General features: G+C 40.0%; 1 protein-coding gene across 5 annotated transcripts; it reads right to left on the bottom strand.

Annotated features, from left to right (window-relative positions):
- Positions 1-54,280: 54,280 nt before the first annotated feature.
- On the bottom strand, positions 54,281-142,131 carry kat7b (K(lysine) acetyltransferase 7b). 5 transcript variants are annotated; one of them, XM_072249572.1, is made up of 16 exons: positions 142,037-142,126; positions 127,092-127,155; positions 112,554-112,701; positions 105,478-105,654; positions 93,727-93,966; positions 89,175-89,257; positions 87,417-87,506; positions 86,025-86,123; positions 76,021-76,131; positions 74,695-74,886; positions 70,153-70,242; positions 68,789-68,929; positions 62,373-62,466; positions 61,377-61,523; positions 60,277-60,383; positions 54,281-55,879 (listed from the first exon to the last, which is right to left on the bottom strand). In XM_072249572.1, the coding sequence occupies exons 2-16, from the start codon at positions 127,113-127,115 to the stop codon at positions 55,778-55,780; spliced, it is 1,845 nt and encodes a 614-aa protein (XP_072105673.1). In that variant the 5' UTR covers positions 127,116-127,155; positions 142,037-142,126; the 3' UTR covers positions 54,281-55,777. The 5 variants fall into 5 exon arrangements, with proteins under 5 accessions (XP_072105673.1, XP_072105674.1, XP_072105675.1 ...); XM_072249573.1 differs by lacking the exon at positions 142,037-142,126 and adding an exon at positions 141,451-141,569; XM_072249574.1 differs by lacking the exon at positions 142,037-142,126 and adding an exon at positions 139,955-139,974.
- Positions 142,132-144,179: the final 2,048 nt, after the last annotated feature.

Here is a 144,179-nt window from a genome sequence, read left to right as displayed (position 1 = left end):
TGTAAGAAAGATTGAAAGAGTACAGAGAAAATTTACAAGGATGTTGCCAGATCTGGAGGACTTGAGTTATAAGGAAAGATTGAATAGGTTAGGATTTTATTCCTTAGAATGTAGAAGATGGAGGGGAGATTTGATAGAGGTATACAAAATTATGAGGGGTATAGATAGGGTAAATGCAAGCAGGCTTTTTCCACTGAGGTTGGGTGGTACTAGAACCAGAGGTCATGGGTTAATGGTGAAAGGTGAAAAGTTTACAAGGAACATGTGGGGAAACTTCTTCGCTCAGAGGATATTGAGAGTGTAGAATAAGCTAATTAATTTTGCAATGAACCTTCTGGTCCAGTACAGACCCTTTAAAGTGTTGAAGCCAAATCTGGTGTAAAATGCTAATCCTCCTTTTCTAATGAAGTCAAAAGAAGGAAGGATTTGAACCACTTTATGACATGGTTTGCTATTTACACTGTCCTGTGCCAGAACAGGAATGGCAAATAAATAATTTCCAGTATAAAATCAATATATTAATAAATATTATATATATATATATTATTCAGTCAAACCATAACCTACTTCCTCCATGCAGATAATGTTTTCTCTTTTTCTCTCCTCACCACAAACTACTGGCCAACATTTCCTCTTCCTCCTATTGTCTACCAGAAGGAAAGTACTTTTAATGAACATGTTTTAAGCAGGGTGCTAAGAGGATATATGTATTAAAAGTACAACTATTTTGTATTTTCCAAGTATAGGATAACTTCTACAATATTGAATGAACAATACCTGAAATCATTAAATTTAAAGGTGCATTGCTCAAAATATTAACATTGTATTGATAAACATATCCTTTACAAGAAATAATGGATTTTGATGCAGGAATGTGTGAGAAAGAAGGAGAAAAAAGGGATGGAGAGAGGAGACAAAAGATATGGGAAAGAGAAAACAATAGGTGAAATAAATATAAAAATAAAATTGTCTTTCTTAGCATGAGGCACCAATGAATTGCTTTAAAAATGCATTGAGCATTGCAGATAATTTGGCCTCAGCAATTTCACATACACAACTTCACAATGACCAAACCCATTTATTTATGAAGATTGACAGAAAAATACTGTGCAAAAATGTATGAAGAACATACCTGGGATTTTTCATATCCCCCTAAGCCTAGGTAGAAGGGCAAGACCTCAGTTTAAAGGCTCATCTGAATAGCAGTAGCCCCAAAAGTCCAGCAAAGCCTTGATATTACAATTCATTGTCAGCCTGGCTTGTATTCAAGGCACTGAAATGGATTTGATGTGAGCACAAAAGCTACAAAATCAACTATGATATAGTATCATTAATCTCATTTCTCTGAGCAACAACTTAACATTCAAAGAGCACCACTAAATTGAGCTGTCTGTTCTAATCTAACTAGCTATTGCCATTTTTGACATTTTCTTCTCAATGCTTGTCAAAGTTAAAAGAATCAGATCAAATCAGGCATTAGGCTAGTTATTTCCTCATAAATTATTGTAAAGCATAAGCCATTTTTGTTAATCAAGCACTGACCTTTAATACTTCAACTTTAATTATTTTTGTTTTCAATTTCTGGAACTTTCATAAGAATATGTAAAGTAAGGTAATTTTTCAAATTTTAAAAAATGTTAAAACATGCATATACAGACTGTGTAGTCTGTGTTCATTGACCATCATTTAAAAATCCAATTAAACATAAATACAGGTGTACAATTGCTGTTCCTTCAGCACAGCAGTGCTTTCATCCTATTATCAGTTAATAGATCATATATATCTAAAATTCAACTTCCATTATCTACCTTCTATTACATTTTATTGCAGGACAAAAATAAGCACAAGGTGCTATGTTATTCACCTACCTGCCTCAGTCACACCACCTAATATTAATCAATTTATTTTTGTAGATACCTCACAGTTGGCTTCATTGTGCATGTCTTTATTGATGAGGCTAGCCTATTACATTATCTCATGTCAAAGACGAGAGACTGACCATTCTTCACAATGAATCAGTTTCACCTAATCAGCAGGTAGGTGAGGATATTATAGAGCCTTGCAACATGGACAACTGCCATTCATGCCATGGTGTACAGACTAGCTATTGGAAAAGACCAATTCCATTCATCCCACTGATCTGTCATTTCCCCAGAGTCCTGCAAATGTTTTTGTTTTCACAGAAATATTCAATTATTTGAAAGTTACCACTGAATCTAATTCCATCACTTGGTCTGGCGGTGCATTTCAACAGCTTACAAAACGAAATTGCATCTGTGTTGCTCTGATGGCAATTATCTTAAACCTTCTACTGCCATCAAAAACCATTTCTCATTACCTACTCAAGAAAGGTCATTCATTATTTTGAACATTCTTCTCGCTTCTCCCCCCACCTCCCCCTCCAGTCTTCTCTGTTCTGGGAATAACAGCCCTTTCTTCTCCTCTCTTTCCAGTTAATCCTCTTCCTGTTACCCTTCTGTTCTACACACTCTCCTCAGTCACAAGGGATAAGGAAGATTGAACTAGGAATTATTTCACAGAGAAGTTTTCACCTCAGGCAATCAGTCCAAAAATCACTGTAAATTATCTCCATAGGTACATCACTCTCACAAATCTGCTCTGCGGACAGATTTGCACCTGTTGAGTCCAAGAATACAGGCTCAGTCTGACACTCAACAAATTGTCAATTCAATCATTCTTTTTTAAGCTGTAAAATGTGGCACATCATTTGCATGACTTCCTTCATAAAGCAACAAACTATACCCTCACTGCTTAAACACAAGTTCAGAAAACCCTCCCCCTCCCTGACAATCAACACAGGCACACCATATGGATGCATGCTTAGCCCACTGCTTTACTCTCTCTACACTTAGGACTGTGCAAGTAAACACAGCTCAAACACGATCCGTAAATTTGTTGATGGCATCACTATTGTTGGCAGAATCTTAGATAGTGACAGAGGTGTACAGGAGTGAGATTGATCAGCTGGTTGAGTGGTCTTGCAACAACAACTTCACACTCAGTGCCAGCAAGAACAAGGAATTGATTCTGGACCTCAGGAAGGGGAAGTGATGAAAACGTACACCAGTCTGCATTGAGGGGTCAGTGGCGGAAAGGCTGAGCAACGTCACATCTGAGAGGATCAATCCTGGGCCCAACAAATTGATGCAGTCACAAAGAGGTTACACCAGCAGCTCTACTTCATTTGGAGTTTGAGAGGACTTGGTATATTACCAAATCTACAGGTGTACTGTGGAGACTATTCTGACTGGTTGCATCACAGCCTGGTATGGAAGCTCCAACGCACGGGATCGCATGAGGCTGCAGAAGGTTGTAGACTCAACCAGATCCATCACAGGCACAAGCCTCCCACCATCCAGGACATCTTCAAAGGGTGGTGCCTCAAGAAGGAGACACTCATCACTAAAGGTCCTTAGCACCCAGGACATGCCCTTTTCTCATTACTACCATTGGAATGAGGTAAATGAGCCTGAAGACACACATTCAATGATTCAGGAAAAGCTTCTTCCGCTCTGCCATCAGATTCTTGGATGATCCATGAATCTATGAACACTACTTATTTATTCCTTTCTTTGCACTTTATATTTATATTGTAATTTATAGTAAATTTACAATATGTTTTTGCACTGTAGTGCTGCTACAAAACAACAAATTTCATATCATCTAAGTCAGTGATAATAAGTCTGATTCTAATTCTGGATGATTTAACAAACCTGCATGTTGAAATAGGAGCAAACCATATGATGCTTAAAGTGTTTTTTAAAATATTGATAGGGGCATGGTTGTGATTGTATCCGTTTGAGAAAAAAGGGCTGTGCAATGGAGAAAGCAAAAGTTTAGGCTGACCAGTTCTAAGAACCTCATTACCAAAAATTCCTCTTTTAGATGCAGCATTAAAATGTGGCTTTTTTTTTACATTCTTGGGAGGATTTGTTTTTAAATCTGACAGCAAGAAAATCTACTCTTACCTTATTTGTTCTTTAAGGAAATTATTATGTTGTTTAGGGGGAATAAGATACTACAGATGTAGGATTCTGGAGCAAACAAAACGATCTGTTGGAGGAACTCAGCAGGTCGAGCAGCACCTGTGGAGACAGGATAGTCATTGCATCAGTCCCTCAGCAGTTTTTTTTGTTGTTTTTTGGAGCTGTTTGTGCATAAATTAGTTACTGTGCTATGAAAGTGGCTACAATTCAGAAGAACTTCATCAACTAATAATCATCTTGAAATCACAAAAGACACGCTGAAAATTTAACACTTTCTTTCTTGATTTCAATCACAAACATATCTCAGCAGTAAAATCCAGAAGGATCCATATTCCTGACCTGACAAGTAACTAACCTCAACAAAGTTTGCAACAGGACTGTCACTATATACTACACTGATATTCATCACCTTGCAGGTACTCACAGTGAATATAAAGAAACACAATAGAATCAATGAAAAACTACACACAAAGCTGCACAAACAACCAATGTGCAAAAGACAACAAAAGTGCAAATACAAAAAAAGGAAAAAGAACAATAATAATAATAATGAATAAATAAGTAATAAATATCAAAAACACATGTTGTAGGGTCCTTGAAAGTGAGTCCAGAGGTTGTGGAATCAGTTCAGTTTTGGGGTGTGTGATGTTATCCACTCTGGTTCAAGAGCCTGATGCTTGCGGGGTAATAACTGTCCCTGAACCTGGTGGTGTGGGACCTGAGGTTCTTGGGCCTCCTCCCTGATGGCAGCAGCAAGAAGAGAGCACGGCCCTGATGATGGATGCTGCATTCCTGCAACAGCGCTCTTTGTAAATGTGCTCAATGGTGGGGAGGGCTTTACCCGTGATGGATTGGGTTCTATCCATTGCTTTTTGTAGGCTTTTCCGTTCAAGGGCATTTGTGATTCCATACCAGGCTGTGACGCAATCTCTCCACCGTGCACCTATAGAAGTTTGTCAAAGTTTTAGATGACATGCCGAATCTTTGCAAACTTCCAAGAAAGTAGATGTGCTGCTGTGCTTTCTTTGTAATGGCACTTACTGCTGGACCCAGGACAGCTTCTCTGAAATGATAACACCAAGGAATTTGTTATTGTGGCAGCAATCAGCCGAATTTTCAATCTCACTCCTATGTGCTGATTCGTCACCGCCTTTGCTTGATAGCTGCAAAACTTTTCCTCGATACACTTTTACAATGAGGAAAGAATAGAGAGGACTCCGTACAGGATTCAAGAAATACAACCCTTGCTTTCTTTTCACTCAGGCTAAAAGAAGAATAGGGATTTGGAATGCATGAATACATTTTATTGAAAGCTAGTGCACAACCATAAAAGGTTACCTAAATAGTTAATAGAAAACTGACCTTTATCTCAACAAAAAAAAAAAATCTGAGGACGAGGTAGCTCAGTTGTTCGGAATTTTGATCAGCTTTCAGCTAACATACTCTATCAATTTTTGGGCATCACACAACAGAAAATAAGTATTTATCTTGGAACAAAGATTCAAGAGAATACCAGAGATAATGAAGTTGAATTATCACTGGAATTGCTTCTCCCAGAGAAGAATAGGGGTGTTGGTGGGGTAGGTGAGGTGGGGCATGGATTCTAATTGCGGTATCTAACATTTTATGAAATAAGGAAACCTGAAGCAGCTTTAACCTTCAGAAGGATACAACAAGCATTATTATTTGGAAACACCAAGTTCTTGCATTTGCTCTGAACAACTTATTTTAATCCTCAAAGATCTGGAGGCCATTTGCTCCTGAAACCTAAATTCCATTTGAAAATTGATCCATATGTCAAACCAGCCACTTCCTGTGTTGTGCCTTCTACAAACCTTTCAAAACATCCAAAACTGGTTTACTTTTGAAGTAAAGTCATAGTTGTAATGAACTTCTGCAGTAAATAGGAAATGTGCCAGCTAATTAATGCATAAATAAACTTCCACAAATAGCAGTGTGACAATTTCTTGATAATTTAGAGCTGTTAATTGAAATGATAGCCATTAGCCAACACATGAAGAATTAACTCCTCTGCTCTTTGAAGTAGTGCAATGGGTATCCTTAGCTTCCAGTTGAGATGGCTAGGGCTTAAGTTGAACATCTCATATGAAAACACATATATGCGTACAGCATTTCTTCAATACCTCACTATATTGTCACCCTAAACTGTTGTGTTCAAGCCTTTGGGATTGGATTTGAATCTGCCATATTCTGACTCAAAGCAAAGCAAGAACACTGACAAATAAGCTAAAAGTTACTGCCTGATGGCTCAATTTGATAATTAATGTGTCTGAGTGATAGTTTGTGAGTTTAATGACGTATAATGGTCCATGTGGACAGTTTTGGAGAAATCAAATTTCCATCCCGCAGTACAATTCTAGATTTAATTTATGATGCCTTCCTAAGAGAATATTTTTGACCAGATACATTAGCCAGGCTATGCACAACAATAGAAATAACCAGCTTATCAGTGAATTTGAGCAGGACTCAAACACTAGGAGAAATTAGTTCGAGGACTGCTAATATGTAACAATTTGATATATTTATAATTTTTTTCAGTATTCATTAACAAATGGACTGTTTCATAAAGTTTTAGTGTGTGTAGGACTCATAGCACGAATGTTGTCCGAGGGACAACATTGCTTAGTAATTCCCTTATCAAAGTATGTATGAAGCCAAATAATCTATAATCTAGATTAAGTACTGTTGAAGGATCCCAACCCAAAATTTCAGCTGTTTATTTCCATCCACAGTTGCTGCCTGACCTGCTGAGATCCCCCAGAATTTTGTGTGTGTGTTACTCAAGATTTCCAGCATCTGTATAATCTCTGTGTGTCATCTATAGTTCCATGGCATTACTGGATAACTTCCCACAATGATTAATTCAAAAGCACACAGTAAGAAAGCAAGTCACATTACAAATATATTTGATGGCAAAACTAGACTTTTAAAGTTACTTCTCTAAACCTTATAAAAGCCCTGTTTCCCAATTCATTGAATGTAATTTTATCCCTTTTCTTTGTCCATCTTCCTAATACTTGGTTCTGATTTAAAATAAACTAGGCTACATTTACAAGTCCAATTTTGCAAATCATATTAAGTGACCCCTTTCATCGGTAATACTACCAGACTCAGGCCCTTGATAGAAGTTGTGGTTGGAAATCATTCAATAGCTGACCAGCAAAAGGATTTTAGGTTGGAGCCAGTAACCAAAATATCCCGATATGGCTTAATTGTTACCTCATTGTTTTATAAAAAGAGAATCATCAGCTGAATAATTGCATTGATTAATATTGATTCAATCACAACAAAGAATGAGAAAGTTCTTCTATTTGAAACATGTCACATGAATACTATACAATATTGCTGAAAAAATACATTCCACTGGATAAAATTACATTCTGTCATAATGGTCAACATTCCTTGTTCTTATACACAATAGATTATTAAACATTAAATTTTGCTTTTTTTTGCTAACATTATTTCCAGGTTATTATTTAAGGAAATTCATTTTTGGATATTAATTGTTAGCATAATTAATACACTATAATTTTATGTTTTAAAACTGAGGTTGAATCTATGCAGCATACATTTTTTTCTGTTTTCTGCAAAAGTCCTACTGGAAATAAGTCTGAATAGATTTATACATTGGACAAGAATGATGAATCATTATTATATAGTATACATTGATACAGAAATGCTCACCAAACTTAAACAGGTCGTTGGGAGATCAATATGCAATTAAGTTTACATTGGTCTGCCAGGGCAGATTCTCTAATAGTGAGGTGAAGGCATATGGATGGACAAGCATCTCAATTTTACTGAGTGAAAAAGATTGCAAACAATGAATAACATCATAGAATAGTGTGCTGCTGTTGAATGTAAAGTGCCCTCTATTGAACTGGCAGATGAATAATATTGGATCATACAATTCAAAGTAGTTTTAAACCTCACTTACACTACTCTTTGTCTGACGTCTTTCATCATCCACAGCCCTGCTAATTCTTGACAATATTCAGACCACTTAAGGTTAATTTAGATAGTATCAGAAAATTAGAACTTTATACTGCACCACAACATTAGCTTCAGTACATTTTTAGGTAATATTTTTATGCAGACCCCTGTTGTTTACTGCTGTTTCCTCTTTCTTGATTCTCAACATCCGTTAATATAGCAGCTTTCCTTGTGACATTTGTTAAGTACTCACTAGATTTGGGTTTCTGCGCAGGTTGCCACAACTTCTATCCAGTTTTGTTAGAGAAAAGCATTAATGAAACATTCCATAGGAGTCTGAAAGCAGACTTACTGTAATTTTATCTTTACAATGATGGCATGTGATAGAGGTGATAATCATTCATTGACATGTGCTAGATTAGGGTTTCCTGGTGCTATTTTTTAGACCATAAGACATAGGAGCAGAACTAGGCCACTTGGCCCATCGAGTCTGCTCCATCATTCAATCATGGCTGATCCTTTTTTCACCTCCTCAGCCCCACTCCCTGGCCTTCTCCCCATTACCTTTGATTTTGTGTCCAATCAAGAACCTATCAAGCTCTGCCTTAAATACACCCAATGACCTGGCCTCCACAGCAGTCTGTGATAATAAATTCCACCAATTTACCACCTTCTGGCTAAAGAAATTTCCCTGCGTCTCTGTTTTAAATGGACACCCCTCCATCCTGAGCTTGTGTCCTCTTGTCCTAGACTCCCCCACCATGGGAAACACCCTTTCTACATCTACCCTGTCTAGGCATTTCAATGTTCAAAAATTTTTATCCCACATTTGACACCAGGTGCTCATATGATAAGCAGAAGTGCCTCAGCAATGCACAGTGCCAGAGAGATGCATCCATTAGAGAAAAGGAATATTCTTTCCTCAGAGATTACAAATGCAATCACAGCTGGAGCTTTCATGAATGGAAGGTAGAGCTGTGGATGTTGCCTACATGGATTTTAGTCATTGGGAGCTCATCCAGAAGATTAAGGTGCATGGGATCCATTATGAATCTGCTATTTGGATAAAGAATTGTATGTTAATGACAAGACCCTTAATAATGTTGAAGAGAAGAAGGATCTTGGGCTCCAAGTCCATAGCTCCCTGAAAGCATCTACATAGGGTGGTTTAAATGGTATATGCCTTTATTAGTTGAGGAATTGAGTTCAACAGTCTAGATAGAGTGTTAAAACACTACTCAGACCTCATTTCAATTATTGCATTTGGTTCCGATTGCCCTGTTATAGGAAGGATATTGAGGTTCTGGACGGGGTGCAGAAGAGATGTACCAGGATGTTGCCTGGATTGTGCTATAAGGAGAAGTTGAACAAACTTGGCTAGTATTCTCTGGAGTGGAAGAGACTGAGGGGAGATCTGCTAGAGATTTGTAAGATTATGAGAGGCATAGACAGAGTAGACAGTCAGCACCTTTATCCCAGGTTTGAAATATCTAGTACCAGAGAGTGCACATTTAAAGTGAGTGGGGGTAAGTTCAAAAGAGACATGCAGGGCAAGTTTTTACACAAAGAATGATGAGTGCCTGGAACGTGCTGCTGGGGTGGTGCTGGAAAAGAAATGACAGAGACATTCAAGTGCATCTTAGAAAGGCACATGAATGTGCAGGAAATGGAAGGATATGGACATTGTGTGGGCAGAAGGGATTAGTTTAGTTGGGCATTTGATTTTCAATTTATTTAGTGTGGCACAACATTGTAGGCCTATGAAGCTGTTCCTGTGCTGTACTGTTCTATGTTCTATGAAACAGACATATTTCTGTTACATACAGTATGTCTTTCAAAGATTATGAAGCTCCAACAGTTACGTATATCACGTAAACACGAGGAAATCTGCAGATGCTGGAAATTCAAGCAACACACACAAAATGCTGTTGGAACGCAGCAGGCCAGACAGCATCTATAGGAAGGAGCACTCTTGACGTTTCGGGCCCAGACCCTTCGTCAGGCTGCATTCCACCAGCATTTTTGTGTGTATTGCAACAGTTATTTCAAGCTGGGGTGCCCATCATCAATGATCCAACTGAATGGTGAAGCAGGGATAAGGGGTTGGAGTAACTACTTTTGTTCCAACGTATGAGAACATAACATGGATTTGTCTATACCGACACTGATTCACCAATAAAGAGTGTTAGTGATTTCAATGTGTGTAGGTTACTGAAAGGTAACATCACCTAATGTAACAAGTGATCTAGAGCTAGCACAAAATGAAACGGTTAAATCCCATATTAATCAGTATACTCTGCTGAAACTTTGTGTTGTTGCCCCAACACCAGCTCCAAGCTGATGTCAACGCTAGAGCTGATTTGGCTTCATTTTCAATGAATGGAGCTGAAGAGGAATTAGTGTACATGCTTATTTCATGATACAGAGTAGCAAGTACTGTAAACAATTGTTAAAACACTAGAAAATAGAACTTGGGGATTTACTTACGAAGGGCAGTTTCCAGTGCAATCAAGGAAACAGACATTGGGCACAGCCTCTGGGCTCTGCACAAATCACAAGTTGCAGCATTTGACTTTATAAGACAGAGAAAAAAACAGAGGGGAAGTCATTTTATAGAGGAATGCATTTGTCAATGAAGTAATAATACAGAAGTTGGAAAACAGATGAAGATGATCAGTGAATTACACTGATGTGTAAGAATTATAATAACAATTCACTTTTGCATCACCTACACAAATAATAAATGGAGAAGTAAGAAAGTGATTTAAGGAAGGAAAGATTCAGACTGAATGAGCCAACTGCGACAACCAATCACTTAATTTACATCTTTCTTTCATAAATAGACTTCTAGTGTATCTCAATGATTAAAACTTCCAAAGTGGAGTTATAATACTGGGCAAATAGTTAAAATTTTTAAAGAAAATTTCCCTATCAAAATAGATAGGGCACTTGAAATAACTGATATTATCTGCTGTTGTTCGTGAGAGTTTCCTGAAATACATATAAGTAATGTATCTGTTTGCAACTATATTCTTCTGTTCTATGTTACAAGTCACAGTAACAAGAATAGAGAACGGGGACAGTCAGCAAGCATCTTTGTGTCTGGAACATTTAAGAACATTTCACCAAGAGGCTTTTTGTCTTCATTCACCTTCAGTATCCAGACTATTTTACTCTATAGTTATACAATCAACACATATGAAAAAGGAGAAGCCTGAGTCTCAGCCTTCAGGAAGTTTATTTTCTTTAAATCTGCTAATAGCACACACCTGCAGAAACAGCCTTTCCAGAGATCGACCAAAATGGCATTTATTAAAGATCAAAACATTTACACAGTAGGCCCTCATATGACTCCTGCTGGCTTGGAGGACAGCAACTATCAACTATCAATATTTAGTTTGATGTATATTACAGATTGAATACCCGTTATCCAACATGCTTTGTGCCAGAAGTGTTTCTGATTTTGGATTTTGAAATATATATTGAGATAGCTTGGCATCGCCGTTATTTCTGACTCTGAATTTGTCTGCTACTGGTAAGCAGTCTTGTTCATCACACATATGCAGTTAATAGTAAAAATTATTACAAACCATCAAAAAAATGAAAATATAATGTGTGCAGGGTAACAAAAGCAGCACAGCATCGGAAGCATACCTGAATCAGCTGTTGAACAACAACAAACAACAGGCTTTCAGTCTCCATCTACAATACCACATTTTGATTAATAGGTTACAGAACATTGTATTTGTATTTTACTTGTTTTTAGATTTTATGTAAGGTATAAAAACAATCAGCATTGTTGTCTTGTTCTGGTGTTAGATTTTCATCAGCGACGATCTCATCAAACTCAATGAATTTCTCTGCTACTTTATGATAAGCAGATGCTTTACTATCTTAATGCCACACTCTTTTCTTAAATTTCTGCAACAAGCCTGCTTAATATTCACAATAACTTCAATTTTCAGTTTGTAGTGATGGACCTTTGATTATTCATACCGTTAAGCAGCATATGTCCACTCCAATGTTGACGAATCCTCTCTTTCAATACATATTCCAGATATTCATTTTTCACTTTATGCAGTGTTTGTCTATTTTTCATTAACTTCTGTCCATTACATATGTGAGGCCACTTCTCAGAACTGTCTGTAGTACATCGAGACCTGCATATCATCTGGGACCCTTCCCAGTGCCTTGTGGAATTTTCCATTTGTGACATCATGTCAGCGCTCAAAAAAACATTTGGATTTTGGAATTTTGGATAAGGAGTACTCAACCTCTTCCCTGCACACCAAGTTAATTCAAAATTGCTTAACAAAATCTTTCTGGAGACCATTTTTCTAGAAAAGTCTGACCTCCAACCAATACATGATCTTTTGCTGTTCACATCTGACAAAGTCTTCACAGGCGATTCTTTACCAGCACTTGGTCCTGGATTCCTTCAGCATTTGTCTCTAGCACCAGAAGTTGATAGAGAGCATGTCCATTTCTATGATGTTTCCTGGCTTTGAAAACAAAGGATGTTCATACATTCTCCAGGTCAAATCACAGCTTCAACTCATGGGGAAACCATTTGAAGCACTGTCTTTATTTCACGAACAAGGATATCGGAGGTTTGTAATTCACATAAATGGTGAAGTGACGTCCATATATATCCTTATGAAACTACTCCACTCCAAACAAGATGGGTAAGCCTTCATTGTCTGCTGGATATAAACTCTACCAGCTTTCCAGAACTATTTTCCATCCAATATAGCACCAACATTGTATGGGCTGCATCACTATACTCTCTGCCTACTGAACAAAACTGGCACATCAAAGAACTGCAACACACACAAAATGCTGGTGAACACAGCAGGCCAGGCAGCATCTATAGGAAGAGGTACAGTTGATGTTTCGGGCTGAGACCCTTCGTCCCACTTTCAAATCTCTTACTATCTCTTCTTTCAGTTAGTCCTGATGAAGGGATTCGGCCCGAATCATCGACTGTACTTCTTCCTGTAGATGCTGCCTGGCCTGCTGCGTTCACCAGCATTTTGTGTGTGTTGCTTGAATTTCCAGCATCTGCAGATTTTCTCGTGTTTGCGACATCAAAGAACTGTACAAGTTACTTGAAGTGCATAAAAGTCTTACCTTAAGCTTCAATTCACAACCACTTCATATTGTTTTTCAGCATTAATGCAATGAAGTTAAGTGCATTGCTAGAATTTGGAAATAACTTATTACAATAATTCAACAACCATAGAAATGTCTTAATCTTAGTTCCATTTTCTGTGGCAGCAGCTGTGATAATATCTTTTACCTTCTCTTAATCTGCGTTTAGTCTTTAGCATCCATGTAACATCTTAAATATTGTACTTTATTCACCAAGAAAGTACGCCTTTTAGACGTAGTCCTGCCTTTTCTGTGTTCCACTCACCACTTCTTCCTGATGCCACAAGTATTCTCCTCTCAAGGCTGCTGTAAACATCCAAGTGAACATTGACCATGGAAATATCCTTCCATAGACCTTTGAAAGAAAGAATAACACAGACAAAACTCTGAGGGGTTAGTTGTCCTTGTGAGTATTCACAGACCACTTATATTGATCTGCTAATATTATCTACTGGTGTGCAAGGCAACTGACACATAATGTTAGTTGATAAATCTAAGAAGTCTGTTGGAAAACTGCTGCCTTCCAGAAAACACTGCTAGTAAGTCCACTGCAGGAATAAGATACTGCTCCAGGGACAAGACGCAATTAATACTCAGTTTATTTCATATTTCATATTTTATCTTTCTTTACAAAATAGAAAGTCATTTCAGTTCATCATGTCAATGTCAGTTCTCAGTGCAATCACATTCCCACCCAATTTTCCATATAACCTCTTCTCCCTATATCCTTTACAATTCTTCCCAGATTCTACCACTCATTTATATACTAGGAACAAGTTATAATGGAATTAACCTGACAATTTTGTATTGTTAGGGATGTGACAGGAAACCAGAACTTAAGTTCAGGTATAATGCTGTCTGACCACTCAGCTGCATATTCACACTGGCTCATCACTGTACACTGAAAATCCAACATTTCTGCCATTCACTTTCATGACAGTAATCATTGGTTCTACTTTTGATAAGTTTGTCCCTTTTTCATGTCAACCTTGTGAATGCTTTCTCTGTATAACAGTTTTCCTTTATTTTCTTTATATGGTGAGAATGATGGAAACTTCTAAAATTTGAGTGTTTACATTCTTAATTTGAATTACTTACTCTCTCATTTGTTTGCTTAAAATTACTTACAACTAATTCCATGCACCATCAATCTCCAGGCCAGGCCACTCAGGGACTTGTGTTAATATTATTTTGTGACTGTATAATGCTTTATTATATCTCTATGTGACTGCATGTATTGTGTTTTGCACCTTGGCCGCAGAGGAATGATGGTTTGTTTACCTGTGTATGGCCAAATGACCATTTGTGACATTTACCACAAGAGTTGCAGGCGAGGGGCACGAGGATCCGTTCCACCCATCTCACAATCACATTGACCAACTACCATCAGGAAGGAGGTACAGGAGCATCAGGACAAGGACTGCCAGACTGGGTAACAGCTTCTTCACTCAGGCTGTGAGACTAATGAACACCCTGTCACCACTGAGATCTCATCACAGGGACAGTGAGCTGTTTACTGTTAACTGTTTACCTGTGCTGTGCACTACATACATTTTGAATTATAGTTTATTAATTTATTTATGGTAATATTTTGGTTTATGTGCTGTATGTGATGTATGTTTTATGGGTGCACTATGGTCTGGAGGAACATTATTTCATTTGGTGTATATACAAGGGGTGATTGATAAGTTCTTGGCCTAAGGTAGAAGGAGATGAGTTATACAGCTCTCATTACATGCACGTGCAGTACAACTCTGAGTGAAAATGCAGAAAGTTTGAAGTTAATAACTCATCTCCTTCTACCTTAGGCCACAAACATATCAATCACCCCGATGAGTTATTAACTGATGAGTTATTAACTTCAAACTTTCTGCATAATCACTGAAAGAGTTAAACTGTACGTGCATGTAACAAGAGCTGTATAACTCATTTCCTTCTACCTTAGGTCACGAACTTATCAATCACCCCTGCTGTGGACACTTTTTGGAGGTCCAAGATCCATATGCTCCACGACCGCTGGACTAAGTGTACGCATGTAGGAGGAGACTATGTTGAAAAATAAATGTGCTAGGTTTTCTAAAATTGACTCCTTCTACCTTAGGCCACAAACTTATCAATCACCCCTCATATGTACAGTCAGATGACAATAAACTTGAACTGAGGCAATGCAGCTTTTTAAACCACAATGTCACATATTTCTTGCCTAACCCAGAATTCAGACAGCATATATTTCCCTCCAGCGTGGTAATAGAAATTTAAAGTAATGTTTGGCTTCAGAATAGTGACCATCACTTGCACACATATTTCATATGTAACAACAGCCCGTTTCACTTCCAAGTTTTGCATATTTTACTGTTTGTGTTCTCAAAGATCAGAATCACTTCTGATAATGATCACTCCTGAATCCAGTTGTCATTGATTCCATGCGCTGACCTGCCCATTAACATTTGCCATAATTACAGTAACTTCCACACTTCAGCAAAATCTAAGTCACAGTTTCAATAGGTTTTCTTAACTGTGAATCAAACTTGAACCTTTGCATAGTATTCCACTTAAAGCAATTCTTCAACAAATCCATTATTTTTATTATCTGTTTTTTTCCAGGATCTCCTTGCATTATTTTTTTAAAAAGAATTTCTCTTTTTTACACCTGAGTTTGGCAATAATTTTCCTCATCATCAAGACCTTTGTGAGTGTTCACACCACCCTAATTAGGATGAGCCTCTGTTCATTTCTATTGGTGTCATTTGCAGTTAATAAATATAACAACATTCTGTAATAATTCACCACTGATTGACACTAATATGATGCAACAAACCTATCCTGGCAGTCATTTCCCTTTCCTTTCATTTAAAAAGCAGCCAATTATTAGGCTTTCCTTATCTTCCCAAGATTTTTTTTGTAACAAAGTACTCCTCTTTGTCTCTAGCTGAGTTTGGGAACAATTCTGATCACCAGTAGTTTACAACCTGATGCGCAAAATAAAAAGGGAAGACTGAGGTTCATCTGTTAGGAAGCTGATTTATAATTTCCAAGTCTGGTAGGTGTACACATCTGCAAATTTGAATCCTACAGAGATCTAGCAAAATGGTGTCTGTCAATTATTGAAACAATGATATAAGCTCCCAAAAGCACCTTGACCCCAGCTGTCTTGGAAAAGAACAACTATAAGCATATACTTTCAGTTATAAATGTATTCCTGCAAAAGTTAAAAAATACATAAAAAGTAAAACAGGAACTCTGAGTCAGGCAGCATCTGTGGAGGCAAAAGGATAGTCGATATTTCCGTTGAGACCCTGCATCAGGAGAAGCTGGTTTCATGCTTCTAGGCCTTCCTTCAGTGCTCACCATTCTCCAGAAAAATATTCCCTCCTTTAAACATTACAGGTGTCAAAGTTCCAAGTTGTTTGACTTGAGATAAGAGTTCCGAACTGAGTCCATAAGAACATAAGAACATAAGAAATAGGAGCAGGAGTCGGCCATCTGGCCCATCGAGCCTAATCCACCGTTCAATAAGATCATGGCTGATCTGGCCATGGACTCATCTCCACCTACCTGCCTTTTCCCCATAGCTCTTAATTCCCCTACTATGCAAAAATCTATCCAACCTTGTCTTAAATATACTTACTGAGGTAGTGCCCACTGCTTCATTGGGAAGAGAATTCCACTGATTCACCACTCTTTGGAAAAAGCAGTTCTTCCTCATCTCCATCCTAAATTTACTCCCCTGAATCTTGAGGCTATGTCTTCTGGTTCTAGTCTCACCTACTAGTGGAAACAACTTTCCTGCCTCTATCTTATCTATCCCTTTCATAACTTAATATGTTTCTATAAGATCTCCTCTCATCCTTCTGAATTCCAGTGGGTATAGTCCCAGGTAACTCAATCTCTCCTCATAGTCTAACCCCCTCATCTCTGGAATAAACCTGGTGAACCTCGTCTGCCCCACCACCAAAGCCAGTATATCCTTCCTGAAGTAAGGAGACCAGAACTGCATGCAGTCTCCCGGTGCGGCCTCACCAGTACCTTATACAGTTGCAGCATAACCCAAAGGAACAGCTCCCTCCTTCCCCAATACTGTGCCAGTTTCCCATAAATTCAAAACCACTTCCCCCACACCAATCCTTGAAACATGGATTTAATTCTCTAGTCACCATATAAGACACATCCGCAGCAGAATGTGACCTCCATGGACCTCTACAAACTGGAAAAATTCCACTTGATCAATTAACTCACCCCTGTATCCAAAATTACTGGACCCAATAATATCAGCTTCACTGATTCATACTAATCAATATTACCAGCCCTGCCACTTTACCCTGAAATCCATTTTAATATCTTCATCATTTCTCCCCAACTCCAAAGCAGGATTACTAGTTCCACAAACTTACCCTGCAGTCCATATTTACAGCTCCGTCAATTTACCCTGTGTCCAACACTACTTTTTCTGTCAGCCTCACTGATCCAAACCAACATTCCCAGCTCATTTGCTCAGTCCCACATCCAAAATCCAAACACTGCTGGAGATCTGAAGTTAAACAGAATTACTGGATATACTTAACAGGTTATTCTGTATCTGGGGAGAGACAAGCAGAGCGCACAAGTTGACTACCTACGTTTAGATCAAGTTAATCAGATCCAGCTCATATCCCCACACCAGTGAATCACTTTCCCTCTACGTAATCTTACTCTGTAATTTCGATGTTCAATTCTTTCTCAGGTGAAAAGAAACGTAGTGAGTATGATGAAAACGTCTGAAAATTTAAATGTGCTCTTTTATTTTGCGATTAAAGGCGCACTCTCCCAAAACAAAGCGAATACTCGCTCAATTATTCCATCGGATTTTCTGATCTGGAATAGTCATCAGAAGTGTTGGCCATACAACTTTGCGCATTCCATACTTGACATGTAGTTTTACACACACTCGCCTATAGACATTTAAAATTGTAAGGGAATTAGAATAGCATGAATTAAAAGTTCAGTTAGTTTCGTCGCTTAGATGTTGGGTCTCTATCATTAAACTGATCCCTAGTGACATAGTTACAAAAACCCGAGGTGTTTTTCTCTGAGTGTGTAGCAAAGAGTCGGGGTGAAAGTGAGATCCCGCGAGGGCGAGAGGATAAGACTTTGTTGCAAACAGCTCTCATTTTTCTAACCTATTCCTTATTCACTAATCATTACCAATTTCATTTGACGACCTGCCTCCATCAGTACTGATACTCTCATGGGACAAGTACTGATTATCAGGACAGCTACTTCTCCCCTCCTCCCTGATAAATCTGATAGTGAAACGACAGGTTGGTGATTCATTCGCTTTCGATAACGGAAAGGAGGGTCTTAGATCTACAGATCACGTTGAGATTTCCTATAAATGAGTCTTGGGCGCACCGAAGCATCAGCAAGAAGCTAAAGAGGCTGGTGAAACTGCTCAGAGGTTGGAAAACTTCACTTTTAGTTCTGTCTGATAAAAGAGCTCTCTCTCTCTTCCCCCCCCCGTCTCTCTGTCTGTCTGTCTGTCTGTCTGTCTGTCTCTCTCTCTCTCTCTCTCTCTCTCTCTCTCTCTCTCTCAGCATATTTCCTTCATTTAAAAGTAAATTGATACCATAGGTTGAGTCACGTTGTTTCCCTCCCCTACAAGTAGGCACTCGGATCTCAAGACTTGTCAGTTCACCCTAGAGAATGGAAATCGTAAAAGCCATCCTTGTGTTGATCGTGGTGTTTGCACATGCTTACTGCGATGAAGAGCCGTCGCCGACCGACGACAGGGACTCGTGGAACATCGACACCGAGAACTGGCAGGTAACCTGTGCACGTTAACTTCCTACAATACTTTCTGGTCCGTTCGATACAGTTAGCCTAAACTGGAACTTCCTAACCCCATCGGCGACTCATCTTGAGAAGGGAGGATTGGGGTTGGAGAGAGGGGTGGAAACTGGAAGAGCGCAGGGCAGAGTCGGGCTATTGGAAATAAGGTGAGCCAAGGGCAGAGCAGGTGATGGATTGGGACAAGCAGGGGCTAGGAACAGGTTTGTTGGGGCTTGATGAACAATGTGAAGAGCAAGTCGTGTTCAGTGTGAATTGAGCGAATTGATATAAACTTCACTCGATAAAGATATTTTGTTCCCCAGAGATCTGACATTGGGGTGAACTCCTCGAGTTTTCTCGATCAGTGTCCTCCATAAAGAGAAACACCAGGGATATATTCCCCGTTGCTTATTTCGTACACATTGCGTCCAAGCTACACAGCCCATTGTGACAGCTCTGAAGACTAGGGAGCTGACCCATGCTAAATGGTTCTTTCCGGACATTTCTCCAACTCATCCCATCTCCACCGCGCTTTTTCTCCTCGTTTTCTATTTGTACCAGTGTTTATCATTTGGGATCGGCAGCGAGCCGCTACGTCGCCTGTTGGCGCCAGATTTCTTCTTCACTTCCCAGTAACGCAGTCGTGTCCTGAGACCCCAGCGTTTCCCGGTTTATAAGGCCAAGCACCGATTGATGCCCAGTCCCTGCAAGAGTAATTTCAATCCGCGCGATCATCATTGCAGAAGAATGGAGAAGTAACTTAATCTCTCATCTTGATAGAAGTTGTCACAGAGAGTACAGGGGGTCGCCTCCAACAGCTCGTTGCCGTGGTTTTACCGCCGGGTCTGAGCTTAGGTTCGTCTGTCCACCCTCTCTCCTGATCGGCTATGTCAGAATTCCATGAATTTTCCAGTTATAATAATCAGGTTCATTCTTATCAAATTAGGAATACATAACCATCAATTCAATATACATATAGGTAAACTACATATGTTTATTCAACTAAATTAGACTTAATTCCACAATTCCCCCATTAACTTACTAAGACAAGGAAACTATTTTATTACGCGCATTAAGGACATGCCCTTTTCTCACTGTTACCATCAGGTCGGAGGTACAGGAGCCTGAAGGCACACACTCAGTGATTCAGGAACAGCTTCTTCCCCTCTGCCATCTGATTCCTAAATGGACATTGAACCCATAAACACTACCTCACTTTTTATTTTTATTTTTGCACTACTTTTTTAACCTAACTATTTACTATACATATAATACTTACTGTAATTCAGTTTTTCTTCTATATTTCTCATGTATTGCATTGAACTGCTGCCGCAAAGTTAACAAATTTCACGACACATGCCGATGACATTAAGCCTGATTCTGATTCTGATTATAAAGTAATTCACATATCACGTCCGCATTGGCAGCTAATCTCCCGGTCTTAAAATTGTCAACTTATCATATCGTCATGTTTGGTCTCATGCTACCTTTCAAATCATTTGCTTCTCCGCTGTGCTCAAATGCTGTATATAGCGATAATGTGCGTGATTTAAAACATTGCTGAAAGAAGTAACATTTACGCTTTTGTTCTATCTGCAGGATAATTTACCAGAAGACAACAACCTTATCCAGCAGTTTGCGCGCCTGGTAAAAAGAGCAAAATTTGATAAATTCTATGGCTTAATGGGGAAGCGTTCTTCTGGTAAGAGATTCCATCTGTCCTGATTTATGGTTCCGTCTTTTGGTAGAGAGCTTCTTCTCTGGTAGAGGGTCGAGATCATTGGATAATTGAGTACATTTGCTGTTGTGAATGTCCCCAAATGTCGGTTCAGGGACTAAATCCGTCATTGATAATGAGTGCTCCAGTGATTTCATAAATGATTGTATTTGCCATCCTGCTAGTAGCTATTCTTCTGTAAGCTGGTTTATCTGCCATATTCTGTGTCTGCAGCCTAAGTTGTATGAGGTCTGAGAAGATGTGTTTAACCTGTCTCATGGTTTGTCTCCGTCCTAGTGTCAGAAATTGTATCTCTGATGGTTGCTTCCCAGTGAGAGACTACAAATATTTTTCAAAACGGTTGGAATCTTTGTAACGCCTTGTTAAAATTTTCCATCTTTTTGAATATAAAATTGTGAAGAGTTCAGTCCTAGGCATAAATTAGTCATAAATTTCTAAAGTTTCAATACTAAATTAACAATACTATCTTACTCTTGCTACACAATTGAGTGTTCCTTTATTCCTTTTAGTTCAACTTTTTGATCAATTATTGCAAAATATGATTTATCAAGACAACATTAAAACAATCATAATACTAACTTAATCGATGCTGAAATTTGTTTAATATTTTACAGAGCTTTGGCATTTATTTTATGAAAACTACAACTATATAGCTGACACCTTTCGACTCTGCCATTATAATCAATGATAGTAACATATTTTATGTGCTTCAAACTTTCTGATTAGCACAGTAATATTTTATTTTGTATACTATTAGATGTAAATAATTTTGAAGCCAAACTTCCAAGACTGAGATTAATCTTTCCAATCCTACACAGTTTAAATAACAGCAATTAATTTCCTTTTCTTCTTGAGTGGCTGCTAATAGCATTTAATGGAGATTTAGTCTCTCATAAAAGTATTCACTTTCTTTTCCTTTCCACTATATCAGTAGGGATGCTTTTGATTTATTTTACTCCCTTGTTTTATTACTCCTATGCCACACAAAGTACAGAAAAATTCTGTTAATAGAAGTTGCTGTTTCAGGTTATCAGGGTGTTTCTGACAACCAAAAGAAATGATGGCAATTATTCATCATATCGTGTAGGATCTAACACATTAACCTACACACACACACACACACAGTAGACTCAACTTAAAAAAAGCAGAAGCTGATTTAACATAATTTGAAATATATTAGTTCTAAGCTGCTTTGAACAGCTTCTATTGTTGTTATAATATTTTTTCAGATCAATCTGTGCAATCCTTTTAAGAAACTAAAAAAAGAATATGCTGAAAGATCTCAGCCAGCCAGATGCATCGCTGGTGAAAAAAAAGAGCTGGTTATTTTTTTTTTCCCCCAGATTGATGACTTTTGGATCAAACTGTTCTGATGAGAGGTTGTCAACTTGAAACATTAATTCTCATTCAGGTCTATTGATGGTTGATTCTCTGATGTTAAAACAAAATTAATAACTAAATTGGGGAAATTATTTTTGCATAATAAACAAAGTAAATATTTTTGTGTATATTGCACTCAAAAAGATAGCACTTTTGAGTTAAAATGTGCATTTATTCTTATTTGCAATGCCTACAAGATTAATAGGAGAAATAATGGATAAAATTAGGTAAAATTCCACAAACTTTTGAATCCACCATCAGGTTTGCTAGAAGTTGCATTTAACCCAGGATTGCCTCAGGTGTAACTTCCTTCCCTGTTTTTCTGAAGTGTTTTCAGATCTCACAGTAAAATGCACCTGTGAGTGACTGACTTAAGTATGATTATGATTTCCTCCACTGTTGAATATCATACTGGCACTTCCTGTTCTTTCTCATGCCTGAAACCACAGATGAGTTACCAAAATGCTACTGATACCTTTGAAACCATGTTAATGTGTTGCTATCTTTAACAGAGGAGGGAAATGAAGTAATAAGATAGTTTACCAACGATTATTGTAAGACTAATGTTCACTCTGATTTTTTGTATGTAACACACTGTTCTTTCTACAGGCCCAACACAAGCTGGCATCGTTGGCCGTAAAAGTAAGTGCATTGTTGAGGTATATGTTCTTTCTTCAAACATGGTCATGAATATTAGTTAATTAATTAGTTCATTAGCCAAGGACTGCATTTAAGTAAGAAAGACAAAGGAACACAGGGATGATCCTTGGAGGTATCCAGAGTGAATGGAATGGAAAAGGGCAGCCATTGATCAAAGTGCCCTGGTGTGATCAAGTGTGGAACTAAGCAAGCACAGAGAAGGGTAATAGGTGAAAAGTGTTAAAGGTCACAGGTGGATTCAGGAATAAAGATGGAATTATGTACCACAGTCACATCTACTAAGAGCAATGCCTATAGCACTGATTGGTCTATTTCAGTTCTCTGGGGAGACATAAGCAGAGCTTTTGAAAAAAGTCTGGAATTTGGGAAGGTAACAAAATGGCCAAGAAGTTTCAAGGAGAAAGAGAGGCTGAAGCAATGTGCTTTTTGGTTCAGAATGGTATCAGTAACAATAATGATGAATGGACAATAGACTGTAATTGGGGAGAGGGAGCCATTCATAATTTCAACACGCTACCCAATATGTAAAAAAGCTTACATAATATAATTGTTTGATTTTATGATGTATAACAATATTACCATTTCAAATTTAAATCTTCTGATTTTGAAACAACATTACTATCAGTACATATTCCTGGTAAAATAAATACTAGTGCTATTTCTACTCAATTCAAATTAGGCCCAACCATATATATGTAACTAATATACAGATAAACAAAAATACTTACATTTTTACATAACATTTGGGATGTTTGTTAAGAAAACACTTCCACAATTAGGACATGTGAATATAAATTCTGAGCAATATTCTTACATTATATAATTGTTGCTAACTCATACAGAAAATTTATTTTATTATCAGGACAGCCTGCAGTTGTCTCAACTTCAGATTCAGCTTATGTATTTTCCACTTTCTAACTGCTGCCTAAAGCTGTTTAGCTAAGGATTTCAATAGAGCATTAGTGCCAACAGATCTCAAAAATCATCACAGACATCCAGTGTGGTCACACCAGGATAATCTTGATAGTCCACTTCAGAAGACCCATAAAATAAATGCCTAAATTGCCTGGATATGAGAAAAGAAAGCAAGCAGATTGCATCCCAATTAGAGATAATTAAGCATGTAGTGTCAACTGAGGGTCAATATGACCAAGTGTTCAAGATGTGAGGACATGCCTTTTGGAGAGTGGTTTATACCACTACAAATTGAAATTATGATGTTCACAGGAATATCAAGGCATGGCTCCACATCTGTGGCTCTGTTTGGTGAGTTTCGAGTTTCAAAGAAGGAACATCAGTGCTCCTAGTGTGGTCTCAAATAATTTAGCACCTGAATATGAAACAACATTGGGAGAAATACACTGCTATTCTATGTTTGCATCTGTGAAACCAAATCAGGTTCTCACATTGAATCATAAGGACAGTAATTCATTGGTATTAGCTTCATTGGTACAAGATACAGTTTGCATGCCATCCAGATAGATCATGCCATACAATTAAGAATGCAGATTGTAATGTAGAAGCTGCAGAGAAAGTGCAGATAATCAAATAAAGTGCAAGGTAGATTGCGAGATCAAAAACTGAAATATAATCTACCAGGGTTTTTTTGCATTTTTTTCATATCTAACGCATATCATACATAATGATCCATAGTTTGGCATTAATTGGTGATAACATTCAGAAAAGTTGTGGGAATTGCAAATGGATATCAAGGTGCATAGTGGAACGCAGCAGGCCAGGCAGCATCTATAGCAAGAAGTACAGTCGATGTTTCGGGCCGAGACCCTTCGTCAGGATGAACTGAAAAAAGAGCTAGTAAGAGATTTGTAAGTGGGAGGGGTAGGAGGAGATCCAAAATGATAGGAGAAGACAGGAGGGCGAGGGATGGAGCCAAGAGCTGGAAAGTTGATAGGCAAAAGGGATACAAGGCTGGAGAAGGGAGAGGATCATGGGACGGGAGGCCTTGGGAGAAAGAAAGGAGGGGGGAGCCTAGAGGAAGGTGGAGAGCAGGCAAGGAGTTATTGTGAGAGGGCCAGAGAGAGAAAAAAGGAAATAGATAGATAGGTAGATAAATAAATAAATAAATAAATAGATAGATAAATAAATAAGGGCTGGAGTAAGAATGGGAGGAGGGGCACAAACAGAAGTTAGAGAAGTCACTGTTCATGCCATCAGGTTGGAGGCTACCCAGACGGAATATAAGGTGTTGTTCCTCCAACCTGAGTGTGGCTTCATCTTGACAGCAGAGGAGGCTGTGGATAGACATATCAGAAAGGGAATGGGATGTGGAATTAAAATGTGTGGCCACTGGGAGATCCTGCTTTCTCTGGCAGACAGAGCGTAGGTGTTCAGTGAAACAGTCTCCCAGTCTGCGTCAGGTCTCGCCAATACATAGAAGGCCACATCGGGAGCACCAGACGCAGTATATCACCCCAGCCGACTCACCGGTGAAGTGTCGCCTCACCTGGAAGGATTGTCTGGGGCCCTGAATGGTGGTAAGGGAGGAAGTGTAAGGGCATGTGTAGCACTTGTTCCGCTTACAAGGATAAGTGCTGGGAGGGAGATCGGTGGGAAGGGATGGGGGGGACGAATGGACAAGGGAGTCACGTAGGGAGCGATCCCTGCGGAAAGCAGAAAGGTGGGGGGAGGGAAAGATGTGCTTAGTGGTGGGATCCCGTTGGAGGTGGCAGAAGTTACGGAGAATTATATGTTGGACCCGGAGGCTGGTGGGGTGGTAGGTAAGGACAAGGGGAACCCTATTCCTAGTGGGGTGGCGGGAGGATGGAGTGAGAGCACATGTGCCTGAAATGGGAGAGATGCGTTTGAGAGCAGAGTTGATGGTGGAGGAAGGGAAGCCTCTTTCTTTAAAAAAGACATCTCCTTCATCCCTCCCCCTCCTGTCTTCTCAGATCTCCCCCTTCCCCCTCCCACTTTCAAATCTCTTACTATCTCTTCTTTCAGTTAGTCCTGACGAAGGGTCTCGGCCCAAAACGTTGATTTGTACTTCTGCCTATAGATGTTGCCTGGCCTGCTGCGTTCACCAGCATTTTGTGTGTGTTGTTTGAATTTCCAGCATCTGCAGATGTCCTCGTGTTTGCGTATCAAGGTGGATACTCAGGTTTGGATGGAGTATTGTGAAAGAGCATCGCAAACTGCATTTTACATCTACATATGCTTCATAATGTGAACACTCGGTGCTTGAAATGGGAGTGTGACAGTGAAAAATACAAAAGAAACCCATAAGCTTCTCAATCTGCCATTGACTGATGCTATTGGCAATTCACTTCAAGTTCAAGTTCATTGTCATTCAATGTACAAAATAACCAATGTTCCTCTGGGACCCAGGTGCAAGACACAGTCCAAATCTCACATGCATCACATAAAATAATATTAACACAATGATATTAACAGATAAAGAAGGTATTCTGTAGATGTACAAGTTGTGCTTGCATCTGGAAGTTACTGCAGTAAAAAAATCTGGAGTAATATTTTACAAATGATATAAAGTTATAACACTGTACATAGTAATTAAGTAATTTTTACGATTTACTAAAGCATTCATTTAAATTACCCTGTTTCAATTTCCAGCTGAAATTGAAAAGAAGATATTATATATATTTTGAAATGTGAGGTCTTGAGTTACAAATGTAGAGGACTAACCAGAATATATCTAAAATATAACAATCTGCCAAGACTAAGCAAGTGTCAACTTCCTTCATGGTGAACCTCTCTTACAGTTTAACACATGCCTGTGTTTTCAGTACTGTTATCAAGTGCATGGCACATCGCAGCCTCTCTGATGCATTTTTGGCATCTGGAAATCATTGCAACACCAGTGTGTATTGTCCTTCCATGATTAACGTAGAACAGAGGAGGTAGTTCAGAAGTTAACAAATTGGTGGACAGAGAGGGAGAAATAGCACATTTTCATCCCTGAATGATGTTAGTGAAACAGATGGATATTTTATGTGACTCCTGCAATTTCGGTTTACGGTTAATTTGTTCAATTATTGATTTTTGTTAATTAGTTAATGGGATTTAAATCCCCCTCCCTACCTTGAAAGTTTTTAACCTTTTATCTATGGATCAGTGGTCCTGCCTAAAGAGTTGTTTTAATTTTTCATTATGGAGGTAGCATTCTCAAGGTAGCAATTTAAATCCTGTTTCTCATGTCAGTAACTAATGCCATTTCCTTACATATTTGTTTCTCAGGCATCAGCAAAGAATCCAAGTTTGAAAATAGAATTGTCTTCCCATTGCTACAAATGCTGTGGAATTTCTCCCTTGTACAGTTGCATCTGGAGGCAATCCCTAACAAATCATCTACCTGAAGCAGTCCAGCACATGAAATCACCTTTAATTGCCTTCCCTTTTTAATATTAGTTCAGAGAGAATTTATGATGAAAGCATAGGGGTTTTATTGCATCCAAGCAATCATAGTATAATTACATTTCAGCCAAACCTTTAGTATTCTGAAAGTAAGTAGCTATCAATCTTACATTGCTAATACATGACATACATCATTTGATTGCTAATTTGTTCACTCCCCCACCCCCAAGGCCAACTTGCACATTGAAATATTTATTAGCTCTGTTTTTTGTGATCACAATGCAGTAAACAACAAAGACACATTCATTGTAAATAAATCTCCTCAATGATACATGACTGTAAATTATGTATTTTACATTGTAAATCAGGCTTTACAGCAATGTCATGGCTATTTGGGAGAATAAATTCCATCATGGGCATCAGAACACATCTTTCAAGAGGTTTGCAGAAGTTTATAATCAAGCATGAGTGAGATTGTTGTTCCCTAGTGGAATGAACGCTGTGACCCAGATGTATTAGACAGAATTGAAGGTTATCACTGGAAATGAGTGGGTCCGAAACTCCAGCAGAATTGCAGTTGGGGCTACTCCTCTGAAAATAGGTAAAGAAGCATTGATAAGTGAAAGCACTCCTCAGCATTAGCAATCCTAACACCAATGACTGAAGAAGAAAGTGAAATGTAATGGTGGATTCTTTCACAATGTACACTATGCTAATTAAAGGGCAATGAGGAAATGCAGAAGTGTCTTTAATTCCTATCTTTGATCATTTCCCCCATTTTTCAATGTAGGGCAAAAGGGAGAGATGTTTGTTGGACTTATGGGACGTCGGTCTTCAAGTGCTGGTATGTCATCCACTTTCTGAACTATTGTGCTCCTTCTACCTCCTCTCCCTTGGGTTGGGTACACAGTAAATTATGATCACTCATATCCACTTGAACCTAACTCCTTCAGTCAAATGTAATTGTTGCAAAGGTAATTCAACAAATTACTATACGTGTTTTTTCATGTACTTGAATCACAGCATTTTAATGAGAACTTTGGCTCATTTTTGTGTTCTTTTAAAAGAACAGTGCATAGGAAGCACTTTTTAAACATTGACCTAGTAGCAAATTCGCCGTGCAAAGAACAGTCCTGTTGGACAGTGTTGTCTCTACAGTATGGTACCACTATATGCCTGAACTTAATAACAACAATTCCAACTCACTACTCCTGATAATCACTTGTCTTAATGCATTTCCTTATCTTTCCGTCCCTTCGAGTAAGTTTGACAATGGTAGCTTAATGTTACCTTAATTTTTCGTTGCTGATAGCACTGACTAAATTTAGACTATCTATAAGAACATATGATATAGAAGCAGAATAAGGGTATTTGGCACATCGTGTCTGCTTCATCATTCAATTGTGGCTGAACTTTTTTTCTCTTTTCCCTACCCAATTCTCCTACCTGCTCCCCATAACCCTTAATAATCTTTCCTATCAAGAATCTATCAATCACTGCCTTAAATACATCCAGTGACAAGGCCTTCACAGCCCTTGTGGCAATGTATTCCACAGATTCACCACCTTTTAGCTAAAAAACATCCTCCTCAACTCAGTTCTAAAGGGATGTCCCTTTATTTTGAGGCTGATCCTAGACTCTCCTACTAATATAAATATCCTTTCTATGCCCACTCTAGCTAGGTCAAGCAGGATCTCCCAGTGGCCACATATTTTAATTCCACATCCCATTCCCATTCTGATATGTCTATCCATGGCCTCCTGTACTGTAAAGATGAAGCCACACTCAGGTTGGAGGAACAACACCTTATATTCCGTCTGGGTAGCCTCCAACCTGATGGCATGAACATTGACTTCTCTAACTTCCGCTAATGCTCCACCTCCCCCTCGTACCCCATCCGTTATTTATTTATATACACACATTCTTTCTCTCTCTCCTTTTTCTCCCTCTGACTATACCCTTTGCCCATCCTCTGGGTTTCTCCCCCACCCCCCCGCCTTTTCTTTCTCCCCGGACCTCCTGTCCCATGATCCTCTCATATCCCTTTTGCCAATCACCTGTCCAGCTCTTGGCTCCATCCCTCCCCCTCCTGTCTTCTCCTACCATTTTGGATCTCCCCCTCCCCCTCCCACTTTCAAATCTCTTACTCACTCTTCCTTCAGTTAGTCCTGACGAAAGGTCTCGGCCTGAAACGTCGACTGCACCTCTTCCTAGAGATGCTGCCTGGCCTGCTGCGTTCACCAGCAACTTTGATGTGTGTTGCTTTCTTTCAGTTTTCAGTAGGTTTCAATGAGAATCCCCCAATATCATGGTGAACTCCAATAAATACAGATCCAGAGCCATCAAACACTTATTTAATCTAAACAACAATTCTTATAACTGACGAAATAGGAAAATTAACTGCTTGCTTTTGTTCTAGTTCATTGTGATTCATAGATTCATGGGAAAACACTAAGTTGAGATACAAACACTTATGAAAAGAGCTCATTACAAAGGAAGAGAAAGCAAACAGTAGGATGGAGCACCTGATACCCTGACATAGTCTTTGAGGAGCTTTCTACATTGTGCCAGTGATGTGCATCTGCATTTATCACAGTAAATACTCCTAAGCCCCTCCAAGAGGTACTCCTACTCATTGCCACTTAGGCTAATGCCATCTCGGAATCAGGTTCTCCAAATCCGTCTCAGAAAATGGATATTACTACTCCATCCATATCTTTAGGGTTTGATGCCCTTGAGGTGAAAGACCAGCATGTAAGTCATGGCATTAGGATTTGCCAGCTTGTAGAGAAGAGCAATGTGGATTCCATCTAGTTTAATAGCCAATTCAATGCTAGCTAACATATGTAAGTAAGATTAACTTAGATTTGCTGCAAATGTCCATGACATGCCCTACCAGTAAGAGGATATGGAACAGCTGTTGTCAAAACATTAGGGTAGAAGAGATGCTGAGAAATAAAGCAAATTCTGAAAATTAAAGTAGTATTTTATTTCTGAGAGAGCCTTACAATTAAAGGATATGACTGAAGGTAATACACTGGCAAATCTGGTGATAAACTGTTAATGCAAGGAATGTTTTTGTTGTTTTTCAGAGTCACCTTCTGAGTGGGAAAAAATTCAGTACTTTGGAAGAAGGCGCAAATAATATAGTGTAAATGCAAAACTCCAGGAACGCCCTCTACTCCATACCACCAGGAAGGGCATTTTTTCCCCTTTTGGCTAAATAGCCATTATCTCAAAATTTGTGCTTAAGTTCCTCGGAATTTACCAACCATCAAGGCTGATGCAAAACCTCCACGTAAACAAATGTCCTTGTGTAATTTGTCAGAGTCGTTAGGTATTTTAATCTCTTTATGTCAATCTTTTCAGTTAAAGTTCACAAAGACACAGGAATCCAAATCAAACCATGATTATGACTGTCAGTAATATATAATGCATCAGACGTTGCACAGGGTCTGTGTCCGATAGAATTGGACAATGAATGTTCATACTAATGTATTTTTGAAACTTGCATTCATAAAGATTTGAAGTCATAACTGTGTGTGCTAGAAATGAATCTGAGCTCTGTGGTATAAATGCACTATTAATTTCATGGCTTTAATTCAACTAGATTTAAATTTTTAAAAATATTAATGTTATGGACTCTTATTTAAAAGTCATTTATTTAAAACAGAGCTTTGACAGTTCCACATTTCTCAATAGCCAGCTGTAGTAGGAAAGAATGAAAGTTCAAGTAACATTAATGTAAAATAGTTTTTTAACAATCACTTTTGAAACCCCCTAGACCAAATAGGTGCATATTGTGTACTTATCACAATTCAGACATGCAAGCTTTGGTATTCATTCAATCGGCTATTAATTAAACAGCATACAAAAGAATGCATTGAGTCAACAGTTTTATGATCTGTGACGTACCAACATTTTTAATCGTAGGAACCATCGACAGCAGTCCACATTACAAACAAAAACATTTATTTTCTGTGTCTGATTTAAATTGATGATTCATTATGTGTCTGTTCTATTGGATCAATAAAATATGCATCTTGTAAAGTGTAAAACTGGCTTATTCTAATCTCTTCCCAACATAACAGCATCAAACAGGCAACACGATTGTGAGTGTGAGACTGAGAATCAATGGCACTGTTTAGAAGCATATTGACCTATACCCAGGGTTATCCTCCCAAAGATGTTGCTGTGACCACACTTTTCTAATAGCCCAGTAAATAAATATGATCAGTGGCTGAGGTGAACAGAACAAGACATTGATTCAGTGGACTTCAGCTGAAATTACCTTTGGAATCACCGGATAAGGGACGAAGGAGCAGAGTCGATAGCTGTTCATGAGTGTCCGGGGGGTGTTCAATGGCTTGGTGGGTTCAAATATTCTGCTGAGAATTACCAACAAGGCGAACAAATGAGTAACTGTAGCAATCACTGATAAACACCCAATGACCACAAGGCCAGGGATCAATTACTTCAGAATGGGACAGGGAAGATGTTCAAAAAGATACAGGACACAGGAGAGCCAAAAACTGTCACATTGATCACCAGCTTCTTAATAAATGCTTACTTTTAATAGAAACAAAGTACAGAACCCAAGAAATGGAACATATTTTAGGAATAATATTGTGATCTGCTCCATTTATTGGGAGCTTTATTTGCTACCAAACCTAACTTGCACCTAACTATACAAATCTTTATAAATATGGGGAGGGTGTCTAGTACACAAATTGGAAAGGAAATCAGGGGCACGGAGAATCATTCACTCAACATTACTTGCAAATAGCAAAGCCAATCATAGGGTCATAGAGCTATACACCATGGAAGAAGGCCTTTTGGCCCATGTCATCCATGCCAACCAAGATCCTATCTGAACAAGTAGAGAAGACGTCAAAGTGAACTCAAAGTTCAAAGTAAATTCATTATCAAAGTATGCTTATGTCACCATAGAAGTACCTTGAAATTTATTTCCCTGCAGGCATTTACCAGAAAATAGAAGCACAATAGAATTTATGAAAAACTATATATAAACAAAGATTGATGAACAATCAATGTGCAAAAGAAGAAAAATCACACCAATAATTAAAAACTGTAAATAAATAATATTTATAACATGAATTGTAAAGTGAGTCTATAGTTTGTGGAGTCAGTTCAGCTTTGAGGTGAGTGAAGTTGTTCACTCATTCAGAAGCCTTATGGTTATAGGGTACTAATTGTTCCTGAACCTAGCGGTGTGGAACCTAAGGGTCCTGCACCTTCTACCCAAAGATAGTAAGCAGAAGAGACCATGGCCTGGATGATAGGGTCCTTGATAATGGAAGCAACACACACAAAATGCTGGAGCAACTCAGCAGGCCAGGTAGTATCTGTGGAAAAGAGTACAGTCAACGTTTCAGGCTGAGACCCTTCAGCAGGACAGGATGTTGCTTTCTTGTGACAGCAGTCCTTGTAAACATGCCCAGTGATGGAGAGGGGTTTGCCTGTGATGGATCAGGCTATGTCCACCACTTTGTGTAGACTTTTCCATTCCAGGGCATTGATGCTTCCATGGCAGACGGTGATGCAGCTGATAAGATAATTCTGCATGCCTTAAGTTAAGTGTGCTGCGCCAGCAGATCTAGTTTTAGTAGTTCGGTAAGTTGACTTGATATTCAGGTATGAGCATGAAATTCATGTGCAAATACCAGAAATGGGGTAATTAATCAAATGAAGGAGAATTAGGCAATTTATATGAGACACATCATATGGCAGTCCTTTAACAACAGTCTCTAGTTCATTATTACATGGTCATAAGTGAGGCTTGACCAAGATCCCTACCAACCAGATGGAATTACTAAGGATGCAGCTATACAGTAAAATTCTAATACAACTTATTACAGCAAGTCTCATTGAATTAAAATTAACATCTATCATTCGGTAATCAAAATATTACAAAAAAGCATCATGCAGAATATGTGACTGACCCTGGTAAAATATGGAAGACATATTAGCGGACCCTTTAAGTGAAAATACAAAGCGCAGACAGACACAAAATTAATGTGTATTTTTCCAACTAGTTAGATTTTGTAATTATGCATTCGTGCCTCTGAATTTAATCATATAGTTAATCGCTCAAGACATCAGCTTGACTATCTTAATAAGGAGTTCTTAGCGGAATTTGTGTTTTAAGTGGTAATGATCAGTTTTTGAAACTAGAACAGTTAATGCACCTCTCCAAGTTCACAGCTTTAGATTTTTTCTACTGTTGTACATCTTAAGTTGGAAAATGCTCAAAACACTCACACAGAGGTTACAAGAACTATTCTGGTGTGACTGGGTCCAAACCCAGAATATAATATAATGGGCGGTTGATAAGTTAGTCGTAGAAGTATATGAAGTGTAAAATGTTGGCTGATGCTGTTGACAAATGTTGGCAAAGGAATAACAAAAAAAATCACAAGGTAGTGAATTTAGCCCAAATAATCCAATGAACAATGTTCCAGTTTTGACCCTTTCTTCATTGAGATTATTGAGATAGCCAGGATATGGGGTTTGGTGAGTGAATTGTGTATGTGTGCGTGGCTGGGGGGTGGGGTGTGAATCGCACTGAGCATTGGATGGTGGTACTGAGAGTTGGGTAGCGGGCGTGAATCACTACTTCTGACCATTATTGAAGGAGCTCTCCTGGCAAAACTGATCATCAGAGGGGAACAAGGCTTGCTGTATTCGAGGAACACTGGGGCGGGGGAGAGTGGTGTTGGGAGGGGGGGAGAGAGGGAGAGAGAAAAAAAGAAACTTGCAGTATTCAGGGAAAGTTGGGATGGGGGTGAGTTAGGAACTGGGCTGGTGAAAGAGCTCCAGTAGGAGCAAGTCTTCAGCCAAGTAACCTCCACCTATGATTCTATGACTGAAAGAGCTTGGCGAACAGTTTCAACTGGCTTGATTTCACCTTAAGCAATAATTGCAATTCAGAGATATGGGTAATAAGCAGCTGACTCTTTCACTCAGTTCAATTTGATTCAGCATTTAGAAGCAGGGCAGAGAGTAAGTTTTTCACTCCAAATGTCTACCCCAGTGGATGCTCAGTTTGATACAGAGATGATTGTGATTGATTTGCTTTGCCCAAAGGCTATCAAAGAATGAGGGACTGTTCGGGAAATAAAGTTGAGGACAAGGGGTTGCCACTTTCTGCGGAAAGCAAGCTTCAGATGCTCAATGGCTACTCGCTGCCCTTAGGGTTGTCTGCTCTCATGTCTACACAGGTCAGACTTATACAACTGATGGTTTTAAAATGAGAGTCAGGTTTATTATCACAGATGTATGCCGTGAAATTTGTTGTTTTGTGGCAGAAGCACAGTGCAATACATTAAAAATCACTATAGGTTACAATAATAAAGAGTGCACAAAGTGAGCAAAAGAGTGAAGATTCATGGATGGTGGAGGGGAAGAAGCTGTTACTAAAGTGTAGGGTACTTAATGATGGATGCTGTGCTTGAGACACTGCCTTTTGAAGGTATCCTCAATGGTGAGGAGGCTAGTCACAGTTTTATTACTTCAGTTTCCTTTACACTTTTCCAGTCCCCTAGAATATGTCAGATTTTAATGCATTGGACAGCGGTATCATGTGGTATGAAAAAGCTGTAGATGCTAGAAATCTGAAATAAAACAGACATTGCTTCAAGTCAGCCGCATTTGTGGGGTGGGGGAGGGGACACTTAATATTTCAGGCATTGACATTCAATAGAAATGGAAAATGAGAAAACAAGTGAATTATAAAGTTGAAGAGGGGGAAATTGATGGAGAGAACAGAAAGAAGCACAATGCTTGAGGTGCTATCAAAATGAAGAGATGAATAAGTGAAATTAGAGAGGAAAAAGCAAAAGAATGTTCAGAATCTGAGAGATACAGGTGCAGAGCACAGCAGCTGTTAAAAGCAGAAAGAAAAACTCTGCAGATCAGGTAGCATCTGTGAAGAGAGAAACAAAGTTATTGTAACAAAAGATATTGAGGCCCTGGTTAAGAGAAAAAAAAAGGTGTATGTAGGAACAAGTAAGGTGCTTATGGAATACAAAAAATGCAAGAGAACACTTAAGAAAGAAATCAGGAAGGTTAAAAGAAGGCATGAAGTTGTTCTAGCAGACAAGGTGAAGGAGAATCCTAAGGGATTCTACAGATATTTTAGGAGCAAAAGGATTACAAGGGACAAAATTAGTCCTCTGGAAGACCAGAATGGTAATCCATGTGTGGAGCCAAAATAGATGGGGGAGATCTAAAATGAATTCTTTGCATCTGTATTTACTCAGGAGACTGATACAGAGTCTATAGAAGTGAGGAAAAGTGGCATCAATTTCATGGACCCTGTATGATTACAGAGGAGGAGGTGTTTGCTCCCCTGAGGCAAATCAGGGAGGATAAATCCCCAAAGCCTGACAAGGTGTTTCCTTGGGCCCTACAGGAGGCAAGTGCGGAAACTGCCAGGGCCCCAGCAGAGATATTTAAATCTTCCTCACTGACCAGGTACCAGAGGACTGGAGGATAGCTAATGTTGTTCCGCTTTTTAAAAAAGACTAAACAGAAACCAGGGAATTAAAGGCTGGTGAGTCTGACATCGGTTGTGAAAAAGTTATTGGAATGCATTTTAAGGGACCGGACATTTAAGTATTTGGATAGACACGGACTGATTAAGGATAGCCAGCATGGCTTTGTGCGTGGAAGATCACATCTAACCAATCTTATACAGTTTTTCAAGAAGGTACCAGGACAGTGGATGAAGGCAATGCAGTGGATGTTGTCTACATGGACTTTAGCAAGGCCTTTAACAAGGTCCCGCATAGGAGGTTAGTCAAGAAGATTCAGTCACTTGCATTCAAGATAAGGTAGCAAATTGGTTTAGACATTGGCTTTGTGGGAGAAGCTAGGGAGTGGTAGTAGGTGGTTACCTCTCTGAGTGGAGACCCATGTCTAATGGTGTGCTACAGGGATCGATGCTGGGTCCTTTGTCGCTTGTCATCTATAATCAATGATCTGGATGATAATGTGGTTAACTGGATCAGCAAATTTGCAGATGACACCGAGATTGGGGTGTAGTGAACAGCAAGGAAGGCCATCATGGCTTGCAGAGGGATCTGCATCAGCTGTAAAAATGGGCTGAAAAATGGCTGATGGAATTTAATGCAGACAAGTGCGAGGTTTTCCACTTTGGTAGGACCAACCAGGGAGGGTCTTACACAGTGAGCGGTAGGGCACCGAGGGTGTGGTAGGACAAAGGGATCTGGGGATACCGGTCCATAATTCGTTGAAGGTGGTATCACAAGTCAATAGGGTCATAGAGAAAGCATCTGGCACATTGGTCTTCATAAATCAATGTACTGAGTATGGGAGATGGGACGTTATGTTGAAGTTGTACAAGAAGTTAGTGAAGCCTAATTTGAAGTATCTTGTGCATTTTTCTTCGGCAGTTTGAACGGGGCACAACTGCGCAAGCATGTGAAAGTCGGCCCGTGAGACAGCGGGGGAGTTTAAAAAGCAAACAGATTAACGGAGCGGGCAATGGAGTAGTGGGAGACTGAGTAGGAAGGCTTTGGCTCGAGAGGTTTCGGCGAGCCAAATCAATAATAAGTATACCGTTTTGGATACTGTTGGTGGGGACGACCTACCAGGGACAAGTTGCAATGGTTTCGTCTCTGGCACCGAGACTGGACCCTCAGCTCAGAAAGGAAGGAGGGAAAAGAGGAGGGCAGTAGTGATAGGGGATTTGATAGTTAGGGGGACAGATAAGAGGTTCTGTGGGAGAGATCGAGAATCCTGGATGGTCTGTTGCCTCCCTGGTGCCAGGGTCCGTGATATCTCGGATCAAGTTCTCAGTATTCTCAAGAGGGAGGGTGAGCAGCCAGATATCGTGGTCCATGTAGGGACCAATGACATGGATAGGAAGAAGGAGGAGGTCCTGCAAAGAGAATTTAGGGAGTTAGTCATAGTCATACTTTATTGATCTCGAGGGAAGTTGGTTAGGGGCAAATTTGAAGGACAGGATCTCCAAGGTTGCAATCTCAGGATTGCTACCCGTGCCACATGCTAGTGAGGCTAGAAATGGGAAGATAATACAGCTAAATATGTGGCTAAGGAGTTGGTGCAGGAGGGAGGGCTTCATGTTTCTGGACAATTGGGCCTTGTTCCAGGGAAGGTGGGACCTGTTCCAATGGGAGGGGTTACACCTGAATTGGAGAGGGACTAATATCCTTGCAGGAAAGTTTACTAGCGCTGCTCTGGGGGGTTTAAATTAGATTTGCAGGGGGAGGGGAACCAGAGTGTTAGAGCAGATAATGAGGTGGAGGAGGATAAAGGTCATGCAAGAACTGCAAGTACAGTGCATGGAGTAAAGCCAGAGCTAACATATAGAGGCTTTGAGGAAAGAGAAACAGAATAAAGGGTGTAAAGGTAGTAAGGCAGAAGGGCTAAAGTGTGTGTACTTCAATGCAAGAAGCATCAGGAATCAAGATGATGAACTGAGAGCTTGGATACATACATGGAATTATGATGATTGTGGCCATTACAGAGACTTGGCTGGCACCAGGGCGGGAATGGATTCACAATATTCCTGGATTTCTGTGCTTTAAAAAGGATGGGGGGTTGCAGGGGAAGGAAAGGAGGGGTGGCATTACTGGTCAGGGATACTATTACAGCTACAGAAAGGGGGGGTAATGTAGCAGGATCCTCTTTTGAGTCAGTATGGATGGAAGTCAGGAACAGGAAGGGAGCAGTTACCCTATTGGGGGTATTCTATAGGCCCCCTGGTAGCAGCAGAGATACAGAGGAGCAGATTGGGAGGCAGATTTTGGAAAGGTGCAAAAATAACAGGGTTGTTATCATGGGTGATTTTAACTTTCCTAATATTGATTGGCACCTGATTAGTTCCAATGGTTTAGACGGGGCAGAGTTTGTTAAGTGTGCCCAGGACGGATTCCTGTCACAGTATGTGGACAGGCTGACTGGGGGAATGCCATACCAGATCTAGTATTAGGTAACGAACCAAGTCAGGTCACGGATCTCTCAGTGGGTGAGCATCTGGGGGACAGTGACCACCGGTCCCTGGCCTTTAGCATTATCATGGAAAAGGATAGAATCAGAGAGGACAGGAAAACTTTTAATTGGGGAAGGGCAAATTATGAGGCTACAAGGCTAGAAATTGCAGGTGTGAATTGGGATGATGTTTTTGCAGGGAAATGTACTATGGACATGTGGTCGATGTTTAGAGATCTCTTGCAGGATGTTAGGGATAAATGTGTCCCGGTGAGGAAGATAAAGAATGGTAAGGTGAAGGAACCATGGGTGACAAGTGAGGTGGAAAATCTAGTCAGGTGGAAGAAGACAGCATACATGAGGTTTAGGAAGCAAGGCTCAGATGGGTCTATTGAGGAATATAGGGAAGCAAGAAAGGAGCATAAGAAGGGGCTGAGGAGAGCAAGAAGGGGGCATGAGAAGGCCTTGGCAAGTAAAGGAAAACCCCAAGGCATTCTTCAATCATGTGAAGAACAAAAGGAAGACAGGTGTGAAGATAGGACTGATTAGAGATAAAGTTAGGCCACACTTAGGCCCCCTCTAGTTTGCTTACCAGCCCCGACTAGGAGTTGAGGATGCCATCGTCTACCTGCTGAACCGTGTCTACGCCCACCTGGACAAGCCAGCGAGCACTGTGAGGGTCATGTTTTTTGACTTCTCCAGTGCATTCAACACCACCCGCCCTGCTCTGCTGGGGCAGAAGCTGACAGCGATGCAGGTGGATGCTTTCCTGGTGTCATGGATTATTGATTACCTGACTGGCAGACCACAGTACATGTGCTTGCAACACTGTGTGTCCGACAGACACCTCGGAGTTCAACTACTGCACGGAGTCTTGTCATCTTCAGAAGTTGTGACTCTGCCATAGCTGGATGCATCAGCAGGGGAGATGAGGCTGAGTACAGGGCTACGGTGGGAAACTTTGTCACATGGTGTGAGCAGAATTATCTGCAGCTTAATGTGAAAAAGACTAAGGAGCTGGTGGTAGACCTGAGGAGAGCTAAGGTACCGGTGACCCCTGTTTCCATCCAGGGAGTCAGTGTGGACATGGTGGAGGATTACAAATACCTGGGGATACGAATTGACAAAAAACTGGACTGGTCATAGAACACTGAGGCTGTCTACAAGAAGGGTCAGAGCCGTCTCTAGTTCCTGAGGAGAATGAGGTCCTTTAACATCTGTCAGACGATGCTGAGGATGTTCTACGAGTCTGTGGTGGCCAGTGCTATCATGTTTGCTGTTGTGTGCTGGGGCAGCAGGCTGAGGGTAGCAGACACCAACAGAATCAACAAACTCATTCATAAGGCCAATGATGTTGTGGGGATGGAACTGGACTCTCTGACGGTGGTGTCTGAAAAGAGGATGCTGTCCAAGTTGCATGCCATCTTGGACAATGTCTCCCATCCACTACATAATGTACTGGTTGGGCACAGTACATTCAGCCAGAGACTCATTCCACCGAGATGCAACACTGAGCGTCATAGGAAGTCACTCCTGCCTGTGGCCATCACACTTTACAACTCCTCCCTTGGAGGGTCAGACACCCTGAGCCAGTAGGCTGGTCCTGGACTTATTTCCGTCAGGGATAATTTACATTTTATTATTTATGGTTTATATTGCTATATTTATACTCTATTCTTGGTTGGTGCAACTGTAACGAAACCCCAATTTCCCTCGGGATCAATAAAGTATGCCTATCGATCTAAAGGTGGGAAGATGTGTCTGGAGGCTGTGGAAGTGAGCGAGGTCCTCAATGAATACTTCTCTTCAGTATTCACCAATGAGAGGGAACTTGATGAAGGTGAGGACAATATGAGTGAGGTTGATGTTCTGGAGCATGTTGATATTAAGGGAGAAGAGGTGTTGAAGTTGTTAAAATACATTAGGATGGATAAGTCCCCGGGTCCTGATGGAATATTCCCCAGGTTGCTCCACGAGGAGAGGGAAAAGATTGCTGAGCCTCTGGCTAGGATCTTTATGTCCTCGTTGTCCACGGGAATGGTACCGGAGGATTGGATGGAGGCAAATGTTGTCCCCTTGTTCAAAAAAGGTAGTAGAGATAGTCCGGGTAATTAGGATCTATGGGCATTTAGAGAATCATGGTCTGATCAGGGGCAGTCAGCATGGCTTTGTGAAGGGCAGATTGTGTCTAACAAGCCTGATAGAGTTCTTTGAGGAGGTGACCAAGCATATAGATGAGGGTAGTGCAGTGGATGTGATCTACATGGATATTAGTAAGGCATTCGACAAGGTTCCACACTGTAGGCTTATTCAGAAAGACAGAAGACATGGGATCCAGGGATGTTTGGCCAGGTGGATTCAGAATTGGCTTGCCTGCAGGAAGCAGAGGGTCGCGGTGGAGGGAGTACATTCGGATTGGAGGGTTGTGATTCGTGGTGTCCCACAAGGATCGGTTCTGGGACCTCTACTTTTCATGATTTTTATTAACGACCTGGATGTGGGGTAGAAGGGTGAATTGGCAAGTTTGCAGATGACACAAAGGTTGGTGGTGTTGTGGATAGTGTAGAGGATTGTCGAAGATTGCAGAGAGACATTGATAGGATGCAGAAGTGGGCTGAGAAGTGGCAGATGGAGTTCAACCCGGAGAAGTGTGAGGTGGTACGCTTCAGAAGGACAAACTCCAAGGCAGAGTACAAAGTAAATGGCAGGATACTTGGAAGTGTGGAGGAGCAGAGGGATCTGGGGGTAAATGTCCACAGATCCCTGAAAGTTGCCTCACAGGTAGATAGGGTAGTTAAGAAAGCTTATAGAGTGTTAGCTTTCATAAGTCGAGGGATAGAGTTTAAGAGTCGCAGGGTAATGATGAAGCTCTGTAAAACTCTGGTTAGGCCACACTCGGAGTACTGTGTCCAGTTATGGTCACCTCACTATAGGAAGGATGTGGAAGCATTGGAAAGGGTACAGAGGAGATTTACCAGAATGCTGCCTGGTTTAGAGAGTATGGATTATGATCAGAGATTAAGGGAGCTAGGGCTTTATTCTTTGGAGAGAAGGAGGATGAGAGGAGACATGATAGAGATATACAAGATAATAAGAGGAATAGATAGAGTGGATAGCCAGTGCCTCTTCCCCAGGGCATCACTGCTCAATACAAGAGGACATGGCTTTAAGGTAAGGGGTGGGAAGTTCAAGGGGGATATTAGAGGAAGGTTTTTTTTACTCAGGTTGGTGCATGGTATGCACTGCTTGAGTCAGTGGTGGAGGTAGATACACTAGTGAAATTTAAGAGACTACGAGACAGGTATATGGATGAACTTAAGGTGGGTGGTTGCATGGGAAGTAGGGTTTAAGGGTTGGCACATTGAGGGTCGAAGGGCCTGTACTGTGCTGCACTGTTCTATGTTCTAACTTTGGTCACCTACCTACAGGAAAGATGTAAACAAGCTTAAAAGAGTGCAGAGAAAATTTACAAGGATGTTGCCGGGTCTGGAGGACCTGAGTTATAAGGAAAGATTGAATAGGTTAGGATTGTATTCTTTAGAACATAGAAGTTTGAGAGGAGATTTGATAGAGGTATACAAAATTATGACGGGTGTAGTTAGGATAAATGCAAGCAGACTTTTTCCACTGAAGTTGGGTAGGACTACAACCAAAGGTTGAAGGTTAAGGGTGAAAGATGAGCAGCCTAAAGGGAACATGAGGGGAAAAGTTATCATTCAGAGAGTCATGAGACTGTGGAATGATCTGCCAGCACAATTGCATGTGAGCTTGTTTTCAATGTTTAAGAGAAGTTTGGATTGGTACGTGGATCAGTTTTTGTCCACTGTCAACGTCGATGAGGACCTCGGCACCATTATGGTGTCGAGACTAGCACTTGATTTGGATTTAAGTGAGGGAGAGTTGTGCAGCGTCAGCCTCACTCTCTCTTTCAATTCCCATCTGGATCCAGTAGCAAGGTAAGAGTCGAGATGGCTGGAGATGGGACTAGGCGCAGTGGATGACCAGGAAGTCTTCTGTGTCTTGTTCTGCTCTACATGTTCCACAACGCATGCAGAGACCACCTTCTTGACTGTTGGACCTTCCATTGGTCTCGTCCGCTCAATCCGCCAGAGTCTGTCTTCACATGCTGGGATAGACAACTCCCTATCTCACCAAGGGTTTAAGACGTCGGCAACCTTCACCTGGTTTAGCCGGCTTGTCGAAGCCATTGCCCGGGGTGTGGCCGCTGTCGCATGCAAACAGCTACGGGGAGCCACAGGTGAGAGCTGAGTGCCAGGTGGGGACCAAAGCTGGACTAACCGCCTTGAAAAGGAAGCGACATGTTCCCCCACCAGAGGTGCTACCCCTCCCTGACACCCCATACATCCTGGTACATGGATAGTAAGGATTTGAAGGGCTATGATCCCAGTTCAGGTCAATGGGAGTAGGCAGTTTAAATTGTTTCAACATGAACTAGATGGGTCAAAGGGCTTGTACTTCTCTATGACTCCGTGCGTATGACCTTACATCAGGATTGGACAAGTCCGAAACAAACCAAAAAGGCAACATTTCTGCTGAAATTGTCAAATTCAATACTGGGTCATAAGAGTTGCAACATGCCCAGATGGATAATGAGCTGCTGTTCCACACGTTCACACCATCTCATGTGGTGCATCTACTTTACAGAAATATGATAATGTCACAGTTAATCTGGTATATTCAGCCTGTCAGCTTAGTACCGCAACAAAGATTGTTAAGTATGTTGCATAAGATCTCTAAGATTCTAAGGTACTTCACGATCTGTTGAAACATAACAATTACATTAGTTACTGACATTGTCTTGAAGGCAAATAAAAATGTCAGATTCTAAACTTCCTTTAGTAATGCAAGGAAAAATATTTGTAAATAATTTCTCAATCAACAACTAGATATCTGAAAGGATTTGAATGTTGTTTGCTAACATTAAAATAGCAATTTGTACAAAAGCTTTTCAATCTGATGGAATGTAAACTTATTCAGTCATCATTGACTCCAGGTTAGTGTTATAGATGTTGTTCCAGCTGTTGTTTCAATCATGTTATGGAAAATTTCTTTTATTGCATTCATGATAAAGAATTTTAATGATTATATTTTTGAGATTTGGTGATAGCTACAACTACAGTATCTATCACTCCAAATATCAATCTTTGTGAAATTCAGTGTAATCACTGTAATCATCTTAACCTCACCCACCCAATGCTCTTTCAAGTTAGTAATCAAGTTTTATTTCTGCTCATCTCCAGACCTTTCTTTTAATAACAAATCTGTGATTTTTTTGTTACTCTGCATCCAAGTATATAGATCCAAATTAATCCATGCCATTGACAAGCCTTCTAGGCAATATTGGCCATCTCCTGAAACAAATTGGTTCTGTTTTTAAGAGATGTTCATTAGTTGATTTTGTTCAGATTGGAAAATACACAATAAATCATGCAATATGGTGACCATACCTCTAATATTGTAGTCAATGACAAGAAAAGCACTCAGGATGATGTGGGAGAAGGGGAGAAGAGAAGGGAGAAGATCTTTTTGATGAAGCGTCTTCAGCTTGAAATATTAATGCTTATTCTTATTTTCAGATGCTAGAGATGTTCTCCTTCAGCTGTATAATGCGCTTGTGAGGCCTTATCTTGAGTACTGTGTTCAATTTTGATCTCCATGTTTTATGAGGTTGTGAAGGCACTGGAGAGAGCTCAGAGAAGGGCGATGAGATTCATTCCTGGTCTGCAGGGTATGAGCCATGAGGAAAGATTGAAATAATTATTTTTTTTTAGCCCAGGTAGATGTAGAATGGGAGGAGTCATAATAGGAGTGTTCAAAAATCATTAAGGGCTTAAGTAAGGTGGATGCCAGCTGCTGCTTCAAAATTATTCCATCGTCAAGGATAAGGGGCCATAGGTGGAGACTGGTTAAAGGGAGATTTCAGACTAACATCAGGAAGTATTTCTTTATACAGCAAGTTGTGGACATATGGAACAAACTACCTAGTTGTGTAGTTCAGAGTAGTAACTTAGAGACGTTCAAATCTAAACTCAATCATTATTTCAACACACAATGTGAATAGGAATTTGGCAAGCTTTGTTGGGCTGAATGGTCTGCCCTTGTCAAAAAACTTTCTAATGTTCTATTAGTTATTGGATATTCTCGGCTTTTCCAACAAATATAAAGATAAAAATGGCATTTAATAGGCACATTTATTGAACTTTTTTTTACATGATAACATGCCAATGTACCTCACAGGAAAACAAGACAAATTTAATGTTTTTTTTAAATATAGTTGTCTATTATTCTGATCACTCAAGAACTCCAATTATTTTAAGTTTTGCATTTAAATTTATGCAGACCTGCTTAAAAAATGTGGAAATTTGGGATTCCAATTCTTCTTTTCAATTACTCTAAGATTGTAAAACACTGGCATTGTGGTCATTAGAAAATTGAAGGAGTGGACTCTTATTGGAAAGACAGCAATTTGGCACTCACAACTTCAATGCAAAAATCAACTGCAGGTTTAATTTTGTCTACAAAAAAAGCCTTTACTGCTCCATTTTTTGTCATTCCCTATCTCCATCAGGCCACATCCTGCCCAATTCATTAAACCTTTCCAGTATCCAAAAGCATACTTAGAGACAGACCTTGAATTTAAAGCAGGGTTTCCCAACCTTTTTGATGCCATGGACTCCTACCATTAACCGAGGGGTCTGTGGACCTCAGGTTGAGAACCCCCGACTTAAAGCATTTTTGATGCTTGATATTGAGCTTAAGACCTGATCTAACTCAAAGACTTTTCCATTCAGAAGTAGCTTAATCATGACCAGCAACTCACAGCTTGTTTCTCAACTTGGCTTTTATAATTTAAAATAAAATCAGCATGCAATTCATGCTTTCTTTGTTTAATGACACCATGTTATTTCCTGGTAAATTCTCCAAAAGCTTTGAAGACCAGGCAACAGCTCAGTTAGATTAAATGCAGCAAAATGAACAAAGTAACCATGACAAAACTTCGAGCATTGTTCTTTCTGCGCAAGGAAATGTGCTGCATTAGTGAGAATACCTCTGGAAAGGAAAAGTATGGATGAATTAGATACACACAATTCATCCTGCATCAACTGCATCTTCAGAGAAGTGTTAAATGTGCTACTTCTACTTTCTGCACACTTATCTTGTACTCTACGCAAACACGAGGAAATCTGCAGATGCTAGAATTTCAAGCAACACACATAAAAATTGCTGGTGAATGAGGAAAGCCAGGCAGCATCTATAGAAAGAGGTACAGTCAATGTTTCGGGCTGAGACCCTTCGTCAGGACTAACTGAAAGAAGAGATGGTAAGAGATTTGAAAGTGGGAGGGGGAGATCCGAAATGATAGAAGACAGGAGGGGGAGGGATGGAGCTAAGAGCTGGAAAGTTGATTGGCAAGAGGGATATGAGAGGATCATGGGACAGGAGGCCTAGGGAGAAAGAAAGGGGGAGGGGGGAAGCCCAGAGGATGGGCAAGGGGTATAGTCAGAGGGACAGAGGGAGAAAAAGGAGAGAGAAAAAATTAATAATAAATAACGGATGGGGTACAAGGGGGAGGTGGGGCATTAACGAACGTTAGAGAAGTCAATGTTCATGCTAACAGGTTGGAGGCTACCAAGGCTGAATATAAGGTATTGTTCCTCCAACCTGAGTGTGGCTTCATCTTGACGGTCTCGCCCCAGACATTCCTGAAACTAGAAATTAATGAAACCTTCAAAAGTTTCTACTCTGAATTATATCAATCGGAATCACAAAATGATGTTAATGAGATAGAAAGATTTTTATCACAAATAACTCTTCCAAAATTGAATTCGTAAGAACAGAAGGGATTCGATGTGCCTTTTACATTAAAAGAGGTTGAAGAAGCTTTAGGATCACTTCAAAGTAATAAATCTCCAGGAGAGGATGGTTTTCTGCCTGAATTTTATAAAAAGTTTAAAGATTTATTAATTTCTCCTTTTATGGAGTTAATACGTCAAGCGGAAAAATCACAAACTTCTAGAATCTTTCTCAACAGCGATTGTAATAGTATTGCCAAAAAAAGATAGAGGTCCTTTAAAACCAGCATCATAAAGGCCTATTTTTTTCTTTGTTGAACATGGATTATAAAATAACAGCAAAAATTTTATCTAGTAGATTATCTAAATATTTACCAAAATTAATACATATGGATCAAACAGGATTTAGTAAAAATAGACAATTGGCAGATAATGTAACTCGGCTACTTAGTATAATTCATTTGGCACAAAAAAAGGGAGGAAATGAGTATGGTAGTAGCCTTGGATGCAGAAAAAGCATTTGATAGATTGGAATGGGATTTTTTATTTAAAGTATTAGAAAAGTATGGGTTAGGAGTACCTTTTATAAACGGGATTAAAACCTTAAACATTAATTCTAATGCTAAAGTAGTGACAAATATTTTGATATATTCTGATCAACTGAAAAGAAAAATGGCCTAACATTTACATAGTGTGGCACAGTAGCATTGTGGTTAGCATAACAGCACCAGTGACCTGGGTTCAATTCCCACTGTCATCTGTGAGAAGTTTGTACATTCTCCTCTTGACCACACGGGTTTCCTCCAGATGTTCCAGTTCTTTCTCCCCCCACACCCCCCCCCCCACATTGCAAAGACGTACGGGCTAGTGGGTTAATTGGTCACATGGGTGTAATTGGGCAGGGCAGGCTCATTGAACTGAAAGGGCCTGTTACCATGCTGTATCTCTAAATGAAACAAAATAAAATGTCATTGCAATTTACAAACTATGGTGAACTACATCATTGAAAGGACAAGATAATGATTTAGCATTATTTAGCATTTTGAATGGCATATTATTTAATACAGCAGGGGTTCATCTCTAACCTCTTATTCTGTATCTTAAAGGATCTGAAACCTTTTATGTACCAGATTGATGGGTAGACTACAGCTTTTGGGGCAACTCCTGCAGCCAAAGGTCTCAGGTCACCTTAGCTAATGGAAAAATTACATGATAATCACAGTTGAGAAAGGTTATTTGGCAAATCCGTTTAGAATGACAGTATACATAATTCTCTATTAAAACATCATCTTGCTCTTCAATGATTCCATTGCTTGCATTTTTACCAAATCCAAGAATTCATTTCATCTGCTATTGACCTTTGCAAATTTATTTTTAATTAGTTTGAACATATCTGCCATGTTCCACCATCAATTTAATTTTGAGTTTATTTTTCCACTCCATTTGCAATATTGTACGTGCCTTTAAATTTATTTTTGAGAAGACTATTCAAGATTAGAATCAGAATTTCTCCAGTTCTTCCTCAGAACTCAAAACTCAAAGCTATGAATCAGTTTTTGATTCACTTTTCAATGAGCTACTGCAACATCATTGAAATTAATCTCCATGTATCCTTCCTCAGTACCTGACAGCCTTCTAACTCCACTCCCACACGTCTCCTACCTAGTACTATTGGCCTGTCATCTTTCATCCCTCCACAGTACACCTTGAAATCCTTCCTTGCCACTCCCCTTATCTTCTCTTTGCTGATGACATCACTCTCTCAGCCCAAACGCAAGGTTTCAAGCCAAAACACCAGCTTCCTTCTTTGGTGGGAGCATCAAGTCCCACAACACCAGGTTCAGGAACAGTTACTACCCCTCAACCAACAAGCTCTTGAACCAGAGGAGATAACCTCACTCATCCCAACACTGAACTGATTCCACAACCTATAGATTCACTTTTAAGGCCTCTTCATCTCATGTTCTCTATATTTATTGCTTATTTATTTACTAAACAATAAGACATGGAAGCAGAATTAGACCATTCAGCCTATCGAGTCTGATCTGCCATTCCATCATGGCTGATTTATTATTCCTCTCTCAACCCCAATCTCTTGATATCTCCCTGCCACTTTTGATGTCCTGACTGATCAGGAATCTATCAGTCTCCACTTTCAATATACCCAATGACTCTGCCTCCACAGCTGACTGTGGCAATTCCAGATTCACTACCCTCTGGGCTAAAGAATTTCTTCCTCATTTCTGTTCTAAATGGATGTTCTTCTATACTGAGGCTGTATAGAAGAACATCTGGTCCTAGACTCCCCCACTAGACGAAACATCTTCTCCACATCCACTCTATCTAGGCCTTTCAATATTTGATAGGTTTCTATTAAATCCTCCTCATTCTTCTAAACTCCAGCGAGTACAGACCCACAGTCTTCAAACACTCCTCATATGTTAACTACAGAATCATTCTTCTGAACCTCCTCTGGAGTCTCTCTAATGCCAGCCTTTATTGTCTATGCCTTTATTTCTTCTACCAATGTGCATGACCATGTACTTCCTTCACTATATTTGATCTGCCACTTCCTTGCCCATTCTTCCAATCTGTCTAAATCCTTCTGCATACTCGCTTCTTCCTCTACAGTACTTGCCCCTCCACCTAGTATCTTTGTATCACCCGCAAACTCGAACACAAATCTATCATTTTCATCATCCAAATCATTGACATTTAACATAAAATGAAGCGGTCCCAACACCGGCCCCTGCGGATCACAACTAGTCACCAGCAGCCAGGCAGAAAAGGTTCCCTTTATTCCCACTCTGTCTCCTGTCAGTCAATCTTCTATCCATGCTAGTACCTTTCCTGTAATACCATGGCTCTACCTTGTTAAGCAGCCTCATGTATGGCCCCTTGTCAAAGGCCTTTTGAAAATCCAAGTAAGCAACATCACCAACTCTCTTTTCTCTATTCTGCTTGTTATTTCCAACACAATATTATTTTGTTTTTGTTTTTTTTTGTATTTCCAGTTTGCTGTCTTTTGCACATTGGTTGTTTGTCTGTCATTGTTGTGTGCAGTTTTTCATTGATATTATGCTTCTTTGTATTCACTGTTAATGCCCATAAGAAATCAAGTCTCAGGGTGCTATCTGGTGACAATAGCCTGATAATAAAATCACCTTGAACTTTGCTACAGATGATGTTTGACCCACTGAGATCTCCAGCAGATTGTTGTTGCTCCGAACTCCAGCATCTGTGTCTCTATTGTACTAGTCCATTTCAAAGCATGCCAATTTGGAATATGTTTTCCTTGTCTCACCTACGGGAGTTCTGTGAGACCTTCTTTCACTGATCCCTATCTGTTTCAACTGCTCTGACCATATTCTTACCAAGACATGCTACAGCAGTCATGTATCCTTCCTCAGTACCCAAAAGTCTTCACATTCCTGACTAGGCACTACTTGCCTATAACATTATACTTCTCAGTTCACTAATTACCTCGGAATCCTTTCTTGCCATTCTCCTTCCTCTCTATGCTAGTCATCTAACTTCTGTCCTGATGCAAGGTTGCCCAAAAAATGCTGACAATTTCCTTCTTCCCACAAATGCTGTTTGACCTGATTTCCTTCTGCAGATTATTTTTGTTCCAGATTCCAGCATCTTACCTATAAAATTCAATATTCTGATTTATAACTGCACTTCTGAATTAGCTAAATAATTGGAAACGGAAGATTCTTGGATTTTTCAATGACATTCCTCACTATTTCAATATCTCAGAGGTACATAGAACAGTACCGCACAGTACAGCCTTTCAGATCATGATGTACCAACCTTTTGAGGTAGTCCAAAGATCAACCTAACTCTTCCATCTTACGTAGCCCACTATTTTTTCTTACAACCAGGTGCCTATTCAAGTTTCTTAAATGACCCTAATGCATCTGCTTCTACCATCACCCCCAGCAGTACATTCTATGCATTTACCACTCTGTCTAAAATCCTACCTCTGGCATCCCCCTACACTTTCCTCCATTCACCTTAAAATTATACCCTTGTGTATTAGCCATTGCCATCCTGAGAAAAAAGGTGTTGTCTACTCTATCTATGCCTCTTATACAAGTCACCTCTCATCCTCCATCACTCTAAAGAAAAAAGCCACAGCTTGCTCAACCTTTCCTCATAAAACATGCTAATCCAGGCAGCATCCTGGTAAATCTCCTCTGCACCCTCTCTGAAACTTCCACATCCTTCCTATAATGAGGCATTCAGAACTGAACACATGCTTAGAAATGTTATCCAACTCAAATTCAAAGTACATTTATTAAAGTACATCTAGGTCACCATATACAACCGTCAGATTTATTTCCTTATGGGTATATGCAACAAATCCATGGAATAATAACAACAGAATCAATTAAAAACCACACCAACTTAGGCATTCAGTATGCAAAAGACAAACTGCAAATACAAAAGGAAAGAAATAATAATTAACAAGCAAAAAATATCAAGGACATGAGATGAAGAGTCCTTGAAAGTGAGTCCTAACTGTTCCTGAACCTGGTGGCATGGGTCCTGAGGCTCCTGTACCCTCTTCCTGATGGCAGCAGTGAGAAGAGAGCATGTCCTGGATGGTGGGGTCCCTAAAGATGGGTGCTGCTTTCTCGTGACAGTGTTCTATGTAGATATACTCAATGTTGGGGAGGGCTTGTAATTGCACTTGCGTTTTGGGCCCAGGACAGGTCCTCCAAAATAATAACAGAGGGATTTAAAGGTGCTGACCCTCTCCACCACTAATTCACCGATGAGGAATGGCTCACAGACCTCTTGTTTCCTTCTCCTGAAGTCAATAATCAGTTGACATTGAGTAAGAGGTTGCTATTATGGCACCACTCAGTCAGATTTTCAATCTCCCTTCTGATTCATCACCATCTTTGATTCAGCCAACTACAATGGCGTCATCAGCAAACTTGAACATGGCATTGGAGCTTTGCTTAGCCACAAAGTCATAAGTGCAACGTGAATAGGGTTAAGCACACAGATAATTCTATTGTCATGTCCAATAATTTCACTGCCCTATATAATTTACCCAATTGCTAATATCTCTGAATTTAACCAATAATCTAAGGTGCCTAACTATTAAAAGTCTTGAATGTTTTTTTTATTTATAGAGCCATACGGTACAGAAACAGGCTCTTTGGCTCAATTGGTCCATGCCAGCTTGTAGTCTTGCCATGCCAAGCAGGGTATGGTTTACTCAAAGAAATTAAGGCTGGTGAACCACTATCATCATCTCCTGAACTAATGCAAATTAACACATTTAGAAACAATTTAATATAACTTAAGGATCCCAAGCTTTTTTTTTTAAATGCCATGGACCCCTACCATTAACCAAGGGGTCCGTGAACCCCAGGTTGGGAACCCCTGATGTAACAAGTTGTATTGGTCATGTACAGTTCATCACACTAAAATGATATCTAGTTTACCGCTGCCCCTCTGTATCCCAGCAAGCTTACAATGATTACAAACACCTCCTCATTTTACTTTTAACTATTCCTTCAAGGACACTGGGAAAACAGACATTCAAACCTTACAATTTATTACCTTTGAACCCTGTTTACGAACAAATACATTTTAGTTGCAGTATAGCCATTAATTTTGCAACAAAGTGACACATCACCTAGTACTTTCCTTTCTTCTAACTCAGTGGGATTAAAACTTTCATTTTTTACATTTGTCTGTCTCCTTTTTCAATACCATTAATATACATTATAGCTCTCACTAAATTGCTGTTAAAATACTGCTAAATGACAGTAACTAAAATTGCATTATTTCAGATCTTTAATTAATTTCATTCAATTTCCTTAACATTTGCATGTTTTTATGTACCCAAATGAACTTCATTCCCAATTTTAATACAGGAATCGAAGAATATTTTTTCTACATATTAATTTAATACATTACTCCATTTAGAGCTTTGTCAGCTCATTCCCTCACTCAGCTGGAAGAAAACTAAATCCTGCAAATAACTCACTAGATTCTACCTCAGTACCTATTAGCATTAAGTGCTAACAAACCTGTTTGAGACTGATGAAATATCATGGCTGGACTTCAAATGTAAACACACGACTTTCACTCTACATCATACAGAAGTACCCAAATCTAAAAAAAACACTACTTCCTGTGGAATTGCATGCAACAATTCATATTATGGATATAACTTTGCATAATTATGTATATATCAACTTACCCAAAGTATAGTTCCAATAACTGAAGGGGTTTGTTACTTTACAGTGACCTGTTCTAAGAATCTATTTTAAACAAATTCTCAATACACACAGCAACCAGTTAAGTTCACTTAAAGCCAATATCCTCATCTCTCTAGATAATCAATTAAATATATTACAAGTTATCTTGCATAATATTTTCATCCATCATCCTCTGAGATTCAACTACTGCTTGGGTGCTATTCAATCTGCTTCCAAGAAGCCCCACCAGCGCCGTTTGGCCTGTCCCCTAAAACCCTCACTAATTTTTATAGATGCACCATAGAAAGCATTCTTCTAGGGTGCATCACAACCTGGTATGAAAGTTGTCCTGTCCAAGATCAGAAGAAGCTGCAGAAGATCGTGAACATGGCATAGCACATCACACAAACCAATCTTCCGTCCTTGGACTCACTTTACACTGCACGCTGTCGGAGCAGCGCTGCCAGGATAATCAAGGACATGACCCACCCAGCCAACACACTTTTCATCCCTCTTCCCTCCGGAAGAAGGCTTAGGAGCTTGAAGACTCATACGGCCAGATTTGGGAACGGCTTCTTTCCAACTGTGATAAGACTGCTGAATGGATCCTGAGCCGGATCTGGGCTGTACCCTCCAAATATCCGGACCTGCATCTCAGTTTTTTTGTACTGCCTTAATTTCCATTTTTCTAATTTTTCTATTTATGATCTATAATTTAAATGTTTAATATTTACTATCCATTTGTAATGCAGGGAGCGGGAAGCGCAGAATCAAATATCGCTACGAGGACTGTATGTTCTAGTATCAATTGTTTGGTGACAATAAAGTATAATTTTTCCATGACTTTCTATACACTTCTTTCCAACGGCATTTTGTCTCCATAAAATAAATTATGCGACTTAATTCGTTCTCTAAACCTGGGGAGGGAGGGGGTGGAAATTGCATATTTACTGACAACTTCAGCTACCCTAAATTATGTCTGAGGCACAGGGATCTGGTAGGGAAACTGGCAACTGGCGGGGCTGGGCTTTTTCCCTCAACAGGGCCCAGGGCAGTGGCAAATACAGATGCAAACTGGTCCAGAAAGAGGTGCAAGCAGCTGTTGAGGAAGTACTTACCACCAGGATGGTAGGAAGGGTGTGCTGAAGCAGAAGATCTTCTGGTCCAACATCTGGCAGGCAGAACCCCAGGCTGTGTATGGTATCTTGCCTTGCCTAGCGAATCTTTGTGCTTGGGGGCAAAAGAAAGGCACCATCATACCCTCTCTGCCTTGGCAGAGGCATCCTAGAACATATGCTCAGTAGCTATGCAAAAGCCCTAGGAGAAGGATGCCAATGATCAAGTGCTGAAGGCAGTGGTAGAAAGCATCTCCGCAGCCATTAACAGTAAACACATCTGCCAACCCAGAAAGTCCATAGCCTTTGTCAAAGCTGGAGACAAACCACAGCCTGCACCCAGATTACCAAGAGGTTTGCTTGCCATGGTGTCTGACTGGCAATTGAAAGTCAATCTTAGCAAGCAACTAAAGTTCCCTGACTTCATCACATCATCACCGAGGCCTGACGTGGTCATTCTGTCAAAACCTTGAAGCAGGCTGTCATAGCAAGACCAGGTTGAGGGGGTGTTTGAGCATAAGGAAGTCAAAGACCAGTAGCTGATGGAGCAGTCCCAGAGACAGGGTTGGGGGGCACGATGTGAGCCTATAGAGGTGGGGTGTAGCGATTTTGCTGGTTGCTTACTGTGCAGAACCAACTCTCTTGGCATTACAGAAACTGCAAAGAAGAGAGCCGTCAGGATCATCGGATCCTGCTCAGCAAACCTTCAGATGGCTATGAATTATCAAGAGCTGTGACCCATGGATCAAATCCTGCTGGGACACAAGCTGGGGCCTGATCAACCCTGGCCGGGTCGTCTGGGTGAAGGTGTCCAGTTTCCTCCCACAGTCAAAAGATGTATCAGTTAGTAGGTTAGTATAAATTGTCCCATGATCAGGCTAGGATTTTTGTAAATCGGGGGATTGTTGTGCGGCACAGTTTGAAGGACCGGAAGGAAGGCCCTATTCTGCGCTGTATCCTAATTTTTAAAAAGTCATTAATGCAGCCACTAAATATTTGAATCAATCTGCTGAAAACTAGTGAACTTGGCAATCACATCTAACTTTCATTTCAATTTACAGGTTATTTCCAAACACCATAAAGTCATTAACTCCTGGAAACACACTGTACAACATGCTTTATTTATAAGCAGGTACAGAAGGCATCACATCACATTTGGTACACCAAGAAATTAAGTAATGTTCCTCAAGTCTAAGTTGGCACAGCAATGTCAGCTGACTAATTGCGTACCCTGGTTCAATTCTAAAGGGCAAAACAGGTTCCCTTCTATTCACACCAAACAAGGCTCCATTTACAAAGATGTCAAGCTTTTGTTTAGAGCTAAGTTAGCTGCCAGTGATATAACTTTTAAAGAGTGTTAAGACACCACGTGACAACTGTGCGTACTACAATACCAAATACAGCTTCACTTGAAAGTTTATATCTTTTAAGAGTAAAATGGGCCAGTTTTATCGAAATCATGAACCATTCAATACCTTCACCAGCAAAGTATTGTCTGCAACAATAATTTTCCATTATAAAGTTTCACATATATAACATGCATTCCCTCATTTGGATTAAGGTTTGTTTTTATTACTTAAAGATTTTAATATACATATTCAATTAAGGAACTGTGGGAAGGATGGAGTGCTTATTAAATCTAACCATTTGTGTTTAACAAGTAAGGAGAATGGTATATATTGATTAATTGCATTTTTTTGAAACAATAGCCAATCTTTCCATTTTTCATTCCTTTCCATGGATGACTACTCTGGTATTGCATCAGTTTACCAAGGGCTTTGAAAGAGTCGAATTATTCATGTGTTTGAGTTTTGAACACAAAGTTATTAAATTGTGCTTTTTACTGTAATATGATACAAGGCAAATTCTGGGGGTAATTGGGAAGCACACTTCCTACCTTGTAAACAATATTTTACTTTACAATTCAAATAACTGAAAATAAACAATTTGACATGTAGCCTCCATACAAATTTGAGTGATATTTACAGTACATCAGTTGAAGGTGAGAGCCATGTTGATGTAGCTCCTCAGGTTGATGAAAGGAGTGAACATTGTGCTCTACCTCCCCTGTTGTTTTCCAACCATTCAGAAATGTACCAAATCATGAAATCCATCATTTTTTAAACAGCAATTCGAACTTTTAAAACAGACAGTAAGTTAAGAATACTTATTTAAAATACTAGTTAAAAACTTGAAGTGACACAGACACTCTCTCAAAATCCAAAAAGGGATTGCACCACTCTTATTTATTCACCTTTGACATAAAAATCTTTTACCTTCATGATTAAAGCTGAACATTTCAGCGAAAATTTTAAAAACACCGAAGTTTAAACTGATTGTTCTGATACACTTCAGATTGTACATCTAAAAAATTCAAGCCCATTTGTCTTTCCTAACATGTGTCAAGCTGCATTGTTGGAAGTGCTACCACAAACAACAAATAGGAAAAAAAGCACAATTCTATATTTGCTGGGGTAGTACGCTTTACTATGCCCTCTGCAGGATAAGCAGAGGTAAGGCTAAAGATTTGCTATTGGAACTTCTGCTTTGCATTCACTAGCTGTTAGGTGCCTTTTGCTGAGATAGAACTAATATCCAACTAAGTTCCTTTAGGTGGTGTCCACTTCAAACAGCTGGAGTCTATGGTTTTGTTTCCATTTGTTCGCTTTGCTTCTTTGGCCAGCCATTCATCTATTAGATCCTAAAGTGAAACAAGAAAATGTGAAAGCTGAAGCAATTATCATAGACGGTCGTTGTATGGCAAGCAACAAGTCAAAAAATATTATTTACTATGAAAATTAAGCATACTGCACAGTTACCTGCATCCAAAATTCAGAGTTAACAAAGTAAAAAAAAAAATTGGCAGGTAGGTGTATGCAGAACAGAATTCTCGCCTAGCAAGCTTAGAGCACGCCAAGTGACTAGATATTGCTCTTCTCCAAATTGAAAATGTGCTGCCTGGGACTCAGTTCAGGTCTTTTGGTGCTCCTGGGGAAGAGAGCAAGGCAAGTGATAGGCCAAGGAATTGGAGACCAGTAGGGTTATAAGACTAAGACCAGTAGTTTTTTTTTCAGGGGGGAATTCTAGGCAACAGAATAAACTCACCAACATCCATGGCATAATCATGTTATCACCATGGCATAAATATCATTGGTGTCTGTTCCCAAATATACATAGAAACATACATAGAAAATAGGTGCAGGAGTAGGCCATTCGGCCCTTCGAGCCTGCACCACCATTTATTATGATCGTGGCTGATCATCCAACTCAGAACCCCGCCCCAGCCTTCCCTCCATACCCCCTGACCCCCGTAGCCACAAGGGCCATATCTAACTCCCTCTTAAATATAGCCAATGAACTAGCCTCAACTGTTTCCTGTGGCAGAGAATTCCACAGATTCACCACTCTCTGTGTGAAGAAGTTTTTCCTAATCTCGGTCCTAAAAGGCTTCCCCTCTATCCTCAAACTGTGGCCCCTCGTTCTGGACTTCCCCAACATTGGGAACAATCTTCCTGCATCCAGCCTGTCCAATCCCTTTAGGATCTTATACGTTTCAATCAGATCCCCCCTCAATCTTCTAAATTCCAATGAGTACAAGCCCAGTTCATCCAGTCTTTCTTCATATGAAAGTCCTGCCATCCCAGGAATCAATCTGGTGAACCTTCTTTGTACTCCCTCTATGGCAAGGATGTCTTTCCTCAGATTAGGGGACCAAAACTGCACACAATACTCCAGGTGTGGTCTCACCAAGGCCTTGTACAACTGCAGTAGTACCTCCCTGCTCCTGTACTCGAATCCTCTCACTATAAATGCCAGCATACCATTCGCCTTTTTCACCGCCTGCTGTACCTGCATGCCCACTTTCAATGACTGGTGTATAATGACACCCAGGTCTCGTTGCACCTCCCCTTTTCCTAATCGGCCACCATTCAGATAATAATCTGTTTTCCTAATTTTGCCACCAAAGTGGATAACTTCACATTTATCCACATTAAATTGCATCTGCCATGAATTTGCCCACTCACCCAACCTATCCAAGTCACCCTGCATCCTCCTCACAGCTAACACTGCCACCCAGCTTCGTGTCATCCGCAAACTTGGAGATGCTGCATTTAATTCCCTCATCCAAGTCATTAATATATATTGTAAACAACTGAGGTCCCAGCACTGAGCCTTGCGGTACCCCACTGGTCACCGCCTGCCAATCTGAAAAGGTCCCGTTTATTCCCACTCTTTGCTTCCTGTCTGCTAACCAACTCTCCACCCACACCAATACCTTACCCGCAATACCGTGTGCTTTAAGTTTGCACACTAATCTCCTGTGTAGGACCTTGTCAAAAGCCTTCTGAAAATCCAAATATACCACATCCACTGGTTCTCCCCTATCCACTCTACTATTTACATCCTCAAAAAATTCTATGAGATTCGTCAGACATGATTTTCCCTTCACAAATCCATGCTGACTTTGTCCGATCATTTCACCGCTTTCCAAATGTGCTGTTATCACATCCTTGATAACTGACTCCAGCAGTTTCCCCACCACCGACGTGAGGCTAACCGGTCTATAATTCCCCGGTTTCTCTCTCCCTCCTTTTTTAAAAAGTGGAGTTACATTAGCCACCCTCCAATCCTCAGGAACTAGTCCAGAATCTAACGAGTTTTGAAAAATTATCACTAATGCATCCACTATTTCTTGGGCTACTTCCTTAAGCACCCTGGGATGCAGACCATCTGGCCCTGGGGATTTATCTGCCTTCAATCCCTTCAATTTACCTAACACCACTTCCCTACTAACATGTATTTCGCTCAGTTCCGCCATCTCACTGGACCCTCTGTCCCCTACTATTTCTGGAAGATTATTTATGTCCTCCTTAGTGAAGACAGAACCAAAGTAATTATTCAATTGGTCTGCCATGTCCTTGCTCCCCATAATCAATTCACCTGTTTCTGTCTGCAGGGGACCTACATTTGTCTTTACCAGTCTTTTCCTTTTCACATATCTATAAAAGCTTTTACAGTCCGTTTTTATGTTTCCTGCCAGTTTTCTCTCATAATCTTTTTTCCCCTTCCTAATTAAGCCCTTTGTCCTCCTCTGCTGAACTCTGAATTTCTCCCAGTCCTCAGGTGATCCACTTTCTCTGGCTAATTTGTATGCTTCTTCTTTGGAATTGATACTATCCCTAATTTCTCTTGTCAGCCACGGGTGCACTACCTTCCTTGATTTATTCTTTTGCCAAACTGGGATGAACAATTGTTGTAGTTCATCCATGCAACCTTTAAATGCTTGCCATTGCATATCCACCGTCAATCCTTTAAGTGTCATTTGCCAGTCTATCTTAGCTAATTCACGTCTCATACCTTCAAAGTTACCCCTCTTTAAGTTCAGAATTAACTATGTCACTCTCCATAGTTTCTGAATTAACTATGTCACTCTCCATCTTAATGAAGAATTCCCCCATATTATGGTCACTCTTACCCAAGGGGCTTCTCACGACAAGATTGCTAATTAACCCTTCCTCATTGCTCAAAACCCAGTCCAGAATAGCCTGCTCTCTAGTTGGTTCCTCGACATGTTGGTTCAAAAAACCATCCCGCATACATTCCAAGAAATCCTCTTCCTCAGCACCTTTACCAATTTGGTTCAGCCAATCTACATGTAGATTGAAGTCACCCATTATAACTGCTGTTCCTTTATTGCACACATATGTTAAGTTAAAGTTCATTCAAAAACACTTCAAAATAAAACTTTTGATCAAGAGTGACTGATGTTAAGAAAGGTATCAAGTGCACAAGGATAGCTCGTGTTAAGTGCCCAGGTGCTGAGAGTGATATTAATTTCTGGGAAATGTTCGTTATTACATTTTCCAATATTTCAACATTGTAAACAATGTGCAATACAATTAAAACCACAGACATCTATGCTTCATAGTATTTCATTGGGCATTTTAAAGGTTTGCTCAAAAAAAAACTGGAAGAAATGCATTTTTCGGTATTACACAAAGAAAAATTATTATGCAGAATAAATCTGAAACCTATCATTTTGGTATCACTCTAGAAATTCAACAGCATTAGTGCAGAAAATCATATAATACATCATTCAGCCGACAAGGCTCTCTGTTAAGCACTGTAGCTAAACTCGGGTCACTTTGGTTGAGGAACCACAATTGTTGGGGATTCCTGATTTAGATTTTAGTTATATAATACTAGATTGGAACTGTTGTAAAGCAATTCGTCCCCACACCATCACCCACTCCCATTTATTACACAGAACACTGCTGTCCCTGATGTCACCCCAAACCTAAAAAGACCAAGGCTTGAACCCATTCCCTTCCCCAGTTGTACCAGGCATTTTATACCCCAGGCATCTTTCCCAAACCTCAGACACTGCTCACACTTGGAATAGTGGGCACGCGGCAAAAACTAATGAGCATGCCACGACAAAGCCAAATATTTCACTTGCTTGAAGATATTTTTTTTTGTCTAAGTTTGTTTTGGGCTGGATTCTGAATCAGAATACTGAGTTCAACACCATTCTATTACCTGGTCACCCAAGTCCGTGCAGTACCATTCCTGAATTATCCTCTTTCAAACAAAAACTTCAAATCATGGACCCCATTTAACAAATTAAGCAAATCTTAGACAAAAACACAATATTTGAGAAAACTGCAGGGCCATTCTTACCTCCTGGCCAACAAATATAATTAAAAATATAAGTTTAACAGAAAACCTTTATCTCACTGTTCTTTGCAAGAAATAGACTGCTATATTCGCTTACAATGAACAGTGTTTACTTTGGGGCACCTGCAAAAGGCACAAAATAAATGCAAATTCAATCTTTCTTGATAAGCATTTTAACATTAAATATTAATATAAAGTACTTCATTTGCTATCAGAGCTTACTCTAAGGAGAAGCAGAGAAGAGGAAGAAGTTACCAAATCATAAATTTGTTAATATCTGTCATTTATGTTCAATAAAAATTTAGTCTGCTGTTTATCAAAATATCAGTGATAAAAATGCCATATTTCAGCATTGCAAATGATAAGAAAAAACTAAGAGGAAATTCTAAGAATGTATTCTATTAACAGAACTTTAATTACCTGCCGTTTTAAAACCAAATGTTTTCCTTTCCAGTACTTCAGCATCTGTAATGCCTGAAGGGTGCTGACAATGTCCACAGGATTGACGGCTGTTTCTTGACTTATTTCTGGAAGAATATTGTTTAATAATTTGAGTAAACTATTGCATTATGAAAGTGGTACTTTTACAATGTATAAACCTTTGACATCTTGTTGTATAGATTGTGTGCAAGTTCAATGTAACCTGCAGAAAGAAAATGCTACTCTTAATAGCATCTGCCAGCAGTTACACCTTCCAGATGTGTCTCTGTGCTCTGCAATGAAAGTAGATTTGCCAAGGTAAATTTCAATACTGAAATTGCCAAGGTAAATTAACTTGCATTGGATATGTATCTTAAATGCATGATCATTTACATTAGCAAATTTCTGATCAGTTTTTTGAGAATGCAGTATTTCAGGGTATATTACATGAAGTTCTATTCACTGAGACAAAAGCAAAATATTACAGTCGTTGAAATCTGAAACAAAACAGAAAAATGCTAGAAATATTCACCTCATACATCAATGGAGAGAAAAAGAGTAAACATTTGAGGTTCTGCAGTGTTCTCTATCTTCAAAGATGTTGCCTGCCTTGCTTTGTGTTTCAAGTATTTTCTGTTTTATTTCTCTTCACTGAAAACTTTCACTAATCTGCAATGAAATGTCTACCTTTATCAAATACATTTTCTAAAAGAAACCTTATTCATATTTTAAGATTTAGACAAACAAAATTCCTGAAGAACATACGCAATTCAGGACATCCAAAAAAAAGTGGACAAAGGCAATAAAATTGCAAATATACTGCCTGTTCATAAGTTTCTAAGTTTCCTTTATTGATAAAGTGCCAGTCAGTGAATCATATTTGATATCAACGTAAATCAGTTAGCCAATTTCAAGTAAGGAACTACAATTATCTGCAGTGTTGCTGGCCAAAGTATGGATCCAGATGGGGGCAGTTATGTCACAAGGCACCAAGAAAATTATTTTGTTGTCCTCAACAGAAAAAAAAAACAAGACCTAAAACAACAAAACACAATATCCTTTTTAAAAACTGCACAATTAAATCCACGGATAATATTCACCTTTGATAGAAATTTCTTTGCCCTGGAAGTTATGCAAATAACGTAGTAACACTTCCTTCCAATAGCTGCGGTAGCTGATGAGTCCCAGGTCCGACAGCGGGCGCTCAGGGGAACCAACCTTTTCTTCTACCTTGGACAACAAATAGCCTTTTTCAAGAAAGATAAATATAACTGAATTAAAAGGATGAACTCATTTTGTAAAACGTGTAGTACTTTTCAAATTCACATGCATTGTACCACAAGTAATTCATCCCCACCTCATATTTAAAGAATCAATGTTCTTTAAATGACAATGACTGGCATTAAAAAGTCGTGCATCCTTAAAAGCAAGTTTATTTTTGTTATGTATGTGCATAAAACATATGGAACTTTTGACAATCTAAGGAATTAAGTGTCAGCCTCCACCACATTATGAAACATGAAAATCTGACTTCATTTCTGATTTCACTGAAAAAAAAAATCAACCTTGAAATAAAAAAAAGAGAATGGTTCAGATCTTCATCCAGGGAAATCAAAGGTAAATCTCCAATCTCGCAATAGTTGGAAAGGGGAAATCAGGATCAAAATACCTGGCTCATATACTGCAACCAATCTATAATAACTTGCACAACATATTCTAAAGTCACAACAAAAAAAAGCATTTCCCCACCTTAAGAGTCAACATTTGTTGGACATAATGGTTGAGTCAACCAATACAGCACGAAATACATCAAATCACTGAACTTCTGAAGAATTTACAGTAAGCACTTAATTCAATACTACTGGCAGTTATTGACGTATTGGTACAAAGGAAAATAGTAGAAATGAACTGAGCCTGCAACTTAACAATTTATTCCCTACTCCAGAGGTGAGTGTGCTCATTGCAGTCACAAAGCTAGATAAAATATAAATTTATATTATGCTTTTGCATCAAACCAGGCATCTATAATTGAAGTATGAATCAGAACATTTAAGTAATAGTCCAAATAGTTACTGTTATTATATTTCAATACATACTGAAGTCAATAAGCATTTTTCCAAATCCTTGTCTCATATACTGTGGCATTGTCAAAATGCATGACACATTATAGTTGAGGAATGAGTTCTTCTCCTGAAATGAAAATCAAACACACCAGATACTGGTTACTTGTATATTTTCATAGCAGTATTCTTCCAACTTCAATCTGTTAATGAGAACATGTGTGAAAACAACCAGTTTAATGATTCAACACTACAGCAAAATTGTTTCCTTTTATCAATAGCTCATTCAAATACACGGCATTGATGAATCTTTGACAAGATACTAAAACCGACTAAAGCTCTTGCCTTTTTTTTTGAAAGTGTATTTCACACTCAAGGTAAAAAAAAAAACCCATCTCTACCAAGTTTCTGGTTATTGAATTCACCACAGGAATAACTGAAGTCCCAGATGCCTGTAGTGTTGCAGATCAAGACTTCCTTGAAAAACGCTAGCATGAATTGAAGAAATAACTGCAGCTTTCTGGTAAAATAGCATGGTTGGAAGGCAGCCCTAAAACATGGTAAGCTTTATGAAATGAAAATCCTGAAACAAAAACAGAAATTGGAAATATCAGGAGGTCAGGCAGAATTGCTTGCCAGAGTAAGAGTTTCAAGTCAATAACCCTTAATGTGATTAAACCTTGACAGGGTAGATGCAGGATTCATTTCTCCTGGCTGGGACCTCAATAACGGTAGTTATTTTCTTAAAAAATGGCATCAGCCATTCTGTACAAACATGAAAAGAAATGTCTTCACTCAGTGTGGTGAACCTTTGGAATTCACTAACCAATATAGCAATGGAGGCTCAGTTGCTTACTATATCCAAGACAGTTTGGTATTGAGATACTGGGAGAATCTATGGATATAGGATCAACACAGTAAAGTAATGCTGAGGCAAAAGAGTAGCCACGATGGTATAAAATGAAAGAACAGCACAAGGGGTTGAAAGAACAGCACAAAGGGTTGAATGGCCTATTCCTGGTACTATTTGCTATGTCTTTACTGCATCAATTATCCTGAGAAGGCAAGTCCAAATCCCACTGAAGATACTAAATAAGTACTTTTTCATGTAAATAGTGCCATTAATAATGACAAAGCTACTGGATTGTAAATAATAATTTCTCCCTTATCCAGTTAGCCAATATATGACTACAGCTCCATAACATAGATAACTTTTAGCTGCCTCTTAAATCATGTCCAGCAAGACACTCAGTTACACAAAAAGAAACAAGACTGCAGTGATTCAAGGCAGTCCAGCATAATTACAAGAGCACAGCAATAGTTAGGCAATAATTCCATTCTTCCCATTTTTGAGAAAGAATTTTTAAAATTGTCAGATCTCCAACACTCATTCATTCAGGTGCCTTGCCATTCGACGTGGGCGATCATGTCTCTCCATCCATCACAGTCCCTGACCCTCCGAATTGTAGTTGTTGCCTCCCGTTTCTAGCCATGATGTTATTCCATCTATCACTCTCATTCTCTGTCTCTGCTTCTTTTTCCTTCCAGCTTTCCAGTTGTAACTAAATGTTCTAATGTCTCTCTTCGCATGATGTGTCCAAAGAATTTTAATTGCCGTTTTCTGATTTTTTTAAGTAATGTATGTTTTGTTTTTGTTCTCTGTAGAACTTCGTTGGTTATTCTATACTTATATGATATGTATAGCATTCTTCTGAGGAACCACATCCCTGCTGCATTGACTCTTTTTTCCATTACATTGATTCTTCAACAGTCCAGATGTATTCAAAGTAATGCAATAAACTTATGAAGGATACTCAAACAAAAATACATTTGTTACAATGACAGAACTAAGATAATTGATGGATGAACTATGATAAGCAGGACTTCCTGCTCTTTATTCCTTTCTTCAGATATTTCAAAGCTGAAATAAACCACTATTTTTGCTGTTAGTGATGACAGAGTAGAAATAATGCACTGGATTCTTTCAGAATGCAAAGTCTATATTGGCTTTAGGCATTCATGCCATTATTTCCCAAATGGCTTGAATAAAATGTGCAGAATTCATTCATGTGAAATGTTTACTCCATTTGCACAAGGTCTCCTGGGTTAGATGTGCTCTGTATGAATTCCCTGATTATGAATCTGAGATACTGTGAATCCAATAACAACAAAAAAAAAATCTCTGAATGAGCTTGGATAAATTTATTCAACATAAATTAAATTCTCTTAAAGATCTTTGAGCTCAACTGTCCTGAGGGGGTTTGACAGCTTCAATTGCTTATGAATTCTATGCTAATATTACAAATACTAAAAACTATTTGAATATATCAAAATGATGATTTAGATGTTCCCTTGGTAAAGAAACCTATTATGCTTGGATATCTTATCTTTCAAATTGCAGATTTTTATTATTTATTGTAAAAGCTGGGTAAGATGCAGTAAAAAAACAAAATGAGTTATGAGGCAGTATAATTTCCTCACACAAATCACCACACAGTACATTTTTTAGATAGTTATATAATCTAGGTACCAGATGCTTTAATATCGATATAATATTAATCTACCTAGTGTGTTCTTCAGCCCAAGATTCATCAATATTCATATACAACCATAAACACTGCATCAATAACCAAACTTAAGTGAAAGGCTGGCATTAAAATAATGTACAGAAACAACACATCTTACAAACATTTCCTGAAAGGAAGCATTACATGGCCGGCTGATTAGATTTTTTCCATCTTTTAAATACTTAGTTGCTTAAATTGCTGAGAATGAGCTCACAGCAGGGAAAGTGGGTTCAGAAGCAACATTAGGGCCAATAGTCTCAGTGACAGAATTAAAAGATGAGAAAGAATCAGAAATGCATTATGAGTCAGAAACAAAGGGAGCAGGTGAATGAGATTGTGATTTTAAAAGGATAAAAAGAAATTATGCACACTAAAAAAGAGAAATTTTGAAAATCTCCAAGACTAACATGAAACATACTGGAATGAAAAAGAACAAGTTTCAATTGTTCCCCTATGCAAGAAAGATCAAGTGGCATTGCTGATATACTGTAGAAGTCTTAATTTACATAAGTAGCATTACAACTTATTACAGAAATAAATCTAAGATAGTGAGCAGTAAAGATGTCAGGAAAGACAGACAGGTGATGGGGCAAATTTGTAGCCATTGGGATGAGTTGCAGTGCAATAAAGTTGTAGTGAAATCAAAGCGAAAAGTACCAAATACTGGTCTTAAGGTGTTGTACTTAAATGCACACAGCATAAGGAATAAGGTGGATGATCTTGTTGTACAGCTACAGATTGGCAGGTATGATATTGTGGCCATCACTGAGAAGTGGCTAAAGGATGCATGTCTCTGGGAGCTGAACGTCCAAGGATACACGGTGTATCGGAAGGATAGGAAGGTAGGCAGAGGGGGAGGAGTGGCTTTACTGGTAAGAAATGATATTAAATCATTAGAAAGAGGTGATACAGGATCAGAAGGTGCAGAATTTTTATGGGTTGAGCTAAGAAATAGCAGGGGTAAAAGGACCCTGATGGCAGTTATTTACAGGCCTCCGAACAGCTGCAGTGATGTGGACTACAAATTACAACAGGAAATAGAAAAGGCTTGTCAGAAGGGCAGTGTTATGATAATTGTGGGGGATTTTAACATGTGAATAGATTGGGAAAATCAGGTTGGCACTGGATCTCAAGAGAGAGAATTTGTAGAATGTCTGCGAGATGGCTTTTTAGAACAGCTTGGTGTTGAGCCCACTAGGGGATCGGCTGTACTGGATTGGGTATTATGTAATGAACCAGAGGTGATTAGAGAGATTGAGGTGAAGGAACCCTTAGGAGACAGTGATCATAACATGATTGAGTTCACTGTGAAATTTGAAAAAGAGAAGCCGAAATCTGATGTGTTGGTATTTCAGTGGAGTAAAGGAAATTACAGTGGCATGAGAGAGGAACTGGCCAAAGTTAACTGGAAAGGGACACTGGCGGGAAAGACAGCAGAGCAGCAGTGGCTGGAGTTTATGCGAGAAGTGAGGAAGGTGCAAGACAGGTATATTCCAAAAAAGAAGAAATTTTCGAATGCAAAAAGGATGCAACCGTGGCTGACAAGAGAAGTCAAAGCCAAAGTTAAAGCAAAGGAGAGGGCATACAAGGAAGCAAAAATTAGTGGGAAGACGGAGGATTGGGAAGTTTTTAAAAGCTTACAAAAGGAAACTAATAAGGTCATTAAGAGGGAAAAGATTAACTATGAAAGGAAGCTAGCAAATAATATCAAAGAAGATACTAAAAGCTTTTTCAAGTATATAAAGAGTAAAAGACAGGTGAGAGTAGATATAGGACCGATAGAAAATGATGCTGGAGAAATTGTAATGGGAGATAAGGAGATGGCAGAGGAACTGAACGAGTATTTTGCATCAGTCTTCACTGAGGAAGACATCAGCAGTATATCAGACACTCAAGGGTGGCAGGGAAGAGAAGTGTGCACAGTCACAATTACGACAGAGAAAGTACTCAGGAAGCTGAATAGTCTAAAGGTAGATAAATCTCCCGGACCAGATGGAATGCACCCTCGTGTTCTGAAGGAAGTAGCTGTGGAGATTGCGGAGGCATTAGCGATGATCTTTCAAAAGTCGATAGATTCTGGCATGGTTCCGGAGGATTGGAAGATTGCAAGTGTCACTCCGCTATTTAAGAAGGGGGCAAGGAAGCAAAAAGGAAATTATAGACCTGTTAGCTTGACATCGGTGGTTGGGAAGTTGTTGGAGTCGATTGTCAAGGATGAGGTTACAGAATACCTGGAGGCACATGACAAGATAGGCAGAACTCAACATGGATTCCTTAAAGGAAAATCCTGCCTGACCAACCTATTACAATTTTTTGAGGAAATTACCAGTAGGCTAGACAAGGGAGATGCAGTGGATGTTGTATATTTAGATTTTCAGAAGGCCTTTGACAAGGTGCCACACATGAGGCTACTTTACAAGATAAGAGCCCATGGAATTACGGGAAAGTTACATACGTGGATAGAGCATTGGCTGATTGGCAGGAAACAAAGAGTGGGAATAAAGGGATCCTATTCTGGTTGGCTGCCGGTTACCAGTGGTGTTCCACAGGGGTCCGTGTTGGGGCCGCTTCTTTTTACATTGTACATCAACGATTTGGATTATGGAATAGAGGGCTTTGTGGCTAAGTTTGCTGACGATACGAAGATAGGTGGAGGGGCCATAGTGCTGAGGAAACGGAGAGTCTGCAAAGAGACTTGGATAGATTGGAAGAATGGGGAAAGAAGTGGCAAATGAAATACAATGTTGGAAAGTGTATGGTTATGCACTTTGGCAGAAGAAATAAACGGGCAGACTATTATTTAAATGGGGAAAGAATTCAAAGTTCTGAGATGCAATGGGACTTGGAAGTCCTCATACAGGATACCCTTAAGGTTAACCTCCAGGTTGAGTCAGTAGTGAAGAAGGCGAATGCAATGTTGGCATTCATTTCTAGAGGAATAGAGTATAGAAGCAGGGATGTTTTGTTGAGGCACTATAAGGCGCTGGTGAGACCTCACTTGGAGTACTGTGGGCAGTTTTGGTCTCCTTATTTAAGGAAGGATATGATGTTGGAGAGGGTACAGAGAAGATTCACTAGAATGATTCCGGGAATGAAAGGGTTAACATATGAGGAACGTTTATCAGCTCTTGGACTGTATTCCTTGGAGTTTAGAAGAATGAGGGGAGACTTCATAGAAACATTTCGAATGTTGAAAGGCATGGACAGAGTGGATGTGGCAAAGTTGTTTCCCATGATGGGGGAAGTCTAGTACGAGAGGGCATGACTTAAGGATTGAAGGGCGCCCATTCAGAACAGAAATGCGAAGAAATTTTTTTAGTCAGAGGGTGGTGAATCTATGGAATTTGTTGCCACGGGCAGCAATGGAGGCCAAGTCATTGGGTGTATTTAAGGCAGAGATTGATAGGTATCTGAGTAGCCAGGGCATCAAAGGTTATGGTGATAAGGCGGGGGAGTGGGACTAAATGGGAGAATGGATCAGCTCATGATAAAATGGTGGAGCAGACTCGATGGGCCAAATGGCCAACTTCTGCTCCTTGTCTTATGGTCTTATTACAGGACATTTCATGTGTTTTATTTCTTTAAACATAGGGAGATTGACCTGAAGGTGTCACTTTCATGAGGCCAGCAACTAAGGAATGCATATCATCAAGCAATTTGAAACAATTTACGAATTATGGGGTGCTTCTGTTTTGTCTCAAAGACTTGAATGATTTTATGCATTAATAATGATATGGAGATTCAAACTCATCATTGATCACTACCAAATTTCCAGCAGATTATTTATCCAATATTTCATTAGCAATATGCCCAATTCTTCAATATTTTCTGCAAATTCATTCAAATTGACAAAATAAAGACACAAAAACTATTAACATCCTCTACCTTGGAGAAATATCCAACAAGATGACATCCTGTATTATCAGCTTCTGTCATCACATAAAACAAGAAAGGTTCTACATCATAATATAATGTCTTGTGGTCCAAAAATAGCTTCGCCAGAAGGCACAGGTTCTGGCAGTAGATCTAGAACAAATAGAAGAAATAAATCATTAAAACATTTCATTTAAAATTCAAAAAGGCCTACGAGAGACCAAAACTTTCTTTAGCAAGACAGCAATAAATAAGTTTACATAGCTTAAGTCATTGTAGAGGAATTAAAAGCAGATCTCTTTAAAAAGTTGAAGTCTTTAGAAGTTAAAAGAAATTAAGACAAATGCAGGGATCCTACTATTATCATATCATTCAAAACTTGCAATCTTTCATACAGGACATTGCCTTTGCCCAAAGAGCAGTTGTGAAGAGAGAACACATTAATCTTCTGAAATTTTTATTAGATAGAAACAAAAGTTTAAAGTTCCAACAAGAAGAATACTTAGACACTCTAATCAGCTCCTAATCAAAGTAAACTTCCATTCCTGTTCATTCAAGGAAAGATGTTCAACTGTAAAAATATCATAGACTTGAAACTACATTTCCCCCAAACAATCAAGAGCAAAAAGGTGAGTTTACGGGCCAAAAGGGAAAAAAAAGTGATTTTCTTTCAATGCATGTTGTAAAAGGGAATACAGATCAGGTGATAATTCATTTCTGATCTGACAACTGAAGACTGCGAGCTGTGTTGTTATCCCTGGAGTTTTTTTTTGCCCCGGTGCAGAAAAGCCAAAAGAAGATGCATCAACAATGCTGCTGGGTTGGTCTTTTCTTTCAGTGGATGCTGAGACATAGCAAAACTAGAAGGTGCATAGGTTATATAGCAAAAACATGATTTGTCAATAATTAGCTGAATGAAATTCCCTTATTTGCCATCGTTTGATAAAGTATCACATAATAGGCTCATAAGCAAGGTTGAAGCCCCTAGCACAAAAGGAGTAGTAGTAGCAGTATGGGTAAGAAATTGGCTTAGCTACAGAACAACATGGTAAATAGTGTTTTTATGGAGTGAAGATAAATAGTGGTGTTCTGCAAGAATCAGCTCTGGAAAGAAATACTGGTGTACATCAATCTCCAGGATTTGAGCACAATTTCAACATTTGCAGTCAGCACAAAATATGTATACATAATCACCGGGATTGCTCCAAGTAGTATACATCAGTTACTAATAGTTTTCGAAATTAATACTGGATTGTTGTAAAATAATTTGAACTATTATTTGGTAGAAAAAGTTTTCAATAGATTCAACTATGAAGTAAAATGAACACAATCATTCACTTGCTGAAACTTTCATTTTATTTAAAAATAAAAAGTACCTTATTTTTCTTTCCATCCACTTCAAACACTGATATATTTCCTTTTCTATAGATTTCATCCCCTGGAGGATGCTTCCATACACATTTTGCCTGGAAGTAATATAAAAAAGAGCAATTAAGGCTAGACACAGAATAATACATTTTTCCAGAGAGAAATGAATTAATTTTATATTTTTTAAATACTTTCTGCCTAACACAAAACCCAATGTGAAATTCTATGTTTAGAGCCCAGGATTCAAACCTACTTTCATCTTTAGTATGGAAGAAAATGTAATTTTCAGAGTACATAACTTTCCCAAAATGAATGAAGTAAATACTTGCAGAATAGAATACAAATCACCAGAAGTGTTCATAACTACTCAAAATTTGGCTACATAAAGCTACAAGTATTTGTGGAAAGACTGCACAATTCTACAGACAGATGCATAAAAAAACCCAGTAATATCACCCAGAAAAAGGCTGGGTGATTTAACTTAACTTGAAGTATGATGCCCCATGACAGGCTAATTTAAATTCAAGAACCAAGTTCTTTTTGTTCAAGGAAAAAATATTAGGACAGGTAAAGGTCAAGATGCTTTAAAACATCTAAAATAAAACTCAATGACAGACCACACCACGGAAGCAAGTGCAAGGGCAACCAAGAGCCAAGTTATACAGCACAGAACAGGCTCCTCAAACAACTATCAAGCACTCAAATTACATTAATCCTATTTAATTTTCCCTATACTCCATCAACGTCCTCCAATTTCGATCATTCACCTACACAATGGAGGCAATTTACAGTGAACAACTATTCCACCAATCTGCACATTATTAATATGTGGGAAGAAACTGGAGTAGTCAGAAATCCATGCAATTACAGGGATAGTGTACAAACCCCACACAAATGCAGCATAGAGATCAGAATTGAGTCTGGGTAACTAGAATTGTGAGGCAACAGCTATACTAGTTGTATCACTTTTGCAGCTAAGCAAGAACAGAAGAAGAGTAGGCCTCAGGCTCTTCAAGCCTGCTCACCATTTAATACTATAATGGCAAATCTATGCTGACGTCAACTACAATTCTGTGCCATTTCTCCATAACCCTCTGTTCGTCTCTCTGAAAAGCTTATTCAACTCTGCTTTAAATACTGCTAATGATTCAGCTTCCAACATTCATTCTAACACAACCCATTTTCAAGTTAATTTAAAATTTAAGAAAAAGTATTTAAGATCATTTTCAATTAATTTCTACTAGCAGTTGATTGTGAAATATATTCTACAGAAGAATAAACTCTTCTTGGGCTTCGAGTTTATTCGTCATATATGCAAGGGAAGCACTTGATCCGTTTTCATATTCTGCAGAACATAAAATGAAATAAATTCCTAAGGTTCAACTTCGTATATTACAACTCTACTTTCTTTACTGATGTTTAATTCAACACTTAAACTTTTCATGACAGATGAACAGATGCAAAACTTGACTGTTTCTCTTTCCATAGATGCTGACTGATTTACAGAGTGTCTTCAGCATTTTCAGTTATTGTTTCACATTTCCAATTTGCTATTTTCTTTCAATTTTCATTACTGTTGAATTACTGCTACTTCTCTTCCAGGAAAGACAACCTTTGAGAAGTTTTGCTCTGCTCTGCTCTGCTGGGATTTCCATCTGTCCAGTTCATTTTGTGTTCTTAAGGTTCACAAACTAAAATGACGACAATCTCTTTTCACAGATGCTGCCCGATCTGCTGAGTTCTTCCAGCATTTTGTTTTTATTTTATATTAAATACTTCATGTCTTTTCTATGCCAGCTGTAAACAGCAAGTTCCATATTTATAAGATATCAAAATTACAGCAGGTTAAGACACAACAGTTAACTTTTTTTAACTAATAAAAACAGGGTAGCAGTGGCGTAGCTGAAGCTTTTTGTGTAGTAACTCGAGCATGACCCAGGTTCAATCTTGACTACTTGTGCTACATGTGTACAGTTTGCATATATTCTTTGCATGGGTATGTCTAAGTGCTCTAATTTCCTCCCAGATCTCAGAGCCTTGAAGTTTAATTAGTTAACTGTCATTGTACATTGCCCACAGTGTGTATGCAACATTGTGACAATAGACTACAAGGAAAATTAGAAGAGAAGTGGGATTACTTTGTTAGCTCATATGTACCTAGAAACATAGAAAACCTGCAGCACAATACAGGCCCTTCAGCCCATAATGCTTTAGAAAGGGTTACCCATAGCCCTCTATTTTTCTAAGCTCCATGTACCTATCCAGGAGTCTCTCAAAAGACCCTATTGTATCCGCCTCCAACACCGTTGCCAGCAGCCCATTCCACACACTCACCACTCTCTGAGTAAAAAACTTACCCCTGACATCTCCACTGTACCTACTCCCCAGCACCTTAAACCTGTGTCCTCTTGCAGCAACCACTTCAGTCCTGGGAAAAAGCCTCTGACTATCCACACAATCAATGCCTCTCATCATCTTATACACCTCTATCAGGTTACCTCTCATCCTCTGTCGCTCCAAGGAGAAAAGGCCGAGTTCATTCAACCTATTCTCATAAGGCATGCTCCCCAATCCAGGCAACATCCTTGTAAATCTCCTCTGCACCCCTTTGAAAGTTTCCACATCCTTCCTGAAGTGAGGTGTTCATAAATGAGCACAGAACTCCAAATGGGGTCTGACCAGGGTCCTATATAACTGCAACATTATCTCTCAGCTCCCAAACTCAATCCCAAGATTGATGAAGGCAAATGCACAGTATGCCTTCTTAACCAGAGTCAACCTGCGCAGCAGCTTTGAGTGTCCTATGGACTCGGACCCCAAGATCCCTCTGACCCTACACACTGCCAAGAGTCTTACCATTAATACTATAGTCTGCCATCATATTTGACCTACCAAAATGAACCACCTCACCTCACCTGAACTCCATCTGCCACTGCCACTTCTCAGCCCAGTTTTACATCCTATCAATGTCCCGCAGTAACCTGTCAGCCCTCCACACTACCCACAACACCTCCAACCTTTGTGTCATCAGCAAATTTACTAACCCATCCCTCCACTTCCTCATCCAGGTCATTTATAAAAATCACGAAGAGAAGGGGTCCCAGAAGAGATCCCTGAAGCACACCACTGGTGACCGACCTCCATGCAGAATATGACCCATCTACAACCACTCTTTGCCTTCTGTGGGCAAGTCAATTCTGGATCCACAAAGCAAGGTCCCATGGACCTTAGCTTTCTACCTGATAGCTTTTTTGGTCATAAGGAAATAAACTTCAGAAGTTCTTAATCAAAAAAGCAATGAAACTTTCACATTAAAAATCATTTACGAAACGGACTCCATGGCAGTGCAGCAATTAGCTTGACTATTACAGCTCGGGCCAAAGTTCAAAGTTCAATTTCAGCACAGTCTGTAAGGAGGCTCTGTTTGTCCTCCCTGTGGAATGCATGAGTTTTCCCCGGGTGCTCTGATTTCCTCCCTCAGTCCAAAGACATACTGGGTAGGTTAAATGGTCATGGAAAAATTGTCCTGCAATTAGGTTAGGGTTATTCGGGGTTGATGGGGGCTGCAGGGTGGTGTGGCTTGAAAGGGCCAGAAGAGCCTACTCCACACTATATCACTAAATAAAAATAAATAAATAAATCTTACTTGTCACTACAATATTTCCAATGGCAAGTTCAAATGGCAAGATAGAATCCACATTTCTCAAATGAATAGGAATTTTTATAGGAGATTTGTCCAATAGGATAGTTAACTCCAAGCCATTGTGCTGAGGTATTAAAAATAAAGCAATTGGCTTGCACCAAAGCAGAGGGTGACAAGATCATTTCTCACCCCAATGCCCTCAAAAAGATCCTATGAAAGTCTGAACAGTTGTGACTAAGCCGAGAGAGATTTAGAGCTCAAGCTTACACAAAATTCTGTGTTATTTACACCAGAGATATTGCTACAATGGAGGGTGGGGAGAGAACTGCATTTGTACAATGCTTATGTCCAAGTCTGTAGCCCAAGGAGTGGGGCTGTCTAAGTCCCTCTGCTAATGTTGTCACGTGTTGCCCAAGTCCAAGAAATAACCTCAATGAAATACCAACCGTACCCACAGTGCAGCTAATTTTATTAAATTCTACCCTACCTGTGTAAGTTATTTGCAATAACCAAATTGAAATAACATTTTAAAAAAAAACTGAGATGGCATGCTTTTTTGAAAATGTACACTTTTAAAGACTGACATGATATCTAGAGATAGTGCTCAATGTAAATGAGAAAGTTACGTGAAATAGAATATTAAAAATATAACTACCATATTAGATAAATCAACCATCACAATTAGTTACATGCGAAAATATATTTATACCAAGACTAGGTTGTAACGAAAGTCAGCATCTTAGAATACAAGTAATTTCCGAATTGCTTACTGAATTGTATTCAGTTTCAGATTTTATTTTCATGTAGTTTTTATAACTGCAGCAAAACTCCAAATTACCAACAAATTTATCTAATAACTAATCACTTGATGAACTTTCAAAACAGTTTTTGCTACCAAATGACCTACCATATGCCTCCGAAGGATGGTCTGACTTTTCATGTACTTAAGACAGAACTCACACATGTATAGCCTCCCTAGACGAGCATATTCTTCAGGATATGGAGAATGGTACCAGGTATCCAGTTCATATCGACCAAACACAATGGTCTTAATCATGTTACTGCCTTCTGTAATTTGCCCTTGTAACCTCAATTTCTCCTACAGGATAAAGAGACAATTGAAGCAGTATAATAACACTCAAGTAATCAGAGTGATCTACAAAATTGGTCTCATTTTATTTGAAAAGGAACAAAGCCCAATGCCATTTATTCATTATATTGCAGCAACAATTATTAATAATTTTAATTTTTACAACATCTTAACTCCATTGTGATTTCAATTTCAGACTTGTTTCTTTTCTAGGAATAAAGAGCAGTGTTCAACCAACTAAATACGGACCAACATATATTATTACGTCAAATACAATTGTTCAGCCCAGAAAACTAATATTCACATTTGTCTTTTCATCAATGCTGCCATCCAGTGTTGGTATCAAACTCTCAGGCTAGGAGACTAGACCCAAAATGCAACATTGCGTATTTCACATCTTTATCATGAATCATTTTTGATTCTGAGCATCATTAATTTAAAACCAACCAGTGTCATATTATGGGCACCCATAGTGGCTAGGAACTGGGTAAAACAATTTAAAATTAGTTTACAAAATGTAATGACAGCACCAAAATGTCATTAGATGCAAATCATAGTCCAGAGGGTAAAAGGACACCTGTTTTTGTGATCATGCTTTGAAATTTCTGAGAATAAATTTTAATATATGTGCAAACACGAGGTCCACATTGTTGCAACATTAGCTGCATAAGTAACCTTCTATAGGCATTACATCTTTAACCAAGACCATTTCAACAACTGCATGAAATGTAATTGCTGAAATTATATTTTTCTCAGCTTTGACTTATTTTGTATAATTTAAACTAAAACATTTTTTTTAAATAGCATCAACAGCAAAATAAATCTACAAAAATAATCTAACTCAATTGTTTTGTTGTTAGCTCTTCACCCCAACTCAGATCACTAAAAATATCCCCCCTCACACACCCTCCCCCCAGAATAACTCTTAAATTTTAAAATTTTTGAAAACTGAAGTCTGCAAAATCAGAGAGTTTCAATTTTTTGCATTTTAAGAATAAATTTAAGCATCAAACTATAAAATTCAAACACTGAATTACTATATTTTTTTCAAATGCACAATACTACAGTTATTTTTATTTCTGCTGTTATTCTACTTCAATATACCACAGATAAAGTGCAAATTAAACTAGAATCACATCATACCAGATCCTCTGAGGCGCGTGCTTGAGCTTTACGGAATAATTCCAAATCAAAATCAGATGTAAGATTGTCCAAAAGGGGCTCTCTTGTATTTCCATGTAACTGCCGGTGCTCCTGTAGAATTAAAAATAAACATTTGCTAATATTACAACGGGCATTACACCGAATCGGGTATACTACTGCATGTAAAGAAAATTTTAAAAAGCTGAAATTACACAAATATTTCTACAAAGTAACATACAGTAGATAATCTTGAAAGTATATTCTACAATTAAGGTAGCATCCAAGTTTCTATCCAACTATGTCATTACTTTTTTTATTCTTTGCATGGAAACAAGGAAGGTGCAGCCTTTGTTAATCGTGGGTACTAAAAATATAGTACAATGCAATATGGGGTGAATAACTAATATCAGAATCAGATTTATTATCACTGACATGTGGCATGAAATTTCTTAACTTAGCAGCTGCAGTTCAATGCAATACATAATATAGAAAAGAACAAAATAAAATAATAAGTTAATCAGTTACAGTATACATATATTGAATAGATTAAAAATTGTGCAAAAACAGAAATATATATTAAAAAAGTGAGGTAGTGTCCAAGGGTTCAATGTCCAATGTCAATGTCCATTCAGGAATCAGATGGCAGAGGGGAAGAAGCCGTTCCTGAATCGCTGAGTGTGTGCCTTCAGGCTTCTGTACCTCCTACCTGATGTTAACAGTGAGAAAAAGGCATGCCCTGGGTGCTGGAGGTCCTTAACAACGGACACTGCCATTCTGAGACACCGTTCCCTAAAGATGTCCTGGGTACTTTGTAGGCTAGTGCCCAAGATGGAGCTGACTAGATTTACAACCTTCTGCAGCTTCTTTCGGTCCTGTGTAGTAGCCCCTCCATACCAGACAGTGATGCAGCCTGTCAGAATGCTCTCCACAGTACATCTATAGAAGTTTTTGAGTGTATTTGTTGACATGCCAAATCTCTTCAAACTCCTAATGAAGTATAACCACTGTCTTGCCTTCTTTATAACTGCATTGATATGTTGGGACCAGGTTAGATCCTCAGAGATCTTGACACCTAGGAACTTGAAACTGCTCACTCTCTCCACTTCTGATCCCTCTATGAGGATTGGTATGCGTTCCTTCATCTTACCCTTCCTGAAGTTCACAATCAGCTCTTTCATTTTACTGACATTGAGTGCCAGGTTGTTGCTGCAGCACCATTCCACTAGTTGGCATATCTCACTCCCGTACGCCCTCTCATCAGCACCTGAGATTCTACTAACAATGGTTGTATCATCAGCAAATTTATAGATGGTATTTGAGCTATGTCATGTCATGTGTATATAGAGATTAGAGCAGTGGGCTAAGCATACAACCCTGAGGTGCACCAGTGTTGATCGTCAGTGAGGAGATGTTATCACCAATCCCCACAGATTCTGGTCTTCCCGTTAGGAAGTCAAGGATCCAATTGCAGAGGGAGATACAATGGCCCAGGTTCTGCAACTTCTCAATCAGGTTTGTGGGAATAATGGTATTAAATGCTGAGCTATAGTCGATGAACAGCACCCTGACATAGTTGTTTGTGTTAGCCAGGTGGTCTAAAGCCATATGAAGAGCCACTGAGATTGCATCTGCCGTTGACCTATTGTGACGATAGGCAAATTGCAATGGGTCCAGGTCCTTGATGAGGCAGGAGTTCAGTCCAGTCATGACCAAACTCTCAAAGCATTTCATCACTGTAGACCTGACTGCTACTAGGCGATAGTCATTAAGGCAGCTCACATTATTCTTCTTAGGTTTTTTTCTCAACAAATATCAAAAAACCAAAACAATTTGACTAAAGTCCATTTCTAAGAGTATTTGACGCCGTCACACGAATGAGTAGCATCAAGTATAAGCCTCATACTCAGCTACAAACACATTAAGGTCTTCTTCATGCAGCTCCTAAGCATGAAGGAGCATGAAGAAGCAGATGCAGCTCCTAAGGGACCGCGTTAGGGAACTGGAGCTGCAGCTCGATGACCTTCGTCTGGTCAGGGAGAGTGAGAAGTTGATAGAGAGGAGTTACAGGCAGGTGGTCACACTGGGGCCACGGGAGGCAGACAAGTGGGTCACGGTTAGGAGGGGGAAGGGGAAGAGTCAGGTAATAGAGAGTACCCCTTGAGAATAGGTACTCCTGTTTGAGTACTACTGGGGGGGACAGCTTACCTGGGGGAAGCGACAGTGGCCGTGCCTCCGGCACAGAGTCTGGTCCTGTAGCTCAGAAGGGTAGGGAAAGGAAGAGGAGGGCAGTTGTAATAGGGGACTCGATAGTAAGGGGGTCAGATAGGCAATTCTGTGGACGCAGTCCAGAGACCCGGATGGTAGTTTGCCTCCCTGCTGCCAGGGTCCGGGATATTTCTGATCGCGTCCAAGATATCCTGAAGTGGGAGGGTGAGGAGCCAGAGGTCGTGGTACATACAGGTACCAATGACATAGGTAGGAAAAGGGAAGAGGTCCTGAAAGGAGATTATAGGAAGGGACTTCAGAAAAAGGACCGCAAAGGTAGTAATCTCAGGATTATTGTCTATGCCACGCGACAGTGACAGTAGGAATGCAATGAGGTGGAGGATAAGTGCGTGGCTGAGGGATTGGAGCAGCGGCCAGGGATTCAAGTTTTTGGATCATTGGGACCTCTTTTGGCGCAGGTGTGACCTGTACAAAAAGGACGGGTTACACTTGAATCCTAGGGGGATCAATATCCTGGCAGGGAGATTAGCGAGGGCTACTGAGGTGACTTTAAACTAGAATGGTTGGGGGGTGGTAATCAAATTAAAGAGACTAGGAGAGAGGAGGTTCGTTCACAACAGGGGGATGGGAACAAGTGCAGAGAGACAGAGGGGTGTAAAATGAGGGTAGAAGCAAAAAGTGGTAAGGTGAAAAGTAAAAGTGGCAGGCCGGCAAATCCAGGGCAAAAATCAAAAAGGGCCACTTTTCAACATAATTGTATAAGGGCTACGAGTGTTGTAAAAGCAAGCCTGAAGGCCTTGTGTGTCAATGCAGGGAGCATTCATAACAAGGTGAATGAATTAAAAGAGCAGATTGTTATTAATGAATATGATATCGTTGGGATCACAGAGACATGGCTCCAGGGTGACCAAGGATGGGAGCTCAACATTCAGGGATATTCAATATTCAGGAGGGATAGACGTGAAAGAAAAGGAGGTGGGGTAGCATTGCTGGTTAGAGAGGAGATTAACGCAATAGAAAGGAAGGGCATTAGCCGGAAGGATGTGAAATCGATATGGGTAGAGCTGCATAACACTAAGGGGCAGAAAACGCTGGTGGGAGTTGTGTACAGGCCACCTAACAGTAGTAGTGAGGTTGGGGATGGTATTAAACAGGAAATTAGAAATGCGTGCAATAAAGGAACAGCAGTTATAATGGGTGACTTCAATCTACATACAGATTGGGTGAACCAAATTGGTAAGGGTGCTGAGGAAGAGGATTTCTTGGAATGTATGCGGGATGGTTTTTCGAACCAACATGTCGAGGAACCAACCAGAGAGCAGGCTATTCTGGACTGGGTATTGAGCAATGAGGAAGGGTTAATTAGCAATTTTGTCGTGAGAGGCCCATTGGGTAAGAGTGACCATAATATGGTGGAATTCTTCATTAAGATGGAGAGTGACATAGTTAATTCAGAAACAAAGGTTCTGAACTTAAAGAAAGGTAACTTTGAAGGTATGAGATGTGAATTAGCTAAGATAGACTGGCAAATGACACTTAAAGGGTTGACGGTGGATATGCAATGGCAAGCATTTAAAGATCGCATGGATGAACTACAACAATTGTTCATCCCAGTTTGGCAAAAGAATAAATCAGGGAAGGTAGTGCACCCATAGCTGACAAGGGAAATTAGGGATAGTATCAATTCCAAAGAAGAAGCATACAAATTAGCCAGAAAAAGCGGCTCACCTGAGGACTGGGACAAATCCAGCAGAGGAGGACAAAGGGCTTAATCAGGAAAGGGAAAAAAGATTATGAGAGAAAACTGGCAGGGAACATAAAAACTGACTGTAAAAGCTTTTATAGATATGTGAAAAGAAAAAGATTGGTTAAGACAAATGTAGGTCCCCTACTGAAAGAAACAGGTGAATTGATTATGGGGAGCAAGGACATGGCAGACCAATTGAATAACTACTTTGGTTCTGTCTTCACTAAGGAGGACATAAATAATCTTCCAGAAATAGTAGGGGACAGAGGGTCCAGTGAGATGGAGGAACTAAGGGAAATACATGTTAGTAGGGAAGTGGTGTTAGGTAAATTGAAGGGATTGAAGGCAGATAAATCCCCAGGGCCAGATGGTCTGCATCTCAGAGTGCTTAAGGAAATAGCCCAAGAAATAGCGGATGCATTAGTGATAATTTTTCAAAACTCTTTAGATTCTGGTCTAGTTCCTGAGGATTGGTGGGTGGCTAATGTAAACCCACTTTTTAAAAAAGGGAGAGAAACCAGGGAATTATAGACTGGTTAGCCTAACATCGGTGGTGGGGAAAATGCTAGAGTCAGTTATCAAAGATGTGATAACAGTACATTTGGAAAGCGGTGAAATCATCGGACAAAGTCAGCATGGATTTGTGAAAGGAAAATCATGTCTGACGAATCTCATAGAATTTTTTGAGGATGTAACTAGTAGAGTGGATAGGGGAGAACCAGTGGATGTGGTATATTTGGATTTTCAAAAGGCTTTTGATAAGGTCCCACACAGGAGATTAGTGTGCAAACTTAAAGCACATGGAATTGGGGGTAAGGTATTGATATGGATAGAGAATTGGTTGGCAGATAGGAAGCAAAGAATGGGAATAAACGGAACCTTTTCAGAATGGCAGGCAGTGACTAATGGGGTACCGCAAGGCTCAGTGCTGGGACCCCAGTTGTTATCAATATATATTAATGACTTAGATAAAGGAATTAAATGCAGCATCTCCAATTTTGCAATGACACGAAGCTGGGTGGCAGTGTTAGCTGTGAGGAGGATGCTAAGAGGATGCAGGGTGATTTGGATAGGTTAGGTGAGTGGGCAAATTCATGACAGATGCAATTTAATGTGGATAAATGTGAGGTTATCCACTTTGGTGGCAAAAACAGGAAGACAGAATATTATCTGAATGCTGGCCGATTAGGAAAAGGGGAGGTGCAACAAGACCTGGGTGTCATTATACACCAGTCATTGAAAGTGGGCATGCAGGTACAGCAGGCAGTGAAAAAGGCGAATGGTATGCTGGCACTTATAGCAAGAGGATTCGAGTACAAGAGCAGGGAGGTATTGCTGCAGTTGTACAAGGCCTTAGTGAGACCACACCTGGAGTATTGTGTGCAGTTTTGGTCCCCTAATCTGAAGAAAGACATCCTTGCCATACAGGGAGTACAAAGAAGGTTCACCAGATTGATTCCTGGGATGGCAGGACTTTCATATGAGGAAAGACTGGATCGACTAGGCTTATACTCGTTGGAATTTAGAAGATTGAGGGGGGATCTTATTGAAACGTATAAAATCCTAAAGGGATTGGACATACTAGATGCAGGAAGATTGTTCCCGATGTTGGGGAAGTCCAGAATGAGGGGTCACAGTTTGAGGATAAAGGGGAAGCCTTTTAGGACCAAGATAAGGAAAAACCACTTCACACAGAGAGTGGTGAATCTGTGGAATTCTCTGCCACAGGAAACAGTTGAGGCCAGTTCATTGGCTATATTTAAGAGGCAGTTAGATGTGGCCCTTGTGGCTAAAGGGATCAGGGGGTATGGAGAGAAGGCAGGTACAGGGTTCCAAGTTGGATGATCAGCCATGATCGTACTGAATGGTGGTGCAGGCTCGAAAGGCCGAATGGCCTACTCCTGCACCTATTTTCTATGTTTCTATGTTTCAATTTTCCAAAGCTCAACTACCTGCAAATAGAATGCTGTCAACATGACAAACAAAACAAGTCACCTAGGGGCTTCAGCAACATTAAGGAGCCTGCATCGCTATTTTGTCTGCCGAATTATGCATCAACTTTAACACAATCACCCTTCCCAAATCAAGGGAAATTGTGATTCACATCTTCAGATTTTTCAAACTGCAGAAGACAATGCTAAGTAGTAAAACAAAAACCGATTACAGAGAGCTCTAGTGTACATCTGAAAATTAATTGATGATTTTTTTTAAACCCCTTGATCAAGGACAAAATAAAATATTTTCAAAGTTAACAGTGACAGCCAAGAACCATTTCTAACAATAGGTGTTCATCCACTCTCCAACTTCAAATAGCATCACAATTGCCAAGTCTGCATTGATGATCACTGTGGACCAAAAGGTAAACTCTATTCCCAATCTCAATACTGTGATTGTATAAGTAGTGTAAAGACTGGGTATTTTGCAATGGATAGCTTATAAAGTTATACATCTTAAAAATTGCAAGATGATTTATTAAGTTAATTCAAATCACCAGATTGATTCCTGGGATGGCAGGACTTTCATATGAAGAAAGACTGGATGAACTGGGCTTGTACTCGTTGGAATTTAGAGGATTGAGGGGGGATCTGATTGAAACGTATAAGATCCTAAAGGGATTGGACAGGCTAGATGCAGGAAGATTGTTCCCGATGTTGGGGAAGTCCAGAACGAGGGGCCACAGTTTGAGGATAGAGGGGAAGCCTTTTAGGACCGAGATTAGGAAAAACTTCTTCACACAGAGAGTGGTGAATCTGTGGAATTCTCTGCCACAGGAAACAGTTGAGGCCAGTTCATTGGCTATATTTAAGAGGGAGTTAGATATGGCCCTTGTGGCTACGGGGGTCAGGGGGTGTGGGGGGAAGGCTGGGGCGGGGTTCTGAGTTGGATGATCAGCCATGATCATAATAAATGGCGGTGCAGGCTCAAAGGGCCGAATGGCCTACTCCTGCACCTATTTTCTATGTTTCTATGTTTCTAAAAGCGTTCAAGAACATAGCACAGGACACTAGGGAAAACACAGAAGCATTAAAAGTTGGGAGCTTGGCAATTCAGCCTTTAGAGCAGGGGTGTCCAACCTGGAATCCTTGGACCCCTTGCTTAATGGGGTCCATGGCATAAAAAAGGTTGGGAACCCCTGCTTTAGAGTCTGTCCTACCATTCAATATCATAGTTGATAATTTAGTCCAATATTGTAATCATACTCTCTTCCCATATCTTTTGATCTGTACTGATAGTAGTCTCCTGATGAGGAAGTTGAAGATTCAGTTGTAGAGGGAGGTATGGGAATCCAGGTTTAGAAGCTTGGTGATTAATACTGAGGGGATGATGGTATTGAATGTCAAGCAGTAATTGATAAATAGCAGTCTGGCATACATTTTGCTGTTGTCTAGTTACCCCAAAACAGCGTGGATAGCCAGTAAGATTGTGTCTGCTGCGGATCTGCTGCAGCAGTAGGCAAATTGCAGAAGGTCCAAGTCCTTGCTCAGGCAGAAGATGATTCTAGCCATTACCAACCTCTTGAAACACTTCATTTGCGGTAGATGCGAGTGCAAGTGGCAGATGGTCATTGAGGCAGCTCACCCTGCTCTTAGGCACCAGAATGACTGCTGGGCTTTTGAAGCAGGTGGGAACCTTACACTGAACTACAAGAGGTTAAAACCATCCTTGAACACTCCAGTTAGTCATTCTGCACAGATCTTCATTACCTGGAAAGAAAGGTACACCATCACGCCTGATGCGGGTAAGCACCCACCCTCTTGAAGAAGATTCTCACACTGCCCTCCAAGACAGAGACCAAAGGGTCACTGGATGCTGCGGGGATTCACAAGGGCATGGTGTTATTCTCTTTCAAAGCACACATAAGGCTTTGAGCTCATCGGGGAGTGAAGCTTTGTTGCCACTTATGCTGAAAGGTTTGACCTTATGGGAAGTAATGGCATGCAAACCCTGCCACAGCTGTCATGCATCTGAATGTCTAATTTCACAGGGAATTGCCTTTTTGCTATTACAATGTCCTTCTGTAGGTTGTCCCTGGACTTCTTGTAGGATTCTGGATCAGAAACCTTGAATATCATGGATCCAGCCCTCAACAGACTGCAAATCTCCTGGTTCATCCAGGATTTCTGCTTTGGGGAAGGCACACACTCATCCACGCAGGTCTTTATGAAGTCAATGACGGCCATGGCATATCCATTCAGGTCCAATTAGCCTTGCCACCGATTCAAAACAGTTCCATAAACACTCTGTCACTTCCCTTGATCATACCTTTGGGGTGATCACCACTGGTGCTATGGTCTTCAGTCTCTGCCTATATGCTGGGAGTACAGCCAGACGATTAGACTAATTACAGTACAGGCACAGGATGGCACAATATGCATTCTTGATGGCGGTGTACAGTGATCAAATGTGTTGGCTCCTCTAATTCCATAGGTGACATGTTGGTTTCAAAGGTACATTTAATGTCAGAGAAATGTATACAATATACATCCTGAAATGGTTTTTAATTCATTTGTGGTAATGTGTCAGACTTCTTCAAGCTGGTCTGCTTGAAAATCCCCTGTAATGATTGGGAAAGTGCAAGATGCACTGTCTCATGACTGTTGATCATTGTGTGCAGCTCCTCTAGTACCAGCTTGAAGCTTGATCAGTATGAAATGTAGATCACTACCAGAATGACAAAAGAGAGCTCCCTTAATTGATAGAATAGATGATACTTGATTGTCAGATGTCTCCATCGCGTTCTTCAGACCTGGGACATAACTGCCACATCTATGCACCCTGATGAGTTAATCATGAAGCAAACGCCACTGCCTCTGCCTTTACCCGATGCCGTCATCTGACCCATGCGGTGGACAGTGAAGTCCTCGGGCTAGGGTGCCGTGTCTGGAGTTTTGGGGGCGAGCAATGTCTCTGTGAAGTAGAGACATAACAGTCCCTAATATCCCTGTACTACTGAAGTCTTTCTGTGGTCTTCAATTTCATGTTCCAAAGACAGTATATTAGCCAGGAAGATGGCAGGAAAGGAGAGATGGAGTGCTTTAGGGCCCTGCATTTCAGTTTTACCTAGAAACCTCCATAACAGCCACATTTCCTGAGACAATGGGAAGCTCCACTGAGCTTCCAGCTGCTGCACTTGCTGCCTGGGTTGTCGGGATTCCCAAGTCTGTCAGGTCTGAACAGTTATTTTAAATAGCCTGAAACAAAGTTACGTACTGCAGTCTCTGTGGTTGAAAACTGTTCCAAATTGGAATCTTTGATTATTTCTTTGGGAGCTGTACACAAAAAGTTGTCCCTCTCTAGCACCATTTTGAGGTAATGAAGTATAAAACAAGACCGAGGAATTCTGCAAACATATAAAATCTTTCAAGTTAATGTACATGTGCTTGTCCAACAAGAGTGAAACTTGGGATGAACATCAAAGATAAAAGGGCAATTCACAAAGGATGCCACTAAAACCTCTTCTCACTGTGATTTCAGAAAGCAGATATGTCCTAGCATAGGCTTTTTTTCAGTGCTGAAGCCCAGACTATTCTCTGGTGCCCAAGTCCAGGCTAGCTTCTGTCAGCTTGTGTAATTGACTGCAAATCTCCAAAAGAGAACTGCCTAGGTCCTGGGTAGGTCAGAAATCAGGAGGAACAAAATGTATCCTCATTCGCTTGGGCTAAGTATGCAATTCAGGAGTGGCTGCACAATATATGTAGAATATCAATTTTTTAATAATTTACTGGTTGAGGTTAAAAAAAAACAGGGTAAAGCTAAACAATAAAAAGGAAAAAACATCAAAGCCATACATAAACAAATTAAATTAGTCCAGTTCATTCTGAGTATGGTTAATGTTATATAGTACTTAACTTTTGCATATAATGATCTCAACCACACCAGGAACATGCCCAGGTCTCTCATATAGAAACAAATATGACCTTGCATCAGTCCTGATGGATAGTTTCATTTTGCTTCAGTATGCTGCCTAGCCCTCTTACACCTTTCAGTAGCTTGCCTTTTTCGCTGTAGAAGTTTAGAACAATAATTTTACCATATATTTTTCTTTTTGTTCTTTGGTTAATCCTGAATTTCGTTTCTTCCTAAGTTCTGCCACCTTTTCTTTGTATCTCAATTGCTTTTCTGTCGGAGCCTGTAAACAAGAAGCAAAATTGAGAATAATATTTATCTAAGCCTACCTTCAATATTTAGTGCATCAACACAAGGTGAAATTCAATTTCTAGACACCATGTATACATGGATGTAGAAGAGTCATAAAGCACTACAGTACAGAAACAGTCCCTTTGGCCCATTAGTCTATGCTAAACTTTTAAGCTACTAGTCCCATTGACCCATGCTTGGACAATAGTCCTCCCCTCCCATCTACATACTTATCCAAACTTCTGTTCATTGTTGTAATTTAACCTGCACCCACCACTTTCACTGGAAGCTTGTTCTACACTCACAGCATCCTCTGAGTGAAGTTACTCTTCAGGTTCCCCTTAAATATTTCATCTTTCAACCTTAACCTATGAACTCTAGTGCTGGTCTCTCTCAACCTCGGGGGAGAAAGCCTGCTTGCAGCTACCCTATATATACCCTTCATAATTTTGTATACCTCTATCAAATCTACCTTCATTCTCTCCCAGTCAGCAGAGATAATATTTTTATTCCAACTTCTAATCCTGTCCCCTTGACACACTTTTCTTTCAAAACAAGATCAAACACACACCATCCATCCTTTACTGTCTATGTTCCCTCTGCAAATTCCCCCACAGGTATACTCTCTTTCTCTCCAACCATTTTATTTGCATTTGTTTCACTTTCTAGTTCAGTCTCAACTAAACCCAATTTTCAATCATGACATTGTTTTCCTACTTTCAATCCCACAGTCTGAAATTTACAAATCGTGAACTGGAAATACCCCGAACTCATCAGATGCACGTCATCTCAGCAAAACCCCTACATAAATATCCTGACAACACCAATCCCAATATTAGCAGTACTTCCCAACACCCAGCTAGGTCATCCTTCCATTCTTCATCACAGCATATGGATTTTCCATTAATTACATCTATTTGCCTGGACTTCAATAATTATTTATTTAACTTTTGCCATTTCACTCTATTACTGCTCTATTTGTGTTTTTTTAACCATTTGTTCCTCCCACCTACGTGTTTCCCAAAACTTGAACCCCCTAGCTGTTCCTCCTTATATCCAAGCTTTATTTTTCCTCCTCGATCTCTGATCTCATTCACCTTTAACTCAAATTGCTTACAAATATTTCCTCTCCTTCTCTTCCCACTCTTTCCTCCTTTTACAAAAATCACCAACTAAGAAGAGGAGTTCTTACTTGTAACTTCCTGATTACAAATATCCAGATTTGTAAATTTGGTGCCATATTTTCCATACATGTCTAAATGTAGTGATCACAATGAAAACTTGCCTGATGTCTGGTTGCATGTCTGTTATTTTCATCTTGTCTTTGTGATAATGCTCTGTCATCAATCTGCCTTTCACGCTGCTGAGCTCTAACCTAGAAAGGAGAATTAACACTAGAATGTAAACAATTAGATTAACATTGAATTTATTGAATGGGCTAAAACAGCTTGATTCAAACTTAATAGGCACAGTCTATTCCACTATCTACAGTTGCAAGCAAAAAAAGTTTGTGAGCCCTTTGTAATTACCTGGTTTTCTACATTATTTACTCAAAATGGGGTCTGATCTTCATCGAAGTCTCAATAATAGACAAACACAATCTGGCTAAACTAGTAACACACAAACAATTGTACTTCTCGTCAACACTGAGTACACCATTTAAACAATCACAGTTCAGGTTCAAAAATGTATGTGAACGTTTGGGTTATGCCTTCTACAAAAGCTACTGGAGTCAGGTGTTCCAATCAATGAGATGAGATTGGAGGTGTGGGTTGTAGAGGTGCCCTGCCCTATAAAAAAGATGCACAAAGTCAGGTTACCGACAGAGCCTGCTTCTCTCAAGAAAGATCTGTTTATGTGCACCATTCCTTGATCAAAACAACTTTCAGAGGACCTTAGCAGAACTGTAGAGATGTATGGAGCTGGAAAAGGCTACAAAAGCATTTCTAAAGACCTGAGTGTTCATCAATCCACAGTAAGAGAAATTGTCTACGGATGAAATTCAGAACCATTGCTACTCTCCCTATGAGTGGGCGTCCTGCAAAGATCACACCAAGAGCACAATATGCAATGCTGAAGGAGGTGAAAAAGAACCCAAGAGTAACAGCAAAAGACCTGCAGAAATCTCTAGAACTTGCTAAAGTTGCTGTTTATGTATCCACTATAAGAAAAACACTGAACAGGAATGGTGTTCATGCAAGGTCATAAAGGAACTAATCACTGCTCTCCAAAATAAAAAAAAACAATTGCTACACATGTCAAGTTTGCAAAAGAGCACTCTGGATATGCCACAATGTTTCTAATCACTAATGCAGACTGCAACTGTTGTAAACCATACCACAGTTAAGTGGAACCAACAAACTCCTGCTTTGTTTCTACAAATGGACAGGCAGCAAAGTTTTAGCCCTCCAACATAAGAATCCTGAGTTTGTCTTGGCAGTAGTTTCCGAGTTCTGAGAAAAAGGAATCCAAACAATGCCAGCATCATTTCTACCACTGACTCAAACAAACATTTTGGATTGGCTGAACTGTTCATATTCTTGAAGTCAACCTGATACTCAATTACATATACATAATTTATTAACTGCAGATATCCCAACAAATATAGTTTCGTTAAAAAATATTGTAACATACCACTTGCAGAACTAAAGGAGCCCAAATCATTCTTTAGCATTTGCAAAACTAGCCACTATATACTCCATAGAACTTTAAATATTACACACAAATTTTAAAAATGAAGCCATTTCCTAAAAGACAAAAACCTGTTCAAAATTTTCATTGCGCAACACAGAACTCACAAGAACATTAGTTTTGACATTAAACTTCACTAGACTGCTTAAAGTCCAGATATTTTAAAAAACTGTCAGCCAGTATGTCAGATGAAGTGTGCTTATAATACAAACCAAGAGCAAAGGAATTAGAAAAACTTCAAAGTTACTGCAGTGAATTGTCTCAACACTCCCTTGTCACCAATCAAAAAGTAGTATTTTCTTTAAGCGGAATTATCTGAATGTTTCACAGTATAATGTAGAATCTATATTACCTTACATTCATCTGCAGATAGATTATGGTACAATGGACAGCCAGATATGGAGAAGTGTCTTTCATGTTTTCCAGTCAAATGGCCTACATTTAACCAGATGAGCAAAATGATAATCATATACAAAAATATACTTCAAACTACATTTTAATCCCTATATTCAGATCTTAAAATCAACTACAAATTAAAAAGCATTTGCCTTCCTATTAAAATACAATGAACAGCAGATATCTATATAATCAGGAATATTCTCAGTTTCAGATTAAAACCTGTGCAGAATTCCTTTCCAAAACAGTAAAGAGAATGAGTCCCATCCCCTCCCCAACTTATTGTTTGCCAACTTCATTTTATTTTTGAATTACACTCGTATCCAAATCAAACATTAAGTTATTACAATATTTGAGCACATAATCTAGACTAACACTTTCATGTCATGCAGAGTTGAAGATGAGATATTCTGGAAGCAATATCCAACAGCTGCCTCTTGGAATAACTGCAAGAGGCCTTATGATTATATTTGAAATGCAAAGGAGTTCTCATTTTATCCTCTCTCAACTTCAACAGAATAAATTACTTGATCAGATATTGTTTTCTCCCCCCCCGTTTATGGCACATTGTCAAATGTCACAAGTAATTTGACTACACCAGTAATTATACTGCAAAAGTAATTATTCTTTACAAAATAGTTTGAGATACCTCAAAGATTGGAGAATATTATTTTAATATTCAAAAATAGAACTGTTCCTAATCCAGAATGTAATGTTCAGGAAAATTCAATTACTATATTCAATTCTCCCAGATCATCCATTGGAAAACTTCCTGAGTGGGCTTGTTCCAAAGTTACATAACTTTACAAATATAATCAACTGTACAGAAACTGACATCTAACAACAAAATGAAAACATAGCTGAGGCTCCACCAGGTGTCAGTATAGACATTAATACAGATTGCATGCTACAAAACTCAACTGGAAAGGAAATTTTCATTAATTACTTGCATTCATTTCAAACACATCATCATTGCCATTAGCCACACTAAAGACATCGCCAGACTTAGTTCCCTGCTTTCAAACATAAGTAAGTCCAAATATCTGGGAGCAATTCAGAAGGCACAGAATAGATACCCCCTAAATTAGTATTCTAAAGGCAGGATTATACAACCGTGACCGACAAGAGAAGTCAAAGTCAACATAAAAGCCATATAATAGAGAAAAATTACTGGGAAGTTAGAGGATTGGGAAACTTTTAAAAACCAATAGAAGGCAACTAAAAAAAAGTCATAAAAGGGAAAAGATTGAATACGAAGGTACACGAGCCAATAGTATTAAAGAGGATACCAAAAGTTTCTTCAGGTATATAAAGTGCAAAAGAGAGGAGAGAGTAGTTATCAGACTGCTGAAAATGTGGGAGGTAGAAACAGGGAACAAAGAAATAGTGTACAAACTGACTAAGTATTTTGCACCAGTCTTCCCTATAGAAGACACTAGCGGTATATCAGAATTTTGAGTGTGTCGGGGGACAGAAATGTGTGCAGTTGCACTAGGGAGAAAGTGCTTGGGAAGCTGAAAGGTCTGAAGGTAGTTAAGTCACCTGGTCCAGATGGTTTATACCCCAGGGTTCCGAAAGAAGTGGCTTAAGAGATTGTGGAGGCATTAGTAATGATCTTTCATTAGTAATGATCTTTCAAGAATCACTGGATTCTGGAGGACTTGAAGAGTCTAGTGACATTTGCAATTTTCAAGAAGGGAAAGAGGCTAAAATTATGGACCAGTTGGTCTGACCTCAGTGGTTGGGAAGATGTTGGGAGTCAATTGTTAAGGATGTGGTTTTGGATACTTAGGGGCACATGAGAAAATAGGCCATAGTCAGCATGGCTTCCTTAAGGGAAAATCTTGCCTGAAAAATCTGTTGGAATTCTTTGAAGAAATGACAAGCATTTTCAGAAGACCTTTGACAAGGTACCATATGAAGCTGCTTGACAAGTTAAGAGTCCATGGTATTACAGGAAAGATACTAGCATAGATAAAGCAGTGACTGACTGGCAGGAGGCAAACAGTGGGAAAAAAGGGAGCCTTTTCTGGTTGGCTTCCAGTGACTAGTGGTGTTCCACAGGGGTCTATGTTGGGAACGTTTCTTTTTACATTATATGTCAATGATTTGGATGACAGCATCTATGACTTTGTGGCCACATTTATGGACAATATGAAGATTCCTGGAGGGGCAGGTAGTGTTGAGGAAGCAGAGAGGCTGCAGAAGGACTTTAGATTAGAAGAACGAGCAAAGAAGCGGCAGATGGAACACAGTGTCGGGGAGTGTAAAGTCATGCTCTTTGGTAGAAGTTAAAGCAGAGACTATTTTCAAAATGGAGAAATTCAAAAATCTGAGATACAAAGGAATTTAGGGGTCCTTGCACAGGATTCCCTAAAGGTTAATTTGCAGGTTGAGTCAGTGGTGAGGAAGACAAATGCAATGTTAGCATTCATTTCAAGAGGACTAGAATATAAAAGCAAGGATATAATGTTGAGGCTTTAGTTTTAGGTCACTTATCTAAGAAAGGATGTGCTGGACATTGGGGAGGGTTCAAAGGAGGTTCATGAAAGTGATTCCAGGATTGAAAGGTTTATCATACGAGAAGCGTTTGATGGCCCTATACCCATTCCTCACTGGAATTGAGAAGAATGAGGGGGGAATCTCATTGAAACCAATTGAATGCCAACAGGCCTCGATAGAGTGGACGTGGAGAGGATGTTTCCTATGGTAGGCGAGTCTAGGACCAGAGAGCACAGACTCAGAACAGAGGAACGTCCATTTAGAATGGAGATGAGGAGGAATTTCTTTAGCCAGAGTGGTGAATCTGTGCAATTCATTGCCACAGGCGGCTGTGGAGGCCAAGTCATTGGGTATATGTAAGGCAGAGGTTGATAGATTCTTGATTAGGCAGGGCATGAAGAGCTACAGGGGGAAGGCAGGGAGAGGGCTGAGAGGAAAATGTATCAGCTGTGATGAAATGGCATAGCAGATGACGGGCTGAATAGCCTGGTTCTGCTCCTATATCTTATGGTCTTATAGTCTAATATTTTTACTGCATAAAACAACTTGCATATCTTTCTTATCATGGGACAATGTGGAGAAATAAGCTGAAAGACAGTTTAATCACATCCACTCATTGCTGCTGCCAGAAATCTGAGGAGATCCGAGGTGCGCTATATTTGATAGACCAATTTAAAGTTGGCTAGTTAAAACAGAAACAACAAAACTTTTTAATTAAACAAAGATTTTAATTCCTGGCCTGGCCTGGCTGGTGGTGGCAAGAGAAAGGACTCTACAATGACAGAGGGGGCCTTAACATGCAATGTGAATGCAAGTGCTCAAGCACTTAAATTGACTGAATGAAATTTCCTTGTTAATATTCCAACAGTGATCTTACTTCATGAATTGAATGATTGACATTAACAATCTAGAAAGGTCCAGTTATAACTATAGCTAAGATGAAACAATTAACAACGAGGCCCATAGACAATAAAATTAAGGAATAAGTACGGGGTTTGACTTCCACCCAGTATCTGGTTATCAACACTGGAAGTATTCAAATAGGAATATCAGATAATACAAAATCAAATAAACATACTGTGGATTCAGTTAATTGGGAGACCTGTCCCAAATAGCAGCTGTCCTGATTAACTGATAGTCCAATTAAACCACTATACTTAAAAGGTGCATTTCCAAAGTATCAGCGAACCACACCTACCAATAATTGACACCATAAGTAACAGATATTGGACAGGGAAGCACAACTGGAAATCAGTTATACAGTACAGAAACAGACCTTTTGGCCCACCAAATCTGAGACAGCATTCCAGCACCCACTTACACTAAGCCCATTTTTATTCTTCCCAAGTTAAAAAATAACCTATGAAAGATTTTATAATCGATATATGTTATATGGCCCTGTATAAAAAGATACATTAATATCAAGAATGTATCCTCACAATGGCAACCCAATATCCTTTACTTGAAGCAAATAGAAAACAGATGACAGATCAAATGAAATATATTTGGAATATAAAACATTTATATCTAACCAATTCTATCTCATTATATCTAACCAATATTCACTTCTGAGGCTGGAGTTTACAAATAGCAGTAGCTTTATTTGCATTAAGCAGTGATGTTCCAACCATTTGACATAAGCTCACAGACCTTATAAATATCAAGCACAACAACTGGAGGAGAACGAGATGCCCAAATTGTGTTGCATGATTCCAAAAGTGGGTAAGAAACAGATCACAGAGTGGATATTAAAATTTCACAATCATCCTTCCAAGAGTAAGGAAAATATCATTTGAATTAGTTATCCATCTAAAGTGAAAAAACATTTATGAATAAGCCTGTTGCGAATGAAATTTAAAATGGGAGCAGATAAACATTTCACAGTTACACAACAGAAGATGTTATCCACTGACTATTTGTAACCCAGTTATTCCATTCATGGAGTTTTCAATCAATGCATTGAGAATATTGTTTAAACACTCAATATACAATGAAAGATTTCTTACCCAATGAATTACAACCTGGAGTAGGACACTTCATATTGAAATTATAACTCTCATGAAAACGCCGGCGCTTCGGCCTATGTGAAAGGTCACTTCCAGAGTCTTTCATAGAAGCATCTTTTGCTATGCTTTCATCATGCGATGCATTTGGACTTGAAATATCAATATCGGACTCAGATGATGGAGCATTTCCTGTAGGTGTACGTGGGGGAGATTCATCGTGGTCAACTGCAGTTTTGGTATCTAAAGTAGCAGTTTTAAAAAACACAAATTAATAAGAAGTCTCTAATATTTTATGCATCCAATTTTGAAAAGCACTGGGCTAATAATCAACATAAATCCTTAAAATTATTTTAGAAAAATAACATCAGGGTATTAAGACATTACCGAGACAACTAAGTATAAAAGAGGAAAGAAAATGTAATATGGAGGTAATATCCTGCTTGCCATCTAAAAGCTATTCTAAAGGATATACTAAGAAGGGAAAAGCAGTTCCACAATTTGACATCTTCAGAAAAAACCCAGGGCAGAGAAAAATATACAGAATATTTTTAAGAGCTGCGACAGCAAGATAAAACTTTTAAAAAGATTAGAACAGAAGTTACACAATTTGGAAGCAACAAGATGAACAATTAAAGGAACACTAACTATAACATTAAAAGAATGAGAAAGGTAGTAAAGTTTCAATGAGAGTTTAGATACTTTCTAGCTTGTGTTCATCACTTCACCGTTTTTGTTTCAAGCTGTGTAACTTCTATGAATATTCCTGGAACACAACATTCCTACCTCAGGGAATTTCATTCAAGTTTTCGGGAAGATATTAGACCAGCAAGTTCAGTTCAGTACAGTACATTCTTAAGCGGGAGGGTGAGCAGCTAGAAGTTGTGGTACACATTGGTATCAACAACATAGATAGGAAAAGGGAAAAAAATCTTAGAGAGAATACAGGAAGCCATGTAGGAAGCTGAAATTATTTTGTGAAGGTATTGTGCTTTGTGTAACTATATGTGCTGTATCATAACTACACTCAGTGGCCACGTTATTAGGTACAGGAGTGGAACCCTGCTGGAGTTCATCCACTTCGAGGTTCAACACGTTCTGCATTCAGAGATGCTCTCCTGCACAGCACCGTCGTAAAACATGGTTAGTTTAGTTGCTGACGCGTCCCTGTCAGCTTGAACCAGTCTGTGATGATTCTCCACTGATCTCTCTCATTAATGAGGCATTTTTCACCCACCGGATGTTTGTTTTTTTTTTATACCATTCTCTGTAAACTCTAGAGACTTGTGTGTGAAAATCCAAGGAGATCAGCAATCTGAGATACTCAAATCACACCGCCCGACATCAATCATTCCAGTTAAAGTTACTAAGATCACATTCCTTCCCCATTCTGATGCTTGGTCTGAAAAACAACAGAACCCACTTACCATGTCTACATGCTTTTATGTATTGAGTTGATGCCATAATATTAGCTGATTAGATATTTGCATTAACGAGGTGCACGTGTACCACAAAGTGACCACAATGCATGTGAGCTGTAAGGACTTCACACAGTACTGTCTTTTGCACCTTGGCCCCCAGAGGAACCATGTTTCATTTAGCTGTGTATATGTGTATGGGTTCAATGACTATAAACGTGAACTTGAAAAGTAGGGTAGTAACTTCTGGATTGCTTGGTTTGCTGCCTGAGCCATGTGTTTGAGGGCAAGAATCAGATGTCCTGGCATTTGAAAAACTGGTGCAAGGGGGCAGATCAGATTTGTGGACACTGGGATCTCTGATGAAGGCATGACCTGTTAAAAAGAGTTAGGTTACAACCAAACTTGAGGGGAACTAATATCCTTGGAGGCAGGTTTGTTCGAGCTGTTGGGGAGAGTTTAAACTAGTTTGGCAGGGGAATTGGAACTAGAGTGATAGGTTTAGAGGATGGAGTAGCTGGTGTAAAGGTAGACATAGTGTATAAAGAGACTGTGGAAAAAGATAGACGGAGAATAGCAAAGAAATTGCAGTCAAGTTAGAAGGGTTAAAATGTATCAATTTGAATGTCAGAAGTATCAGGAACTAGGGTGTTGAACATGGATCAGTATTTGGAACCTCGACACCATGACCATTAGAGACACTTTGCTATCACAACAGCAGGAATGGCTGCTGGATTTTATAGAGCTTAGATATTTCAAAGGGGACAGGGAGAGAGGTAAAAGTAGTAGGAAAATTACATTGCTAATCAAGGACAGAAAGAGAAAATGCCATTGAGGACTGTCCACTGAGTTAGTGCGGATAGACATCAGAAACAGTAAGGGAGCAATCACTTTATTAAGAGTATACTATAGATATTCCAACACAGAGACACCGAGGAGCAAATCAGGAGGCATATTCTGGAAAGGTGAAAGATAACAGGGTTGTTGCCGTAAGCAACTTCAAATTCCTCAATATTGATTGGCACCTCCTTATTAAAAAAAAGTATAGATGGAATAGAAGTTGCTGGGTGTGTCCAGGAAGGATTCCTGACACAACGTGTAGGCAGGCTGACCAGAGGAGAGGCCATACTGGACATGGTACGAGGCAATGAACCTGATCGGGTGACAGGAGATCAATCTAGAAAAAAGTATGAAGTGATACACTTTGGAAAGTCAAACTTGAAGGGAGAATACAGAATACAGTTAATGGCAGGACTGTTAGCAGTGTGATGGAAACCAAGGGCTCTTGGGTTCACGTCTTTAAATTTCTCAAAAGTTGCCTCACAGGTTGACAGGGTAGTTAAGAAGGCAAATGGTGTGTTGGCCTTCAATAGTCAGGGCATCGAGTTCAAGAACCATGAGGTAAATGGTGCAGCTCTATAAAACTCTGGTTGGATCACGCTTGGGAATACTGCATTCAAATCTAGTCCACTCATTAAAGGAAGGATATAGAAGCTTTAGAGAGTGTGCAGAGATTAACCAAGATGCTGCCTGGATTAGAGAGCACGTTCTATTAGGATAGGTTGAGTGATCTAGTGTTGTTTCTTTGGAGCAAAGGATGATGAGAGATGACTTGATAGAGGTGTACAAGATGATAAGCGACAAAGATGCACTGGACGACCAGAGACATTTTTCCTCAGGGTGGAAGTGGCTAATGAAGGGACATAATTTTAATGTGATTGAAGGAAAGAAAGGGGGATGTCACCGGTGAGGTTTAAACAAAAAAGTGGTGGGTGCATGGAGCTGTCAGGGGTGGTGGGTGGTTGTAAAGACAAATATATTAGGTTCATTTAAGAGACCCTTGGGCACATAGATGAAATATAAAATGGAGGACTATGCAGAAGTGAAGGGCAAAATTGACCTTGGAGTAGGTTAAAAGTTTGGCACTAAATCATGGGCAAGAGTGCCTGTACTGTACTGTTCTATGTAAAAGCAGGAACTGAAAACAAGGAAGTATTTGGAAAGAGAAGTATGTGCTGCTCTTGGCATGTGCTGGCTAAATTTAAGACACCAATGGACTGAAATTTTAAAAGAACTTTAAAAGGTTCTGCACATGGAACCTACACTAGTTTGGTGCAAGATTCCCTTTCAGTAAAATTAAATTGTGTACAACAACCAAAGCACTAAACACAATGGACCAGAATTACGGGAAGATGAGAAAATATCTGCCATGAAGGCATTTCCTTCTGCCATTCCAAATAGTAGTCATGTACAAATGAGTGACCAGGCTGGGTTTAGGTTAAGAGGCCCAAGGAATTTTGAGGTATTGAGTGAGTCTTCTCATCAATACTTTAGTACACCATTTAAACAATCACAGTCTAGGTTCAAAAAAGTACGTGAACCTCTGGGGAGATGCCTTCTACAAAAGATACTGGATTCAGGTGTTCCTCTCAATAAGATGAGATTGGAGGTGTGGGTGGTAGAGGTGCCCTGCCCTATAAAGACAGACGAAGTCGGGTTACTGACCAAGCTTGCACTTCTCAAGAAAGATCTGTTTAGGTACACCATGCCTCGGTCAAAACAACTTTCAAAGGACCTTAGAAGAACTGTAGAGATGCATGAAGCTGGAAAAGGCTACAAAAGCATTTCTAAAGACCTGAGCATTCATCAGTCCACAGTAAGAGAAATTGTCTACGGAGGAAATTCAGAACCATTGCTACTCTCCCTATGAGTGGGCGTCCTGCAAAGATCACACCAAGAGCACAATATGCAATGCTGAAGGAGGTGAAAAAGAACCCAAGAGTAACAGCAAAAGACCTGCAGAAATCTCTAGAACTTGCTAAAGTTGCTGTTTACGTATCCACAAGGAAAACACTGAACAAGAATGGTGTTCATGGAAGGACGTCACTACTCTCCGAAAAAAGAAAAACAATTGCTGTACATGTCAAGTTTACAAAAAGAGCACCTGGATGTTGCACAATGCTTCTGGGACAATGCCCTGTGAACAGATGAGACAAAAGTTGAACTTTTTGGCAGAAGTGCATACCACGACGTTTGGAAGGAAAAGGGCATTGCACAGCAACACCTGATCCCAACTGTGAAGCATGGTGGAAGGAGCATCATTGCTTGGGGCTGCTTTGCTGCCTCAGAGTCTGGACAGCTTGCAAGCATTGAAGAACAATGAATTCAAAATTGTATCAAGATATTTTATAGGAGAATGTCAGGGTCACGGTCTGTCACCAGAAGCTTAATAGAAGTCAGATAATGCAACAAGACAATGATCCGAAACACAAGAGTAAATCAACAACAGAATGGTTTAAAAAGAAGAAAATTGGTGTCTTGGACTGGCTAAGTCAGCGTCCAGACTTTAATCAATTGAGATGCCGTGGCATGACCTGCAGAGGGCTGTTCATGCCAAATATGAGCACGCCAGAGTCACAGTGTTCCTTACAGAAAGTAGGAAAGGGTTGTGAGGGGAAAGATGTGACTGCTGACAGGATCACGTAGCTGACGAAAATTACAAAAAGACGGAATAGCCTTTTTTTTTTTACTTCTTCCAGAGATATTAGTAAAGTAAATTAATGCAGTAGACAAGTTTCAAAAAATCTATTTGGACGAGTGGCTTAATCAATACACGCCAATGTGGGGAAAGTACAGCACAAATATAGCATTTTTAAATGTAGCCCCCCGGCCACTCTCAGGGTCGCTCGGCTCGCTGTCGTCTAGGGAAACAGCCTCGGCCCCGCCAAACTGGGTAATTCGTTTGTGTGGATGCTGTGTGAGGTACCCCACCCCGCCCAAATAACAGACAATACACCACATGCAATTAAATGATTTACAGTTTATAGATATTACTAATTCTATGACATTAATATGCATTTCATACAGAGAGGAAAGTAATGGGAAAAAAAAAGGCGCCAACACTTATCAAAGTTCAATCTCTTCGTGCACAAAAACCGTTGGAGCTCAAGGACCTTCTTCTTCACCCTGCGACCCCCTCGGACCACCTCGACCGGCCGCCTGGGACCAACAACTGTGGTCGACCAGACGCTCCACACGAGTCCGTCTCCTCGCCGAACGTCCCGCTCGGGGTCCGACCCCATTAGCGGACTCACAGCACCTGGTCCATCCTCTGTCTCGCTCTCCCGCCTTCTGCCCCCAAACCCCCTCGCAAACAGTATCTTCAAATACACCAAAACCATAACAACTATCCCAATTGGTTAATAGCACCTTCTTATCACCCTCTAAACCACAATAAGCTGCTAGCGCAAACTTTCTCAGCGTTAAAGCACAACAAAGCCGCATTCCCCAGATTAACATAACAAAAACGCTATTTTAATTAGCCTCCGCAGTAACATAAAAGTCGAAACCCCCTTACACCCTCCCCCCACCAAGTCATGTCCTCATGACTTCTAAATAACTCGCCACCCAGTCCTACAGACACACAACACACACGTACACAGATACACACAGTGACAGTGCTCCCCAAACAGTGGACCTTACTCCCGTCCCACGGGCACTAAATAGGTCAACCTATCTGGGAGCTTCTTAACCCTCTGAGACCTCCGTACCCCCTCACCTAAACCCAAAAGGCTCAGACACTACTAGGGATACCTCGGGCCTGCTTGCCAACTCCTCTCTCACTCAGGCCACCACTACAGCTCGGAGCCCCCTGTCCCGTGTCCGGGACCCCGCCTCTCCTCCTCCTTGATCCTGCCGTAACTCAGACTGCCCACAGCTAGCCCTCCCCACTACACCTGACTCAGTGGGAGAAGGGCCAAAGGTCTCTTCCTCAATCACGGGGAAGTTAGCGAAAGGCAGCATGTTCCACATGTGCAGCACATCATCCTTCGAATCCGTATCCTTCCTCATTCCCTCGATTGATAGCTGCTGGTTAAGTTTCTCCAAACTGAAACATTTAGCCGGGGCTACCTCTTCAGCCTCCTGCAGTCGAGACGTCAGCTTCTTCGGGGACTCCTTCAACTCTCGCCACAGCCTCAGCAGTTCTGACTCAGGGTTCCTGGCCATCTCAATCTGGGACGCAGTTACCCCACCAGCTTCTTCCTCCCTGACCTGAAAAGCAGCAGTTAAAGGATGTTCAGCCTCCGGTTGTTTCTTCCTGAGGGCGTCTTCCAGGTCAACTTTCAGTTTTTCCACTTCATTTAAACTCGCAATAGTCATCTTCAGGTTCCTTTCAAGCGTCCGCCTCCCTTTTCTGAGATCTGTCCTCCATTTCTTTACCTCCTCGGGAGTGTAGTCAAACTCCCCTCCCTGGGCTCTCGGTTTTCTGTTCACCTTAGTCAGAACACTTCCTTGATCTTCCCCAACTTGTAAATCTTCCAATCTGTTCTGAATGGACGTCTTGAGTTTCCGCTGATCCCTTCGAAGGTGGGTCATTGTTTCTTCTCGCTGGATTAATTCGTCAGTATATGACTGCAGTGCGGTGCAAATCCCCTCTCTTCCCTGTGTCTCATTCAGATTGACGACCTGGGTTTCCATCCCCCAGTCCACCACCGTCTGTCCCAACACCAGGAAGTTCAACTTGTATGCCGGGTCATTTTTCTCACATTGCACCAAACTCCTCTGGCCAAAAACTCCTCCACATTTGACACTTCGCTTCGGTCGCCCGGGCTCAGCCACTCGCCTCGCCTCATAGTCCCCCCAGGTAAATCCAAGCTCTAGGCAGTCATCCACATACGTCAAAACTCCACACACCTTCACTTCCCCCACGGTTTTCCTCATGCCCCGCGGGAAGGATGCAGGGGCTCCGGATATGCCCTTGGGCATCTTTTCGGATCGGAAGAATCCTAGGGAACTAGTAACGGCCGTCTTTGGCTCAATAGCTGCACTCCTCGGGATCTGGCAACATCCCTCCTCAGATGCAGCACATTAAACCACATCACATAATCCACACACACGCTGCCTTCATCTTCCATGCCGCCAGGGTCCAGTTGCCGCGACCTCTCTCTCACTGAGGTGTCTTCAGCGGTCAACTCCCCTCCCTCGTGGTGGTTCGGAGCATCTACTAAGAGGGTCTCACCCTCAGCTACTTTCCCCAAGCCGTACCACCGCTGGGTCTCGTTTAAATTCGGTACTGGCTCAAGGCTGCTACACACGTCCTCAGAAGCAACTCGACACGCTGGGTGCCCAGACAATGCCCCCATGAACTCCAGGGTCACTAACCAATCATCGTCTTCTGGATAACTACTGCCACTAGTACCCAAAGTCTCCCGTGCCCTTGCAGTTGTCAAGGGTAAATGCTTCAGACACCGGTTGTAAAACGAACTGTCCAACAACTCGACCTCTGCCCCGGGGCGAAGGATGGCTTTAGAATCGCTTCCCTCTATCCATAACGTCACCCTGGGGCGTGGTCCCTCTAAGCCTTCAGGAATAGGGTCTTTTCCTTGCGGAAGTTCAGTGGTACATTGCTAGGAACGTGCTTCCCCAGAGACCCCAAGCCGTTCCCCCACTGGGCCTCCACTAAGTTTCCCGACACCTCTCTGATCAGCTGAACAACTGATCCCCTGAAATGATCCCACTGCCACTACAAGCAATTTAGCCGCCCTCCTCGCCAGAGAAGGCACACTGAAAACTTTCCCCCCCTCTTTCAAATAACTGACAGCTGTCACTACGGTGTAAGTGAACCTGACAGCTCTAACACCGTCACCAGCCCGCCAACTCAAACTTTCAACCAATCCCTGTCGCTCTTCCTCAACCAAGCACTGCCACTCATCTAACAACTGAGAGATCTGCTCCGCCCACGTCTCGCACGTCTCCGCCCCTCCTGGGGTGGACACTATCCCAAACGCCAGGCGGAGCCTGTCAGAGCTGGAACATTTATTCGCAGACTCTACCTCCAAATCAGACCACTCTTTCCTCTCTCTCCCAACTGCATGAACAGCCCCGAGTGCCACCTCTAACTCGTCAATACCAGTCTGAACTCGAACAAAGACCGCACCCACAACACATACAGCAATCAACAGCAAATAACCCACAGAGACACACATTACAGATTTAAACAGGGCACCCACACAGCATACCAACAGACTCAAGCATCCCGGACAAAGCCCCCACAATGTAGCCCCCCTGGCCACCCTCAGGGTTGCTCGGCTCGCTGTCGTCTAGGGAAACAGCCTCGGCCCCGCCAAACTGGGTAATTCGTTTGTGTGGATGCTGTGTGAGGTATCCCACCCCGCCCAAATAACAGACAATACACCAGATGCAATTAAATGATTTACAGTTTATAGATATTACTAATTCTATGACATTAATATGCATTTCATACAGAGAGGAAAGTAATGGGAAAAAAAAGGCGCCAACACTTATTAAAGTTCAATCTCTTCGTGCACAAAAACCGTTAGAGCTCAAGGAACTTCTTCTTCACCCTGCGACCCCCTCGGACCACCTCGACCGGCCGCCTGGGACCAACAACTGTGGTCGACCAGACGCTCCACACGAGTCTGTCTCCTCGCCGAACGTCCCGCTCGGGGTCCGACCCCGTTAGCGGACTCACAGCACCTGGTTCATCCTCTGTCTCGCTCTCCCGCCTTCTGCCCCCAAACCCCCTCGCAAACAGTATCTTCAAATACACCAAAACCATAACAACTATCCCAATTGGTTAATAGCACCCTCTTATCACCCTCTAAACCATAATAAGCTGCTAGCGCAAACTTTCTCAGCGTTAAAGCACAACAAAGCCGCATTCCCCAGATTAACATAACAAAAACGCCATTTTAATTAGCCTTCGCAGTAACATAAAAGTCGAAACCCCCTTACATAAATCAACATGGAGCACGAGATGATTTGGACAAATATGGTTACCATGACACCATGAACCTTTTCTACACAATGAAAGCATAAAGGTAGATGTATGCTGCAGGCAGAACAATAAGCTATATAAACCGCTACAGTGAAAGCACAAAAGAACAAAACATTTCTTTGACAAGGGTGGTGAATCTTACAATAAATTTTTAGTTTTCAGATAAGCCAAGTGTAAACAATTCTCTGAAAAGGTAAGGTCTGAATTTGTTGGCAGCTGAATTAATGGAACCTTTTCCTATTGAAATTACAGTACAAAAAGCTATTCCTCTCACTGCATTGCCTTGATTACAACAGGCAGTACATTTTAAAGTGAGCCTGAAACAAGATTTCAATTCACCTACAATAGGAGCAGAGCAGAGGAAAAAAAAACAAAGAGGTACAATGGATCTACATGCAAAGTATTTTAATAAAATTATTTTATGTTCACCTGCAATTCAAAAATTATGTGTATATATATATATATATATATATATATATACATACATACACACACACAAACATATATATATTCCAAGTGAAAAAAACATTTATCTTTAAATGTAAATGTTATGCTGCAGCTGAAAATAAATCAAGCCCTTCTGGATTCCTCTTAACCACCTTCCCCAATCTTGCAAATAACCACCATTACAATAGACCTTTAATATATGCTTTTTTTAAATTAATAATGAAAAGAATCAATTCTGCTTTAACAATATGAACTTAATTATGATTATTGTGTGGGATAAGCTTGCATCAAATGCCAGCAAAATACTTTTAAGGAAAATTATGAAAATGAAACATTTAAAAAGAAATGGCACTTGTCTGGACAGTTGTATTTATACCTTAAGTGCAAAATTACTTACAGTATTGTGTTTAGCATTATCACTGAAAACAGGTACCCAACAGAAAAAAAATAAATCAGAAAATTGGCCAAAATCCATTGTGGACACAGCATCAGAGTAATTTGTACTCAGAAACAAGGGCAAATAAAAAACTTAACATGATTTTGTACAAGAGCTTAGTCAACATCGATCAGAGGAGGCATTCCTTAATGCAACACTGCAACATTATGAACTCTTTCTTCCATGGAAAGTACAAAGGCTGAAAAGAAGGAGAGAAACAGCTCCCATATACACTCAAAACTACATTACTTGTCAATGAAATCCATAATAAAAGGGAGGTCCTGTGTGTCAGGAGGGGTAGTTATAATGAGGACAGGAGACTCAAAGGGCCAGAATTAGAGGAAAATGTCAGAAAGTGGTTATAGTAGTCTCTTTTACTAGCAAGAACCCCTGCAAAAGAGAGCAATGCAAGAAATATAGCCATTTGCTCACAAGTGCACATAGGCTTACATCCAAGGAGTAGAGACTATCCCCTTCCAATAAAAGAAAAAAATATTTTAAGGTCTGAGATGCCACCAATGAACAAATATAGAAGCAAGCCAGTACAGTATTTGAAGTAGGTATTATTTATTCATTTATTTCTTTGTGTGATGTCAGTGAAGGTACATTTGCAAAACAGAATGTGAGAAATGTCAGTCATCTTGACTCCTCTCCTCCTTCCACCTGTTTACTAGTTTGTAATATTGATGGTAACAATCAGTTATAGGTAAAAGTGAATATCATGTGGTTAGCACCTAAAAACAGGTGATTTGCTATAATCTAAAGACCAATCTGAAGACTGTCCGTTCATCTCTTCCTACCAATACCCCTCCTGGCACTTATCCTTGCAAGCAACAGAAATGCCACACTTGACCATTCACCTGCATTCAGAGCTTCAAGAAGTCCTTCCAAGCTGAGGCAACATTTCACCTATGAATCTGTTGGGGTATCTATTGTATCCAGTGCTCCCAAAGAGGTGTTCTCTACATTGGTCAGACCAGACATAGACTGGAGGACTGTGCTGTCAATCACCTCCATTCCATCCACCAAAAGCAGAATTTCCCATTGGCCAACCATTTTAATTCCTATCCCCATTCTGACATGTTGGACCACAGCCTTCTCTTTTGATAAGATGAGGCCATGCTCAGGGTGGAGGAGCAACACCTCAAATTCCACCTAGGTGGCCTCTAACCTGATGTTATGAACATTGATTTCTCCTTCTGGTAATTTTTCCCCCTCCCCCTCCATACCTCTTCTCACCTGCACATCACCTCCTTTTGGTGTCCCTCCTTCTCCATTTTCTCCTATGATTTATTTTCTTATCAGATTCCTTTTCTCCAACCATTTATCTTTCCCACCCACCTGGCTTCACCAATCACCCTCTAGCTAATCCTGCTTCCCCTCCTCCCATCTTTTAATTCTAGCATCTTTCCCCCTCCCTTTCCAGTCCTGAAGAAGGGTCTCAGCCCGAAACATCAACTGTTTATTCATTTCTATAGATGCTGCCTGACCTGCCGAGTTCCTCCAGCATTTTGGCTGTGCTGATCTAAAGACCATTATTTGCTATTTAAGACTTTTTTTAAAAATAACAAAACAATGGAATTGTCTAAAGTTAGTTTTTCGACTCACAAATATGGAACAGGAATCACTGCATGCAACTCTATCACTTATTTTACCTTTGTCTGAAAACTCAACTGGATGTTCCGTTTCTGATCCGGAGGAGCGAGTCTGTCGCAGAGGGTATTTCTTCGGTGTAACTGGAGTTGTCTGCTGTTGGCTACGTGTCACCCTTCTTGTCGCGTAAGCAGGTTCATCTGAGGTATATGATGGTATCTGGCGTACCGGACTGGAATCTGTTAGGGGTTTGAGATTTATTTTTAAAAAAAAATTTTAATCGATATTTTAGACTTACATTTCCAATAAAATACAACCAGCCCTTATAAACTAAATAAACTGAAATAGCTGATAAGTGTTTTACTTATCACAATAGAGTGATCTGAGAGTTTTTAAAAAATCTACCAATTTTAAGCAAAAAACTGAACGAACTCAGTTCAATGGATTACACTACCGCCCCATAATCGACCAGTTTCAAAAGAAGTTCAAAGTACCTTGGCTACTGAACTTATGCGAATTAGAACACTGAAGAGTGCTTATTTCTTCCCATTTAATCTAGCAAACAGTTGCCATGCTATACATTACTTTGAAATCCAGATTACTGCCACAAGATTTGAGGACATCTCTGGAAATCAAACGATTTTATGCAACCACAAGCATTTGTTTCTTGTTATTATAACATGTTACAGTAGTATAACATAGGTTTATCTTTTTATTTTAAAAAGTGACTAAATAATTCAAAGCATTTGTAAACAATCGGTTCTCAAACTATTAGTACAGTATCCCAATGCCTCAATTTTGAAAATCTGCTTTCCCCAAAGATAGCCACTTTTCACTCTCTTCGCAGATAATGATAACATCCACAAATGTATTCTTTTTGCCCCAGTTCAAAATCTTCCATCACTCTTAACATACACTCAGTGACCACTTTATTAGGTACACCTGCTCATTAATGCAAATATCTAATCAGCCAATTATGTGACAGCAACTCAATGCATACAGGCATGGTCAAAAGATTCATTTGTTGTTCAGACCCAACATCAGAATGAAGAAATGTGATCTATGTGACTTTGACCATGGAATGACTGTTAGCACCAGACGGAGTGGTTTGAGTATCTCAGAAACTGCTGGTCTCCTGCGATTTTCATGCACAACAGTCTCTGGAGTTTACAAAGTGAAAAAGAAAAAAAAACATCCTTTGAGGAACAGTTCTGTGCGAGACACTGCCTTGTTAATGAGAGAGATCAGAGAATGGCCAGGCTGGTTCAAGCTGACAGGAAGATGACAGTAACTCAAGTAACCATGCATTACAATGGTAGTGTGCAGGAAGTACCTAATAAAGTAGCCACTCAGTGTACACAGACAGCCAAAAGGTATGAAAAATAAATGAACAACTTTAGTGTCACTGTCAAGAATTTACAGAGCAAAACTATGCCAACTCATGCTGATGATTAAGAGTAGTTAAATGATTTTATAGAATCTTTTTTCTCTCAGCATTGATTAAGGCGTCCAAAGGGCTTGTTTCTGTGCTGTAGTGCTCTATGACTCATCTTCCCATTAAATAACACGAGCTGTTGTTTTAGGGGAACTAGACAATCTAAATACTGCATCAAAACCACATAGCATATGGAAATGCAAAAGATACATAATACAAACAAAAGCTTAAGATACCATGACCTCATTACTGTGGAAAGGAGGGCAAATGGTACAAGCATGAAATTAAAAGAATTAGTACAGGAAAAAGTGCATGAAAAATTACTGGCAAGTAAAATCAAGAAACGCAGTTATTTTATAAATGGATTAAGGCAGAAGGATAGCAGTTGCTTGCCAACACTGTAAATAGGATTGATGACAGTCCAAAACAGGACACACCCAGCAGTTTACTAAACTGGTGGAATTACTTGAGAGCTATCTAGTTATGTGCAAAAAAACAGTCTGACATTTAAAAAAATTTATAAACATTAGGACTGAAGATGATAACTCAGAGAAGCACTTAAGAAAAAAAATTAAGAACTGACCATCATTTTGCAAACATTGACTATAAACTAACAGTCATAGAAAGATGTATATAAAATTGTGAGTGACTAAGATAGGGTAGTTAGTCTTTTCTCCCCCCCCCCCCCCCCGGGTGAAAATGCCAAATACCAGAAGTCATCGGTTAAAGCGAGAGGGGTTAAAACTAAAGGAGATTTGCAGGGCAAGTTTTTTTTTTCTCCCAGATGGAGAGTTCAAGTGCCAGGAACACATTGCCAAGGGATATGGTGGAGGAAACAAATACAATATCAAAATACAAAAGGCATTCAGACAGGCACAGGAACAGACAGGAAATGGAGGGATATAGAGAGAACATGCACAGGCAAATGTGCCGTTTAAATTGGTGTCACGTCAGCACAGATGTAGTAAGTCCAAGGGCCTATTCCTGTGTTGCACTTCTGTGTTCTATGACACAGTATGGAAACACACCTTCAGCCCAACTAGACCACACCAACCATCCATTTACAACCAATCCAAAATTAATTTGTTTATTCTCTCTAGATCTGTTCAAAATGGCGCCAGTAGCCAATGCGACTACTGGTGATGTCCTGCAGAAAATTCACAAAACTGCTACTACTTCTTCTCAAATATACATCTACTACTGATCTGTGTGCAACTGGAGCCCATAATTTACATTCTAATAATGTCTTTTTGAGCTGACGAAGCGATCTGGCGCTTTTGCTGTCTCCGAGGGAATTTAGTGTGGTTGAGAACGGAGTTTGCGGCCTAATAGCGGAGCACGAACCCACGATCAGCTCCATTACTCACCAATCTCACAATTAAAGCGTCAAGCAAGGTTAAAATCAATGAGGACGAGTGCGGAAGGCAAGCAGGTGTTCAGTGCCATCTGCCTGCATCTGACCAGTCTCCCTCTCCCTCACTGCTGCTGGAGGAAGGTGCAGGAGTCTTGGGTCTTGGGCAAGGTTTGATCGACACAGTTTGTTATATGCATTTCTGGTTGCACCTTTTTTATTGCTACTTTGCGCAATTTTGATCAGGGCACTTCGACGCGGACTGGCTCTGCGGCCTGCAGTCAACAAATGACACGGCGCTAAATTGAACTACACTGGACATTCCCAGACTGCTTCAAGGACTTTGCAGTTTGATATTAAATATATTGTGTGCTATTTGCTTGTTTTTCTTTGCCATTTGCGCAATTTGTTCTTTTTTTGCGCATCGGGTGTTTGATGTTCCACATTGTGTTTCGTGGTTGCCTGCAGAGGACACATCTCAGTGTTGTATACTGCATACATACTTTGATAATAAATGTACTTTGACTTTGATTCCCATCAACTCTCTCCAGATTCTACCACTACGTACATAATGTACAGCAGTCAATCACTCTACCAACTAACACATCTTTAAGACATGGGGGTGAAGCCACCAAAAGAAACAAATGCAAACTGGAGACAGCAGCTAAAATCTGGACTGAATCTGTATCTAGCGCTGAGGCAGCAACCCTACTAGCTGCATCACTTTTCCAACCAATATGTACATGGCTGGAGAATTGGAAAACGATTATCAGCATACCATTGTTTAAAAGGAACGAATGAAGTTGACTGAACCATTACAGTTTTGTCAGCCTAACACAGGCAAGAGGAAAATTCCTGAAAGTAGTTCTGAGAGACAATACATGCAATTGCACAAGGTCGGGAGATATTTGTTATCCCAAACAAATGGAGCTAGTCAGGGCAAGAATAGATGAAGGTACAGATGAACGAGTGGTTGAGGAAGTGTTTCAGATTTCTAGATCATTGGGATCTCTTCTGGGGAAGGTATGACCTATAGGAAAAGAATAGGTTGAACCTGAATCTGAGGGGGTCCAATACCCTTGCCAGCAGATTTGCTAGAGCTCTTGGGAGGATTTAAACTAAGTTGGTAAGGGGATGCGAACGGGAGTGACAGGGCTGAGGATGGGGCAGCTGGTATACAATTCAATACAGTGTGTATTGAAACCCGAGGATGAACAAGCAGATGATATGGCAAAACTGCAGTTAGTGGGATGAGATGAAGTGTAACATGAGGGCAAAAACACAAAATAGGTGACGAATACAGGACTGAAGGTGTGATATTTGAATGTATGCAATATATGGAATAAGGTAGATGATCTTGTAGCACAGTTAGAGATTGACAGATATGACGTTGTGAGCATCACCAAGATGTGGCTGAAAGAAGATCACAGTTGGGAGTTTAACATCCAAGGATGCACCTTGTATCAAAAAGACAGGCAGGTGGGCAGAGGGGGTGGGGAGGCTGCTGGTTAAAGATGAAATCAAATCCTTAGAAATAGGTGACAAAGAATCAGAGGATGTAGAACCCTTGCGGGCAAGAGTTAAGAAACTGCAAGGGTAAAAAAAGACCCTGATGGGAGTTATATATAGGGCTCCGAACAGTATCCAGGATGTAGGATACAAATTACTATGGGAGATAGAAAAGGCATGTAAAAAAGGCAATGTTACAATAGTTTCTGGGGGGGGGGGGGGGTTGGATTTCAAGATGCAGGTAGATGGGAAAAATCAGGTTGGTACTGGATCCCATGACAAAAGAGGCAAGAATGGATACTGGACGACTGGAAAATAACACTGGAGAGGTAGTAATGGATGCAAAGAAATGACAGATGATCTTAAACATTCTGCATCAGTCTTCACTGTGGAAGACACTACCAGTATGCCAGAAATTCAAAAACATCAGGAGGCAGAAATGAGTGTTGTTGCTATTACTGAGGAGGAGGAGGAGGAGGAGGAGCTTGAGAAACTGAAAGGTCTGAAAGTAGATAGGTCACCTGGACCAAATGGACTGCACCTCAGGGTTCTGAAAGAGGTATCTGAAGAGATGCTAGAAACATTAATGATCCCTTAAGAATCACTGGATTCTGGAATGGTTCTGGAGGACTGGAAAATTGCAAATGTCATCCCACTCTTTAAGAAGGGAGGGAGGCAAAAGGAAGGAAATTATTGGCCAGTTAGCCTGACTTCAGTGGTTGGGAAGATGTTCGAGTCCATTGTTAATGATGAGATTTCAGGCTACTTGGAGCCACATGGTAAAATAGGCCAAAGTCAGCATGGCTCCCTTAAGGGGAAATCTTGCCTGACAAATCTGTTGGAATTCTTTGAGGAAATAACAAGCGGGATAGACAAAGGAGAGTCAGTGGATGTTTACTTGGATTTTTAGAAGGCCTTTGACAAAATGCCACACATGAAGCTGCCTGTCAAGATAAGAGCCCATGGCATAACAGGGAAGATACTAGCATGGAGAGCATTGGCTGATTGGCAGAAGGCAAAGAGCCAGAATAAAGGAGGCCTAGCAACACACACACACGCGCACACACACACAAAATGCTGGAGAAACTCAGCAAGCCAGGCAGCATCTATAGCAAAGAGTACAGTCGACATTTCCGGATGAGACCCTTTTTGTGTGTGTTGCTTGGATTTCCAGCATCTGCAGATTTTCTCTTGTTTGTGTTAAAGGGGGCCTATTCTGGTTGGCTGCCAGCTCTTCTCAGATTATATGTCAATGGTTTGGATGATGGACTTGATGGCTTTGTGGCCAAGTTTGTAGACGAGATAAAGATAGGTGGAGGAGCAGTTAGTGTGGAGGAAGCAGGAAGTCTGCAGACAGACTTAGACAGATTGGAAGAATTGGCAGATGAAATATAGTGTATGGATGTGTACAGTCATGCACTTGAGCAAAAGAAATGAAAGAGCTAAATGAGGAGAAACTCAAAGGGACTCGGGAATCACACAGGATTCTCTAAAGGTGAATTTGCAGGTTGTGTCAGTGGCAAGGAAGGCAAAAGCAACTTTAACATTCATTTCGAGAGGACTAGAATACAAGAGCAAGGACGTAATGCTGACGCTTTATAAGGCATTGGTCAGACCGCATGGAGTATTGTGAGCAGATTAGGGTCTCTTATCTAAGAAAGGATTTGTTGGAAAGGGTCCACAGAAGGTTTACGAGAATGATTCCAAGAATGAAAGTGTTAACGTATGAGGACCTGTACTTGTTGTGGAGTTTAGAAGAATGAGGGGGATCTCACTGATAGCTATCAAATATTGTAATATCTAGGCAAGAGTGGATGTGAACAGGACGCTTCCTATAGTGGGTGAGTCTAGCACCAGAAGGCACAGCCTCAGAATAGGACATCCCTTTAGAATAGAGATGAGAAGGAATTTCTTTAGCCAGAGGGTGGTGAATCCATGGAATAAATTGCCACAGACGGCTGTGGAGGCCAAGTCATTCAGTTTATTTAAAGCAGAGGTTGATAGGTTCTTGGTTAGTCAGGGCATCAAAGGTTATGGGGAGGAGGAGGAAAAATGGGGTTGAGAGGGATAATAAATCGCCATGATGGAATGGTGGAGCACACTCGACTGGCCAAGTAGCCTAATTCTGTTATGTCTTATGGTCTCATGTTTGCCAACAACTATATTATTTGAGATAACAATAGTAGCTGATAAGAGCAGTACATTTAAAGGAGCATACATTTGACATTGTTCCATTGTCAGAATGAAAAACTTGCAAACTGAATCTAAAATTAGTAATGGGTTGCAGTATGCTTGTAAAGGGGTAGATAATGGTAGGCAGCAGGTCTCATTATCCAGGGGAGATAGTGGACGAAACAAATACAATAGGTTGTCACAAATGAATATCAATGATTTATAGAAATATCAGAATCATAAGTAAAATTATAAATCATGCAGATGAAAAAAAAACCTATGAACTAGTTAGGTGAGCAAAAACATGGCAAGTTGAATTCAATTCCTGAGAACTGGAATGGGCCAATAGGAAGAATCTATCCTCCTTTGGTTAATAACTATGAACTACAGATTTGAAGCAGTTACAAGTAGGATTATAATGCAGTTGAAAAATAAATACTTTCAGGCAAAAGGCAGTTGAGGCATGGAAACTATTTTTTTGAAAAGATGCTGGAAGGAGAACCGAATATCTAAAGAGCATGGATGAGCATTTTTTAAACTTTGCCACAGACCAAGAATTAATAAAACTGATTACTCATTTTTGACCAGCAGGGAAATAGCAGCTATATATCTGGCCTTTCCCTCCGCTGTGAATTCACTCTTAATTTTCCCTCAATATCTTGCAGCAATACCTTGAGAACCCTGGCTATTCCGTAATGAAGACCTGGTTAATCTGGTAGACCTGCGTGGCTGTCCATCACTCTCAGAGCTATCTGTATGATCCAGATCAGCAGAAAAGTCTGAATCTTCTGTGCCGTCAGAGCTGCTACCCGCCTGACGCTGGAACAGAATACATAATAGATTAACTCTTAAAACCATCAACATACACTACTAAAATACATTTATACTCAAGAGTAATTGTTAACTGTTGAAAAGGTAAGAATTTGGCAGGTTAAATTAATATTGATTTTTAATGAAAATTTTGTGCAACGATAATGTTCAAGTCTTTTAACTTTGTTAACCCAAAGTACAATCCAGCACAAAATATTCAGATAAAATTTTCACCTCATTTTTAAATTGCCCATCAATTTAGCATCTTTTATCACTTTCCTACATAACTACTAGACATCATGACACTCTTCATAATTTGACACATATTGGCAAATCTGCTCAAAAAGCCCAAACGATGAAAAAACCCATGGTTTACTGTTGTAAAACAGGGATCACAGTATTGTGAGTTCACAGACAAGCTGTTCTAGTAGAAAATTAACTTCATTATATATTTAACCATTTAAACCTACATTCACTGTACATTTAGATCTTGATGTGTACATTAGAAGCAAATAGAACAACCTCTGTTTATTAGTACTTGTCCTCCATATGGTGAGAGCAACATTACATCCTGAAGAATCTCAACTGTTTATTCCCCTCTATAGATGCTGCTTGACCAGAGTTCCCTCAGCATTTTGTGTCATACTCATCACTAAATTTGCCTCATCTTCCGAACTTCTCCAGTTTTTGACAGTTGAACTCATCTGTTTCCTCCCAACAGCTTTCCTCTTAATCTAGTTCAATGCAATTGAACTCTATTTTTATCTGTTTAACTGTAAAATATCCATTAAGTGGAGCTCTCAACAGACCTATCTACGTCCATGTACACTGCTGGCATGATTTGTTACTTTTCCTACTGCACTGGCCAGACCATTCAGTCCATGCTGTGCCAGTCTTGATACTAATTGATACTAAATATCCTCCTCTTATGTATTTAAGAGTACAGTAACATGCCCTTCTGCCCAATGAGCCCACAATGCCCAATTACAGCCATGTAACAACTTAACCTACTAACCCATACATCTTCATTTCACACCCCTAATAATTCTATTTGAACTCCAAGCAGTTTCAGATATGCAATTATAAACATTTCAGGATAAATTCCATCTCAGTCCATGAAGAAATAACACTGCTCCATGAAGATTCCTTTCAAAACTCTGAAGATAAATTAGATCATTGCCCTGAATACCCATTACTTAACATCTCTAGGGCAACTACCGATGGATTGCAATTCCTTAAGGCAAACCCAACACCATTTGAAGCTACACATCCCATTCTGACCTTTTTCCTGAACACTCCTCCAACGCATTCCTGAAGCCCAAGTCCACAATGGAGGCTCTTGAGCTCCATAAACAATCCTTGAATCCCATGTGCCCTGATCTTACTTAAAAATAACTGCTACGTTGCTTGTATTGATCCAGCCCTCTATTCCCACATACCCTGGAAAAAGGCTGTTCACATATTCTGGAGCAAGCCTACCTCTGACAACTTACTTGCTAGTCTACTCAAATGCCTCCATTCTTCTGCCTTCAGCCCTCACCCCACCCCCTACTATAGAGATTCACTCCTGCATGATACGTTTTCCCCAATAAAGATTGAAAAAATCCTCCCACTTTTAGTAAGTACTTATCATATATTTTGCATAAATTTTAAAATGTCTTCATGAACTACCAAATACTATTAACAAAAGCTACTCCAGAAAAAGTTTGATATTATTTGTCATGTTAAGAAATTATCCACAAACTTTTGCAAACGTTTTTACATTAATTTTTAAAAGAGATCAATTTTAAAATAAAATAAGACATCTATGTTCTTGAATTGTTTTGCCATGAAGTTATAAGGGATGACCAATACTCTTAACAATATGCACATGCGCCGAGAGATACTGGCTGAATCCAATAATATCCAGACATAATGGCTCATTTTGGTTATAAATTTAAAACTGTACATCATTAGGTTTTATTTATTTATGGGATACAGCACAGAATAGGCCCTTCCAGACCTTCGAGCCACACTACCCAGCAACTCCCAATTTAAACCTAGCCTAATCACAGGATAATTTACAATGATGAATCAAACTGCGAACCAGTACATCTGTGGACCATGGGAGAAAACTGCAGCACCCAGAAAAAACCCACGCATTCCACAGGGAGGACGTATAAGCTCAAGACGGCGCTACAACAGAACTCTGAACTCTGACGCCTCTGAAGTGTCCATACTATTTAAAGGCATAGAACTTTAAATGATATCAGGAATGAAAAACGGGGAACCTACTACACCACAAAATATTTTCTTCTAGAATGCCTCAAATCAACTTGAGAATGTGGCCCAACTTTGAAATACTAACAAAAACAAAGATGAATCTCTTGCTTCTCTCGTGCCTGAGCCACATGTTCACTGTGCTAAATTATCAATAAGGGAACAGTTTTTACCTTTCAACCTAAAACGCTACTGGGCTGGGGAGGGGAAAATATGGCCAATGCAACACACAAAAAAAATGCTGGAGGAATTAAGCAAGTCAGGTAGCATCCATAGAAATGAATAAACAGGTACTTTTCAGGCTGAGGTCCTTCATCAGGACTAATGAAGAGTCTCTGCCTGAAATGTTGACTGTTTATTCTCTCCATGGATGCTGTCCGACTTACTGACTTCTTGCAGCATTTTGTGTGTTGCTCCAGACTTCCAGTATCTGCAGAATCTTGTGTTTAAAAAGGCCAAAACTCCTCTTTAACAGCTGTTATTGAAAGCCCATGTAAATGAACATTATAAAATCACTTGATCATTATCCATTCACAGTTAAATAGCCTAATTACAAAAGTGAGCCACAGAAACAAATAATGATTACAGCAGGCATCAAGAACCCAGCAGCACCATATCAAAAGGTCAGCAACAAGAATAATTCAATAAACAAATCAAAACAGAAAATTGAGATCAAAAATAACTTTGTCTCTAAAATTCTCAGATTACAGATGTTGTTAAATTAGCCATTCAATGCAGTGCCCCAATCTATAAAGCCAATAATAAAATGTTGAACTACTGCTCAGAATAGAGTATTAAGATGAAAATATAAAATGCACAGATCACAAAACAAGGGAAATAGTCCAGCTTCTTGACAAAATTAGAAAAGTGGAAGTCAGTTACTGGTGGTAGGGATAAGACACTGAAAAAAAAAAATGGAAAGCTTGGAATTATACTAAAGATAATTTGGCAATTGATAACAACAGTCTTTCACACTGAGCAACATATGAAACAGACTTCCACGGAAAGCACTGGAAAATGAAAATCTGACATCATTTAGATATAAACTGGATGCCAAAATTAACAGACTTCATAGTCCTTTTTGAGTTTCAAATTAATGTGGGTTAGACAGCCCCCTTCATCCTGAATTACTCTATAGTTTTGGTGACTGTAAGAGTATACTATATTTCCTATTTATCAATGAAGAGAATCCTTGGGTAGTGGAGGAGTTTCTCTATTCCACAAAATTATTCATTAACTATTATCCATAAAATGGTTGAGGTAGGTCCAAGTAAAAAGCAATAAAATTGGGTAATATTGGCACATAAGTTACCCTAATTAATTTCCAAAACAGTGTAATCAAGACCACAACTACCCCTACCTCCCACCCCCCCCCACCAAAATCAGTAAATGGTTTTGGTTCAGGTGGCAGGGTGGAGATGCATCTCTACTAAAGGAGGTATAAGGTGCTCTCCTCCCTCCACAAGCCTGCAGGTCACCCTTGGGGCAAAGTGTACCACCTGCTTAGCTTCCCAATCAGTGTCACGTGAGCTATGGGAGCTGGTAGTGGATGGTCGTATGAGCAGCTGGTGCATAACACAAGTCCTAATTATGCGACCATTGATGCACGGCAAACAATTTCTGAAGAGCATTTATAATGGCTGGGGTCACCCGTCTTGTAAAGACACTGCTCAGGAGGTGGCAATGGCAAACCACTACTGAAGAAAAACTTGCCAATAACAATCATGATCGTAGACCATGATCGCCCACAGCACATGACGATGATCCCAAAAATGCCTTTTATTAAAATTAGTCATCGCAAGCAACCCTGCATGCATACACTTTTAAACTAGCATGGATTAAAAAAAAGCAGTCTTTGCAGACGTGCACAAAATATTAAGCAAATTAGTTTTCCACCCACCAACCCAACAAATTGCTTTTTATTAAAGCTGACAGGTTTAACAATGTAGGGAGGGAAAATAACTACTAAGAATACACAAGAGATACAATCATGTATTCTTATGAGAAGAGTTCATGCTTTTTTAAAAATCATACAATACTATCACAATATACTGTTTCCTAACTAAAGATGTCACTCCGCAATAAGTGTTGAAACAATTGCCCACAATAAAATTACATACCTCTTCCTCAATTCATTTTAAATCAATCAAGGAAAAAATAAGTAAATGTATAAAATTGTTTTACTTATTCACTTTTCTTTAAGTAGTATGCATAAACTGTTCTTCTGTTAGGATGAAGTTGACCACAATTGAAATTACTAACTGAGACAGCTATTAACATTGTAAGGATTAATGCAGAATCTTATGGATCGGAGCATGAAATTAAATAAATGCACAATACTGTATATACATTTAAAGTTAAGTTCAAGGTTATCTATTATGAACTAAAACCAATAGTTCTGTAGTTGTATTTTAAAAGGACGAAAAGTTAAGAATGTCTGATAAACATCAAAGGTGATTGCAAGTTCAAAGTGATTTAGGGATTCATGTAAACAGCTTGCTAAGTTAATTGAGAGGAAACCAAAAATGACAACAATCTAAAGGGCAAAACAAAAAGTTGTACTTTTGCTACTGGACAATTCCTTTGTTCTGCATACAGTGAAGTAAACAAATTTTTAGGCACTACAGTAAAAGATATTTAGTACTGCACAGATGAACTAGAACATTAATAGCTGTCCAAGGGTTGGTAGAGGTTAAAAATTAGAATTAATTGAGAACTTCAAAATTTTCAAAAGAATTGATGGCATATATAAAATAAAAGAAAATTTACAAGTAGACATCAGGGAGATGATTCAAAGAATGAATTAGTAGAGAAAGTCTTACAAACAGTGATTAAGCTTAATTACTCCCTCCTAAAAAGCAAAAGATGCCTGTTTAAGTGCACCATTTTAATTAAGAAAACTATAAAATATTGTTAAACATGGGTGTAAAGGTTTTGAAACAAAATTAGATAGATGGCTTATCACTGCTTGTTTCTTACATTTATATAATGTCTTCACACTCTTTTTAGGATATCTGAAAATGCATTACATAATTAAATACTTTAGAAGCATTGTCATGTCTGATGTACACCTAATGATTTGCCCAAAACAAGTTTACACAAACAATTTGATAATTAACTAATAATCTGAATCTTGGATGAATATCATCCAAGCTTCAGAGGACAATAATATAATAGGATCTTTCACCGCCACCCAAGAGAATATGGGGCCCTTGTCTCATTAAAGAGAAAATTTTCAACAGTGCAGCACTCCCAACATTACACTGAAATATCCAAATAGATCTTTCACGTTCAAAGCTCTGGCTTGGGACTTGAACCAGTAATGACTGAATCAGGTGTGAAACTTAAAATGGTGAGCTGAATGGCAAAATAGGTTTGAGATGAATGGCTTACTCATTCCGAGCACATGAAATTGTATCAGGAACTGGAAGTGTAAATGAAAGGGTGAAAGTATAGATGGATCATGCATAAAACATTCCAGCAGAGCAAAATATGGGAACATTAAAGCAGGGAAGGAAATAAATAAATGGAAAATATTCTGTAGTTTAGAATTGGTTTAAGGGGTAAGCAACAGAAATTCTACACTAATTGAGCAAAATGACGAACTGCTTTCCAAGAGGTTCATTAACATCCCCACAATAATATTAACCTCATCTTCATAACAGAAACTAATATAAAAAACTTAAAAAACAAAATATTGTTCATATGAAAATCTAAAGTAAGGACAATTCTAGAAAATGCATCAGGTAGGTAGCAGCTGAGAAAAAGAATAGAATGAATATTTCATGTCAATGACATAAGTTAACTGCATTTCCCTTACAGTTGCTGCCTGATTTGCTTAATATCTCCAGCATTCATTTAATTGTCAATCATCATCAAGACAACATGCCAAACAATGTCACATGCCACTACACAAGCAGGTTAAACATTGTAGCCTGTCTGATTATGGATGAAGCAACATATCCATATGTTCCTTTTCTTTCCACACAAATATAATGTAAACACAAGGAATTCTGCAGATGCTGGAAATTCAAGCAACACACATCACAGTTGTTGGTGAACGCAGCAGGCCAGGCAGCATCTCTAGGAAGAGGTATAGTCGACGTTTCGAGCCGAGACCAGAAATAATAATGTAGTTACTTTTTGTATTTACTTGTAAAGATTTGCTAACATTACAACTATGAGACTTTGCTGGAAGAAAATTCAGGATTTCACATCTTTTTGCGAAAAGCTCATAACAGACAACTCTCTTTTTTCTCTCTCCATTAAGTGTAATATGCATCTTCTACTGTAAAGCATAATTACAGTATTTCGCAATATCAATACGCTCAGCTAGAGTATTAAGAAAGGATCCCAGGTCAGTGATCTCCTCATGCAAGATGTCCCCCTGATTGCTACATCTAATATGTCTTCGCACCCTTTTCAGGATATCCAAAAATTAAATACTCTTGAAGCACTGTCACATCTGATGTACAAGATGTAATGATTTACCCGAAGCAGGAAATGCACCTGGGTGCAGCTCCATACAGACCGTGTTACGGCACTGGAGTTAAAACCGAGGTGACAGGTGGGAGCTATAGGGAGGTAGTCACCCCTAAATGGCACAGAGTACCACTGTGGCTGTTCCTCTCAGGTATACTACATTCAATACTGTTTAGGGGTGGGGGGGGGGGGGGGACAAATTGCAAGGGTAAAGCTGCAGCAACCAGGTCTCTAGCACTGAGCTTGGCTCTGCGGCTCAAAACGAAAGGGAGAAGAGAACAGTGATGATACCAATGACATAGATCAGAAAAGGGACGAGATTTTGAAGAGGGAACACAGGAAGCTATGTAGGAAGCTGAAAAGCAGGACCACGGGGGTAGTAATCTGACTGCTGCCTGTGCCATGCACCGGTGAGAGTAAGCATAGGAGGATTTAGCAATTGAATGTGTGGCTGAAGAATTGGTGCAAGATGTAGGGTTTCAGATTTATGGATCATTGGGATCTCTTCTGGGGAAGGTACGACCTGTACTAAAGGGACGGGTTACATTGAACCCGAGGGGAAACCAATATCCTTGCAGGCAGGTTTACTAGAGTTGTTGGGGAGGGCTCATAAGACCGTAAGACACAGGAGCAGAATTAGGTCATTCGGCCCATCGAGTCTGTTCTGCCATTTTATCATGGATAATCCCAGATCCCACTCAACCCCATACACCTGCCTTCTCACCATATCCTTTGATGCCCTGACCGATCAGCAAACGATCAACTTCTGCCTTAAATATACCCATGGACTTGGCCTCCACCGCAGTCTGTGGCAAAGCATTCCACAGATTCACTACTCTCTAGCTAAAGTAATTCCTCCTTCCCTTGTTCTAAAGGTCGCCCCTCAATTTTGAGGCTGTTCCCTCTAGTTCGGGATACCCCCACCATCGGAAACATTCTCTCCACATCCACCTTATCTATTCCTTTCAACATTTGGTAGGTTTCAATAAGATCCCCACATAAAGCTGCTAAATGCTCATTTGTTAACCCCTTCATTCATGGAATCATCCTCGTGAACCTCCTCTAGACTCTCTCCAATGTCGACAAATCCCTTCTGAGATATGGGGCCCAAAACTGTTGACAATACTCCAAGTGCAGCCTGACTAGTGATTTATGAAGGCTCAGCATTATCTCCTTGCTTTTATATTCTATTCCCCTTGAAATAAATGCCAACATTGCATTTGCCTTCTTTACCACGGACTCGACCTGCAAATTAACCTTCTGGGAGTCCTGCACGAGGACTCCCAAGTCCCTCTGCGCCTCTGACGTTTGAACCTTCTCCCCATTTAGATTATACACCACACTATTGTTCCTTTTACCAGAATGCATTATCCTACATTTCCAAACACTACATTCCATCTGCCACATTTTTCCTGCCATTCGTCCAATTCAGAATCAGAATTATTATCACCGGCATGCAATGTGAAACTTGTTAACTTAGCAGCAGCAGTTCAATGCAATACATAATCCAGCAGAGAAAAAAATAAGTGAATCAATTACAGTACATATGTTGCATAGATTAAAAACATGCAAAAATAGATATACTGTACATTAAAAAAAGTGAGGTAGTGTCCAAAGATTCAATGTCCATTTAGGAATCGGATGGCAGAGGGGAAGAAGCTGTTCTTGAATCACTGGGTGTGCGCTTTCAGGCTTCTGTATCTCCTACTTGATGGTAACAGTGAGAAAAGGGCATGCCCTGGGTGCTGGACGTCCTTAATAAAGCATGCTGCCTTTCTGAGACACCGCTCCCTGAAGATGTCCTGGGTACTTTGTAGCTAGTACCCAAGATGGAGCTGACTAGATTTACAACCCCCTGCAGCTTCTTTTGGTCCTGTGTAGTAGCCGCTCCATACCAAACAGTGATCCAGCCTGTCAGAATGCTCTCCACAGTACAACTATAGAAGTTTTTGAGTGTATTTGTTGACATGCTAAATCTCTTCAAACTCCTAATAAAGTATAGCAGCTGTCTTGCCTTCTTTATGACTGCATCAATATGTTGGGACCAGGTTAAATCCTCAGAGATCTTGACATCCAGGAACTTGAAACTGCTCAGTCTCTGATCCCTCTATGAGGATTGGTATGTGTCCCTTTGTCTTACCCTTCCTGAAGTCCACAATCAGCTCTTTCATCTTACTGATGTTGAGTGCCAGGTTGTTGCTGCACCATCACTCCACTAATTGGTATATCTCACTCCTGTACGCCCTCTCATCACCATCTGAGATTCTACCAACAATGGTTGTATCATCAGCAAATTTATAGATGGTATTTGAGCTATGCTTAGCCACACAAGTCCTACTGCAATCATGTTGCTTCCTCAGTACCACCTACCCCTCCCATTACCTTTGTATCTGCAAACTTTGCTACAAGGTCATCAATTCCATTATCCAAATCATTGACAAACAATGTGAAAAGTAGCCGTCCCAATACTGACTCCAGGGGAACACCATTAATCATTGGCAGCCAACCAGGGAGGGTCCCTTTTATTCCCACTTACTGCCTCCCGTCTTGCCAGCCATTCCTCTATCCACGCCAGTATCTTTCCTGTAACACCATAGGATTTTATCTTGTTAAGCAGCCTCGTATGTGGTACCTTATCAAATGCCTTCTGAAAATCCAAGTAAATGACATCCACTGCTTCTCTCCTTTGTTCACCCTGCTTGGCTTAAACTAGTTTGGCAAGGGAACGGGAACCAGAGTGATAGGACAGGTCAGAGGATGGTGCAGTTCGTGTAAAAAAGTAAATGTAGCAAGTAAAGAGACTGAAGAAGGATTGGCAGTGGACTCGGCAAAACTGCAATCAGTAGCATGGGTTGAAATGTATCTATTATAATGTGAGAAGTATCAAGAACAAGAGTGAAGAACTTGGAGGATGGATCAGTGCATGAAACTGTGATGCTGTGGCCTTTACAGAGACTTGACTGTCACAAAGCAAAAATGACTGCTAAATGTTCAGGGGTTTAGATGTTTCAAAAGGGAACGGGAGGGAGGTAAAAGAAGTGGTGGAATGGCATTTCTAATCAGGTACAATATCACAGACGATTGTCTACTGAGTTAGTGTGGGTCAAAGTCAGAAACAGGGAGGAAGTAATCACTCCATTGGGAGTATTCTGTAGATCTTCCAATAGTGACAGAAACACTGAGGAGCACATTAGGAAGCAGATTTTGAAAATGTGGAAAATAATAGGGTTGCTTTCATTCGTGACTTCAACTTCCCTAATGTTGATTGACACCTCTAGTGCAAAAGGTGTAAATGGGGTGGAGTTTGTTAAGAGTTGTCCAGAAAGGATTCATGACACAATATGCAGACAGGCCAACTAGGAAGGGCTATATTGCATTTGGTACCGAGCAATGGATCTACTCAGGTGACAGATCTTTCTGGGTAAACATTTCAGAGACAGCAACCACAACTCCTCAACCTTTACCATAGCCTTGGACAGGAATAGGAGCAGACAATATGGGAAAGTATTTAATTGAATTATCATGCGATGATACAGGAATCTGGGAGTGTGAATTGGGAACTAATGTAATAAGGGAAATGCACAACAGAAATGCGGAAGCTGTTTAAGGAGCACTTGCATGTGGTTCTGGATAGATCTGCCCATTTAGACAGGCAAAGGATGGTAGGTTAAGGAACCATAGTTAACAAGAGACGTGGATCATCTAGTCAAGGGGAATAAAGAAGTTTACTTAAGGTTTTGGAAGTAAGGATCAGACAATGCTCTTGAGAGTTACAAGGTAGCCAGGAAGGAGCTTAAGAAGGGACTTAGGAGAGCTAGAAAGGGACTGGGAAAGGCCTTAGCTAGTAGGATTAAGGAAATCCACCCCCCCCCCCCCCAAGGCGTTCTGCACATACATGAAGAATAAGAGGATGACTAGAATGAGTCTAGGAATGATTAAGGGTAAAAGAGGAAATGTGCCTAAAGTCAGAGGTAGGAGGAGGTCATTAATGAATACTGCTTTAGTAATCACAGTGAGACTGATGAACTGCCCTTGACAAATGACAGTGTCGAACAGGATAATATGCTGGAACATGTCGATGTTAAGAGAGACTATGTGCTGGAACATTTGAAAAACATTAGGATAGATAAGATCAGTCAGGATATACCCAGGTTACCATGGGAGGCAAGGCAAGAGATTGCTGCACCTTTGGCGATCATCTTTACGTATTCTCTGGCCACAAGAGTAGGACCAGAAGATTGGATAGTAGCAAGTGTTATTCTTTTGTTTAAAAGAAAAGGTCAAGGGATAACCCTAGGAATTATAGACCAGTCTTACAAGATTCTTAGAGACAACATTTATGAGCATTTGGAGAACCATAGCCTGATTAGGGATAGTCAACATGAGACGGGCAGTTCATGCCTCACGAACCTAACATTCTTTGAGGAAGTGACAAAACAAATTGACAAAGGTAGAGCGTCGAATAGTCGGCTGGTGGCGTAGTGGCATCAAAGCCGGACTTCGGAGCGAAGGTTTCCGAGTTCGAATCCAGCCGGCTCCCTTGCACGCTTTCCATCCATGCTGGGTTGAGCGTCAAACTAGCAACTCGACCTCGTAAAAATAAGAAAGGCTGCATCCCGATGACTCCACTTGGAGTTAAGGGCTTTCAATAATTCAAAATCAGAGCGTCGGATGTGGTATGTGGATTTTAATAAGCCATTTGACAAAGTTTCCCAGGGTAGGCCCATTCAGAGAGACAGGGGCAATGGGAACCAGGGAAACTTAGATGCAGCAGATTGGAACATATTCTGCCTGGAGGTCGGTAGCAAGTGGTGTTCCACAGGGATCTGTTCTGGGACCTCAGCTCTTTGTGGCTTTTATAAATGACTTGGACAAGGAAGTGGAAGAGTGGGTTTATAAGTAGCAGATGACAGGAAAGTCAGTGGGATTGTGGATAGTATAGGTTGCCTAAGTTAAAACAGGACATTTGATAGAATGTTGAGCTGGGCTGAGAAGTGACAGATGGAGTTCAATCTGGAAAAATATGAAGTGATGCACTTAAAGGTTCAACTTGAAAGCAGAGTACAAGGTTAATGACAGTATTCTTAACAGTGGAGAAACAGAATGATATTGGAGTCCACATCCCGCAAAGTTGGAACTCAAGTTGATAGAATGGTTAAGAATGCATATGGTGTGTTGACCTTCAATAGTTGGGGGATTGAGTTCAAGAGCCACGAGGTAATGTTGCAGCTCTATAAAACTTTGGTTAGACCAGATTTGGAGTATTGTGCTCTGTCTGTTCATTTCATTATAGGAAGGATGTGAAAGTTTTATAGAGGGTGCAAAGATTTACCAGGATGCTGCCTGGATTAGACAGCATGTCTTATGAGGATAGATTGAGTGAGCTAGGGCTATTCTCTTTGGAGAAAAGGAGAAGAAGGTGATTTGATAAAGATGTACAGGATGATAAGAAGCATAGACAGAGAGGACAGCCAGAGACTCACCTCCCCCACCACCCAGGCAGAAATGGCTAATACGAGGGGGCATAATTTTAAGGTGATTAGAGGAAATTATAGAGTGGGGGGGGGGGAAAAGGAGTGTCAGAGGTAGGACTTTTATTCTTAAATAGCGGTGGATGTGTGGAAAGTTAGTAGCAGATACATTAGGGACATTTAAGAAACTCTTAGATAGGCACATGGATGAAAACAAAATGGAAGGCTATGAAGGAAGGAAGGGTTAGATTGATTTTTAGAGTAGTTTAAAAGGTTAGCTTAGCACTATGTCGTGGGCCAAAGTGCCTGTACTGTGCTGTACTGTTTGTTTCTATGATGACAATGTCCTGCTAACAATCAAAACTGGTTCAAAGTAAACAAAAACACACATTTAGAAAGTTTTGTACAGAAGGTAGCTGATACAAACATAATGAAACTTAGATGGACAACAGCAGAGTAGACAAAAATAAATGTAAGGGGTTTCTTCTTTTATGTTACTGCTAAGGCTAATAAAAATGGCTTCTTTGTTATGTTATAATAAAAATGGCTTCTCTGTGATGTTAACTCTGAGAGCGGTTCTCTCTAGCAGCTTGTTTGGGTTATAATTACTGTTAACGAGAATTTTATTCATTTGCTAACCAATTGGGATGGATGTTATTCTTTCTCATGTCTGTAAGCTATTGTTTTCACGGGCTTTGGAGAGAAGGTGCGATGGGGCAGAGAGAGGAGACGCAATGCTGTAAGCTGGGTGATGGAATAGACCCCGTGCAGGACTCCGAGGCCCAGGGTCTTCGGTGAAGAGAGGACAACAGACTCGTGTGGAGCGTTTGGTTGATCACCGAGGGTGGTCCCATTCGAGGGTTGGTGGAGTTTGGAGGACATCGACTGGAGGAAGGGGGATCCGGTTCTGTAAGAGCTCCAATGATGTGTGCACAAACTGGTTAATGATAATGGCGCCTTTTTCTTTTAATAGTTAAACAGTTCTTATTTTGTTCCTTTCCTATCTACATAGTCAAAGTATGAGTTATAAAGTGTAATCATTTAATCGCATATGGTGTACTATGTTATTTGGCGTGGTGGAGTATGTCACCAGGGGGCTGCATAAAGACCAAGATTTAAAATTCAGCAATGTTCAAACCAGAAAAGTCTATTTTAGATTCATGAAGGAAGCAAGGCTGGAATTTACATATTACACCTGTTTAAAATAGAAAGGGCCAAATCTAGGAACGATAGCTCTGACAACCTCGTATCTCTGGTGAAGAAGCTTCACAAGACCATAACCTGAGAGAAAAGCATATAAATTGAGGAAACTGATAAGTACATGAAACTTTGCATTTTAAAAATGATGGCTCTCAGTTCAAAAGCAGCATCATTATACCATGGTCAAAACACTCGTTATAGCTCAGCTGGACAATTTAGAGAATGTCATAGCCTCAAAAAGGATGCAGAAATTCATTTGTATGGCATCAGGCATAAGAGGCTTTAAATATGTAGAAAGACAAGAGGGGTCATATTGCCCTTTTCACAGCAAACAAATTTAGTAATATCTTCGAGATTCATGAGTTTTAATTGTGTAAACTGAAGGAAATTGGCCATGGCAGAAGGAGGGAAAAACAGATTTTAAATTGATTGGCCAGTACTTTTGCAGCTTTCAAAAGGGAACCATACAAACAGTCAAAAACAGAAAAATAAGCAGAGCAATGGGAAAAAGGCATGGTGTGATCTAACTGAATAGCTCTCAAGGAATGACACAGACATGGGATTATAGACTTCTGTGCTTGTGCTCCAAAATTCCATGGTTCCGTGGAACTAAATGCAGATGCTCTCAACACCCAAATAGTATTGTATTAATGCATTTACATTAAAAAATTTGATTTGCAGCACAATTGTAAATGTAATTTCACAAAACACTTATGTAACGGATTTACACCATTAATTCTCAATTCAAAGATATTTAGTCTGGTGTTCAAACAGACTGGCACAATCCTAATCAAAAGTAGACACTTGGTATTTCTGGTGTTTATTTTACTCCAACAATTTAAGAGTAAGCATCATTAAGTAATTTTAGTAATAGTTCTGTTTCCAAATTACTACTTCAAAAAATATGAAATTTAATTCCTTTATTGCTGCATTTTTAACCCTGCTTCCCCCTTCCCCAAACACATAGATAGACACAATTGTCCATACCTGCCTCCTTCGATCACTGTCCATTTACTCACTAGGCTTCCACTTCACCTTGTTAGGATGCTTCCTGAGGGAACACAATCGGCATGGTATGACTGCAACAGTGAAAACATGCCCCATACATGGTTCCTAGCTCTGCATGAACATATAAACTAGAGGAGCAGATATAGGGTTATTTGATCACAGTGATGATGAAAACAGCATGAGGGAAAACTACTGGGCATATTTTAACATACAAATAAAGACTGTGAGATATTTCCATTCCCAGAACATAAGAGAACTTTGGAACAGGCTCAAGATTTATGTAGAAACAGTATTTCATCAAATTCCATCAAGCAAGCACTGAATCTAGCTCTGACTGAAACAGAGATCATGTCACACAAAAGATAGGTACTGCACTTCATTGGGAGCAATTGCCAGAAGCAATTTTACTTTCATAAGTCCACATTATCTCTGCCCAAATATTTTTGCAGTTTTCTTAAGTCATTTACAGGATATGGACATCAGTCGCCACTTACTGCTCTTTCTTAAGTGTCCTGTTACCATATTGCTAAGATTCCATTATTAATGCAAAAAAAAAATCACACACTAAAACTAAATAAGAGATTTGTCAGTTAAGACTCTCAAGCTACTTCCATGATGTACAGTCCCAACTAGCTCTATTACTAAGGAAACTGTTGTGAACACAGGTAAATAAGCATAATAAGTAAAATTGCAACTGTTTTGAAGTTTCAGGATTGGAAAAGTTTAAAGCAAAATGTTCATCACCATTAGTAGAAGACACAAATCATGTAATTAAAATAAACTTCATGCTGGGAGGGCTTCATGCCAGACAGCATTTACATAATGCACAAATTGGGGGCAGGGGGTGGGAAATCAGACAGGAGAAATGTCAGAAATAAATCAAAAATGTACACTGGAACTTTAAAGTTGATACCCCCCCCCCAAAGGCAGCAAATGGTACTAACGAGTCAATTAGTTTGTGAATAGTAGAAATGAAGGATCACAGACAAATGGAAAATTCCAGCAACCAGCTAATAATAGCGGTGATCTAAATTCCAGTAGCAAGTGCAAGAACAGTAAGATGAATGTTGCTGAGTTAAGATGTGAAACTATTTTCAATGAGAAGGAAGATTTGCTTCAAGTAAGTTGATATTCTCCCTTTATGGAACTATTAAACACACAAGGTAAAAACAGATATCCAGGATCATGCTATGATTAGCAAAAATTTAGAAGCAAAGCAAGCAGGAAAAATAGTATCAACAGTCATTAAAGTAAAAAGATGAAAGAGCATTCTCAGATGAATACTGCAACTTCACACAAGGATGATTGAGCAAAAAGATGCAAGAAAAAAAAAAGTCAGGAATATCCCAAAAGCAGTAAGATGGAAACAACTACCCTTTGAATAGTCCATACGGAAATAATGGCATTGCTATCATGACAGATGTATGTTCTTAAAGGAATAACTAAACATAAAATACCACGGATAACTGCTAAACAAAAATATGCAAGGCAGCAATTGTGATAAATAGTGATAAACACTGCAGAGGCATCAGTGTACTGAACAGGCTTGATTGGTGCCCAAGTTCACCAAGGATTACAATGCGGGTTTCACTATTGTCGCATCACTTACTATGTAAAAAGGATGGAACCAGGAAACAGAATACAACTTTGTAACAATTTACTAGTGGTCCTCAAACTGGATTCAACAGGCTTTTACAGATATATTGTACAGTTTACAACAAACTTATAACAAAATCTGGGTATACAACTTAAACAAAATTATCAGAATACGACATTGCTGACAAATACTGAATTTACCGCCCATCTCAAATTGCCCATAAGAAGATGGTGGAGAGCCGTCTTCTTGACATTCAACAGACCTTCTGGGTAAAGTATCCCTTCAGTGCATTTCAGTCAGCAATTCAGAATTGTGACCCCACAATGATCAAGGACCAGAGATATATTCCCAAGTCAGGATGGTATGTGATTTGGAAAGAAACCCGCAGCACCTGTTACCCTCATCTTCCTAGTTGGCAGAGGTTGGTAATTTAGTTTATTAATGTCTCACGTACCAAAGTGCAGTGAAGGACTTGTCTTGCATACCATGCATACAGATCAATTCATTACAACAGTACAGGGTAAAACAATAACAGTGCAGAATAAAGTGTTAGTTACAAGCACAAATAAACCATAAAGTACAGGGTCAAAGCAAAGTAGATTGAGGTCAAGAATCGATTTTATTGCACTAGGAAACCATTCAATAATCTTATAACAACAAAACAGAAGCTGTCCTTGAGCCTGGTACAAGCCTGGAAGGAACTGCTGGAGTACCAGGTGGGCAACTGCAGTTTTTTTTTTTAATTGTGATAGTTCATAATATTGCCATGGTACTCCAGATCCAGAGAAATGAATGCTTTGGGTGGTTGATGGGAATGCAAATCGAACAAGTTTTCTCCAAAATGGCAGTTTCTGAACAGTTATTAGTGCTGCACTCTTCCACGCATTTGGAGAATACTCCATCAGACTCCTGACTTGTGCGTTGTCAATGAGGGAGACTGAGGAGTCAAGACATGGATCACTCACTCCTGGATACCCAGCTTCTCACCTCCTCAAAGTAACTGGCTGTTTTAGTGAATTTACTGATCAATAGACACTCCCAGGCAACTTTTGGAGGATTTGAATATTGAGAAAATGCGGCTGAGCAGATACTCCCCCTTTTTCATTCAAATTTTCAGCAAGCCTTCCCACTTCAGCTTCATTATGGAGGCAAATCATTAATGAAGAACTGAAGACGCCTAGCCTAAGGTCACTACCCTAAGGAGTCCTTGCAGTTTTGTCCCAAGATCAAGAGATTCTGCAGATGCTGGAAATCCAGCAACACACACAAAATGCTGGAGGAGCTCAATAGGTCATGGAATTGAATAAACAGTCAAAGTTTCGGGCCGAGACCCTTCATTAGGCAAAAGTAAGCTTGCCAATTGCTAATGATATAATCAAATGTACATGCTTGCCAAGGTGAACAGAATCTAGAAATTCTCAGACCAATTTCCTGATGGGCAGGAATTCCTCAGGAAATGGATACTGCTATATTAAAATGCATGCACTAAATAAATTGCATGTTTAATTGCATGTACATTAAATGTCCAGTTTCTGGGCTGTTTGAAGCTTTCAAAAACCCACTTAAACAAGGTACAAGTTCTCAAATACATAATAGAGCACAAATACTTCAAATTTCATGAATCCAGTTCAGTAATGAGAAAGTGGTTATGCATTTTTAAATTATCATTTTCAATTATTTAAAATTGGGTTAACAGTGAGGAGAAACTGATAAAAATACTTTGTTTAAATCATTATTGATTACTCACCTGCAATTTTAATAAAAAATTTAAGTGTAAATACATCACAGAATTCAGTCAAGATTTTTACAAATTACAGTACATTTTGAAATACTGTCCAATAAAACTGTTTCAAAATGGGTTCATAGGTAGCTTGAGAAAAAGAAACTCACTAACTAAACAGTTGCAATTTGTAGCACAATGTGGCCAAATCACACAAACTACCCAAGGCAGAAATTCTTAGCCATCTTAAACTACAAAAAGAGGAATCAGCTAACTAGAACTACAGATCAGAAGGAATTATGCTCAACATAAACACAAGATATTCTGCTGATGCAGGAAACCAGTAATGCACACAGAATGCTGGAGGAACTGATTAAGGATCTCAGCCCAAACCGTCAAAAGCTTATTTCCCTCCGTAGATAACTGTCTGACTTGCTAAGTTTCTCCAGCATTTTGCGAGTCAACTACATAGGGAGTACAACATGGGTAAGTACAAGGTCATCCACTTTGGAAGAAAAACAGAAGATCAGATTATTTAAACAGTGAAAGATTGCAACATGCTGTTAAGCAGAGGGACTTGGGAGTGCTGTTGCACAAATCTCAAAAAGTTGATTTGCAGTGCAACAGGTTATCAAGAAGGCAAATAGGATTGTGGAAATGTACTTTACTTGCAGTAACAAAATGGCATTTTTGTCCATAACAAAATGTACCAGAGGACTTTGCTAATAGTGTTTGTGCAACATTATGCTGCTGGAGCTCAAGTCCTTGACAAACTGCAGACCAGCAGATGCATTACTGGAAGAATGCCAAATACACTGATTAAGTAGAAGGACAGAATACACCCTTTCCTTAAACTGAGGCACTGGTTGCTACACTTATGTATAAAGGAATTACTATGCTGTTTGTTTTGTTTTTAGGCTATCACCAGCACTTGTGCAGTGATGGTCTCCCTTTGCTGCAAGTAAAATAAACACATTTATGATTGATTCACTCCAAGTTCATTGTCGCTTGTTATAGGACACAGTAAAAAAGGTACTCAACAGAACTTGGGAGGTTCCACTGAGATCATGTGTTTAGGTTTCAGGAGCTGACTATGGGGGATTCTAGTGACTGCTTGCTCCCAGGGAAACTCTGGCAGAGGAACAATCACCAAAAAGCAAGATTACTGTTTGGCCTTTCCAGGCAGATAGCAAATATGAGTTGTGTCCCCTCTCCCATTCTATACAAAGTTCAAAGTAAATTTTATTTTCAAACCATATATAGGTCACCATATACAACCCTGAGATTCATTTTCTTGAGCACATACTCAGCAAATCTATAGAATAGCAACTATACAGGATCAATGAAAGATCAACCAGAGTACAGAAGACAACAAACTGAGCAAATGCAAATATAAAGAGCAATAGATAACAAGAACGAGAGATAATGAGATAGAGTTCTTGAAACTGAGATCATAGGTTGTGGGAACATTTCAATGATGGGGCGAGTGAAGTTGAGTGTAGTTATTCCCTCTGGTTTAAGAGCCTGATGGTTGAAGAGTAGTAACTGTTCTTGAACCTTATGTGTGAGTCCTGAGGCTCTTGTACCTTCTACCTGATGGCAGCAGTGAGAAGACAGCATGAGCTGAGTGGTGGGGATCTGTGATGATGAATGCTGCTTTCCTATGACAGTGTTTCATGCAGATACGCCCAATGGTGGGGAGGGCTTTACCCATGAAATGTACTGGGCCAAATCCACTACTTTTCATAGAATTTTCTGTTCAAAAGGCATTAGTGTTTCCATAACAGGCAGTGATGCAGCCAGTAAATATTTTCTCCATTACACATTTATAGAAGTTTGTTAAAGTTTTAGATGTGATGCTGAATCTCCGCTGACTCCTGAGAAAGTAGAGGCGCTGCCGTGCTTTCTTCACAATTGCACTTATGCGTTGGGTCCAGGACAGGTCCTCTGAGATTTAAACCCTCTCCACTTCTGATCCTTCGATGAGGACTGGCTCACGTCTGGTTTCCCTCTTCTGAAGTCTATAATCAGTTCCTTGGTCGTATTGACATTGGTGTCATAACAACAGCCTCTCACTCACTCAGCCAGGTTTGCAAACTCCCTCCTATATGCTGATTCATCACCTTTGATTCAGCCAACAACTGTGATGTCATCAGCAAACTTGAATATGACACAGTCGTAAGTGTAAAGCGAGTAGAGCAGGGAACTAAGCACACAAGCCTTGTGGTGCACCTGTGTTGATGGAGATCACGGGGGAGATGTTGTTGCCAATCAGAACTGACTGGGGTCCGCAAGTGAGGAAATCCAGGATCCATTGCAGGAAGTATTGAAGCCAAGGTCTTGGAGTTAATTAATTAGTTTTGAGGGGACATTGCAAGTTGTGCTGTCTATTGAGCGTATCAGTTTCTCCTCTTCGCAATTCCAATGCTTTTGGCACAGTGAACAGAAATATATGGGTATCAATGATTAGATTTGACTGGTAAGAGCATTAGGGACACACCAAATAAAATCTAGCATCAGGGACACACTAGTAAGGATAATATTTGTGTAAATGGAATAGGTGGATAATCTACTAATGTCCTGAAATCAGGCCCAGTGCAGGTTAGAATAGGGGATCAGGATTTATGTTATAATTTTTTTTACTTTCTCTGGACATGCCTGTAAACTTACGTAGAAGAAATTTATTGTGTAAAATACAAACTACTATTACCTACACCAGCCGTCCCCAGCCACCGCGCCGCAAAGCATGTGCTACCGGGCCGCGAGGAAACAATATGAGTCAGCTGCACCTTTCTTCATTCCCTGCCACGCACTGTTGAACTTGAACATAGGGTTACCAACTGTCCCGTATTTGCCGGGACGTCCCGTAATATTGGGCTAAATTGGTTTGTCCCGTATTTCCCCCGCTAAGGTAGAGCATTCCTATGAAACCTTTCGTGCTGAAATGGCATGAAGCGAAGAAGTAAGTACCATTAATTTATATGGGAAAAATTTTTTGAGCGTTCCCAGACCCAAAAAATAACCTACCAACTCATACCAAATAACACATAAAACCAAAAATGCTAACATATAGTAAAAGCAGGAATGATATGATAAATACACAGCCTATATAAAGTAGAAATAATGTATGTACAGTGTAATCGGGAAGATGAAGGCAAAACCAATTTGTGGGAGAAAAAAAATCGGCACAAACACGCATGCGCACACAGGTGCCCACACAAGGCTTCATGGTCATGGTAGTCTTTTTTTGGGGTAAAGTGTCCCTGGATTTGACTGCTACTTTTGTCCCTTATTTGGGAATGAGAAAGTTAGCAACCCTAACTGTAAAAGACATATTGAGGTGAGTTTAACCCTACTTGAACACCACCCCCCACCCCCCCCACCACCCGGTCCGCAAGAATATTGTCAATATTAAACTGGTCCGCTGTGCAAAAAAGGTTGGGGACCCCTGACCTACACTACTGAGGGACTTAATGTGTGTATACCAGAGAGCTATTGTGGATTATTCCACTTCCAGAGTAGTCAACCTAACTTGCATAAATGGCAGGTTTCTCACTACCCACTTACCAAAGAGTCTGAAATTTTTTTTATGAGAGTGCCTTGAAAGTGTCCAGAGATTTCGCTAGATTCTGTTCAGACCTGCAACTTAGTGACACTGTTATCTTCACAGTATGAGTTATTATGACTCAGCTGGAAATGACCATTTTATACACCAGAAATTAGACCTTTATATTGATAAGGAAATTGGTCTTCATATTCTTGAAATATGCATGGGCAATTCCAGTATTGCAGCAGCAAAGCAACTCCCCCACAAGGTTCAGCTGACAATACAAAATTGAGAGAACAGGGAACCGCACCTAACGTTAGCAGTTTCTAGAGGTAAGGCAGCAAAGGACCTTGGGCCAGTGGTCAAAGGTCTGCAAGGACTGCCATAAAAGACCTGGAGAAAAAAAGGGGCTGTAACCAACACGATGGCTTTTGGTACCACCCAGATGGACGGCCTGTGGCTCCTTCAGAATTGTCACCATGGATTGCCTGCTGTGTTCACAAGTTCACACATGCAAGAGGGGATTGACGTCATACAAATCAGACATGGTATGTCCCTAGTTTATCACAGACTGTAAATCAAGTTTGTGAACAATGTATGACATGGATTTTACAGAATCCAAGGAAACTAGTGAAGATGCAAGGATCTCACCACCCTCTGATAAACCTTTCACGCTTTTACAGATGGATTTTATAGAATTACCTCCATGTGAAGGATATACAGTGCCTATAAAAAATATTCACCCCCCCCCCCAACCCTTGGAAGTTTTGTTTTACAACATTGAATCACAGTGGATTTAATTTGACTTTTTTGACACTGATCAACAGAAAAAGACTCTTTCATGTCAAGGTGAAAACAGATCTCTACAAAGTGATCTAAATTAATTACAAATACAAAACACAAAATAATTGATTGCACAAGTATTCACCCCCTTTTTAAAATAACACCAAATCATCACTGGTGCAGCCAATCGGTTTTAGAAGTCACATAATTAGTTAAATGGAGATCTGTTTCTGGAGTGCAGTCAAGGTGTTTCAATTGATTGTAGTAAAAATACACCTGTACCTGGAAGGTCCAACTACTGGTGAGTCAGTATCCTGGCAAAAACTACATCATGAAGACAAAAGAACACTCCAAGCAACTTCACAAAAAAAGTTATTGGAAAGCAAGTCAAGAGGTGGATACAAGAAAATTTCCGAACCACTGAATTACCTGTACTTGGGGTACAGGTAAGTCAATCATCAAGAAATGGAAAGAATATGGCACAGCTCTAAATGGACAAGTAGGTAATCCTCAAAAATTGAGTGACCATTCAAGAAGGGGACAAGTAAGGGAGGTCACCAAGAGACCTATGACAACTCTGGAAGAGTTACAAGCTTCAGTGACTGAGATGAGAGAGACTGTGCACACAACAACTGTTGTCCGTGTGCTTCACCAGTCGCAACTTTATGGGAAAGTGGCAAAGAGAAAACCACTGTTGAAAAAAAACTCACACGAAATCTCGGCTAGAGTTTGCCAGAAGACATGTAGGAGACTCTGAAGTCAGCTGGAAGAATGTTCAATAGTCCGATAAAACCAAAATTGAGCTTTCTAGCCATCAGACTAAATGCTATGTTTGGTGTAAGCCAAACGCCACACATTAAAAAACACACCATCCCTACTGTGAAGCATGCTGTGGGAATGCTTCACTGCAGCAGGCCCTGGAAGGCTTGTGAAGGTAGAGGATAAAATACAGGGAAATCCTGGAGGAAAACCTGATATAGTCTGCAAGAGAACTACAACTTGGAAGATTTGTTGTCCAGCAAGACAATGACCCCAAACATGAAGCCAAAGCTACACAGAAACAAGGCCAAGTCAGAATCTGGATCTCAATCCAATTTGAGAATTTGTGGCTGGACTTGAAAAGGGCTGTTCACTCATGATCCCCATGCAATCTTACAGAGCTTGAGCAGTTTTGTAAAATTGCATTGCCCAGATCTGCAAAGCTGATAGACTTATCCACACAGGCTCAAGGTTGTAATTGCTGCCAAGAGTATATCTACCAAATACTGACTTGAAGGGGGTGAATACTTATGTAATCAATTATTTTTTGTTTTGCATTTGTCGAGATGTTTTCACTTTCTCCGTTGATCAGTGTCAAAAACCCAAATTAAATTCACCGTGATTCAATGTTGTAAAAGAATAAAACATGATATGTATTGGACATTATTGCATTATTGATGTTTTCCATGATGGGTTGAAGTATTTCCTTGTAGAAAGAATGACGCAGTTATAGTAGCTAAATGTACATTTAAGGAAGTCATCCCGAAAATTCAGCATCCCTTGGAAACTGTCTAGTGACTACAGTACCCACTTTACTGAGAAGGTAATAAAAGCCTTACTAATAGACCAACATTTCCATTGTAGCCACCATCCTCAGTCATCAGGCTTAGTAGAAAGAATGAATAGAACCGCCAAAAACAAGGAAACTGAATTGAGATGAAAACAGATACTACCTTTGGTCCCTATGACAATTAGGCCCAGAGCCAATAGGACTGCTGGATTGTCCCCATACAAAATCATAATGGGGCAGCCATTGTGCCTACCATTTAATTCACCACTGAGAATTAAGCAAATGGGCATACATAATTTGAATGAAAGCATGCTGGTCTATTGTGTATCTTTGATAAAATGTATTACCAAGTACCATCGACAAGTGAAGAAAGCACAACACATGATGGAAGACACTACGTGTCACGACAGAGAGCCTGGAGGTTATGTGGTTGTCCAGACACTTAAGAGGAAAAATTCTTTGCAACCTTGGTTTGAAACACCACTCCAAGTACCATTGGTGACTAATACAGCTATCAAGGTCAGAGAGAAAGCATTGTGGATATGCACCTCGCACTGTAAAATGATTTCTGAGCCAATAAAAATGCAAGACACCTCAACACCGCACTGATCGTCCTGCTCATACTGGCAATGCTGGAACTAACGGATGCCCCGGCATATATAAACAGTGCCCCTGCATGATTGGTGCAAACAAGTAGTATGGGGAAGGGCTGCTGTTACCTTGCCTATGTAGTGCCCCACATGCGACGCTTGGCATCACAACCTCATCACCTTCTGGTCCAGTAGTATCAGAGGTCCATAACAGATGCCAAGAGATTCTGGACGATAGCCTTCGCTGGAATATGGGACCACTAGACTGTCCTGGGAACCGATTAATATGGCAAGGGCTTTAGGGAAAATAGCAAATGAGATCCCTATGCCCTTGATCAAACCCAACAAGCATTAACCAAGTTGTTGGCAGAACTGGGGGCTGTTCATACACTTGCATTACAGAACAGAATGGCTTTGGATTTTATTCCATTGGGAAAAGGGGACAGTTGTGCCCTGACCAGGCAAGAATGCTGTACTTGCATATTTGACAAATCAGAAAATGTAACTAATTTGGCAAACCACATTTGAGAAACTACCAAAGAGATTAAATAGGGGATCAGTATCACAACTATTACACTCTGGGACACTGGGAGGATGGTGGACAACTATTCTGCATTATATATAACAATGGCTGTTATTCTTTTACAATTTTTTTGTGAAGTAACAGGACAAAGAAAAGAATGTTAAGAAAGGGGTGGGTACTCGTTGAGCTGGACGGATGCAAATAGGATTTTGGGTTGGGATTTGAAACTGCATCACTATTATATAAACACATATGCATATTTCAATTACTGTATTTGGTGAAATGTAATGTTGTCATAAAACAAAGTGTTGTCACCAAAAGGATGGAATGTGGAAATGTACTTTACTTGCAGTAACAAAATGGCATTTTATCTGTAACAAAATGGAACCTGTATTGCACCAGTACTATGCTAATAGTGTTAGTGTAACATTAATCCAATGGAACCAAGTCCTTGACAAACTGCAGACCAGCAGATGCATTACTGGAAGAATGCCAAATACATTGATTAAGCAGAAGGACAAAATGCACCCTTTCCTGAACTGAGGCGTGGGTAGCTGCACTAATGTATAAAGGAGTTACTATGCTGTCTGTTTTTTTAGGAGGCTATCACCGGCGCTTGAGCAATGACAGTCTCCCCTTGCTGCAAGTAAAATAAATGGGCTTATGATTGATCCACTCTAAACTCAGTGTTGTTCGTTAAAAGACGCTGCCAAAAGGTTCTCAACAGAATGTTGGTCTTCATTGCCAAAGGAATTGAATTTACGAGCAGGGAGGTTGTGATGCTGCTGTACAGGGTACTAGTGAGGCCACACCTGGGTATTGTGTGTAGTTCTGGTCTCCTTACTTGTGAAAAGATATACTGGCTTGGAGGTGATACAAAAAGGTCAACAGGTTGATTTTGGAGATGAGAGGGTTAGCCTATGAGGAGAAAATGAAATGCGTCACTTGGAGCTATACTTGCTGGAATTTTTAAAAAATTACCTGGGGAGGGGAGCATTGGGGGAGAAAATCTTATAGGAACATAAAATCAAGAAAGGGATAAATAAGATGTAGAAATTGTTTCAACTGGTACATGAGACTAGTACTAGCAGACATAGCCTCAAGATTCTGGGGAACAGATTTAGGACAGAAATACAGAAAAACCATTCTCCGCACCTCCCCCCTCCCCAAAGAAATATGAAACTGTGGAATTCTCTGGCAGAGAAGCTGAAGACACAGTTAAGACAGATTTTTGCATAGCAGGGCAATTAAGGGAAGAAGGCAGGTCAGATGGAGCTGAGTCTACAGCCAGATTAGCCATAATCCTTTTGAATGGCAGAGTAAGCTTGACAGACCGGATGGCCTACTCCTGCTCCTATTTCTTATGTTCTTGTGCATCAATCTTGAAGTTGGTGTTTGAATGCAGTTATCAAAGCACACATTCAAATTCAAAGAGCAAAAAGGGTGCTGAGACATGATACATGTATACAAGGCCAGGTGAAACAACTAAAATCACTGAATCATTTTAGAACTTCTCTGTCAAGGCTTACATTTCCATAAACATTCGCTTATCCACAAAACTGCCAACCCCATGGCCGTGGCTCAATAAATCTTTACAAACTTACACACATGCATCAACATCTTAAACATCAACTTACTAGCTTAAATATCTTCACAGCATTGCCGTAACCCCAATTTAAGGTTTCCTGGCCTTGACCTTCAGTTCAACCTTCCTATTTTCATCCCACCATTGGCATGCATCTTTCACTTAGCCACATGCTCTGAAGTTCAAACTAAAACTTATTTGCCTCCCTTTTTTTGAATTAAAGTCCACCATTATGACCTTCTGATTAGTTCCTGTCTTTGCATCTGACTCTGTCAGATGACATCTAAGTGACTTGCTGCTGTAAAACACAATGAACAATAGCATGTTGTTGAAAATGAAAGGAGGAAACAAGTACTGGTCAAATCCCAAAAATATTAGAAAGATAACAAATGATTTATATTAGCTAGCCTTAAGGTAATGATTCAAATTAAAGTGCAAGGATAGGTCAGGTTTAAAAATGACTCAACCCTGAAATCAAGATTTATTTTACTGGGGGAAATTATATATACTTGTCATATGGAGGTAGAATTTAAGGGAAAAAAAACATCAAAGAATACCTTTCTGATAAAATTTCTACATTCATTTCCAATCATCTTACTCTAATATACTGTACAAAGGAACACTAGAATGAGATAGTAGACAGCACTCGGGCAAGAGAAAAATCAAGAATGAGGACTGGTAATGAATTATAAACTTAAGTACATAATTTTGTTAAAGAGTGTGGGGTGGGAACCTGACTTTAGGCTGACTCATTACATATTCTTTACTTAAGGGAACTGGCATTACAGGGAGCAATCAGCTTAGCACTTTCTTTTCCATTAATCAGTTTGATGTCTGGTAAATACTATGTAAATTACACCGTTTCCAAGTTTTGAAAGATATTGAGAAAAAGAAAAAATGTTCCTAACTTTAAAAGCATCCCCTTATAGCTTAAGATTGTAAAATTACCTTGTCAAAATGCCTTTCAACAACATATCCTCTGACTTGCAAGAGCTTCAGAAATATCAACCTGTTTCAGTTTAAGCAGTGTCTGTTCTTGTTTTTAAACACATTAGAGTTTTGGGCTGAATCACTGGGAACTTTCACAATATTGATTGCAGTAAAAAGTGTTACTCCATAAACAGAGTGAAAGCATCTCAGTTGTAACCATATTCTTCTCCCAATCACCCACGTAATTTAAGTTCAGCCACTAAACTTTTACAGATCAGATTACCTAACTCACAACCTTGGAAATAAAATCAAGTTTTAGATCCATTCTGAAACAAGTAGCACCAAGAAATCCTAAGATTTGCTGTATTATCCTTCAACAAAAATTAAAGCCATGACAACTTAAATCACACAACAAACAGTAATACATTCCAAGCTTTAAAAAAATCACATCCAAGTTCATAAATCCAGAACCAGTCAAAGTTACAACACACAAATGACATGTGCACAGAAGATGGATTCCACCAATGCCAATGGTAACCATTTACTAATCAGAGAATGGCAGCAGTCTGGAAACCATACTCAAGAGACCAGCAGAAGTAGAAACCTTCAAAACTCTTTACCTTTTAAAACAGTTCTTAGATATATTGTTGAAAAGCCCCGACAAACAGGGCTACGAACCTGATGCTAGAAAGTGAGAAGAAATTGTGCAGTTTTTCTTTGTTAAATACTTTTGATTCCATGAAACAATGGCTAATTCCTTTTTCAAAGCACACCAAACACCTGGAAAACCAAGCTCCTTCACTAATCAACCCTTAATGTCTATGAAGTGACACATGATCTCATATTCTTTGGTCCACCTCTCAGTGAGCATACACATTGAGGAAAGAATTGATTCCTCCATCACCTTTGGCTATCAACAGAAGAGTGCACAAAGATCAAGACCTCAAAGCCATCTCCAGTTTCCCACCCTTACACACAGTTCAAAGAATATGAAAAACTCACAAAGAACACCATGAACAATGCTGCTACAAATTATTTCATAGATCATGAAGCATAATCAAGATTGCTCAGGGCAAAACTGTAATAAAAAATGTTTGATGCCAAAGATGAGAAGCAAATGCAAAGTCTGCAAGAAAAATCAGTGGAGATAATTGCCCAGAATTTATTTTGCTCATCTGCTTTATGTTATCTAGAACTTCATCTATTAAGTGGGACAGAGTATATGCAGAATGTGCAACCAGAGGGCTTTTAAACCTACAATGCCTTCCATGATGTGCGAACAAGAGAAGGAATGCTACACAAAAGAACGCTAAAATTAGTAGCAGAAATGTATCCAATGATTGCCTATGTATAACTGTATCGAATTAAACATCGGATAACATTGATACTAAAAGGTAAATCACATCAAAACTTCACGGTAACAAAGAAACTAATCAACTTGTATCAAAAAGAAAGTTCAATGTATCAAATGTTAAAATAACTCGAATGGATCCTTGTTTTAAACTGCAAATTACCAGATGTCCGTCGCTGACAGCCTTGCTCCAAGGTTATGAGCTCATATTGACTATATAAACCAACCGCAACACGTCAACTGCTCGCAACAAAATCTCGCATTATAACGCAATGCTGTGCGTTGCTCAGATTTTGGAGCTGCTTCGTGCACCGCTCAGGCCGCCCCAGCCCCAGCCCCAGCCCCCACTGCTCAGCAGCTACCACTTTTTTTTTTGCACGAACCACTTTCATTCCATCAAAGCCCGAGGACGGAACAAATAAACTCCCCCAAACCAATCAGGTGGCGAATTCCGCGCTGAGCGACAGCTGTCCCACTAATCGGAAGAGAGAAGGGGCGGGATTGACGGCAGCAGCATATTCGCGGGCTCAGGACGCAAAGGCAGCGCTTTTTGGTGCTTTCCGTAGGCCTAGAGGCTGCGAGGCCCAGGGACCCTACTTTCCTACCGGCGGTTGGGCAGCGCGGCGAAAGCACCGAGGGTTCCGCAAATCGATAATGCACCAAGCCGAGGATGGGTGCAAAAACGCAGCGCTCAGAACGGCTGGGGTGCCCATCGGCAGGGCGGTGGTGTGTGGGACGCGGTGGCCCACCTTCCTGCGCGGCATCCTCCACTGCCACTTCCACTCGCACACTTGGCCACCGCTCACGCCGTTGACCGTTGTTGTTTTCTACCACTTCCGGCACACAAGCGGAAACCAACCACCCCGAAATTCCGGGTGATGTAGATTCAGTTTTTGCCCGGAGCATTTGGTTCCTATTTCACAATCAGGTGACGGAACAATGGCCTGAGTCTATTGCAGAAATCTAAATCAAAAATTAAAATGTATTTTCATTTAGTATGCCCATACGTTGTAATCTATTATATATTAAAGGAGCAAGTTTGAATCCTGCAGTGGAGAATGTTGTTCTTCTGCTGGTTTTGCTTTTGATCATGACATTCCAATTTGCAAATTAGTCACTCGTTTTTACTGTTAGACCATAGTAATAATGCGTAACTTATTAAGTCACAACCATTTATTTTAATTAGAATTTATTTAATATTAGAATAAAAGCTATATTATACAAAGTGTGCAGGGGACCATAGAACATAGAAATCTACAGCACATTACAGGCCTTTCAGCCCACAATGTTGCACCAACCACATAACCTGCTCTAGAAACTGCCTGGAATTTACGTACCACATAGCCCTGTATTTCTCTAAGCTCCATGTACCTATCTTCGAGCCTCTTAAAAGACCCTATTGTATCTGCCTCCACCACCCTCGCTGGCAGTGCATTCCACACACCTACCACTCTCAGTCACGTAGAGGAGGGGTCCCAGAACGGAACCCTGCAGAACAACACTGGTCACTGCCCTCCATGCAGAATATGACCCAACTACAACCACTCTTTGCCTTCTGTGGGCAAGCCAATTCTGGATCCACAAAGCAAGGTCTCCTCGGATCCCACGCCTCCTTACTTTCTGAATGAGGTTTGTATGGGGGACCTTATCAAATGCCTTACTGAAATCCATATACACTACATCCACTGCTCTACCTTCATCAATGTGTTTTGTTACATCCTCAAAGGATTCAATCAGGCTTGAAAGGCATGACCTACCCTTGACAAAGCCATGCTGACTATCCCTAATCAGATTATGTCTCTCCAAATGCTCATAAACCCTGCCTCTCAGGATCTCTTCCAACAACTTGCCCACCACTGAAGTAAGACTCACTGGTCGATAATTTCCTGGGTTATCTCTACTCCCTTTCTTGAGCAAGGGAACAACACTTGCAACCTTCCAATCCTGCGGTACTTCTTCCATTCCTATTGATGATGCAAAGATCATCCCCAGAGGCTCAGCAATCTCCTCACTTGCTTCCCACAGTAGCATAGGGTATATTTCATCTGGTCCCGGTGACTTATCTAACTTAATGCTTTTTCTTAATGTATCTCTTAATACATTTTTCTTAATGTATTTACACTCAAGCATTTCAGTCCACTGTAAGTCATTCCACAATTGCCAAGATTCTTTTCCCTGGTAAATACTGAAGCAAAGTATTCATTAAGTATCTTTGCTACCTCCTCCGGTTCCATGCACATGTTTCCAATGTCACACCTGATTGATCCTCTTCTCACACGGCTCTTCCTCTTGCTCTTCACATACTTGTAGAATGCCTTGAGGTTTTCCTTAATCCTGCTTGCAAAGGCCTTCTCATGGCCCCTTCTGGCTCTTCTAATTTCTTTCTTAAACTCCTTCCTGGCAACCTTGTAATTTTCTAGAGCTCTAACAGTACCTAGTCCCTTAAACTTTTAGTAAGCTTTTCTTCTTAACTAGATTTTCTACATCCTTTGTACACCATGGTTCTTTTACCCTACCATCTTTTCCCTGCCTCAATGGAACATACCTATGCAGAACGCCATGCAAGTGTTCCCTGAAGATTTGCCACATTTCTGCTGGCATTTCCCAGAGAAAATCTGTCCCCAATTCATGCTCCCAAGGTTCCGCCTACCCCAGTTAAATGTTTTCCCAAATTTTCTGCTCCTATCCCTCACCAGTGCTATGGTAAAGGAGATCGAGTTGTCATCACTACCCCCAAAATGCTCTCCCATTGAGAGTTCTAACAACCGACCAGGTTCATTTCCCAACACCAGATCAAGTACCGCCTCTCCTCTAGTTGGCTTACCTACATATTGCATCAGGAAACCTTTCTGAGCACACCTAATGAACCCTACCCCATCCAAACCCCTAGCT

Source organism: Mobula birostris, chromosome X (assembly GCF_030028105.1).
Source record: "Mobula birostris isolate sMobBir1 chromosome X, sMobBir1.hap1, whole genome shotgun sequence".
Taxonomy (NCBI): Eukaryota; Metazoa; Chordata; class Chondrichthyes; order Myliobatiformes; family Myliobatidae; genus Mobula; species Mobula birostris.
Note: the sequence above shows the minus strand (reverse complement) of the source record. Positions and strands in the feature narration are given on the sequence as shown.

Excerpts from the sequence above, each read along its gene's own strand:
- kat7b (XM_072249572.1), bottom strand. The coding sequence starts at position 127,115 with ATGGACAGTGATCGAAGGAGGCAG. Across the intron at positions 76,132-86,024 it reads AACAAAAAGAAAAATATATG|GAGCACCGGCAGTTACATGG; the intron begins GTAAAATTATTG and ends TTAATTCTACAG. Across the intron at positions 60,384-61,376 it reads CAAAGAAATTTCTATCAAAG|AAATAAGTCAAGAAACAGCC; the intron begins GTGAATATTATC and ends ATATTCTTCCAG.